A 144,179-nucleotide genomic window follows, 5' to 3' on the forward strand; every position below is an offset into this window, starting at 1 on the left:
TTATAAACATGCAATGATACCAAAGCAAACCTGGATGGGTGGTCCTCAGCTGGGTGAATGAATGTAGCCTGAGGGAGACAGTATTGAGGACCTGAGCCACAGGAGCTGAGGGATATGCTCCCATGTTTAAAGATACAGAATTTGGCTCTGTTTTTAGCATTGGAGAGCTGATATTTAATGCCCACAATAAATTTGTAGCAGCTGTAATATAAGCACTTTTAAATTCCTGTTTGCACTATTAAAATATTGAATAAAATTATCTCTGGTTGCTGATTCAAGTGTAAGGGACCAGTTTAGTTTACCAGGTTTAGTGCTACAAAGGAATTGCTCTTTTAAATCCAGATGCTCCATTGCATACGAGTTGTTTTTGTACAACTTTAATGTGTAATAAAGAAATTACTGGTGCTAGATATTAATATATCCTACAGAAAAAGCTCTCCCTTAGTTCTTTAAAGGATGTATCCTACATAAGGCTAAAAGTACTCCATAATGTGTCCATTTGGAGATTTCTTTGTGCATTATTTTTCAATTATTCTCAAGCTTTAATTTTGTAATAACAAAGAAAAGGAAAATGCAAATTTTTAAACTTAGGCATATGTTTATTAGGTACTCAGTTAAGGATTAAAACAGTGCTCTCATATGCAGCACTATTTACTTTGGAAAAAAAGAAAAAGACATTGGTATGTATTAATTTTTTCATTTTGAATATTCTTTTTTTTTTTTTTCCTGGTGTGAGTTAAAACCCCCCCCAAAAAACCCAGTTGTTTTCATTCCCTGGTAAACACATTTTCTTTCTACAATTTTCTACACTCAAATGTCATGTTCTCTCACATCCTTTCACATTTTTTTTGGTCATTAATTCTGTTTCAAGGAAAAAGAAATGCACACTCTGCTACAGAGCAAAGCAGGTTTGATGCTATCTCTCTCCTCTGACCTTTCTGTTGCACTATTCATTAATATGAGTGTTTGGGACATTAGGGAATTGCCTGGCAGTAGTACACTGAGCTTTCCACCTCTAGCTGGTAACTTGGTACTGTTTAAAAATGACTGCAGCAGTTAAGATTATTAGGAAGCATAGTTATTTACCTGCAATAACTCAGTTTTTTTCTCAGCAAGTTACAGAGGAGCTCTGTGCCAAATCACAATTGATTAACAGTTTTCAGGTGAAACATTGGTCAAAAGGTGGCCATTTTTCAATCTTATTTTCGCTGTCAAAACAATTCCTTGTGTTAAATGCTTTGAAAACAGCTGCTACAAATATGAAAAACCAATAATTTTTCACTTTATTTTTTACTTTTTATATTGGGCTTTATTAGCTCTTGCTCTACAAGTGGTTGGTGTAATTACATACTGAGCTTTGTTTTAGAATCTAGAACTGTTGCTTGGAAAATCAGTTTCTGAATTCCAAAGCACAGGAACTTCTGGTTTAAAAGTGAATTAAACACTTCTTCAGAAAAGCTTGCTTGGTAGCCATAAAACAGGCTATTTTTAGCCACAGCTGGAGTGAAGAAAGGGTAATTGCACATTATGTAGGATCAGAAATACCTATCTGTTCTAGACATCTAGACATCTGTCCCTGCTTTTCTATTTCTAACAGCTCTGTGCTGTGGTTGTACACAGGAGATACATTCAGCACACGTGAGTTACTGAATGTAACCAAAACCAAATCATCTTTCACAACATGAGCTCTGTAGAGCTCAAAATTAAGGCAAGAGTGGTCTTCTAAAGGCTAGATGGGGTGGCTGGGATAATATGTTCCTCAAATAGGGATGGCTGCATTGCTGGCTAAAAAATATCTTCTGCTGTTGCTGTCTTAGGAGGAGAATGATGACTCCTGAGGTCTGATCCCAGGTCCTCTAACAAGCAGGGCTACGGACTTCAGATAAGGAACCATTACGGTGACATGTGTACACATGGATCAAGATACCAGTAATCAAACGTTCTGCTTCTTGAGTGAGCCCTAAGGCACTTATGATTAATCACATTTACTCTGACAGTCATGAGGCTGAGATAACCTGACTTCTATGTTCTTCCACACAAGCTGTAACCAAATTTCTCAATGGTTACCTGTGGACAAGACTAAGTGGTGCTGCCTTTAAAAGCTGGCTTGTGTAACCCTACCCCTCAAATATTTCTGAGAGACTTCAGAAAATGTGGTGATATTTCTGACTGGGGTGAAAAACCATGCAGTGCTGGTCAAATCCCAGGAATAAATCATAAAAGGTTGGCTGTCAGAGCTGCAGCCTCCAACCCAAAACACAAAAGAATATTGAAAAAGAAGCAAGAAAAAAGAAAGAAGAAAAGCATCACTTCCCCTTGATTCAGTCAACCAAAATACACTTTATGGGCTTCATGGGTCTGTTTTAATTTGCTGATGTAGGCAACAGGTTGAGGCTCTGCAGCCAGAGGAGCAGAGATGCAGCTGGAGCCTCCTTGGGATGTGGGGATAATTCTGGGGCATCTCCCAGCACTCCTGCCAGCCCTTCCATTCTGGGACATGTGTGTGGCCTGGCAGGTGAGGGACGCTTGTGGCCTGGCAGGTGGCTCTCTCAGCAAGGCAGCTGCAGGAAGGGCATCTCACAACCAGCCAAGAATAAGGCTATCATCTTAGAGAACTGCATAAAGGATTTTATTCAACAGTCTTTATATGCATAATGAAGCAAATCACGTAGCTCAAGGGCTTGCAATTTAGGTGGAAAATTCCTTTGGTTTTATTTTTAAAGAGAAATCTGCTACACCTGTTTTTAGAAGCTGGCACCTCAAATTGGCCTTTTTAACTCTTTGAAATCCAAGAAAAAATTTAATGAAGAGTTGGGGTGAAATGACAGATCCTGCAAGATATGGCCATCAGGAAAGATATAGGCTGAGCCTATTTTTCACTGCCCTAGTCAAGACAGAACTCTGACATTATTTAGGAACATCTGGGAGATTTAGTCTGCTTGGACTCTAGTAGCTAAGCCAAAGTTCCAGGACTTTACTTGCATTGCTTGTACCTGCTTGAAATGATATTAGGATTTACTCTCAAGCTAGAGCTTCATGGGTCACTGGCTTGCTTTACAGTCTGAAAGAATGCCAAAAGTATAATAGTGAAATCGGGGGGGGGAGAACCAAGAAAAAAAGTCCAAATCCAGAAAATGGAATATAGAAAAATTATTATTATGAAATATTAATATGTTTACGAAGATTTTAATATCTGTTTTTAAAACTGATCTATTTGGCAGTAGTGAGGTAATTACTGTGTGCAGAGAGGCAATGATTTCAGAAGTCATTTAAGAAAAATTGTTTGATCTTGCACAGAAGCAAATGAGGAGTACTATAATGTGTTCTCCCCATAGGTTTGCTGTGGAGACAGTAAAAAGCCTGGTAAATAATAACACCTTAAAATACAATTAAGTATCTTCTCTCCCTATTATATGACTGATCACACCTTCATTAATTTTAATACTGAGCTTTATAAACAACAACAATCAGAACTATACGAGCTTTTAAAAGCAATGTTTCTCATTCAAAATTGATGTGGTGTAATTAAGTTTATGACACATCACCTGGAAGCTGGAAGGTTTTGTCTGGGAATAAATAATAAGCAATGTCAGCACTGGTACCTTGCAGAACATCACCCAACAGAAACTAATCTAAAAGTGAGCTACTTGGAACCGTCCAATGTCCTCAAACTGCAGCTGTAGGATGCTCAGTAACAATTTACATGATAGTTTTTTCCTGTATTCTTAATTATTTGTGGATTTACTTTAAAGCAAATGGCAAAAATCAACGCAAATGATGTGCTAGCATGTCAAACTGTACCTTTACAGAGAAGGGGGCAGAAAAAGGTTTTTTTTCTGTCTAGGTCAGAACAGTACTGTTCACCTTCACTATAGTCACATCACATTCTGCAGGCTGTGTCAATATTTCAGAAAAAGGAAAAAGATCAAAGAAGTCATTTAAGACCTCAGCAGTTTATAGGAAAACTCATGTATCTTCAAAGCTTTCCAGTTTTTGCAGTGTTTGCAGGATTGGTCCTGAAATCTGCTGCTGGCACAAGAGAGATGTATCAGCTTGTGTGATTGAAATGCCATTTAGCCACACAAAAGTAAACCAACCACACACACTTGCAAACCCATACTTAAGAAACACTTAAAAGAATTTTCTTGCAGGTTGCAGAAATTTGGGATTCAAATAAAGAGGTTAATTGTGCCCATTTGCAGGAGACCCTGTACAGCTGCCATCACCAGAGGGGAGCAGAGAACAGCTTCTGCCTAAAGGAACACAAAGACGAACATTTTTATTAACAATCCAAGCACTAGAGATGGGAAAAACAAGGAGAAATAAACCCAGGTCAGTCTTCCAAATGTCTGTGAACTGGGAGACTCCTTAGTGACCCTACCCAGAACTCTATCACTGCAGTTCCTATGGTAGCTTAGGATCTAAAATATATATTTCAGGAGGCTTTTTTCAGAGCACTTTTTTTTTTTTTTTGGAAGCTGATGAATGAATTAACAAAATCAGCATATGAGCTGTGAGATATTTATTCATTGACGCCTACCAAATTGGACTTTCCTGCAAACTTGAGAGGATGGCTCTGTTGTCTCTCTTTCCTCTGCACCTGAGACAGCTAAATGCACCATGAAGACCTTATTGAGTTCCTGCTCCAAGCCTCATCCTGGTCAACACAGAGATTCCTTTTGACCTTTCTGGAAGTTGGATTAGGCCTTTAAAAGTCATACATTTTAAAACATTCCATGAAGGTTATGTTTGCTTTAAAACCACGATGAAGTAAATGCAAAACTGTATTAATATTTAACATTGGCTTATGAAAACTAGGAACTTGTAGTCAGGACAGCTGGTAAAAGTTTAATTCACATCATCGTTTCAAAATGAAAATGCAGAGAAGGACAGAATATCACATTTTCTCTTTCAAAATCTATTTGTTTTTCTTTTATATCCTGTTTTGTTATTTCTGTAGCCATATCTGTTGTATAGCCATGAAAAATATTTTTAATTTGTGCAAATTTTTTTATTTGCTTTTCTGATTTGCTGGTGGTACTGGTTATACATACATAAATCAAAACAGGAAAAAAAAAAGGGTCAGAGGGAAAAAAAATAGAATGGATTAGTTAAAGTAAAAAAACCCCAACAAATACAGTGCTTTTGGACTGTATTTAGGATTTGGCCAGAAGTCGAATGTCTTGATAGATGGTTCTGAGTGCACAGTTTTATTGCTGGTACACAGCACACTTTGTTCCTTTTGTTTGACTAAACTTGCCAACTTAGGAAATTAGTGACATGGGCATTCAAAACGCTGGACAAGTGGTCAGACTCTGAAATACATATTCATACCCCAGTGGTAAATGACGGCAGGAAGTTTCAGATGCAGGAAAAATGCATTCTTTCGTCCAGCACAGTTTTAATATAAGTTTCATAAGCACTTTCACCGTTCGAGCAAGAGTGCATCTAAGATAGCACACAGGGGAGACATCATTTAAAGAAATGTTTCTTTGCTTGAACCAGAAGTCCAAATCTGCTCAGTCCATTTAAAATGTCTTTTTCCTCTAGAATAAATGAATAAGCAGTTCCTTTTGTGGTTTTTGCTCCGTGACTTGCTATTATTCTTCCAGCAGAAAAAGGATTGGATTCTTATATGAACAGATGTGTTCCTCCTCCCTAGCTTCACACTCATTCTCTCCCTTTGGAAAATAGAGGTGACGGGCCTGGTTTTTGATTAAAAGATGCTATAAATCTTCTGGGGAAATGCTGTTATATCTTTGCAATAAAAAGCATTGAGGAAGGGAAACAGGTTAAAAAGCAAAAAGTCTTTGTAATAAATCATATGCTGTAATTGTTTTTTTAACCCTTAGAAGCGCGGGGTTGCTTTAATAAATTGCCAGTGCAGAGATCCTTCTGCTTCGTGTCGGCCGGGACTCAGGGGAACGATCGGGTGTGTGGGACGAGAGATGCCCGCACCCCGCTCAGCCCTTGTCTCCCAGAGGCCGGGCACAGCCCGCCGAGAGGAGGAAGCCCTCGGAAAGCAAACGCTGATCTGGCCGCAGCCTCCCTCCCTCCCTCCCTCCCTGCGCGCCTGGCCTTGTCCGACCGGCAGGTAGAGCGGGACCGGCCGAGCCGCAGGGCCGGGGCCAGCGGGCCGCGGGGCGATGCTGCGGGAGCAGCTGGCAGCGGGGCCGGGGACGGCAGGTGAGCGGCGGGGAGGCGGCTGGGGGACCGTGTGTGTGATTGTGAGTGTGAGGGTGTAGGGTACGGGTGTGAGTGTGTGAGCGTATGTGAGGGTGTGTGAGGGTGCGTGAGGGTGTGTGAGGGTGCGAGTGTGAGGGTTGTGTGACAGTATGTGTGTGTGTGTGTGTGTGTGTGTGAGTGTGACGATCTGTGAGGGTGTGCGTGTGTGTGTGGTTTGTGTAACGGTCTGTGAGGGTGTGTGTGAGGGTGTGTGTGTGAGGGTTGTGTGACGGTCTGTTAGGGTATGGGTCTGTGAGGGTGTGTGTGTGAGTGTGAGGGTTGTGTGGTGGTCTGTGAGGGTGTGCGTGTGTGTGTGAGGGTTGTGTGGTGGTCTGTGAGGGTGTGTGTGTGAGTGTGAGGGTTGTGTGGTGGTCTGTGAGGGTGTGTGTGTGAGTGTGAGGGTTGTGTAACGGTCTGTGAGGGGGTGTGTGAGGGGGTGTGTGTGAGTGTGAGGGCTGTGTGACGGTCTGTTAGGGTATGGGTCTGTGAGGGTGTGTGATGGTGTGAGTGTGACGGCCTGTGAGGGTGTGTGTGCCGTGGGAGCTGCCCCCCAGCCCTCGGACGCGGCGCAGGAGGCCCCGCACGGCACCCGGGGCCGCCCCCTGCGCGCCCCGTCGGGGCGGGCGGCGGCGGCGGCGGGGAGATGGCGGGGCGGCGGCGGGCGCTGCCGCGGCTGCTGCTGCGCTGCCTCCTGCTGGGGCTGCTGGGCGGCGGCGGCGGGGGCCAGCCCGGCGGCGGCGAGTATTGCCACGGCTGGGTGGACGGGCAGGGGGGCTACCACGAGGGCTTCCAGTGCCCCGAGGGCTTCGACACGGCGGTCGCCACCATCTGCTGCGGCTCCTGCGCTCTGCGCTACTGCTGCGCCGCCGCCGAGGCTCGCCTGGAGCAGGGCGGCTGCACCAACGACCGGGAACCCTCGGAGCCGGGAGTCACCGCCCGTGAGTGCCCGGCCGCGGGTCCCGAGGCGGGCGGGAGGCGGTGCCCGCGGAGCATTCCCCCTGGCCGAGCCCCATGCCGCCCCGCGGGGCTGCGGGGTCCCTGTCCCGTCCCGGCGGGTGGGCTGCAGGCGGGCGCGGCTCCAGGTGCGCTCAGGCGGTGGCGCCGGGACAGAGCGGGAGCCCGGGGTGCGCCGGGGCCGCAGCTCCGCGCTCCCGAGGGCACCGGCAACAGGATCCCTCCTGACTGGAAGGCGCGCTTGCATTTTAAGTTCGCGCAGGCAAATTCTGCAGTGTCTGTCTAACTTTACTGCTCCCGGAGGGGTGAGTGGGCCCCGGTGCTCTGCATGCACAGCCCCACCGTGCGAGTGGCCGTCAGTTTCCCAAACAAAAGAAATCCGGCAGCGTATACCAAAACTCGTTTCCCTAGGCACACGTTCTGCGCTTATCTTCCACCTTAGGAAAGGAAGCGATTTAACAGCATCTGCAGCATTTGAGCTTCGCCTGCAGATTCAAACTGTTACGCTGGACAGTCCCGGCGATTTGGGGGATTGAGGGAGGGGGAGAGGAGAGAGATTCTTGAGCTATACCTAAGAAGAACCAGAGAACAGGACACGATGCAGACAGCTTTTACCTTTGGTAGCTATTAAAACTGTCAACAGAAAGAAATTTTTACTGGAACCTACAGGGTTTAAAGTCTGATGTTGTTTCAGTGATAATGGTGCTCTGTCTTCTGAGAAGATTGATATGTTATTGGGACTGAAATGATGTGGGGCTTCATAAACACTGTGGAGTTTATTTCTACACAGAAGACCTGTTAGTTAAGTACTAATTTGCACGGCTTTTCTTCCTCTTTCTTCTCCCAGAACCAATCTACGTTCCATTCCTCATTGTTGGATCAATATTTATTGCCTTCATTATCGTGGGCTCGCTGGTAGCAGTTTATTGCTGCACATGTTTAAGACCTAAACAACCATCACAGCCAATACAATTTTCTCTGCGGAGCTATCAGACCGAGACTCTTCCCATGATCTTGGCCTCCACAAGCTTCAGGACACCATCCAGGCAGTCCAGTACAGCGACAAGTTCCAGTTCGACCGGCAGCTCGGTTCGCAGGTTCTCCTTCCCCCGGGCAGAGCCAGGGTGCCTTGTGGCATCCTCACCTCCACCGTACACATCTGGCTGCTTCCAGACAGCCCATGCAGTCCACCTGACCCAGCCATCAGGATTCCTGGTGTCTCCGCCGTACTTTGGGTATCCTCTCCAGCCAGAGCCTGCCCTGGCTGGGAAGAGCTGCTCTGATTTTACTCAGAGCTGAAAGAAGTTGTGCAGAAGTAACACAGCCTTTGCAACCACAGGGGCTGCTGCTGTTGGGTGTCACACTGATGTGCTCTGTGGCTGCAGAAGTCAGAACTGTTCCTGTGGGTGAGTTGCCCTTGAAAAGTGAGGGGGTCTCACTTGAGATTGCATTTCCCAGACTTGGATCTCACTTAAAAAGGAATTGTAAAACACTTCAAATAGTTGCTCTAAAACCGGACTGCTCTGCCTATTTTGTGCAGAATGTGTTCAGAGACAAGCAAAAGAACCGTGTTGGGACAAAGGTGTTATAAATGACATTTTACCCTAATGCAGTTAACTTAGTTAACAAACAGTGGCTGCATTCCACTGGTAATAATAAGACTAGTTCTATAAAGCAGCAATAAGCCTGAGAGGTAAGAGAGGAGTAATACTTACTAAAGAGGGTCCTTGAAAACATCCGACTGCTTACCACTTCCATGAGCAATGGAAGTAAGAGGAAGAATCTTAATAGATACCAAAATGCAGAGGTTTTTAAAAAATACACATAATCTACCTGAACTTACACTGCCTATTTGTATTAGAAAACTTTGACGATGGTAGATAAAACTAGAACTAATTAGCCTAGTTGGAGATCAGACAGTCCCACACAGCCAAATTATCTATGAGGAAAGCAGAATGTATTCAGCAATATCACTGATAACTTCTCCACATAAAATTCTAAAAATAGTGTTCTACTAAAGCATTCTTCAGAGGGAAGTATTTATTGTCAGCTTTTTGCTCAGCAAATGTAAGTTGGACAAACTGATCATGAAGTTCTGTTTGTAAAATTAGCCATGTATAAAATGTAAAGACAAGTTTGTAATTTAAAATGTATTTACACCATCACTAATTATTTAGTAGCAACACCCCAAAAAATTACCAATAAACTGTGTGGTTTAAATGTTGTGTCATCAGTATGACTCTGTACAGGTAGTGTTTGTTGAATTTGGTTGGTATAACTTTTTTTCCCTGTTAAAATAGTTTATTCTGCTTTTAGAAATGATTTACAACTTTAACTGCACCTGTTGTGCAGATTTAATATACAAAATTCTGACTATATAGCAAGCTAATAGATTCATTTATGTCTTTTACGTGCAGCTGTGATGAAAAAGTGGTGAAAACAACACTGATTAGTTGGGTATTTTGGATTAAACATCCTGCACTAGGAATAAATTCTGTTTGCCCTTCTACATTCCTTCACCTAAGTAAACCAACAAACCAATGGAAGAAGAAAAAAAAAGCATCTAAACCAAATACATGCAGTAAGCAAATGGAAAATACACAAGAAAAAAACTCCAAGCAGTCATTAAAGGGCTTCTCTGTATACTTATTTTTGTGAAAAAACAAAGTCGTTCTGTGGGTCAGAATCTACAATATCAAAGGCTGAGCTTTCTTATTTTATCAGTCTCAAACTCCCTGTGTGTAGGATCTGTTGAAGTGCATTATAGCTGACCTATTTAACAAGTAGTTTAGAAAAGCTTCATTAGTTCTTTCTCAAGAGTTGAACAATTTTTTTTGTAGCAAATATCTAGTGATCAGTAGTTATGAGAAAAATATTCCAAAATAACCCTTTTAATAAGTTTTTTACTGCACAATTAGCATCATAATCAAGCTGACATTACTGCTAGAAAAGCAGTTTCTAAGCAGAAAGACAAGTTATATACAATGATGTTCTAAGTAATAGGCTCCAGCTTGAATGCTGTAATCGTTAATTACAACCCAAATTGTGATACACAGCTGTGTATATGTTTTGCAAGATACTAAAAATTAGATTTTGAGTATTCGGGAAATTAATTGAAAGTTAAGTGTTCTGACCTGTAATTTGATTGTAGAAACAGTCTTCAAGGAAGGGGGCAAGAAAATTTTGCTTGCCTTTGATGAGCTTTCATAGGACTCTTCACTGCATATTTTGAAGGGCTATGAATGGGACTGTTCGTCAAGTAACTTTCTGAAAAATCATTGAATATTTCAAGAGGTATCAGCTGCCTTGTTCAGAAGCACACTGCGAGACATGCTGATCTCTCCTGTATACAGCAGAAACAAACCAATGCAACTGTATTTTTTTGCAAATTATAGTAAGTTTGCAATTAGAAGAAATCTTTATCTAATAAACCAAGGCAGCACAGACCTGTTCTGGAAGCAGAAATGTGATCACGTTTAACTAAGAAGGGGCAATTTCTGTAATTTTAAAGAGTCATCAGAGCCATTGACACAGGTGGTGAGTGGCTGAAATTGAGCGTTTTCCTCAAAGACTGTACACAGCAAAGGCGTGAGTTTGGCTCAGTCACTGCCCGTTACCATTTGGTGCTGTACAGGCCAGGCTGCTTCACTGCCATGGTCTCAGAGGGCTCTGCAGTCACTTATTCATGTTTTAACATAGCGACAGATTTTTGCTACACTTGCATGCAGCCTTAGACTTTAATGATTATTCAGCCTAAGGAGAGCTGTGAAGTTTGCTGTGTAGCAAGAAACTCAGCCTAGCAGGGAAGACCCCTCTGAGCCACTTCCTTTCTTCCTCATAGTTGAAGAACTTGACACACAGGAATAATTTAATTGAATCAGACTTGCATAAGTCTGTAAGTTTATAGAGTGCTAAGTACTTCACAGAGCAGTAGCCAGACTGCAACAAATCCTGCAGATGAGGTTCTTAGGATGGGAAAGATCAGGTGTAGTTAAAATAGCTTTGCTGGGCTACCTGTAAAAGTAGGGATTATGCACCATCTGCAAATAGACAATGAAGAAACTATAAATAAATAAAAAATCTATTATTGTTCATGTAGTTACAGCAGCAGTGACCTATATAGCTGAAGGGAAAGGAGGTGGCCAGAATACAACCCATGGACAGAAACGCTTTTGCCTGTGCCAGTAGTTTCCAACCCAGATGGATTTGGTGTGCAGGCTACAATGCTGAATTTCCTTCATAATGGAAAGAGTCTTTTGGCATTAGATACTCCTATGATTTATAGGAACAGGAAATTTTCCTAAAACTTGCAGACAGAACAGAAATGATATTGTGATAGCACTTTAATGACTAATGAAATGGTTTGAAGGGCTGGATGTATGCTTGAACTGAAAGCAATTGCTTGCTATCTGAAGTAACATTTACAGGCAGTACTTTACTGCCATATTAACAAAGTGGATTTAACTATTTCTTTTGGAATTCTGAACTCAGTTTATACTCCTTTTACTAGGACTACACTATTCTAAAATCAAAATGAAAGAATATTCACACTCATTAAATTAATTACTGTATGCTTTGATTGCCATTAACTGGTAATGACTTAGATGAAACCCAAACCTTCTGTGGATAATGAGCAATAGTGGCATGCCATTTGTTTTGTGTTTCCACAATTTGGGATTCTGAAGCATGTATCTCCAAAATGCATCAAGACTTTCTAGTGCTAGGGAAAACATTACAAGTACTTGCAAGAATGTCTGAAGGATTCTGTTTGAAACTAGGTAAGCAGTACAGTATGTGGCTATGTAAACTCATGGATTATTTGTAATACTAATCCCAGTGGAATAAAAAAAAAGGTGACAATTTCAAAAGTATTTTGTCATTACTGCTCAGGTACAGCTTGACATAGGGACACTAAGGAACATTAAGGAGATGAAGTTGATTTTCAGTGCTGTTTCGCTGTGTATTGCAATGTGCTGTCTGGACTTGAACTCCTCTGAACAATGTGTCTGCTTTTGAGGGAGCCACTGCTCCACAATATCACATAAACTTTTTGACTCACAGTTACACCGAGGCTGTAATTCCACGCTATCCTGTTTTCATTAGCAAAGGCAGACAAGGAAATGCCTTTCTGTTCTTTTTATTCTTTCCATCTATGACTTGTGCAAATTCAGGGGTGTAAATCAGGTTAGTGAAATGATTTTAGCTGAAAAATAATGTTTGGTGTAAGAAAGAAGGGAAAGGATCTGAGAGGGAGCCTGGATCATTACAAACTGGATTATGAACGTAATGATTTCAATGGCCTCATGACTGCCAGTATAATCGAAGTGGTAAAATATTATGAGGTGGAATATCCTTAAATCAGCTCTGCTACTACAGACTGGATCTTGTGAAACTAACACCATCTAAGATGCATGTATTACTGAACCTGTTTGGACAAGATACAAAATAAATTCCTTGTCCAGTGTATATATAGAAATCAGTCACCCATCTACAACCAAAATTCAGTTAAAGTTTGGATATATTAATTTTTTTTCAGTGGTGTGCTCCGTTAGAGGAAAGAAATACCAGCTATTATCAAAGCCAAAGGATATAATATTTACCAGTGCTGTCTGAGAAGTGACATTTCCTTATTCTTACTCTTATCGTTCTTGTACTGCATACTTCTCTTTCGAAATAGGGTATCACCGCCAGATTATGCTAAGGGGCTTGGCTGGAAGTCATGAAATTGCAGGCTCCTGTGCTTTTTGGTTTTTTTTTTAGATTTTTTTAAACTTCACATGAGAACTGAAAAAGACATCTCAAAATAGGTGCTCAAAAAACACCCCAAACAAGTCTAGAACAAATTTTCTACTTTTTGAATTTACCTTTAAAATGTAAGGACTCTATGATATTTGATGTCTATATGATATCTATTTCTGGTATGTCTCATTTTAAAGAATACAAACCCAAGAATGATGAGATATGTTTTCCTCTGAAAGTAATCCCTAGCGTTTCCAACCAATCAAGTCAACAAAGCTTCTTAATTTAATGGCAAATTTATTAATTTTTTAACAATTAAAAGACAAAACATTTAAAATTTGCAGTTCAAAACATGCACATTCACCAAATGCCAAATGACATTTAACACTGCATAGAACTGAATGTGTTACTAAAAGAACTATTTAGAAAACACAGTGCATTTAACATCCAGTTAAAACTAAACCTGAGAAACTACCATAAATACCGAGTCAAAATATCTTCATTCATGCAGCTTCATAATTTCCACAACAGTTTCAGCAGTAATGGCTTAGTGGAGCTGTAAAACCTCGGTTTATCTTGAATGCAAATTTTGCTGTTTCAGGCTGACCGCTTTCTGCAGCGGTTCATACATATCAAACACTGAAAATCGTAATGAAAAACTATGTTGAAGTAGAAAAACAATATTAATGCATTTATGGCTTCTATGCTACATTAAAGAAACACCATAAAATATGACTTTAAAAAAAAACAACTTGTTCTGGTCACAGCTTTGCAATTACAAATCACACTCTGGAAATACTTTTATTTCAGTATCAACCCTGAAAAGTGCCCAACTTTGCACATCATTGCTCAGATGAGCAGTCCTTACACTCAAAAGCAGTCCAGTTGAACCCTATATGAGTAGTGGTTTGCATAAGCAGGAACCAGGTTTGGAATGCTAAAATATTCCTTTGTTTAATAAAGATCTATTGGTTAACAGCAAGGAAACTGGGGGAGCGAGGGCAGCAAGGGGGAAGGAGAAACTCATTTGTTGAGTTTTGTAACCAGTGAAAACATCCAATACCAAGGAAGCTGAACTGACAAACTCATTTGCTTACACAGCACTAGCTTCTCGATATATTATGAGCGGACTTTTAACGAAGGCATTAAAAAACAACAAGGGATCAACAACCACCATGCATCGCCTCAGAACACTTAGAAATAGTGCCTCATGCAGACAGAATGATAAATTCATCAGAACTACAACTGCTTTTACACAATACACAAGAAAAAAGGGAAAGAACTTTTCTCCTTAAATTCAACACATATTCCAAATTACTCATCATTCGAGATGAGTTCAAATGTCATGATACACATCTTAAGACACTTAATGCTCATCTTTGTAACAAGGTGAATTTTATGGATGCAGGTGGACATATAGGAATCTTCAGCTATCTCTTAGTGTTTCAAAATATTTTATTTCTCATTTTATACAAATAGAATGATGACTAAGTATAAATCTGTTGAAACTGCTTTGCAAAAATATGTGAAAAATTAGGAAATGGCAAGAAAAAATTCCAGATACAAATTGTCAATAGGTTTGTTAAAATTTGTTTCCAGTTACTCTTTTGAATAATTTATATATATATATGTATGTATATATTTAAAAATAATCAAGCAAAAGTATTTATATAAGATACCCGATTTTTTAGTGGCACGAGTTCATCTTTCAGATGGCAATTTTTAATACTAACTTGCAGTGCACATGAAACAGATGAAAAAGTCCATGTGAACTCTCTATTTAATACACTTTTGAATTTTCGAACAGTAAGAACAGAGGCATTGATATAAGCATTTCCGTCTCAACTGTTTTGTGTTTTTCCTTTAAACAAACATCAGCAGAATCCCCTTATTTTAACAAAGGTATGACATACTAACAGGATGGAAATAGATTATATTACTGTGTACTTAACATGAAAATAAAGTGCATATTGTATTCTTGGTCTGATTTAAAAATGGGCATACATAGCTAAGATAATCTTGTATTTTAAAATGGAATTGTATGAGCAATCAAAACCCACCATTTTTTCCACATTTGTCTTTTTTGCTATTTTTAAGAAGTGGTATCTTTCAACCACTAATTATCAGAAAAAGTACAGGGACAGGAGAAAAAGTCATCAAAAATAGTAAAAAAATGCACTTTGTGAAATACTGCTTCAAATTTTGAAAAGATGTAAGCATGAAATGCTGTGATAAGATTATCTTACAAACCTTTAAATTAGTATAAATTTAGGATCTCAGAGCTGTTATAGTCACTTTCTTCCTTTTTAAGGTGGTTAATTTGGCATGTATTGTGTGTTGTTTTCTTCAAACTGTATTACAGTGGTAAGACAGAATTTTATTTCATATGAAGAATAAGAGATCATGTAACTATCTCACTGTATATATTTCACAATGTATTCTAATCCATATCTGCATAATTAGCAATTCAACCAATTAGAATAGAAAAAAAAATGCCCATGAAGAGAGTACATACAGATTAATTTTATATAAGTTAAGTTCACTGAAAGATTATAAAGGAGCAAATTCAGAAATGTTTTGAAGTTGGTCATTGTCCCTTGGATGACAGAAAACAGGGATCCCCATTTTAGGAAAGGGGCATGCCCCCGAATTTTTTCTTGCCTTAGGTCAAGTGATTTGGCCCTCCCATATTGATCCATCTATTTATCTATGCTTGCAATGGCTTTTCTGAAGGCAGTTCTTGTCTGCATGACTGACTGGCAGTACTGCTTCTAGTGGGATACATTCCCTTTGTCCTTGTGCCTTCTGTTTAAAGATCACTCCGGGCAAGTGAGAGGAAGACACTGGGTAACACGCATATGAAATGCAGACTGCCTTCCCACTGATACACCTTCCTAAACATGTACTTGCACATGGTGCCTTTTGTCGGGCTTTCTCTGTGTATTTTTAAGTTTCTCTTAGAATGGAGAATAAGAAACTTGTATAGTGAGATTAATTACATGTTAAGCGTCTAGCTAACTGAAAGGCAAGGAGGTAAAGTCACCTTCAGTAAGTATATGACAAATGAAGGAGGGCAGAGAAAAGATGGGACTGGATACTTGTTATGATTTGGAGAGCAAAGAGGAAATACTTAATTTAATAGATCACTGGGGATATCGTTCTGCTTTTCCATCTGGTTGATTTCCATTGAAAGAAAAAAAAGTTCATTCCTATGTAATGCACAAAAATTTACTTAACAATAAAACCAACTGCTACTATAGAAAATAGCATTTTTAAGTGTAATTATGGTGGCTTTTAAATCCAGAATTAAATATCAACTAAAGAGTTCCAAGAATTAACTAAATTTTAAAGTTCAAGTAGCTTTTCTTAGTTTGAAACCTGATGGTTTTTGGATGGTAAAGTGAGAAACACCAAGTGCAAAAATTTAAAGAATGCATCCCAATGTTCTCATTTAAAACCTTCTTTTTTTTTTTTTCCCCTCATACCGGGTGTGTATCTATTTCTGCAGTCACTTCCTCTCCATTTTAATTAAAGGTGAGAGTATGTAAGTATTTTGCATGACCAGTAAGTTGTAGAGACTGCTGCAATGTATTTCACACCTTTATAGGAAGTGACTTTAGTGCAAATAAACCAGTACATACCACAGACTAGCGAAGGGCATGCTTTGCTCTGTATTTCAATTATGCATTTCAAATAATCTTAGTATAAAAATGTTGAAAATTTGATTAATTTTAAAAAATAAGTTCAAACAAATTTTCTTTTGAACCTACAGTATGAGCAGATACAACTAAGCATCACAAAAATAATTAAGTTTGCTAAAGGGAAGTAAGGCAGAGCAATTCTTAAAAATTGAATAAAGTATTATGTGTACTCCATTATACAAGTTGGCAGCCATATTCAACATATGCAATACTAAATGAAAATAAGGGGAAAGCTTGTATAAGGCCAAAGGTGCAAAGACTTGCAATTTTGAAAGCAAATGCCAAAAAGGCCACTCAAATTAGACTCACTGTACTTTCTCCTCAAGTGTGGAGACTCAAGCATGCAGTTCTGAGATCAGGACTGGAGACAGTATCCTTTCAAATTGTTTCTAACAGAAAACATTTATGGAACTTCTTTGGCAAATGTTTTAAGGTTAGTTTTAACACAAACATCTATGAGCATCTTGACTCAAAATCTTTCTTGAAGAAGGTGAATTAACACCATTAAGATACTGGGTTTTTTTCAGCACTTGTTGAAATCAAAGGCTTGTTATCAACTGTATTTAAATATATTAACACTTCAAAACCTTCACAGATGCTAGTTGATCTGTCAGTGTAAAGTATGTTTAGCAATCTGATCACTGTCCTTCTAGTATATGACCAGTATTGATTCAATTTCATTGTAAAATAAGCAAGCTGGCAATATACAAGATAAATTCCAATCTGTTTACAAAGGCTAAGCAAATACTTGTTAAAAATTTAAAGATGGTGTGTTACAGTATAGTTGCACAGTGCTTATGTCTACTGAATACACAAATCCAAACTTTATGGAACAAGACCATCATAGATCTTTCAATGTTTGACAACGGGACCATGATTGCAGCTCCCAGCAAAGATCTAGTAGCCTGTCTCACAAAAGTAACAACTAAGGCCTAATTTTCCAGCTGTGTTCCTTCACCATTCCTCAGGCCTTTGCTTTGTGGTATCGTAAGCTCTTATTACTTCAGACTGGGAAACAATTCCATTTTCATCTTGAGAGAAGGCGTAGCCATCTGCAGATATAAAGCCAAATATAAACAAAATAAGTTTTGATCAGTTTTATTTTTTTAAAGCTTTAATAAAAGCAGCTTAGCAAAGGTAAATAGAGGGGAATAAACCTCTTTTCAACATTTAATAAAATCTGTGCCATTTCTTACAGAATTTTGCTGTTAAAAGATAGCAGAAAGAGCTCTGCACAGTACCTTAGGTATGAAGGGCAACTTAACCACAGGCAAAGAACTAATGGATTTAGGATACTGCACTTTTACTATAAACAAATGCAGTGAAAGGTAGAATTTTACTGCTATGTTATTAATGGATATTAATTTTTTTCAGCGAACACTTACGGAGCAAGTTTTGTTGCAAAGAGTCAGAGCGATACAAGTTCACATGGTTCTTCTTAAAAACATTCTTCAGTAGTTGGGCTCTTTCAGTTAAGCTAGAGAGAAAGGAGACACATGAAAAATATTTACTTACTGATCACCCTATCCTTTTATCTTTGAGTCTGCTCAATGGGAATTAATTATTAAATGAGAAGTGTCCACCCTCCTTTTCCTTTTTAAATTGTGCCTGATGAATTATTAAGATGATGATTAAAAGCTTCTGTGAGGACAGATTATTAAGTTCTGACCGCTGGTAATAATTTTATTTGTCACAGTACAGGTAAAATATCTGCCTGAAATACTGCTGTGTGCAGACGGAACAAATAAATGAATAATATTGTGAACCTTTGAGTGTGACTCCTTTAGAAACACGCCATGTAAAGAGGGGAAGGCACTGTCTTCCTTGATGTAACACAGCTTGAATAGTGCCAGGCTGAATTAGTCTTTTTTATCTTACATAGAAAGTGTTCCCAGCCACTACTGACACAGTACCCCAAAGGGATGGGAAATGAGTGGAAGGAAAGCCATGTTCAGGGTCATCACCTGTGTGTACAGAAACATATTATTTCCACGAAAAGTCTTCTAGAAAGGAGCATTCCCCAGGAAACTCTAGAAGGTGTTTTTCTGGAGCTCCCACCCAAACAACAGACTATTACTGCTGCTAAGGTTGGCTACTTCAGCCCACCCCCTTCCTTCCCAGTTCTACTGATTTTTTTGTGTTGTATGCTTATTGTGCTTTAGTGTGACCCAAGGACCCATTTCAGCCCAAGTGGAAAACAGGAGCATTAAACATTTTTTAAATTGAGACGCAAGCATAGGCCAAATGCTGCAAAATACAGTAAAAGGGGTAGCAAAGGTATTTGATTTCCTTTCTTTCTTACACTAAAGTTCTCTATAATAGGAACATCCATTACTAAATAAATACCAGGGAGATGAGCCATAGCTCAGAAAAATTGCAAAATCTGACAGTTTTAATAACATATTAAATATGTGCAAGGGTCTATAATATATATATCAGATATAAAACAAAACCCCAAACTCTTCAGTGTCTTCTTGATTTGATATTCACTGTGAATTACAGCCTGTGTTTCAAGAAATACCAACCTATCACTTAAACATTTCAAATGCTGAAAAATCCAGCCCCCTCTCTATGTAAACTAGTCTAAAAATTAGTTAAATTAAAAAAGAGATGTATCTTACGTTTAATCTGAGTATATAGTGATTTGATATTGCTACAGTTTTGCTAGATTAGCAAAGTTGTCTCTTGTGCAATGATGTAGTAAGAAAAACAGATTTCACACACCTTATGCTACCAAGTTTTGATTACTCTAATTACTTTTTAATATTATTGTCAATTAGCTCAACAGAATTACCTTCCCAGACTCAACCAGACTAAGTGGTGCAAGGAAGGGAACTAGACTGCTTTCCACACTAGATTTCCATTCAAGCCATTACATTAGAATTATTCATTCTTTCTTCAGTGACTATATACTTCTTACATATGAAGCTGAACCACTGTTTAAAGCTGGAGTGACTGATGGTTTATCTCACCTTTCTGTTCCCCTTTAGTCTGGTGGTTAAAGCACATGGTGAAAGCTTGGATTTTCTAGGTTGGAAAAGGAAAATAAACCTACTATTTCCACACCCATAGAGGAATGCTAAAGTGGAAAATTTACAGGGTAAGGTGATAGGCAAGGGAAACTGCTTCTGTGGCCATGTGTTTTGAATGAAAAGATGGAATGAGACTTCCTGGTAAGAAAAAAATTAAGTACCAATTCCAGGAAGGTAGTTGGCATCTGCTGAGTGCATCAAGAATGGAGAGGCTGAAGTATTGAGACACATCTTACTCTCAGTGCTTTCCTAAGCTAACTTTCTAGGGATTTTTTTCCATCCTGTTTGCTCCTCTACACTGTGAAGGAGCCTTCTTTTTTTAGTTCAGAGCTGTAAAATATTTAAGTGACATTATTAATAAGAAAAAACTAGGGACTGAAATCTAAACAGCAAGAATACAGAGAATGAATAAATAAATCAGTATCTTCATGTAAGTTTGGAGGACAAAGAGGTGGAAGACCATGGGTACACTTAGGCACAGTTATCAGCTGTATCTCCTTGGCAATACATCTGTGAAATCCTTATTAAAGTGAGTTGAAATCAGAAAATTTCTATGAAGCAATTGACAGACGTAATTTTCTAATAAAAAAATATTTTATTAGAAACATTAGCATGCCTATTCTAGCATTCTTGGTACCATCGTTCTTTGCTTGTGTTCCTAAGTGGAATGTTCAGATTTCTTAAGGGCTAAGCAGTGAAAATACTACCTTCAAATTTTACAAGAACATAAAGTATGCATATGCCTTAGCTGATGTATAATGAAGTTTCCATTGCACAGATCTGATTGCTGGTAAAGAAAATACAAAATACATAGGAAATACACTTGAGAAAAGTGCTTTCAGCTGTTCAAGTATTAAATTCTGCACTTTTTCTATACTTGAAATACTGTGAGCTCTCCATTAAAAATCACCCTGTTGCCATTCAAAAGCGTATTTAAGTATCTGCATGTGAAGCCAAGAAAACATGGTTTCATAATTAACCAATGTTAGATCACAGTAGCTAAATGCCTGTGCTCATTGTGTGTACCTATATGGACAAGCAGAATATTAACTATTTTTGAACATGAAATGTATACCTTTACCAGCAATTAAATACAGCTATAGAAAAATAAATACTACTTTAAGTATTCCTGACCAACCACTTATGAGGTCTAAAAATAATTTCTCAGTGAACTAAATTAAAAACAATGATGTCATGAAAAAGCATATGAAGTATATATCTCTAAAGATGTTTCCAGAAGTTTGGGAGGTTATTCATGTTATTGTTAGTCAAGATTCAACACAGTACAATATTTTTGTAGTAAGCATTAATACTGTTGTTTCTCTTTAAGCATTATATACAGATTATCCAAAAAATCCTTTCTGACAATAGTCGATATAAAAAATAGTATCCTTTTACCTAAGTCACTTCAATTTGAAGTAGAAATGGCTTAGTGGCATTTCAATTACTATTTCAATGTCTCTAATGATAGAATCATACTTTTTGTGGCACAAATTTGTTAATACTCTGAAACTGCTCTATTATTTATGCTGTCAAGGTACCCTCAACTCAGTAGTATTCCAACATGAAAGTTTATTTTCTGTTGGAAAACTGCTGTGCAAATTTTGCTTGTTCTTAATCAAGATATATTCTTATTTAACTGACAAATATATGGGATAAAATTTTAATGTGTTGCTTACAGAAGAATCAAATAAAGTATTTTTGGACAGTTTTGGTGAAAAGCTTATTAAACATCCTTACACATACTGAAACAGCAAGATACAATAGCAATGCTCTTCCTGAGCCGTAAGTGGAAACTGTTTAAAAGCTGTTTCAAGTCACTGCTGTAAAAATACAATGATAAATAATAAAAAAGTACTTTAAACGGATGGCATATTTTAAGACTGTATTATCATGTCCTTTTAAACCACATTCTGAAGTACAATAAAAATATGTTAAGAACAATATTTTAAATTATTTCAATGTCAATGCCAATTTTTATCCTGATTTTCAGAAAACAGCTTAAAGTGCAAATTTGTAATTTATATATAAAATTCCTATCCCAAGAATCTTTGATAGGAAAACATCAAAAGGGCAAAGCCTTGCAATACTTGTATAATTAAATGCATTCAATATGATATTAATACAGTTCTAAAAAATGTGCAACAAATATATTCTAGCTGAAAAAAAAGCAATAAAAATTAACAATATTGTATTTCATGGAATCATAGAATGGTTGGGGCTAAAAGGGACTTTAAAGATCATCCTAGTTCCAGTCCCACTTCCACCAAATCATGTTGCTCAGAGTCCCATCCATCCTTGAATACGTCCAGGAATGGGGCATCCACAACTTCTATGAGCAACCTGTTGCAGTGCCTCACCACCCTCACAGTAAAGAATTTCTTCCTAAAATCTAAACTAAACCCACCCTCTTTCAGTCATTTCACTTATAAAACACTTATAAGTTCTCCTGGCTTTATTGTAGGCCCCCTTCTCAGTAAACATTCAGATACTGACTGATTACAATAGCTATTCAATAGAAGAATCCTGACCTGTTATCTGTGGAAGCTGACTTTTACTTTGTGTAGTATTTTTAAGAAGGGAGTGGACAGAGTGGAAAAGTTTTTGAGTTATCTTTCTCACTTTTTCCCAGCTACCTTTTAATGAACCAGTGATTTTTATCTTCTTAGGTTATTTTGGCATTTAATAAGAACAAATCCCTTCTTCTGCCACAACAGAAGAAGGTACTCACAGAGGTATGCACACTAGAATAAGAAAATCTCATGTACATATCTTAAACAGATGTAGAGGACATTCCTTACCCACTTACCTACTTTATTCTGGCAACTAGTTAATCCAGACTTTAAGAGACTCAAAAATGTTTACAGAAGTTGAATCAAATTTTTGTAGGTGCAAGTAAGATCATCAGACCATTTCTTTAACAATGAATGCTTTCTCCATAAAAGGTAAAGTTTTGACTCTATCACCTGAATTTAAATACATTAAAAAAGTAATGGAGGGAATAAAATCTTAAGAGATACTGAGTTGTGTAACATCCAGTGATTTGCATGTAAGGTGAATGTTTGTATCCTTCAGAAATACTGGTCTAAAAGTAACTTGGTGGAGGAGAATTAGATCTAAGAAAGATATTCTGGCAGGTAACTAAACAGCTGTCATGGAGCCCTCATAGCTATTTAACTGTGGGATAAAAAGGTAATTACAAAACCAGTGGTGAAAACACCAAGTTCATTTTACCTGTATAAGAAGGGATTTGAAAGACATGCCATGTCTTTCAGTGAGGGAAAAGCATCCTGCCTAGACAACTGAAGTTAAAGTAGATGAATTGGGAATACAAGAGAAGTCTTTGGAAATACTAAAAAGGTAGTATTTTTTCTATACCCATAAGATGGGTATAAAACCATAAAGGTAAGGCTTTTTCTATACCCTAAGATGTTCCCCTTTTAGCACCATCCAGTACTAATGTCTACTTTTTTTTTTTTGAAACTCATTCTTCTACAGCTTTTGCTCTTTGCAAAAGAGCACAGAGCATACATTACTTCAAAGCTCAGCACACTGATAGATACACTGACAGATGGGAGGAAGATACTGCCCTCAGTCTGCTTGAATGACCACTGCCACTGGAGAAAAGCATCTGTAACGATCAATTTACATCACTTAAAAGCAAGAGAACTTACTCTTGCAAGCACTGGTTAGGTCTTGCAGTGATGAAGGAAAAGTAAGCTCGAAGTAAGAATTGCCACCACCTAGGGGATCCTGCAGTACTTCCAGTGTGAAGCTGCTGCTACAAAGACAGCATACAGAGCCTGAGAGGGGACTGCATGCAGGTATGTCCTCTTCTGAAGCCCTACTAGACTAGGTGTTCCATGAGTGGTGGGATAAGCTTCTAGGCCTCTTGGTACCTCCCCTGTTCCTTGTTACCAGGAAAGAAGAACCCAGCTAGAGACAAAACATTCTTGTGAAAGCTCTCACAGGAGCTGGAGACTCCCCTATTAAAAACTCTGGTTACCACCTCGGTACCTGATGTAACTTGATCTCAGTTTGGTAAATCCTAGTAAACTAATTCTTATTGAACTGGAGGAGGGATACAATAAGGTTGCTAAAGTATCTTTATGAATAAAAGGTACTTTCTGAAAATTGAACCTATAGTAAAAGAAGTGGCTGTGTTTATTCTGGTCTTTTTCTGTGCATAGCTTGGTAGGAAAAAAGCCTTCTTGGCTATGCTTTTTGCCATGAAGATACTAAAAGAACAGCAGTCCAAAGAAAAGAAAGAACAGGAAAATCAAGTATCAGCAGTTTTGGCTTTTTTTTAGACTTCACAAAACTCATGAAAATGAAGACAAGAAAAGAAAGCTCTAGTTCAGCCAAATGGCACTAATGAATTGAAAGGGGGGGAGAGGGGGATTTTGCCATCTCATACATTCAGTGAGTGCTTGCAACAAGTTCAGCTTGGGGTTAAAAAGTCTGAAATATTTTAGTGAGTGCACACCTTTATGCCGAGTTTACATGTAGAAAATGTCCAATTGCTCAGTTATACCTTCTCCTTTTTCAAATTATCTGCCTGGTCCATGAAGGAGGACATAACAAGGGAATTTTTATGGAGTCTTAAGTTAAAAATTTTACTTACCTAGTATAGGTTAATCAAATTAGTTTGCTCTGGACTAGAATTAAATACAAAGCTGGCTTGTTATATTCAATTTCAGAAAATCCTAGACACATTATTTGTTTGTTCCTATGCTACTGAGCAGCTTTTAAAGAATTTAATTTTTGTTTTTTTGTGCTTAGTCCTTGTTTACAGCATTTCAATAGAAAGTGATGTAGGCTTAAACTCATTTTGTTCTAATCCATTTTCTTCTTATTTTGTTTGTGAATTAATTGTTCACAGGCAAAAGTGACAGAATTAAAATTGCACCTCAGGTTTGTTCTATAGGTAAGAACTAGAAAACAGTCAGCTACAAAGAAATACATCGTTAAAGCTTTTGGTAAAAACCTCCTTGTAAGCCTATGAAAAAACTCAGGCTCAGAAGACCTGAAGGTCCTTCACATATACCTTTCATTTGTATGGCTTTTGAAAAAAAACGTTTTGTCTTTGATACATCTATGAAGCTAAAAATATTGAGCTTTTTTTTTTTTTAAGACGATGTTCCACAGATTTTTACTGTACCTCTTGCCATGGACAACTGCCCCAGGATCCTCAGACTTTGCTTCCAGCTCCTGAACTTCATCAACCAGTGTCTTGTAAGTAGCTCTCTTTACTCTGTAAGTACATACACAATACTGCCAGACTTACTCTTCTTGAAAGTAGAACAACAGACGGTTTTAATGCTTTTATAAATATTCCATTTATAAATCCATTTCCCCAGACTTAAAACTAAGCTTTACAAAGAGAAATATAAAAAAATAAAATCTAAAGAACATATTTTATCATCTGTTCTTGCAAATTAGAAACAAAAATATTTATTAATAAAACACTATATTTATCAAAACTTTTAAAATAGTATTAACTGTTATAATAAAGTTTTTCAAAAACAAAGATGGTAAAAAAGAATTTTATATAATCACCAGAATTGATCTTATATAATCACCAGAATTGATCTTAATTTGTTTTTTATTATATTAGTAATTAGAAAATACATTTAAAGGTTAGTAATTTCTTCTGTAAACCCCGCCATTTCCATACTCACACTTTGTATACTATATCAAGAAGTAAAGCTGTCATAGGAATACACAGAAGTCCCATCCAGAACACTCCAGAGCTGAACATCATAGCTGCCTGAAGAAAAAAAAAGCACAAAATGCGATGTCATGAGAAGAACTAGCAAAAAAATCTTAGAAATGTCAAGTAGTTTGTTGAGGCAATCTAAAGCAAATTTAAATGAATCATTCTAGTTTGACTAATGTGAAATAGAACTTGAACCCCTTCCTAAAATCCCCTGAGTTGCAACATAAATCTAGTAAATAGTAAGCAGTATTTCATGTCGAGAAGCTGGTAGAAAGATACACTGCTTAGCTCTTTGCATGGGGGAATCACCCCTCCACAATGCTGCTCTATACCACTGTGATGATTACAGGCATTTCCATTAAAATCAGATTTATCAAAAATCCACCCTTTTCCAACTTTCTCAGTACATTAGGAGCGCAGGTTTCCAATTTGTAATGTACCCTGACAGGATGCAACAGTTTCTGATCCTTCCTATGGACACTGGACACTGTTGCAATTATCCTGCAATATATCTTGGATCAGAGTTATCGCCCAGAGAACTCAAGGTACCACAGTTCCCACACTGCCACAGCCTCCCGTTAAACAGATTGCTTAAAAATGAGATATAAGGAAACAACTATTCATGTAATTATGAAATTATGCTACATATTGTTAAATGAACATCTAACACATGAATACATGGTGAAATATTTGAAAACCATTAATTGTTTTTATCTCTGTATCTTTTTTTTTGTATACACCACTACATGTAATACATAAGAATTTCTTCTGTTCATAACTTGGTCTGTAGAAATACTAAAAACTAAAACATATTGAATGGCCAAAACAAATATCACAATATATGGACATCGAAGGAAAAGTCTTTACCCTTGTAATTCATACTCAAATGGATGTAAAGAGCACAATAAATACTTATTGAAGCATGTTGCTAGAGGTTTGACTTGCAGTCAGTATTAGAAATACTTTTATAATGTAATTAGATTGTAGAGAGGTTGAAATTAAAATCACTACACAACAACTGCCTTTCAAATCCTTTGTTTCATTTCTTGGAGACTAATTTCTTTCACAGGTTAAGCCTTAGCATGTAAAATAAATAGGCTGAAATTTTACTAGTTTTAATTAGCAGAAAAACAGTAGGTAGCTTGCAGTAGCTGAAGTCTAATTTCTCAAAATGCATGCATGAACATTTAAGAATTATACTCAGTATGTTGATATATGAAAACAGAAGTGAATTATTTTCTGAGAAAAAATCCTAATTCTCATATAAGCAAAAAGTACAATTTACCTTTTTTTGTATGCAAATTTCTAATGACACTGATTTTTTGGAAAGCATTAGAATGGACTTTAAAAATGTGGTAACCTTCCCATGGCTATGTTAAAAGGACGCAGATATTGCCCTGAGATTCTACTAACTACTTCTGTCAACAGCTGTCAGCAAAGGTGTAAACACTGAGCAGTGGCAGGTTCAAAAGAAAACAATTTATATTTTCGAAGGGGAAAAAAAACCCAGAAAATTTGGTATTAGGAAGTGGAGGAAATGTATTAGTGAAGAAAATGTATTAGCAGTCACTTTATAAGCAAAACCTGACTTTTGACATCTTTGATGAAATACCAGTTTTCTAGAACAGGAGCTAATAGGAAATGTCTATCACAAATGCATTTTGCAAGACATTTTATAATTAAGTAGCAATTAGATAGACAGTTCCCTTAAAAACAAGAAAAAGCATAAAAATACAACTTGAACTAATTACGATTATTACTTCCTATTATTAACAACATTTTTTTATTTATAAGAACATAGCAAAGAGCTGTCCTTGTGTTAGCCACCCGGTATTAAATGTTTGCTGGTGAAACAGCAAAAGTGATAATGTAGGTCTTAGGATGTTAATTCTGACCATTGTAATGCTAACTATGAATGAAGGAACAACTGGCGCCTACTATTCACTCCATCCAGCCTTTGGCTTTACAAATGAACAACATGAATTGAGGAAAAAAAAAAAAAGTTTTTTTCTTCGTCATATTTGAAAGCCTGTCAGATTTTTTTTCTTTTACAGAGTTAATCCAAACCTAAAAGATTTAAAGCCGACATTCGCATTTAAGACAGAGGCCCTCTTTGTATTTTTTGGATGAAGAGGGGAAAAAATAAAATCCCACAGAGGTATTTCCTTCCTTTCTGTACAAGAAAGCTCCCCCCTCACTCTGTAGAAAACATTTTTGTCTCTAACTTTTCACATCTCTCTACACATAGGCAGGTCATCTGGGAAATGGCAAACCAATCCTTTTCAGACAATGGCACTAACAGGAGCAGCCTGTTCTGGGGACGGACTCTGGCTGCCTCTGTTTGCGGTTTACAAATTGTTCCTAATGTGAGAGATTTGCGGTCTATGCCAAGTCTTCCCCCTTTAGGGCTTGTGAAACCAAATGGAATCTGCCACAAAAGTGGCTCCCAGGGGAATTCAGAAGTAATCCAAAACGAGAGCTGGGAAGCCCAGTTTATTGTAGGACTAACAAATCCTGCAGGGAAGATAAATAATTTGTTCTACGTGTAGCTCACATCCAATATTAAGACTTTCTAAAATAAATTAACGTTTTTTTAAAGTTTAGATTCTCATGTAGGTTCTGATTTTTCAAAAAATATAAAAATGCTGAGAAATGCTCCTTTTCATGACTTAGTGGCAGGTAAGAAATCCTGGCTGCAAAACGTATTTAATGAACTGCTGAAGATGTAGTGTTAGGAAATTACATGTCAGAATGAACAGAGAACATTCGCTTTTCCCTCATTATGAAATGATCTGCCAAAACAGCTAGCTCAGATTTAAAAAAGCCTTTAAAAATAGGAAGAAAAAGATGAAAACAGTGGTAAAATTCTTGCTGAAGAAAAGTTTATCCTTTTCAGTTTAAATATTTCAAGTATCATCTAGGTACATATCTCCTTCCTATAAACTACAAAGCTATAAAATACCTCAACAGCATCAAACCAGCAAAAGTTTTCCTTCTCATGCTACAGAAAAACCTTCATTAGTAGTAGTTATGTGCGTGTGTTTGCCTTCATATATGCCAAAGTACTTACTGTTGTAGTACTAGAACAGATCTGCATTAACTTCCAGTGCAATAAAGTTCATACAAGTAAGTTCTTGTATTGCCTCTAGTCTTTCTTTGCTACATAGAGTTTAAAAAACATATTTTATCACCTTTTAATTAAGAACTGTGTTCTCAGAATTGCAAAAAGTTCTTCTCTATTAGGATCTCCAGTTATTAGGTATATTAATCAAGAAAGACCACTGGAAACAGAAAAGATAAATTGAACTGTTCAAAGATCAGCTCTGCTGTTCCTGTTTGAGAGAGAGAATGTAACTACTGAAAATGAAGAAGGATTTTTGAAGAGTATCTGGGAATAGCAGATTCTGGCTCACAAATAAACGTCTGCTACTAGACCAAGTACAATTAAACTGTGAAGGTTTGAGGAGTCAAAATTGAAATGACCTAGCGGGAATTAAATGGAAAAAGAAAAACCACTTTTGATTCCTGAAGCGAAAGATGAAAAGCAAACTTTAAATATAAATTATTAAATAGTTAAAATACATTAGTATTAGAATGGTGACATAGTTTTAGGCTCTCAGGTGAGGACAGATGACTAATATGCATATGTTTTATGGGATGAATTCTGATTATCTGAAAAAACCATCAATAAATCAATGATTTTTTTGGAAGTAATAATAAGACTCACAGGTATTAAAAGACAAGCTGGGAAAACTTAAAAGGGGGACAAAAATGTATTAAAACTGTAGGATAATGCCTATTAGGGCCTTATGTGGAGAATGGGCTTGAGAAATATTTTCAACTATGAAGGCAAAGTCTAGCTTTTATTGTTGAATTATTTCACTGTTCTTGAAAATTTAGCACACTAGTTATTCCCCCTGAAATGAAGACCCAGAATCTGGATAACATTTTAATCTGCAACAGAAAAAGAAAAAAAAAACCCAAAAACCAAACCAAACAAAACAAACCCAACAAAAAAACCCAAATAAGCACATCTACCCTAGATATTAGTCATTGAAGAACAACGGTATTCCACAAGTTTTGCGATAATGAAGTGAGAATTGATAAACTTCAGTATTTGCTTACCATACAGAGCTCAAAGCAATTTTTAGAAATATAGATTGCCAACTCAGTTATCTTCCAGGTTCCTTAAAAGCATGGCACAATAATTCTCTTGTTTGGACAAATTTAGAGAAATCATTACTTCCCAGATTTTAGGGACATTATTTATAACTCTCCCTGCTAACACTGAGGAAAAGTACCATAGCATTTTTTCCTAAATATACAACCATTTAAATTTATTTATTATGCCATATTCTGAAAAAGTTATTCAAATAATATTCATCTGTTTTTTAAAAATGCAAGAGACAAGTATCCATTAATAGCACCTTTAACAGCTGGAGGGACAACATAGCAAGGTCCAAAAGCTGTAAGATCCTCATGGATAAGCTGTTGATGGATGAACAACTGTGAGATACACTGAGAACTGGCTGAATGGCATTTGGTGATTGGTGTCAGGCTGGCTCGAGGCCAGTAACTGAAAGTATACCCCAGGGGCCAATACTGGGTCCAGTTTCATGTAACATCTTCATTAAAGACCTGGATGAGAGGCAAAGTGTACCCTCAGGAAGTCTGCTAAAGACACAAAATGGGGGGAGAAGTGGCAGATGCAGTAGAGGATTGTGTTGCTATCCAGAGAAACCTCAAAAGGCTGAAGAAATAAGCTACCAGGAACCTCATGCTGTTGAACAAGGAGGAGTGCAAAATCCTGCACACGGAAAGGAACAGCCCCAGGCATCCTATATCCTGGGGGCCACCCAGCTGGAAAGCAGCTTGGCAGAAAAGGACTTGGTCCCAATTGATACCAAGTTAAAAATGAGCCAGCAACGGGCCCTTCTGACAAAGGAAGTGAACGGTATCTTTTGGCTTCATTAGATAAAGTATTGCCAGCAGAGAGGAAGGCAGGTCCCCTCTACTCAGCACTGATGAGGTCACACCTAGGGAAGTCTCCAGTTCTGAGTTCCCCAGTACAAGAAACACAGACATACTGAAATTAGTCCAATGTCCTGAAGCATCTCATGCAAGAGAGAAACCTGAGATAGTTGGGACTACAGGCTAAGAGAAAGCTTAGGGGGATCTTACTGATAGAGATAGGTTCCTGAGTGGAGGGTGCAAAGACAGAGCCAGGCTATTTCCAGTGAAGCCCTGTCATGGCACAAAAGGCAGGGAGCACAAACTAAAACTTGAATCCGAACATCAAGAAAACCCTTTTTTCTCTAAGCGTGACTGAACAGCGACACAGGTTGCTCAGAAATGTTGTAATATCCATCCTCGGTAATCAAAAGCTGTCAAGACACAGTCCAGGGCAACTTGGTGTGGTGTCGGAAGCATTAGAACAGATGATCTCCAGAGACCCATTCAACTGTTCTATGACCGTATTCTATCCTAAATACTTCGCTTTGTAGGCTTTGCTCTACATTAGACTAAAACCAATTCCCACTTTTGGATCAAACTTTAGAGAAACATCTTACTAGAGAAGACCTGTTCATTAGAGACAAAAGTATCTGGACAGCTACATTTTCAAAACAGTTACTTGGTGTGTTTGTTTAAAAATCCCTAATGCAGTAAAAGCATTAAAGGATGCATGTCTAATAATTTAATAAGCACAATTCTATATAAGCAGGATACTTGTCATAATACAGAGAGAAGCAATATTTAAGAAACCAATGCTGTCAATATAGTACATTCTAATACACTTTTTCTACACAGTGCAGCTAAATCTTCCCACAAGAAATATTACTGCTTTTCACAAGACTTCTGCAAACTTCAGTCAAATGATCTAAAATTCTGTAAAATACATGCTTGTACCTTAACTCCAATTTCCGTCAGTAGTTTTATAAATCCCCTGGGTCAGACAGAGTAGAAACAGATGGTGCTCTGGAGAACTTTACAGTGCATTGTCTACAGTACCACAATAAATTAAAAAGTTCTGTGGATACTGAACTTTTGCTTTAGTATCAGTGTCATACCTCTTACTCAAGTATTATTATTCTAAGCTATCTCATATAGCTGTAAAAAAAGAGACCTAATGATTCAGAGCCCATAACAGTAACAAGAAGCTTTACTAGTGTGAAATATACAACAGATTGATTTGGTTTTCACCCCTCAATTACAGGTTTGCAACTCAGACCACAACCAGACTTTTTCAAGAGAAAGATAACCATATCATTTCAGAAATGTATCTATTTTCATAATTTAAAAATCAGTCTGGTTTTTCTTTTTTTAAAGATGACTTAAAGGAAAAGTAGACCTATTAACTGCAAGGATGGAAGAATGGAAAGTTCTAGCAGCTTTACAGCCTTCTGACACATGAATGGAGGCTGCTGTTATTAGGTGATGGAAGTTACTAATTAGTTAATGCAATTATTGCAAAAGGACTACACAGATATAAAATCATAGAACAATTTAATCACAGCTTAATTTATTTGTGCAGTCATTATACACAGTATGACAAAACATGGACAACAGGAATTCTGGCAATTCCCTGAATCATGGATTAAAAATGCATTTTGTTCAGTATCACAGAACAGTTTTCTGTGTATTGAAGAGTTTCAAAGAAAAAAAGAAAATACACCTACAAAGCAAATACCTTATCAAATATGAACAGACTTGGTATTTACTTTAAAAAACTTATGCAAACTTCATCTGCCTTAACAGAAAACACTGTTAGTTGTTTAAAATATTTTGAAAGTATATTTCAATTATCTATTTGTTACTATTAGACATAGAAGTATCAACCTAATCTATATCAATGTAGTTGAAATTGTATATCAATTGTAGTTGAAAGACAGACCCAGGCAGTTGATTATTTCAAGTCCACAATAAAAATTTTCTTCTAGTCTGTAGTGACACCTTTTTTTGAAATTAAATGCAACTCCTTTAATGTAATGGGTCAAAATACACAGTGTCAAACCTAACAAATGCATGAATAAATATTTCTGCAGACGTAATGCAAATTGCAATATAATAAGACTATGCTACAGAGGCTGCAAAGTTGTTATAAAATCAATGAAAGCTTTTGAAATGTTTTCAGTATTTCTTTCTCATAAGCTTTGCATCCCCATTCCTTCCCATATAAATAGTGTTTTTCTATGACTACCAAAATCCTCTTTGTAGAAAACAAGCAAAATAATATGAAAGTAAACAGTAAGTTCCACTTAAGTAATGATAAAATATTTATGTCTTGTTTCTACTAAAAGACTCATGAAGTTGATTTGCTACAGTACCTGAACTAGCTACAGATAATACACTACGTAATTAATTACTTAGATTTTTATCACATATTCTTCTTCAGTTTTATGACCTATTTTTCCATTTTCTTCAGCTTCGTATAGCCCATTGCTTCTCTTGTAGTTTTTATCCATTTTTCCCTCTAGCCTGTGTCTGCCAAAAGACAATGGTGAACTGACAGTTTTCATCTGAACATCATCAATCAGGGAAAATGAATGAAGTTTTCTTCACTTGGAGCCTTATATCTTTAAGAAAAAATACCTGACAACTGGAATAAGAACAGTTTTAAGGCTGACAAGATGTAACTGGTTTCAGAATTTTAATATGGAAACATGTTTCAGCTACTATAACTCAGACTTCTACTATCAATCTCTAACAGATAATCAGCTACAGAACTAGGAGTTATTCATATCACTTCTTATCAAGGAGAACACTTGTGCCAGGATACCTTACTTATGTGAGTCAAAAGTCAAATTTCAACTCTTCTGGTACACTACCTATCTGGCAAAAAGTTACCACTACTTACAGGACTTAGGATTACTGTACCATGGAGAGCCATGTAGTTCCCACACTGTGAAAAATAATACTGTATAGGTGGATGAGTTGGCCTTTTGCAGTCTTGAAAAAACAGAAAATAAAGGTCTTGATGCCAGAATTGTCTCAGCATTCTAGATCAACTGGACATTTTGGATCAAGGAGGGCCCTGCGTGTTTTTTTCTGGGAAAACGCAGAGCAAAAGAGAGACAGAAAAATACATTTGTTTATACTGTTAGGAACATATCAAGTAAAGGGGTCTAGTGGCCTAGACAACAGAGGAAAAATGCTGTAACTGTCATAATTTTTCATTTCACTATATTCTCCTTTAGAGCACAGCATTCTGCAGTCTTTCCTTCTGTGATAACAACATACAGAAACTTACATGTAAAATACAACTTTAATTATCTTCTGTGCAACTGGAACGATTCGCTAAATCATGGAAACAGCATAGAAAGTCAGAAAATCTTGCAAAAATATGTGACATATTTTCTTCTTTGTTCAGTAAGTGACTGGATGATGCTTGGATAGTAAAAGATGAACACAAACAAACAACTCTTATGCTTTAACTTTGGGCCACTAGCTTTAGTGCTCAAACATAGTATTAGCAGCATGAACTGACTTTTCTTCTTTTACAACTCAATTTTTTCTTGAGTCATTACATTGCAGTGTTCTCCATTGAAATACACTTAGCAGAGTTGAATGTTTTATAGGAATGGATACAAAAAATGAGTTTCAAAATATTTAGATTAAAACCTTCCTCTGTATCCAATGAGTTTTCCATCACCTCCATATGCTTTTTCTCTCCCCTTCAAGAGCACTAGAATTTTATTTTCTTGGAAGAGAACCAGGAATAAGCAGGAAGAATCTTACTATTTTCATGATATTAATATAAAGAGAGACTGAATCCTCATTAGAATGTTTCATTAAGTTCCTTTCTATCTCAAAGAAGACATGAAAAGCATGTTTCTAGAAGACATCATCTAGCTGGGACTTAATTGTTGGATGAGTACTGTGTCAAGAAGACTGGAAAGACTATGAACTTACTAAGACAGAATTGTTACCAGATCTAAGAAGAAGAAAGAGAATACCTTTAAACTTTCTAAGGACTAGAGGCAGATAACTGACAACAATATATCCTTATAGATCTGAAGTTTACTAAAAAAGGGGGTATTTTTAATGAACACATTTGGGGAAAAAAAATGCATCAAAGTCCCCTTCAGCATAATTTCTCAGATCATACCAGCTAAAATGGACAAAAAGCTAAGAAGCAGATGTCAGTTTTTGACAAACTAACTTTTGCCAAGTAAAGGTGGATGAATTTTTCAAGTCTGACTCACACATTTGAAGAAATCAGGCAAACAGCATTTGCACGTACAAGCAGAGTTGCTTATATGGATTTGTTTCTGCCACATCAAAATCTTTTGCACAGATAAATCCATGAATTTTATAGTTTCAATACTTATGGAAGGCCTGACTTCCTAGAGAAACTCAGTGAATTCTGCCCTGCCAGAGACCACTCACTCAGTAGAGGGGCTTCCAGGAAAATGTTCAAAAATCCTGCTTCCAGTCTGAACTGCAGGAGACAGTAACAAGTCTTTTAGCCACACAGAGTGCAGTGCAAAAAGCTAGACCAGAGTTTTGAACGTAAGATTTAATGGCCTATGATACTTTTAGAGAATTTATTCTTACATCATAGACATTGAAATATATTCTTAGAAAGAATACAAAACCAATCTCAGTCAACAACACTCCCCCTTCAAACAACTTCATGCACATACACACATCAAAACTACTGTACATACCTACACGCATCAGCAAACACACTAACAAAATAAGACTACCCATTTCAAGTACACATAAAGTTTATTGCAACAAATAAATGATCTCAGGTTCATAAGTCAGACTACTTTAGCACAATATTGAATTCAAACCCCAAGAGTACTATTTTTGTTGACAGCTAGATCTCTTTAGTGAAGAACAGTTTCTAGAAGATCACAGAAATTATATTCCCTCAAAAATAGGTGTTTTCACAGGAACTTCAGAGTCTGAAAATGTGCTAACTAAAACATTATTATTTCAATAGTGAAGTAGCCACCCTAATGTCATACCAGGTATAACACACCATTTTGCTTCCATGGTGGTTATCACCATGAAAGTTCTGCTGTCTTAAAAACCATAAAGTTTTTACAAAATCTCTAAAAATACCAAATTCCAATAACATTCTGTTTCTTCTGTAAAATACAGTATATATGAAGAAAAATGCTGATAGCTTCAATTACTTTAGTTTACAATAATGTACAGAATTAGTTTTGAGTAGTGGAGGCAATGTGGTCATGTATAAAATCTACATATACATATAGGAAAGACATTATGATAGAGAGAAAACCAGCTAGAAATTGTATAATTTCAAATTCTTTTTCTTAGGGGTCCAAGTATTTCAGGTAACACCTTGTGCCTTCCATTAAATTTAGTAGTTACAGAAATGCCTACAGACTAGTTTTTTCTGTAACTGTTTAAATAAGATTTATGAGTCTTACATTCAAGTAAAGGAGAGATATGAACCTACATTTCCCACATCCTGCATGAATTTTTAAATTGCTGAATTATATCACAGTGATGGTGCAGTTAAAGGGACTCAGTCTTTTACTGGTGTAAGGCATGATTTAGTTGATATGCTTTGAGAACCACTAGAAGAATATCTTTCTGACATAAGAAGGTATTCTCATTTTCTGATTGCCGCTGAGATTGCACACCAAACTTCTCAGCTCAGGAGGTACTGGTCGTGCCCAGAAGCAGACATTAGTGTCTCAGAAATTAATACTTTCAGGAACTGAATGGTATTGAGAATTTGGGACTGCAGTTCCAATTAAATCAGATAAGGCAGCAAATAAGCATCTTTTATGGATTCAATCCAATCTGAAATATTCAGAGCAGGTTTACACAAATGCGATTACAAATGAATGAGAAGCCACTAATTACTGTCAAAAGGTTACAGATACATTACAACAATCCATTCCCAGCAGCACATTAATAGAGAAGGAAGTGTGCATGACAAGCAGTTCATGCAATGTTGTGGCACCTCAAATTTTTTGAGGCATTTTACAGTTTCAAGTACTTGGCAAATTCATAAAATTCAAGATTAAAAACAGCCTTAGCCAGACTACTACTGGTTACTTCATTATAAAAAAAATGCTCCAGAAAAATAAGCACTGTAACTCTGAGTACTGCATTGGTAAGACTTTTCCTTAGAAAATTAAAATTCACCTAGGAACTGCAAAGCAGCTTACCTGTCTGTTCTTTCTGATTAGACCAGATACTCACAGCTTGTTCACTGAGCTCCATTTTCACAAGAGTAAAAAGTTTATTTTAAACAAACTTTATTTTAAATAAACATGGCTACCATATTGAAGGTATAAAAGACAGAATGACATATGCACCTCTAGTTAGCAGAAGGATCCAATAAAGATTAGTCTGTACTACTGACTGAAACAGTATTTTTTTTCACACATTTGGATGTTAGTTAAAATATATTTTTACCTCTCCTGACATATCAGGTGCCATAGGAATGACTGGCCACAAAGAAGAGTAGATTCCAAAGAACACTACCCAAAGTGCAATGCTTCCCCAGATTGCTATATGGCTGAACTGTTAAAACAAACAAACAAAAAAGAACAATTAGTACAGATTCATTATAACATAAAATAACATCTTTGCTACCTAGTATTTACAATGCTATTTTGATATACTGAATTAAATTTCCATGTCTTGCATTAATTTAACTCTACTACTTCAGTTAGCTATTTCTTAAAGGAAAATGATACTATCAGCAGCAATATTACTGCATTTTAAGCCAAATTAAATTCAGTTACAGTAAGTCCAGAGCAATTTGATTTTTCTAGTTTAAGTACTACATTTGTCCTAATTTTCAATATTGAGCATTATTTTTTGCATGTGGATATTCTGTCCTTCCACACAGTAACCACAGTTTGCTACTGACAAACTGTTAAAGGCTGCAATACAACAAATAAGAAAACAATACAGTTATTCATCCATCATATTTCACAGAACAGGTCAGAATACAGTATAGACATTTGCTTACCAAAGTCCAATATGAGGTCTCTAATCCAGCCTTCAAACACACAGTCAGAACCACAAACTTAAGGAGATAAAGACAGAGGATTCTTAACATGGAAATTTTAACATACAAAAATTATTAGTTTGGTTAAACTTTAAGGATAAGATGAGAAAAAGTAAATTGCCACTAGAAGATTTAAGGATACAACCCAGTAATGAACTAATAATAGAACATTAAGAATTACTAGCTTCCATTAATAATGGCCACTCAATTTGATTTGGAAAACTCTTCTTTTGCATTAGAAATCTTATCCTTGCTTCTTAGAACTCTGTAAATCTGGCTCTTATTAAGGTGTTAGCATCTTTATTGACAGTATTTTGGTTACAAGGAAAGGTTTGCAAGAAGTGAAGTCCTCTTCAGTTGAGACTGAAGACCTTCTAGTTACGGACAGGATGACTGCAACCTTCTACACCAAGACAGATTTAGAAGACATAGATGCTGGACTGAAAGCTTGCAGTTTTTCAAGCTTACATTAGTCTCAGCTTAAAAAAAACCGAAAGTTTTGTTCACTTCATGAGTAAATGAGTCATCTGCACCAAATCCTGAAAAGCCCAAAAGTTAAATGTTGGTAATGTAAGACTTATGTTCTGCATACAAATAACATGCTGAGTAAGTCTGTTATGTCATTTTCATTATTCCCTCTGATCTTTACTCTTTTCTTATCTTTACATTTTTTATGAAGCAGTCTCTGAAAACATCACATTTGTAGGACATGCTCCATTTTAGCTTACAGAGGAGCAGTAGGAGGAAGTTTATAATTCCACAGCAAGGACTAGCTGATCCAGGAAAATTGTTTATCTCTTTACTTTGAAATTCACTCAAGAAGGTTTTCTGTTTACCAAAGAAATAGTTACTACATTTTGTAACTCACTCATGAATGTGTGTCACTAGATTTGCTTTATATGTAATCTGAAGAATCTGAGGCTGAAAAAAGGAGTCACAAACACCAAGCTCCAACAGCTATAGTTTAAATTCTAATTTGTTGGACAAGTTGACTTGAAGCATTGAACTTCAAGCAGCCTCAAAAATTCAGAAGAAATGTACTTCAATTAGAAGCTGAAGCAACTAGATAAGCATGTATGACAAATCTTGCACTATGTCTGGTGCACAGAAGGATACAAATACTGCCAGAAAGCTTCCACCTATAAGTTTATAAGTTCAATTCTGAAATCCTGAAATCTCCTATTTCAACTGAGCTATTAAAGACAAAAAAAAATAAATAAAAAAATCACAGCAATTTCACTATCTAAAACATGTGTGAAATTAATCAGAAGAAAATCAGAGGCCAATTATGAGTATTGTAATTTGCCTGGTCTATCCAGTTTGGGTTCTGTATTTGGATGTGTGAAAAAAAAAGAAGTATGGAAAAATGACCCAAACAAACTCATTTGGTACACTTCTTTGCTACTTAGGTCAGTCATAAGAAACGTAAACATCCTTCAGGATGAGATCAAACAGTCCCTCTGCACAGACAAAACATATACACAAAACAAACACTGCAGATCTCTGTAAAAGCAGATACACAGTGAGTATAGAGCTTTAACTGACCTGTGATGGGATCATATCTGATACCCCTAACAAAAATCACCAACTACGCACAGTCATTCCCTTAAGAACATGTGGTTTATTGGTCCCTCCTCTGCTTCCACCAGACCCACAGTAGTGCACTAAATCCTACCCAGGAAGCAAGAACTCAAGCTGGTATTCTGTATAAAGATTGTGACTTTTTTTTAAAAAAAACTCTCAAAAATGGTCATACAGACATTTTCACAGCACTCTATTCCTATTTGAAATTTAGGTTTATAGAAATAATTCCAGGACATATTATGAATCATTGCATGTTTCTGACTTTATTTGTGGATCCAAAGAAACTAAAGAATATAAACTTCTGAATTCCTTTCTTACGGACTTTTGCAGAACTGATGACTGCAGATTTCTAAAAGGCACATTGAAAACAGTATGAGGAATGAGAAATACCTTAGCCTCAGACTTTTGATATGACTGACAACTGCTCATATACTTTACATGAACAGATTTTAAAATAAATCTTTCCACCCTCATTTTGAAAATCTCTCAAAATTCATGTATGCATGTATCATTCCAGATTTCCTTGAATTCCTGTGCAAGAGCAGGAAAACATTAATTGTAACTTCTATATTTCTCTAGACTTTTAACCTGAAGTAAAGGAAAACAGTCTTTTTTGGAAATTCTTGCAGGTTAGTAGCAAGAAATTAACCTCTCAAGATGGTCAAGTTTCAGCTTTTCTAGTTGAAAACCAGTTGCAGAATGTGACAAACGAGCAACATTGTGACCTCTACTTTAGCATGTGTCTAGAGTATTTTCCTTTTATTTCAGTTATGATGTTTCCTTATTCCCCAAAGAAGTGATTTTGATGTGAATTCATATTATAGCCTCCTTACTTTAATGGAAGAATTAATTTCTTTTTTGTACCTGCTGACAGTGAGCAACTTGAAAAATTAATTAAACTTTTAACATTGAAGAACAGAGAACAGTAAGGATAAATCTAATTTTGCTTCTAAGAGAGATCTTAGAGAACCTGCTATTGAGTGACATTCATATCTAGTAAGTGGAAAGCACATATTTAGGTTTACTAATTTATTCTATGAAATAAAAGATTAAAAGGAAAATAAGCCAGTAATGAGAGCAACAGAAGTTTACAGTTAGGTATGGATCAGGTGTACTTCTGGTGGTCTGATTGCCTCTGAAAAGGTATCCCACAACCTTTGTTCAATATGGCTCAATGCCTCTTTTAAGGCCTCATAATAAATTAAGAGAGAGAAAACAGGATTGTATCTTCAGAAGTCCACGAACTACTTGTATAATCAATAACCTGAGATTTCTCCGATACAAGAACTTAAGCTAAATTAATAAGCTTGCTAATTAGGGAATTATAATTCCCATTATTTAAAAAACCAGACAGTTTACAATAAAGGACAAATGTATCTGCAGCATCTTTATCAAACTGCTTTGTTTAAGAATTTGTTTAAAAACTGGAATTAGAGTATAGTGCACTTCAAAACTTCTCAAAGAGTCATTCAAAAGCCATTTCTTACTGTTTAGACACTTCTTAAGGCACTGCACTGACTTAAGTCTTCTATTAAGAGAATTACTAGTAATAGTAGCACCATATATTTAAAATACTTAATGCCAATACAGACTCACAGTGTATACAGTGTTACCCAGGAGCAGGTAATCGGAAGTTTTGCCATTGCCGAATACAGTACCTGGAAAAGGAAATAGGATAAAAGTAACATTTAAACATCCATAACAGCACTACATACAATGTTAATTTTGATACGTAAGAGATGGCAGCACTTTCTACAGAGAAAAATAGATTTAATCTTGAACTGCACTGAACACTAGAGATCTATGCCTTGTATCATGCTTACTGCTCTAAAACTTTCAGTGACTTCAAGGATTGTGCAGGAAACAGAAACTTTTTGTGACACCACATACAAATAAGACCAACTTTGTATTCAGTAGCAGTGCAATTAGAGTTTCTTTTAATATCAGAGATACAGAATCTTATTTTTGGAAAGATGTGAAGTATAATTGTTATAGTATATATTGATTATAACATATAAGTAAGCAGAAAGCTCAGAGTCAGATTTTCACAAGTTCTGTTATTTTTGGTATGGAAACTTATCTTTACTCTTACCCATATTTCTGAATTCAACTTTAGTAAAAATGCAAAATATACGCAGTTTAAATTCTTGAGATGCTTGCCATTCATAAAATTTTCAAAATTTACCCAACTCAAATATGTGGATTCGTATAAGTACATATCCATTTGGCACATAAGGAAACACACACACATGAGTTATGCAGAGTCAGAGCTCTCAAGAGATGCATTTCCATAAAAAATTGTATTTTCATAAAAACCACATGTGTTTCCTAAGTTTAGGATTCTAAAGCAGTGAATTTTCCATTATTTATCAGAAGTTCATGACTATTTTTACAGCAGAGGCTTTTCTGATCCCAGTTCTGTCAAATTTCTTTTTAGACATGGGATAACTGACAACTGAATTATTATGAGGAAATTCCTCATTCTATTTTAAAAGTACTGAGGTGGCTACATTTTCACATGTTCAGTTCTGAAATGCTTTTAGCATTCCAGGTTGTTCATATACCGCAAATAAACCAAATAAACTATAACACTGCTGTAGAGGTTCTAAGCACTGGGATATTGCTTTTCATTCCATTATACAGAGTAATCAAAATTCTGTGTAAGTAGCAAGTAAGGAATAATGTAAAAGACAAAAAAAAAAAAAAAAAAAAGAGATGGATTTTAAAAAAAGCTGTATTGGGGGAAAGAGAATAATAGAAGTTTTTTTTCTGTGGGGGGCATTGAGGGATGGATTTATTGCTCCTCTGACTAGGCTGGACAAAGGAAGGTGATAAAAATGGTGCTAAATGCTGATAAAAATGGACTGTAGTTGGAAGTACTTATTTTCCACTACCTCAGCTGGCATATGGTATATTAAACACTGCTAATTAAGTATGCTTTCATACTTGTGTTGAATGTTTTTCCAGCCTTCATATCATCTTTATATATGCTTGAAACTAAATCCATTTTGGTTGCAGATGAAGAATGCTCCTCTGTAAAAGCTTTTTAGGACTTCTGAAGACAGGTTAACACAGGAAAAAAATGATCTATTTACTGATATTCTGAAAGAGACAGCAGGAGACAGCTTCACACAAAAATATTAGAACAGAAGTTTTCCTTAACCTAGCTGACTCCCATTCCATGATGAGGAGCTCACAATGGCTGCAACCTTAGCTCTAGTGATACTGGTTGCATTTCTGACACTTCCCCTATTTAACTTTCTCCCTGGACAGACTATCACACCAAGAAGGACTACAGGAGCTGAAGTCTGAAAAAAAAAAGCTAAGATCATAGCTTATTTTAAAGATTATACAAAAGAGGGAACACCTGGTGAATTTATGAGTACATATTGGCTTCTGCCATTTATGCTGACAAAGTTGCATCCGAGGAAGCTTCTGTGAAGATTTATGTGTCACTTTTTGTATCCACATGAGAATACATGGAGTGTAGATTTTGTGTACTGTACAATGGTAAGGTCCCATGGAGCCAATTCTGACAAACAATTCTTACAAATCCTTACTTATTCTCTGATCACGTATTTCTTGATAGACCCTATTATGACATATGCAGTTTGAAATTTTCTACTTACAGATAAGAAACAGGTGGACAAGCAAGACTAAGACTAAACAGGTGAATGTGACCAAGAGAAGGGCTCCAAGAGATTTTAATCATCTTCAAGACTTGGATTTCAGCATTCTAATAAATACTTGCTAATATATGCATTGCACTGCTTTACAATCTATACCTACCAGTAAAGAGCATATTTAGAATAAGACAGAGGAATAGGCAGGCAGCTAAGTCTACTTCCACCAGCCAGAGTTCTGGGACTCAGCACTCTAATGCACTAAGCTGAGCTGCACCTTTCATATTTCAGGATCTACCTGCACCTCTTCTTTGCTAAGAGAAGGAGGAAGCAGGGACCTGTTCTCAGAAGATCCTGTCTTTGGTACTCCTTAGGAAAATAATAGCATTATTTCCCTTTCCTCTTTACACACACAGACACCGGTGACTTAATTAATAGCCTATCTCATTTTGCACTCATATCTCCTTCATGCAAAACTCTGAGCACCACCAGACCCAGGTACTGATTGCATCACCTCACGATGTACACAATTCCCCCAGGCCCCAATTCTGCTCCCCAACCTATCCCTAGCAATGAAACGGAAGGCAGCAGGCAATTTGTTCAGACTCATAGAGGCCACCTGCCAGCAAGACAGTTCTAGCCCAGGCTTTGCAGGCTGAGAAGGCTGAGCTCTCACAAGTGCTTGTACAGGTGTCTCTGCCATTCACACATGAACTCTACTCTGCATCACCATACTCATTAAACACTTATCCATGGTGTAATGCATAAATCTCTCACATGGATTGGCTACAGCTCTGAACAGGGATTTAAGTTTGAATTTGAGATTATGGTTTTAGAGTATGCACTGATATTTTGGGAATCTCATTCCTCCTAGGCTGTCTAAATCTCTCCAATGCAATCTGTTGCAACTGAACTCACATTCAGTGTGATGTGAGTGGCCTTCAGAGAAAATAGGCTACCACATACCTCCCTTTACCTATTAGGCGTCACTGAGTGTTTTTCCCTTAACCTTTAGGCACACAAGCAGCTGTAACTGTCTCACTATCTAGTCTCCATAGTTTCAAAATGTCCATGAAAACATTTCAGTCCCCTATGTCAGGGCAGACTGCTTGGCTGCATCACCAAAACTGAGAAGAAACTGATTTTCAGAAAAGCTGCAAGGTACACACTTGTTATTTTTCTCCCCCAAAAATGGAAACAAAACAAAACCCCACCTTTAAGAAAGCTCTTCCAGCCCCAAAAATTCGCACAAAATGGAAGCAATGCTTTCAAGTTTCCTTTAATTAACACCACTTTCCTCTCAACCACCCCACTTCCTTCTGCAGCTCAAATGCATACACAACAGTTGAACTGGAAGATGGACAGGACTGAGCCAGTCCAAGATGTCACTGTTCCTCTGCCCCAATCCTACTCATAGATATATAAACTAGCAGGTTAGTATGGCCTTAAGTAGGAGGACAGAATGCATACACCATAAAAACAAATGTTGACAAAATGTAGGAGACAATACAAGGGATAGTAGCGTTTTAGGATCTTGTAGGTATTTACCATGGTAGTGTATTTTATAAAAATTAGCATAATTAAATAGCAATCTCTTTTTCTCCATCTTGTTTCAGTTTACATAAACGTTTCAGTTTACATAAACACTACTGAGATAGTCAAATGTATATGTACATAATATTATTCCTACTTTTAAACAGATCCTAAATGAAACATTTTATGTATATGGCATCTGGTTTAGTTCTAGAAATTGTATCTTGAAATTTCATCACACTGAACTGTTAGTATTTATAAATCTTCCCTTAGAAAAAAGATAATATTTGGAAATTTTGTATTTTTCAACATTTATATTTTTATTTTTTGTAATACTTACCATGCTGGAGGGCTTTTAGTGGAAACCAAAACAGAATGAATGAGTGGAAGAGGCCATTTAAACAATGAACCCAGAAAACCTAAGAAAGGGAAAACAGAAAATCCATGAGAACCATTTGCAATAAACTAGCTCTGTGAACCCTGACCTTTCTTTTTATCTGCATGTTAGATTCACAAAATGTGTTTTTGTTAGGCCACCACTGTGAAGCAATATAACTGACAGGCACTTTCTGCCTCTTAGCTCTTCATGGGTCATTTGTTTATTTTTATGCTTTGAAAAAAGTGTGTATTATCTCCTCCTTTTAATTTCAATTCAGAAGGGAAATTAAAATATAAGCATATGGGAATATCATCAGAAAAATTAAACTAAATCACACAGCTGGAACAATTGCTACATTCTAAGTGGGGAATTAAAAAGTACTCTAGATTTTATAATTTGCATTTAGTATTAGAATAAATTTAGATAGCAGAAAAATTAAAACCTGAGTTACACATACGCCTAACCTATATATTGCCGCACACAAAGGAATTTAAAAAGGACAACTATCCATTTTTTCCTTAAATTTCTTCTTACATACTCCATTCTTGAGGACCACAGTTTGATCATATTATAATTCCTTTAATGTATTTTCTAAACAATTGAAGTTTTACTTTCAAACTTATTTTCATTTGTAAAAGATGCCTTCTGCAAAGAATTGTATTAAGAATAAACACTCTATTAATGCTTTCCATAATATATTGCATATTGACATAAAGAGTTAATAAAAAATATGTAGCCCATTCCCTTCAGTATGGCAATTATGTTTTTTTCACTAACAATGCTTTTGACTGTTACGGCTTTTATTGTAACTGACTGATGTGTATCTTGAGTGTTAAGGTGTTCAAACAGTTGAAATTAAGTTGCCTGTCTCACATTTTCCACAATGTCTTGAAGTCTTTTGTTAGATTGTACAGCTACACTAGGTTGCATGGTCCAATTTACACTCCAATACTTTGCACATTTAAACTTGTGCTACTCATTAACCTTTGTCTCTCCTTCTTGCTATGTCATTACGAGAAGTTTTTATTTGACAGAAAGCACAGGTGGGTGCAAGAAAAATTAGTTCTACTTTTCCATTTTCCTGACCAATTCTTTTTGTCCCATGCTAATCCTTTAACCTCTGTCATGACCTCATAACCTTTGATCCCTTTTACCATAACAAATATCTGCATCAATATTCAAGGCAGTAATGTTTCCAAATCTTTAACACCAACTATTCAACTTATATAGGTGGGAATTTTGTAGCTGGTGAATTTGTAGACGTTTACAGCCACAGAATTTCCAATTAAGTCAACAATAGATTTGTGCAATAAAAAAAAAATATTAAAAGCTTATTTTAAAACGGAAAAAACAGCTGTTATAACTCATACTTACGCTATTTATTAAAACTATCACAACACAAAAGTGTCTGTATTTATGGGATCATGAAAAGCCTCATACTTGTAAAATATTCAGAGGGACACAAGAGACCATGTTACCTAGTGTCCTTACAACTTTCAGGTTGGCTTTTGTAGGTGAAGGGATGAAATGAGGAAGAAGTAGAAAAATCTCATCTGCTTCAGTGAACAAAGTTTAGACAAATAATTATAAATGTATATTGGGGTAACTCCAGTTATACAGCACAACTGGCACAGATATAAGAGCTAAGTATGCTGTATCAGTTCTGCACATCTACTGCAGACCATCACAGGTAGGCATTGTTAATTCAAGGATATACTGAAATGTCCCCTAGTTTAACATAAAATGACATTACTTGAAATGTCACATTTACACAAAATAAAATCAGAAGGAACTCTTACAAAAGTCAAATACTCATGAAATCTCAGATTCAGGCACAAGTTTAATTTAGGGTTTTTTAGGAGATTATTTATGGGCAATGCTGTAGAAATTTTGTATATTTTATGTATTAAAGAGTCCTACATTATTTTACTACTACTTATGCTAGTCTCTCTAAGATGAATATCACCCATTTCCCACCAAAAGTAGCCTCAGATTCCTTTTGATCCACACTGACACATCCTTGACTCCAAGTATTTCTTCCCCAAACTCAAAATTAAACCATAAAATCACAACTCCAAATTGACAAAGAACAGTACCATGTCCCTCCCTCTACAATTCTAGTGACAGTTCTTATTGTCCTCTGCAACACTTCTCCACAGACTTCAGTAATCCATTTCCATATAACAGTACAAATACATACAGCTCAGTGACAGTAAGATCTAATCACTTCTGCCTACAGAAGACAGCTTTATTACCAGCAGGAAAAAAAAAAAAAAGATTGAAAAAAATGAAATCCTTGTTGGCCATTTATATGCTTAGTAGAAATTAATATATATATGTATCATTAGTACCATTCACTGGCAAGTGTACACCTGGAAGCTAGTAATAAAAAATCCCCCCCAGTTTAATTATGAGCAGCATAGAACAAAAAGTGTAACTACACTGAATTCCTATGAATTTTTGTTTTATTATGTTTGATTTTTACAAAGATCTACCTTAGTGTTAAAGTCCAGTGCATTTTGGGAAGTCTTGTATAACTCAGGGTATTTCAGCATGTTTTCTTTTCGGCAGGATCTCTCAAATATTCCAAGAGTTAGAGGAGGCATTGCTGTAAACATCTAGTAGATGGTTTAAAAAGAAAAAATTGCAAAACTTTAGAGGTGAGGATTTGTTTAAACATTGCTTACTCGAGAAACATTCACAGTTAAATGTAACAACTAAAGGCACACAACTTGTCTTACCACATTGTAAAGACCTATACACCATCTTTCAAAAAGAATTTGTCCAGAAAAGCCATTGACAAATGCAAACCAGACCTGCAAAATATTAGAACTGTGTATTACTCAAATGTCTTGCAAGATAAAATAAACAGATTTTTCCTCAGCTTCTCAAAAAGGGATACCCCTACAACACATTTACAACACAGTTGAAAATGCTTTGGTTTAAACCCAAATGAAAAAATTAATGATACATCCAACTTTCAATCAAGAACAGATAGGTAGTGGACAATCCAGTCAGATACATGAGCAATTCCATATAAATAGGAAAACATTCAAAGGAGGTAACTATTTTCAGAAGAAATGACAGGTCCTTTGGTGATTTAAGCTCACATAATTCTTAATGAAATAAAAATTCTGAGAAATATGGGCTGGTGGAGTGGGAACCTACAGAATAGTAGTCATCGTCTTCCCATTGTTAGCAAACTTGACTAGCAGAATTCATAGATTAAGCTGCTGTTTGGAACTTAAAACTACCAATAATCCTTACTCATGAAAGGATTAGGCTTTACCAGACCACTAAAGCAGAACTACTTAGTTAAGAAGCACTAACTCAGCTACACATTACTTTTAGAGAGGGAAATGGACATCTCTTTAATTGCATAATTTTGATAATTTTTTTGCTAAAAGGTTAAAAGAAAACAAATCTAATTTGAAAGGTTTGATAACATATTTTCTAATGTTTTTCAGCATAGCATGCAGCATATCTACTTTCTCCTGTTTCCTCATCCTTGTATTAGTTCAATAATGAAGTAGAGAAGCCGTACATCTGATTAATCTTTATTAACAAGTTACACTGAAACTATATTTTCTAGGGCAAACATAAGCTCTTAGCTAAGACCAGTCAAAATCATCTGAACATTCTACTTCATTTAAAACTCATGTTTTTCAAATGGATTTTTAGATGCTGCTTTCTTACAGTTCACATTCCACTGCACTTCATTAAAGGAGCATGAATTGCTACAATCAATATGTATGTTTACCACCCAGGCTGCCCTCCAGGTGACTGGATTCTATGAACAAATTCAGGTTTTTTTTTTTTAATCATGTGGTGCAATGCCTGAACATGTTTGTGACTGAGATGGAAAACCTCCTGAATTTGGCAACTATTAACACTTAAAATGGGAGGTAAAATCCAGCCAAAATTGCTATTTGTTCAACAGATAAGAAGAAATTTTTTTTTAGTGGCCACTTATTAAAACAAGATTGGATACAAAGTCATGACTGTTCAAGGCTGCAATTCAGAAAGAGAGAATACCCTTAATTTTCCAATATCTTATAGTGCTAAATTTGTTTACTTTGGTAGATTTAAGTGCAATAAGCACAATTTTCTAACCTTTCAGACTATACACTGAAAAGACAATGGAATTACTTTATTTCAGCTGAATTAGATTTGTATCAGCTCTTTTGATTTTTGACTTTCAAAATATGAATTATGATTTAATTGTGATGGATTTAGCAGACATTTGTTGGCAGCAGTTTCTCAGTAGCTGAGCATAAGGGTGCAAGATGACTACGTAATCAATTGTACATTACAGAATAATTAATTATGAACCCAACATCAGTACAATTGATACTTTTTTTTACCTTGTTTGTATCAAATACTGGAGTAAAGTTTAGAAATACTGATTTGAAAGGGTTAGGGTGGTAGAACATATGTGACTCAGTTGCTGGTCATAAATATGTGAACATCTCATTGCTGGCAATTTTAGACAGAGTTAAGAAAGTATCACTCTCTAGGAAGAAAATAAAAGACTACAATTACACATAGACTTGACCCTTCATAACCAAGGAGTATATGGAAAAGACATTAACTTTCTACTGTGATTTAACTAGCAGCCAAAGTGTTATAAAACACTAATTTTAAATGAAAGGCCTAAATACATACACTGAATCAAATCCACTGCTCTTAGAGGTAAATGATGCTAAGCAACACTTGGAAATGTTTTGGAGTGACTATTAAGAAGCAATGCAAGTATCTAGGATAAAATTTCAATTTACAATGAAATGTAAAGCTTTCAGCTTATTTTGTACTGACTCTAAGTTAGAATTTTCAAGGTATTTAAACTGAAAATGGTTTTACTATAAAATTTTCAAGAAATCCTTTAGGGCTTCATATTGACTTCCTGAAATATTAGCATTTACTTTCTTCTAAAGAAAGCATGCAAGTCACAGGCATTTTAGTTTATTTTAGTGTAATAAGGGACTGAAATACATCTTGGTCAGAGGTCTAGATGCAAACTAAAAAGAGATGAAATTTGGTAGCATCTCTAAGTTCTGAACTTCTTATGGAATCTATCAAAAAAGTCCATGAAGAAGAAATCTTTCAACGTGGCTAAAAGCAGTGGTCTATAGTAGAAACGCTACTGTTTAGTGGAATACTAGATATATAACTTTAAGAGACCAAACATCGTTAGTATCTAAGCAGAAACATTAATTTTATATTGTTTACAACATATTATTTGAATTTTCACCTTCAGAACAACTGGCTCAAATAACAATGGCTCAAAATTAAAAGATCTAAAAGGTGGAAGAAGAAAAGACAAAGGACAAATACAGCCCTTCCCTCAAACTGGGAAGAAAAGAACCCATCTATTTGCCTTAACTTCTGAATCTTGGGGCCTAGAAAATTACACTCAACTCTATATGAAAAAAGTAATATGGAGCTTACTACATTATTAATAGTGACAATGACAAGAAATCCTTGCTCTGCTGTGGGTAATTTATTCAGAGACAAGCGTGTTTCATCCTAGTTACGATGGACAATGAAGGTAGCTGTACCTGAAAATAAATTCTTAGGATGCTGTACATGATACTAATTTAGGAGCAGACTAAGACTCTCTTAGGCTATAGGCCCTACTCTAACAACTCAAATTACTAATCCAGCTCCCCTTTACCCTTTAAGGATAGGTTATTGGTATTCTTAAAAAGTATTTTAGACTATATATGTGAACAGGCAGTGAAAATTCAGACCATTCTGTAATTCAACAGCTACAAAATTTTCCATTGAAAAGGAAAGGTTTAAATCCTCAGCCTGTCTAAAATGAGATAGACTTCAACACAGATCTTGTATTTTTAATTTTTCCAGCCACGTAATGCAAAAATGTGGGCATGAGCACCATCACCTTCTGCTGTGTGTTTTTCAAACTGAACTCGGTGCCTTTTGCACACCTCAAGGAAGCCATGGCATAATGAACCCCAGCAGCTGAAGTGTGCAGCTCAGACCCAGTGTGAGTACCTGCAGGAACCCTGCTCATGTTTGGGGTTATGCATTATACGGGTCTCAGTATAATCACGGCTATTCATCTGATATGTCCGGCAAAGGAAATCAAGAACAAAATTCCAGTTATGGATGTGAATGGCAGAATATGGGTAACTCAGTAGTGGGAAGAAAAGAGCTTGGGGGAGGGGGAAATAACGTCATCCAAAGTTTCTGGAATTAAAAAAGTCATTACAGCTCTAATTACTTAATAAATTAATTATTTTCATAGTATCACTTAAATTGCTACAAACAGCCATGTTTAAAAATCTCTGACAGAACTTCAAATCTCAACTCCACACATCTGTTTCTTCTGCTTGTCTTTGACTTTTACTCTTTAATTTGATGCGTCATGTTGGGTAAAAAATCAAATCTTATTTTTTAAAATTATAAATTCTTTTTATTTAATATTAATCAGTTACTTTATATTATTACTAGTTATTACTAGACAGCAAAATGAGAAGTAGGAATAGGAAAATTTTGTTCCTCTGATGTCAAAGGCTGGTTTGTATAATTTCATAAAATTAGTAGTTTAACAGCAGTTACACATTAATGGTAATTACAAAACTAAAACCAATCCACAAAGGAGTTCTCAATCATGAGCTCAATCTCAATCTCAACCACCATTATAAAGTAATGACAGCCCCTCCAAATAAGTATGAGACTTTGCATAGGCTTATCCTACGTGAGTGTGATGCTGTGTACAAGCTTAATAAAGCACATTAGCCGTCTATTACAGATTCAGAGTTTTCACTTGAAATTTAGACTGGTACATCAGAATACAACCTCTCAAGTCATTGTGACTAGTCCTATACAAAAATGAAGCCCATATTTAAATAGCTATTGCATCAAGACACAGAGCAGAAAAACATTATTACAGACCATTTATTGTTTCTTATGAATAGGAGTTTAAATGTCAATAAGCACTGATCTCCGTGCCTGAGTATAAGAATATATGAAGTATAGACTTTTACCATTTTCTGAACTAAGAAACCAACGGACATCAATTTCATACCAGCCCTTGGATGCCTAGGATGAAGGCTTTATTTTAGATTAAATTTAATATTTTCCACTACTTTCTTGATTAGTACTGAGCAGACATTTAAAAATAGGATACACATCTATTAAGTAAAGGTAGGTATTTTTAGTTACTGTCAAAATAAGAAGAAACTTGTTTAAAGTAACTTCCAGACATGCTTTTCACAGTACTATTTTCTAAACTCCAAGACAGAGGAGGTGTGGCCACAAAAGCCTCACAGAAGTTTTCCTGATGTAGCATTTCTGCATATTAAGCAGCAGCTTACAAATACTCATTGAGCTCTCTGCTCCCACGCCTGATCTGTACAAAAAAACTGAAAAGAGAGACTCAAGACCAGCAGTTGTCCTTTCTGGAGACATTCAATGATGAATTTCTGCCCATTCACTTACAGTATTGACATGAGCTATTAACATCTCTGAAAAGTCTTCTGAGCTGACAAACGTTTGGTATACAGGAATTTAAGTAGAATTCATTTTGTCTTCCAGAGAAGGTGTATACGGCAAAATGCTTGTGTGCATTGTACATAAAGGGTCATAACAACCAGTATCAAAATGATCTCTTTGCCCTTCCATCTGCTCAGGAGGAAGATATTACCTGTTCATGAAATCAAAGCCTTTTGAATTTTAGACTAAGATCTCTGTAGTTGCTTTCTTTCTCATAAAATACAAATAGTGGGATACTTTTATCTGGTTTAAGTTATAAATATACAATATGTTTGCAGGTGAAAACAACAGAAATCTAAGAAAAATACGTTAATATGTTCTAAAGCCAAACTCTGTATGCTTTCTATAAGCGAAGTATGCATCAATACTGTTTTTTTTAAATACTTCTAGAGCTACTGCTAATCAGTACTTCTGGAAGTCTGATCATGTAAGTAGATATCCAGCCTTTGAAATACAGGATCTAAAGTCTGCCACTTCTAAGCAAAAAAGGATCTTTAGTGAACTTGCTTTTTCTATAGCTTCCTGTTTTATATTTTCCTGAACAGGCTACAAACTTGCTGCTACCCAGATAGAAATCTATTTGCAATAGTAACACAGTATGGAGAGAAAAAAGAGGAAATTTAGAAAATGTAAAAATGTGGTAAGAAAATTGCACTACTTTGGCTACAACTTTTGTGCATAAAAACAAGATAAAAGTATTTTAAAATACTATGAGTTAGGTCACATAGATAAGTATCAAAATTGGAAATATTAATCTAATGTTTACAGCAGGTTTAACACAAATAAGGCATTTTCTTCCAGTAAAACCGAATACTTAAGTTTTCAAGTTTAAGATACTAATTTGAAAATACATTTTAAAAAACCTATGAAAATTTAAAGAGTACCTGTTAACCCCATTAATGTTAAATTACATAAGACTATCTGTAAAATTTATTTTGTGGTCAAGATTTTCCAAAATTAAATTTTTTTTTCCACATTTTTAACCCAAAGTTTCATTGTGAATATAAAGTTTGAATCAATTATAAATGTAATTACATATATAATATGTATACATATTATATTTATATTATTTTATATTATTTATATTATATTACAAATGTAATTATATATATAAAAATATATATTTGATTATAAAAGATGCAGCAGTTGTTGGAAGAAAAGAAAGACAGGGGAAAGAGAAGCTTTAAAAATGTATTTAAAAATATGTTCAAAATTTTATGGTTGCCGTATGGTCATGAAGATAGTAAAAACTGTAATTATACATTCTGCTCTGACCATACCTGTCAATAAATGTACATTTATTACAATACAATCCTCTCATACCACTGTATTTTTCAAAAGATTTTACTCCTTACAGTCCCAGGTGAAAATTCTAGGTCAGCTACTTTCAGGAAAGTATCCCTGTTCTTTAACAGGAGCCTGAGGATGCACAGTCACCCCATTCAGCAAGTGAAAGGTACCCAAGAGTGGAACTAAACCCGTCTGTAAAATCCCTGGGCACTGCTCTGAGCAGCAACCGGCCTGCAGTGCAAGAGAGACCTTCGAGAGGGCTTCAGATCGTGAATGCGGCAAAGAGCTGAAGCACACACATCTCTGGGTAAATTCAAGACAAACCTGTAACTGGATTCCTTAATTACTGCAATGATGTTATATGTACAGCATTTTAATAAGCTAGCAACACATTTGGTACTAATATTTACTATGCATTTTTAAAACAATTGGGTTTTTTAAAGTAAAAAAAATATAAATTAGTCAGTTTATTGAAAATTTTAAGATTCAGTACTAGTAGGTATTTATTTACAGTTAAAATACTTCTTTAAAATCATATATAATAACCAAAAGCTCAAAATTAAGAATTTACTTTCAAGTAGTATTTCATGTACTGTAAAATTACCTCGATAATATAAAGGACTATATTTTTGTAGAAACAATACAAGATGCATTTAGCTACTCTGTTATAATTCCAGGCTCCATGAACCAACAGCAAGTTCTTCAAATACTTGAACTGCAAAACACATGAAAAATGAACAAACATACAATTAAAATATACATACATGAATATTAACACTATTTTAAAATATTTTATTGTAGTATTTTGCAGTGTAATGATTTACCTGAGCAATTGAGTAGTCTGAAGAATTAGCAGCCTGTAGACCTTCATTCCCACTGATACCAACACCAACATGTGCTGTTTGTATCATACTAACATCATTTGCTCCATCGCCAATCGCTAGAGTTACTACCTTAACTTGTTTTTTAACCATTTCTACAACTTCCGATTTTTGAAGTGGTGATACCCTAAGGGATAAAGAAAGAGTCAGGTTTAAATCAGGACTTTCAAATTAATGCACTTTTGGAACATACTTAATATTCTGTGAAAAGGTAATAAACCCAGACCAATTAACATCCTGGTTAGTGTTGTGGTCTTGGTATTGCCCTTCAAGGGTAACTGCTAAAAGCACATTCATAAAAAACAACATTTCTGAACTTTGGACTACTTAAAAGCTGAAAGAGGATTCTATATTGAGGAAGTCACCTTACCAAGTGTGTTAGAGAGAACTGATTTAAAATGTATTTAAAAAAAATAAAGGAATGAAAAATAATACAACCTTCAAAATGAAGGTGGCTATGTAATCACATTATTCGGTGGCCAGCACAATACACACACAACTATTTGACTTCTGAAAAAGCTGCGTGGGATGAGTGGAAAACCTGGGATGAAAGTTTCTGGGCAACAGCCCTTCTGAAAAAATTCTGTGGTCCACCTATATGAAAAAAATATTTCTGTGATCTTCTGGTACATGTTTTATTTGAACTCTGCTGTAGAGAATTGTACCAAGACTTGCTACAGCCAGCTTCTACAGAAGATTCCTGAGTACTTATTTTTCATCTTTCTAACTTTTCAGGAACAGTGCCTTAATTCCTTTTTAGATCATTTTATAGGGTCAGTTGGAAGATGGCACTGTCATTGCCTCAAGTTCATGGTGAAATCAGTAAAAGATACTTTTCATTCATTCTGCTCACTCTTAGCTGTACATTTTAACTCCAGAATAACCCATTTAACATTCCTCTTGCGTATATTTCTCTGAAACCAACATGGAGTTGGAATTCAGTTTGCTAAAGTCTTTATGCCAAACATCTGTTTGGAATTAATAACATATACACATTTTTTTTTTTTTAAGAGAAATGTCGACTGAATATTTGTCAGCATCATCTGTGCTACAGCTAGTCTTAGGAGGAATCCATTGGTAATAAATGCTTCTGCACAAGTCAATACAGCCTGCAAACTTAAAAGAAAGTGATGTAACTTGTACTTTGAGAAGGAAGGAGAGCTTAAAATGTTTACTGCCTTTATAAGGATAAAGAAAGACCTTACAATTTTGTTTCGTCTGGATTATATATATCTAAATATCTATCTATATTTAAATTTTTCAAAGTGATTTACCTTCATTAAAAACTGCCATTTTAAACTTTTTATTTTCAATCTCATAAACAAGGAAATGCAGTTTTTGTTGCTAAAGACAAAACACTTAACAGAAACAAGTATTTTGGCAGAATATTGACTTTTTGGAAACATGGGATATAAAAAATATTCACATTAAAACAGCGAGTGTTACAAGCAAGAATTTGTTTTAAACCTGCAGCCAAATTTTAAGTAACCACAAAATATGTCAGACATATATCTTGATATGCATTGAAACCTACTGACCTAGGTATATTATGGAAGTGTAAAATGAAGAAATGGCAGAGAGAATACTACTAGAACAGAAACTTTCATTTCATACTTCTTTGTTTCTTTGCAAGAATGAAAACACTAAAAGACAGCTTTATGTACAGAATACCCCTCAATGGTTCCACAGTTCAACAGAAAAAGAAAAATTATCTCTTCAAATGGCATAAAACGTATTTTGTAATCAAGGAAAGAGAAGAAAGAAGTACAGCTTTAAAGGATCAGTTCTACATGCATCCTGCTTGTTACTGTACTGAGCAAACTCAAACCTAGTAGAACAACCACAATACTCCAACTTATCTGTCAGAAAGACTACTGCCATTAGGAAAGTGTTTATACAGAGTATGAATTGTTCATCAGAGTAACTTCTCAGTTTAAAAGACAATAGTTTGAAATTCAAACTGTTTCAGGCTGAAGCATGGCTACAAAGCTTAACCACAAAAACATTAATTAAAAAATACCATGGCTACAAAGCTTAACAACGAAAACACTAATTAAAAAATCCCTTGGTAGCATGGCATTGCTTTTCAGATGGGATGGAAAGACTAGAAGCCCGGTCATTATTTGAATACTGCAATATTACTTACTTTCCTGTGTCCTTTTGCAAAGCAGAAAAATAATTCCATTTTTAACAGATTTTTCAGATGAATCTGATTTATTTTAATGGAACAATGAATGTTTATAGCTGTAATAGTTGATATTTACAGAAACGGATGAAAGGATTCATTGTATAAAAGAACCCCATAATATTTGGGCATAATAATGATCAAAAAAGGCATTTCAGCTTCAGGTTATAAAAAGTACCCCAAGTAGTACCTTTAACATTTTTATGCACTTCTTATACAATGTAATCCACATCTTACAGAACAGCAGCCTGTGGACAAAGATCTACAGACAACTCTAGATATGCTAAAACCTGCGGTTAACTGTAATATCAATTCAAGGTCAAGATTAGTCCAGCTTATTGAGACTACTCTCAATTGATTACAAATTATGTTTCTGGAAATAAACAATCTGACTGACTTTGACAGGTACTCTCTGTTGCAGAGTGCTCTACAGTGATATTTCACTTGAATGACTGTATTTCATAACTTTAGTTTCTTAATTTTTATAAATCAATAAAAATAGCATGGAGATAGAATGCAAAGCTTACCTGCAACAAATAACAGCTTTACATGACAAAGCCAAATCCAGGAAATACTGTCTTACTCCAAATGTCAAAGCATACTTCAGAGATTTACCATCAATGATGAGGGCAAAATCATTTTCCTTCCTTAAAGCATCACCAAGAGTACTGCAGTGATGGCTAAGTGTCTCTCTTGTTCCCTGTTGCACAAAAAAATGGAGTTCATTATTTTTAATTCTTAATATTCTTAAATCCAAATTTTTCAGTGTGATCAGAAACTTTGGTTTTTGAGGAAGTTGCCTTTTGTTTCTGCTATCAAATATTATAAAAGGAAAAGAATATTTGCAATTGCACTATTAGAAACCCGGTAGAAATTATCTGTAGGATTGCTCTTGCACTCTGCCAAAAAAAAAAAGTGCAAGTTATGGTGAACTTTTAATGCTCTTTGAACAGCAACAATAGCTGCATAAATGTTTGCCAAAAGACACAGGTATAGAGAAAACTAATATAATAATACAAAAGATGATTCACATATATAGAGATACTAGAATTTGCTATTATACAAAATGTTCCTAAATGTTTAGAGAAAAGGAAACACAGACAATTCTTGATGTAAGTACAGGCATTATAACTGATAATTCTATCACATTAAATTAATATTTTAACATAATTTAACAATTGTAACATCAAGTACATGTTATACAAAGGAACATATTTTGTATTTTTCAATTGCTAATGATAGTTTAAATCACTCCTACACAAGTCACTGTTTTGTGATCTAGTGCTGAGAACTTCAGAATGACTTCAGTAGACAATATATTCATATGTATTTATTTATATACCAGCCTGCTTTGGGAAGGTCACTGACACCTAGTCAGCTACAGTGCAGCTCTACCATGGAGTCTCTTGAAGGACAAAAAATATTGCTTGTTGCCCTTCTTTCTTTTCGAAAAACCTTTACAGAGCTACAACATAGCTCTGTTTCCTGCTTCCCAGCCCAGAAGTATTTTAGAGGAGTATTTTAGTAAAAAGTATTTTAGAGGAGAAAGGAAGATGAAAAAACCCTCTTCTGCTTGTAAAATACTGACTTTGGAAGCTAGTGACATCCCATAACAACATGTTCCTGTATTTTTAACAAGTTTACCAACCAAATAATTGTGCTACTTCAGTGATGTCAGGCATACATAAAATTTGGTGTAACCACTTAAAAATAAAACACCGAACAAATTAAAAATCTCAAAACCCTCTGAAATGAAAAATACTGCTTTGCATTTTCAACTCAACTTACTCCTCCCAGTTCCACACATTGTTGTTAATGATTCTTGACTATTTTGCTTCTACTGACCTTCTAAAGATTCATTGGTTTGCTTATCTAAAATTAAATTAGGCTGTTAGGGAATTCTGCACTTGTTTCCTGGCTCTCACCCACTAGAAATTGTGACAGAAATGAAGTTCCACTGTTTAAAATTATGTGTTAAAAAATCCTTAAAATGACTACAGTTTCTGTAAATATTTCCCAGACCATCTTTAATTAAGAAATATTACAACATAAAGGAAGTATCAATTTTTCTCATTTCTGTGGACTACTTAATTTCTAACAAAGTTTAAACAACACATGAGAAGTCATATTCCTCCCATCTACTGTTTCTTTTATGTAATAAAATCCCCATAATCCAGGAGTAAATGATCTCTGCCACTTAGATATGCAAGTGTATAGACCCCAGTGGGATCCACCTGAGGGTGCTGAGGGAGCTGGTGGAAGAGCTCACCACACTCTTCCACATCAAATATTTTTCATCAGTCCTGGTTAACCTTGGAGGTCCCACACAGCTGGAGGTTTGCCAATCTGATGTCCATCTACAAAAAGGGTCAGAAGGAGGATCTGGGAGAATTACAGGGCTGTCAACCAGGAAAGGTCATGGAACAGATCATCTTGAGTGTCATCACAAGGCATGTATTGGTCAACCAGGGGATCAGGCCCAGACAGCATGGGTTTAGGGAAGGCAGATCCTGCTTGATCAACCTCATCTCCTTCTACAACAAGGTAAAACGAATAGCAGAGGGAAAGGCTGTGGATGTAGTCTACCTGCACTTCAGTAAAGCCTTTGAGGCTGTATCTCAAGTTATTCTCCTGGAGAAACTAGCTTATTGTGGCTTGGAAGGGTGTACTGTTTACTAGGCAAGAACTGTAAAACCAGCACCTGTAGGTGCTGTGTGACAGCCAGCTGAACATGAGCCAGGGTGTGCCCAGGTGGCCAAAAAGGCCAATGGCATCTTGGCCTGTGACAGCAACGGTGTGGCCAGCAGGACCAAGGCAGTGAATGTCCCCTGTACTCAGCACTGGGGAGGCCACACCTCAAGTCCTGTGTTCAGTTCTGGGCCTCTCAGTACAAGAAAGACATTGAGGCGCCAGCACATGTCCAGAGAATGGCAACGGAGCAAGGGAAGGGTCTGGAGCAGAAGAGGGAGCTGGGATTGTGTAGCCTAGGGAAGAGGAGGCTCAGGGAGGACCTTATTGCCCTCTACAGCTGCATGAAAGGAGGTTGTAGTGAGATTGGGGTCACTCTCTTCCATGAAACCAGTGACAGGACAAGAGGACATAGCCTCAAGTTTTGCCAAGGGAGGTTTAGATTGGCCATAAGAAAAATTTCTTTACTGAAAGGGTGCTCAGACATTGGAGCAGACTGCCCATGGAAGTGGTGGAGTCACCACCCACAGAACTCAAAACAGTTATGGATGTGGCACTTGGGGATATTGTTTAGTGGTGAATTCTTTTGTTTAAATTGACCTTAAATTTTATCAAAAGCAGACATGCCATCAGGTAGCTCCAAGAATACTACATATTAAAACAAAAAAACTCATATCCCAAGACAAAATGAAACTCCAATTGTAAAATTGTCATATTTAAAATTCCTTTGTGGGCATACTCCCTAAGCTGAAATCACATGCCTCATATTAAAAGTAGCATAAAAATATCCTTTATGAAATATTTTTCATACTTCAATTAAATATTTTTCACTGAAACTGAATGGTAATCAAACTATTTTCTATTTCCTGTTTAAATTCACAAATAAAACAGGCTATGTTATGACGTCTGTCAATGGTTAACAGTACTATAGTGAAATTTAGCAGCCCATTAGGTTAATATGAAGGGAAATAAAATCCAGTGCTCTTGTACACAACTGTACGAACAGCTGACTAACAAAACCCACATTTTGCTTGTGAAGCTAAGCTCAGATGTTCATGAGACAAGAGCCCCAAAACAAATAATATTCCAAAGAGTTGAGGTACCTAAATACTTTTAGTTCTATACCAGCTAATGCCTATTGGGGACTGAGGAGGTGGCTGGGGTTGAGGTATTTTTCTTATGATTTCATGAATAAAGGGCATTTGTTCATATAAAAGATGATCTTTTATTTTAGCATATTCTTTGTTCACAGAGCTGGGATACAGTCTGAAAAAATATTTTTTTTTATTCTAACTTCCTCTGCCTTGCATGCTGAAGTCACAACAATGACCAAATTGACGAGGTGTTTGTTTTGTTAAATCTTCTATTTTATGTGTCTTAGAGACAGGGGACTCTGCCTGTCCATCAAGGGATTAGATTTGAGCAAGCTATGTTTTAGGAGAAGCCACTGGTATGCAATGGACAAATAGCATTATTTTAACAGCAAGGGGAAGAAGCACGCACTGAATGCCACTGCTCTCAGTGCAAGGTTTCAGTGTTTTTCAGAAGAGTACACAGACCAAAAAAAGCCAGACTCCCTAACTCCAGTGAACCTATCAAAAGCCAAAGTTTCATTCTATGTAAATTCCCTAACAGACAATACTCCAACTAGGTATTGCAGTCTCCTGCCACCTGTTACTGATATGCAGAAACAAAAGATGAATTGATCCACCTTTGCAGCTGCACTGTCTCAGCATTCTGCAATCACAGTAGTCCATCCCTTTCTCCATTTCCTGAGACCTAATCCACTCCTCTATTAGAACTTTCAAGGTAATTTACCCAAAACATTGAAATAGGGAGTACAGTGCAGTTATCATTGCAACTACTACCTTTTATTCTTAAATGATATTTATATAAATTTACTATAAAAAGATATTGTTTGATAGACATTTATTGACCTTTTGAATCATCACACTAGAAGCGGTTCATTTGGAATGCTTGCATAATGTGAAGCTCCTGGCTTTGAGCCTGCAAGGATGAAATCTACTATACGGAATTAATTTACTCATAGTTGTGAAGTTCCTTTGTGTAGTAGCTACACTGTGATTTCAGAAGGTGTAGACTGTTTTCCAGTTATTCAGTAACTTTCTGTCACAAAGACCATACAGTCTTCCAAGCATGGAATACTAAAATTAAGAAAGCAACCCCCCAAAACAAACATAAACAATATCCCCTCAAACCATGGTTTTGGCAAAACTTTCTGTCTAGATAAATAGACACTCTAACTTATTTTTTACACCATCTTCACCATGATGTTTGGATATTTTAAGCAGTAAAATAATGTTTCATTAACTAAGAACTTTGAAGATTTTACTTACGTCAAGAGAGCCTTCATTTATAACAATTAGTCCCATGTTCTTTCTCAAAAGTTTACAAGAATGACCTGTTAGAAAAGATTTTGTTTTTAAAAAGATTTCCCTAGCTGAAATAAATGATAAAAAAAAAATTCTACTGCATTCTATAAAAGTACATACAGGTACTAAGTCAGAACAGTTAGACTTTCCCTTGCTGCAACTTGCAACTGTTCTACCTTATTCAGAGGTGCTTTAAAGAGAGTTACAGAAAACAACAAACAGATCTTCCTGAACTTTGCAATTTTTCAGAATGCAACTTGCATATATACACCTTGTATATATATGCCATATTCAAAACTTGCATATATACACCTCTTCATTAATTTCTTTTATTCTTTGATGCATTAAACAGGATGCATGTGCTAATGATATAGGCTGCCTAGTCAAAAGTAAAGTGGAAATATTTGTATTAGATGTATTCCCTCAAATTTTAAAGTACTAAGGAAAATAACCATAGACCAACTGTATCATGTGCATATGGAGAGTTCTTTAAGACTGGAAATAACAACATCCAATAAAAAGGATTTATATGACTAAAGTAAGGCTTCATTTTGGACATGTATCTACACTACAGCAGTAAATACTGATGTGGTCACATGCAAAGAACATTAAATGTTAAAAGTAGCTTTCATGTATAACTATTTAAAGATACAGATTTATTATTGTTGAAATTAGTCTTTTTTTTACCATTCTTCATAACAAAATTTAAGTATAAAAATAAACCTTTGTTAAAAGGTTATAGTACTTTAGTTCACTTTTCTTGGAAAGAAGGAAAAATAGAGAAGGGAAACTAAGAATACTTACATTCTCTTAATATTATTCCCTCTCACTGTCAAAAGCCAATGAATTCTTTTAAATTAATTTCATATGCTATAAAAAGTACAATTTCCCATCTTTTTGCCTCCTCTCAAACAAAACTTTTTCTTGCTCTTGTTATATTGAGGCAGAATCCACCATTCCCTATCTTCCCCCTATCACTGACTATCACAGACAAATTCTGAAGTGACATATAATATTACTGTTTTTTACAAGACAACTTTCCATTCTGGAAGAAATTTTACTCCATCAACTGCTATTATTTTTAAACCTGTCACAAAGACATCAGATAAATGCAAATATAATACCAATATTAATGGCAGTCTCTTGTTTGTCCCCTGTAAGTATCCAAATTTTTATGTCTGCTTTCATGAGTGTCTCTATGGTTTCAGGCACTTTGTCTTGTAGTTTATCTTCAATTGCTGTTGCTCCAAGCAGCTGAAGATTCTGTGAACATAAAATATTTCACACATATAGGTTTTTTGGTTTAAATTAAATTTCAATGTTCCATTTATTTTATTTAACTCTCTATATTCACGACAAGATTAATGCTCTCTAAACTCATTAATCAGATTTGGTATCAACAAATAAACAACTTCTGCTTTGTTCCATGAGCTTAGATATCTGTGTGGCTTGGCAAGACTACACAGTGTGACCATTCAAACTTCAATCAGTTTTTCACTCAGTAGCTCAGTAGTTTGTTCAGCAACAGCTACCATTTCCTGAGGAGTTCCTCTCTGATTTGAAGGCTTCAGTAGTGCTAATACCACACCTTTTCTCTTTTAATGATTTCTCCACTTTGTATAAAAAATCCAAAATACCTGTCAATTTATCTTAGTACTTTAGCTTTGATTTTTAGCTTCCTATGGAGCAAATCTACACAGTTTTTGTGAAGACAGACATTTTTATATTTCCTATTTCTATACCTTTAAAACGTGCTAAATTACAGACACCATTACACATCTAATAGTGTGCAATCCTGGTAGTAGCATGGCCAGCATACTACATCCTGAAGAAGTACTTGTGCAACTTATACACAAATTTGTAAAGGTAGCAGGGCACTAAAAAGTAACATAGTTTCAAGATTCTTTTGTCACATCCAGATAAACTCCTCATCAATGTTCACTAGTGATTGAAGCTATATTCCCTCACCCTTCTTTTTTATAGATTAAACACCACAGATTAGTGATGCTCTGAATTTAAAGCATTCTCATCAATCCATCTCTTATACTTTCTGAGTAACCTAAAAATAACCCCCCCAAAATTTAAGTATCAAAACTTCAAACACTACTGGTCTCCTGCACTCCTTTTCCTTATAAATTTAATAGTCATGGGACCTTTTTATTGTTGAGGCAGTGAAGTGTGAACCTCATGCTTGGCTCCAGAAGCAGTGTTGCCAGAAACTTAAGGCTCTGCTCTTGTGACGCCGTATCTGGGTACAAGCTCACTTTACAGGCCTTCAGTGAAACAGAGGCTGACAAAGTGGAGCAAGTCCAACACAGGGACACAAAAATAGCTCAGGGTCAAGAGCCCACTATATTATATTAAGAGCACCTAAAGAAGTAGGATGAGTTTAACACGGGGAAAAAAATAAGACTAAGGGAGATTCCTTCTGCTAACTGAAGCTTGCAGAGCAGCAATCCTCCAAAACACATGCTGCACAGTGAAAGAGCAAGGAGGCATCAGTCATATTCTGCAGCAATAAAAAAATTCATTCAGAAGAAGGAAAGAAGACTAAGTTGAGCATCAAAAAAATTACCTGCTGCAGCTGGGAAAACTCCATCCTTGTGGATACTCAAAACTTCATCAAAGTGTTGGGCAAGCAAAACTAGCCCTGCTTTGAGCAGGGATTTGTGTCTAGATGACCTTCTGAAGTCCCTTCCAATCTTGATCACTCCATTGTTCCAAGATCATTATATAATGAAGCAGATGTTGTTTATCTGTTATTACAGGTTTTTATACACTAGAAGAACTTGGAAAAAAGGCTTTCCAGTAGTTCAACCCATAATCAGCACTTTCCAGCAAGGCAGCTACTTGCAGCAAAAACTTTCTTTGATTAATTGTTCCTTCATTTTGATTATTTAAACTGCAAGGACTACATGACACAACAGTAAGTACACTGCTAGATTTTTCTTTTCTATCAAAGCATTATTCCTCAATAGTGATTCACTTTTCATGCTATAGAAAGTAAGGACAATAACTAAGAACCCATTCTTCTGCTCATCCCTCTGCCTACCCCATCCTCCCCCCAACCAACCCAAACCACAGAAAGCTACATCAAGCTGCACGTACTTTTTCAATTAGTTCATAGCTCTCCTCAAGTTTGAGTACTCTGTTTTGTATAGCTGTAGAAGCACGGTGATAGACATCTAACCATTCTTGATAATCACTTTCTGAAATCTCAGCCACAGCAAAACACAGCGTTCTTAAGCCTAGAGAGAAAGCAGATAGTGATTCAGTATTTGTTAGTCCCTTCCCTGATATGCCTGCAATGAGTACCTTTTGAAAGCTGAAATTATTCTGTATTTTATGTATGCTTATGCCTGGTTTTCAAATTACTGCTGCACATCTTGAAAAACTTTTTAAATACACATAAAGCAAAAATGAACTATAAATAGAAATTTATTCAACAGAGTAACAGTTTCAAAGAAGCTGAATGTAATACAGGTGATGTATTTCACTGGAAATAAATAATAAAGTTTTATGTAAGATTTGACTTAGTTTAAACTGCAAAAAAGACATGAAAAAATCCCAACACTTGCTGAACAAGTATGTACATTGAAACATTAAAACTGTAAAACTGAATTGTATTTCTGAGAAAAATATTTATAAACTTAAATGTTGCTATGCTGGAAAGCAGTAAAGTTAAAATATATTAGCATTATATTACAACTGCCCTCTTCACTCCTCCTCAATACTCTTATGAAATTCTAGTTTGAAATTTATTATCTAGAAGCCAACTTTGAATCCCCTCATTTAACTTTCCCTTTTCACAGATTGTTTCAGCCTTCCAAATTCTTAAAATCATTATGTACCATTTGGCAATTTTTCTTACCAACCTTTGAGTTGGTTGATATTTTTAACAGGTTTTTTCCTTCAGCAGAAATCTGAATTAAGCATTACAGCAGGAATTTGAGACTGCATGATTTTGAGAAATATCTATTTTTTGACAACACACGTTTTACACTCAATTTAAGTAGCTAGGTGTGAATTTTCTAACAGCTCATTTTCACATATTACCAGATTTCTAGAGAATGAAGTTGACATAACTCTTTATATACTACCCACAGTTTGCAGGCCAGCAGAAGTGGGGCGGGCAGGATTAATGTAGTTACCCTTTGGTCACTTTCCCACTCTGCTCTAGGAGATGAACAGCACCACAGCCAGGGATAGTTAAATGTAACCTTTATTTGTTCACAGGATTCTGGAGCATACAGCTCAGCACCAGCAGCAATTTTGAAATTATAAGAGGTTGGGCATGAAATAATACATGTGCCTTAGAGTAATTTAGTATCTTCAGGAAAAAAACCATGTGTAAGAGGGTATTTTGACAACTAAACAGCATTTGGAACACAGTGTCTTCACTTCTAGACTAAGAAGAATAAACTCAAGGCTAACAACTCAACTGATCCTTTTTCTCTGCATAATAGGAACATACTAACAAGGTCCAAAGCAATGAATATAGGTGAAGGGGAGGAAAGGAATCTACTATCCACTCACAGTGATACTATTTCCACAATGCTTTCAACATATTTTTTGCAGATGATAAAATGAAGAAAAGAAATCCAAGCGTATGGAATGTCACAAAACAGTTTTTTCAAGGTATTTGCTTTCTCTTTTTAAATCACTGCCTAATTTTTTTTTTTTTAGTTTTTTATGTGCTTCTTTTCATTATGATTTAAAAGAATCTTCCAAATAAAATATGGAAAACAAAATATCATTAAGCCTGGTTCTTAACAGACTGAAACAACACAGGAAAATTACAGAGGATTTTTCTATTCATTGAAGCAGGCATTAACACTAAAGCTTAATAAACACTTACATATAAATGCCAGCCACGCTAACCACTTCATTTTTGAACAACACACCAAGAGCAGGCAGCAAATGCCAAGGACATACTGTCCTACCACATGAAAGGATACTCATGAAAAACTTTGCAACATAGCTGGCTGCAATTTAAATTTGAAGTAAAAATAAATACCAATTTTTTAATCTAATCCAGAGATATGTGATTTTTTTAAAAAGATTTAATTTTATGCTTTTGAAAAGGTTAGAAATTCACTCTTCTGAACAGTGAATCTTTTAATCTGTTCAAAAGAAGGATACGAAAAATATCTGAACAAACTTTTTAATCCCATCATATGTACAGTGGGTCTAAAGACAGGTGGAAGTTTTCATCTTTTATGTTGATTTATTTACTGCAATCTAACTGCTATGGAGTTGCACTACTGATTTAATGGGAATAGTAATTAAGAACTGGATTGAAATTTTCACACCAATTCACACAGGACAGCAGATTGTGATCTAATTTTGTCTATAATTTTTGTCTCTACTTCTGTAACCAAATATATACCTTATGACCCAAACTAACTTCACACCTAAGTAACCTTTTCTTGACTAATTCTGGTTAAGCCTTTCTAGAACCCCACTGTGCATTTAAGACTTTGGGCTGTACCATCAGTCAAATTTGTTTGGGTACAGTTCTGCTTTCAACTTTATTGTATAATTTATTCTAACATTATTACTTTAAGATTCTTTAAGACTAACCAAATGTTTCCTGCAGAGATCTTGATATGAAAAACTAACAAAAGAAACAGATCTGTGACTTGCTTCTGCTATCAATGATAGAACCAAGAGACTGAGGCTGCTTAATACACTAGTTGAAACTCTAAATTGCATGATGAATTGAAAGACAAAAACTAGAGGTCATATGAATGACAAAAAAATGACATTTAATGATAACAAGAATATCTGGCCAGAGATCAGTTAACAAAAATGCATTGTTTTTTAATTTGCTTTCCAGTGTAAGTTTATTTCCTAAGACACATTAAAGATAACTTTAATGTTCTATTAGCAGTGTATTAGAAAAATGAGGCAAAAGCTCTGCAGTTCAGATTCCCATAACTCTTAATTCTGTTTCCAACTCCTCTCTACCAACTCATTGATAAATTGTAACACTATGATACTGCACAGTACACTATAATGCTTTCCTGAAATACTAAGGGGGTATAACATCGAACACTAGGAACTGTGCAGAAACCTTTCTACAGTCTGCTTTTCTCATCACATCTGTACCATGAAATTCACTATAATTAAATAACTAACTGGCTACTTGTATCAGTCATCTTAATTTCACAGTCTTTTAAATTTTGCTTATTATTCCTACTTCACAAACTCTCAGAGAGAGGTCCCCCACCTTTGGCAACTGTTTTATAGAAGTGATTATTAAAACTGCAGACACCAAAACAAACCATATGGACGCTGGCTATCTCCCTTACTGGGACTGGTGACAGAAACAATACAGCTAAAAGCTACCTTAAAAACACTATGCTAATAATTTCCAACCATCTTTACTTTGGCTACTTCTTCCTGTGTGCCATCCCTACAGCATTCACTGGGTATGGGACACGAAAGAGACCATGGGAAATGAGATCTTCACAGAAACAATGTCCTATGTGTTTGCTCTCTGGAAAAATATGTTTTGGTTAAAAGATTCTACTGTGTACTCTGTGGGTGTGTGGGTTGTTTTTCAGGCTTTTTTTAAGCATGAAGTAATTACTGAAATTTCTTAGGAAGAGGAAGACTTAAGGAGACATTGCTAAAATGTAATTTTCAAACTTAACATGAGTAAAACACTATGGCAAGACAAAATTGAAAAACTAGAAATTTGAGCAATTACTGAATTTCGTATTTATTTTTATATTCAATAATATCACCCACCTTCTGTAGCAAACTGCTCTAGATGTTTTAAGGTGATTTCTTTGTATTTTGAACTTTCAGCAAGACGGTCATAAATTACAGTATCCTACAAAACAAATAAATATAGCTCAGAACAACTTTAATAGAAAAATTATTTCTTTCTTTAGTAAACAATACAAATCATGTAGGAAAATGGCAGAAAAACAGAACTGTGCTATTTAAGCATCAAAAATTAATAGACAATCTTATTTCAGAAGTTAAAAAAGGACATTGAAATCCTCAGATTTTCTAAATTTAAAAATTCTGCTATAATGCAGCTTTTTTTCCTTCTACATTTTTGATGTTATTTCCCTTTATTTTGAAAAGTGCCAAAATGTTGTCTTCCTCTTTTAATATTACACTCACAAAATAAAGTTAGTGCTTCATAACTGCTTTTTGTAGCCAGCTTAATACACAGAATATTAACAACAGTTTTTGTCTTTCACTTGAGATGATAAAATAGACACTTGTGTTCAACAAATTTCCTTTTCTTAAAACATTCTGGAACTGGACTTCGTCTCCCTTCCCCTCCAACTTGACTTGACATACAGACTGAGAACTAATGAGCAACTCTGCCATTCCCATATGCATTATGATAAGGATATCTTTCCACAGGTCCTGCTTTTAGGAAAATTTACTTCCGCGTAATATCAATGGTTGGTTAAAATTCCCATCTAGTCAGTTATGCTGGATTACTATATCTAGTAATCCATGCTCAGCTACTCCAGTAAGTAATTAATACATGTTCATCCATTTTCTTGGAGTACAGAAGGAAGCATAAAGGTATTAGTCCAGTACAAAAGAAAGTTTGAACAGATCCGTCATACCTTCATAGGTAGGTAGTAAAAGAAAAGACTAACTAGTTAATCACACTGAACAGCTACATAGCAAAACAATGTAAATTGCAAGGAACACATCACCATTCCTTCCCCCACATTTTAAATGTTTTGACTACAGTTATTACAATCTTTTGCTTTCGTATTTGTACTGGTAGCATGTATTCTTTGTTACAATGAAAACAGAATAAAACTCACAGCTCCTTTGCAGTAGAGTCTTAACTTCCCTGATGGTGTGCGAATTATCACTGACATTCTCTTCCTAGAGCTGAAAGAGAAATAAATTCTCTGTATAAGGTGGTTCATAAATACAAGCATTTACCAATATTTTAACTAATAATATCATTATATATCTTATATTACAGGATAAAAAGTCAGTGCTATCTATTCTGAATTATGTTCTCAGCTGACTGGGATGGAAAACAGTTTTCGTGTCTAACAATTAAAATGAATGCTATTTTTCTGTGAATACTTCTGTAGGCCTTTTCCCCATCAAAATTATTTTAAGAATTTTCACCTTCATCTAAATACTCTCTACTGATGACAAAAAAAGCACCTTAAAGCACAAAGTACTTATCATCAGCATCATAAAGAGGTAGTGTATCATGGACTGTTCCAGTTTTTTTTCCTTCCCAGCCAGCCAGTCATTCATACACTGTGTACTGTGCTGCAATGCTATTACTGTTATCCCATAATTTCATTTATTATGCAAAGTTTTCAGTATGCTAAGAACTGGAAAGGGGCTGGACTAATTTTAACTACTCTCTGGCTCTCGGTTATTAATAAAATCCAAGTTATTTTTATTTTTTGCCATCATAACTAAGGTAGAAATTGGAGGAAAGCATGGAGAAGACTGTCATGGTGTGCTTTCTGTCTTCTTTCCATTGAGGTTCGCCAACAAGCATTCTTTAGGTGCAAGATCATGTCCTGTCAAGATGTGTATTTATATTATAAGTCTTTCAACTTTATAAATAAATCTACAGAAACTGCTCAGGGAGCAAAACATTTCTCACATAACAGTTCACAGTGAAATAGAGATGGAAATAAATGGTCCTTTAGAATTTTGGTTCCTGTTGGAACTGGATCCCATTTATACGTCATCAAAGAGCATTATTGTATGAATGGTTCCTGAAGTTCAGACTGCCATGGAAAACATCCTGTAACTGGACTGTGGACATAGGTGAAGGAAAGAAATTTATAATCAGAGGTGAAGTAATGGGCTGAACAGTATCTTCAGGAAAACATTTTCTAATTCCACCTGAATGTGCACTTTGCTTCAAGTATTCAAGTGTATGTTCAAAAATTTCTGAACAATATTAAATTACATTGTTACCATGAATATTGAACAAAAAGCACATACAAAACCACTAACTACTGCAACTTCCTTTCCATTTCATCTCTAAACCTCAGATAAGTAGAATTCCATAAAGCTTTAGATAGTGTCCAGCTGGGAATCTACTTAGACAGCACAGCCTGAACTAAAAGCAAGTCTCAGATCCACACTGATTCCAGCCAAGACTATCTAGCTTACTGCTGCTTGAATTCATTACACTTACCTGAATGTTCAATTCAGAAATAGAGGAGGAATTACAGTGGGTTAGGGGGTGTATCAACAACAATTTGATATATTTGCCCTTGACAGTAAAAACTCAGCACTTTTATACTTGTCTTGCAATACCAGGAGATTGCAACCTTGAAGTCCTGCACGGAGCTGCATATTATTCTACTGAAGATGTATCAAAGAATAACCAATATTTTCCTGCAGCATTCTGAAACTTCAGCTATACAGATATTGACGCTTGACTGACATAACTTTCTTAGTAAAACTGCAATAAAGCTAATGACCAAGAGTTACTGTCAAGGACTTCTAACTTTTTATGAGGCTTTTTATGGCTGTGACAGTTTTATTTCCTTTTCCTGGTGAACTACAGTATGCCACTAAATTGCACTACTACAAATAACTGACAGTGTGAGACCACTGTTTTGTTCTGCTTGTTCTCCATAGAAGTGGTATAAGCAGCCATAATGACTTGGTTACAATAGGAAAAATACTGAACAGAAGATTTTTGCTGAAATAGTGACAGAGAAAATGCCTGCAAGCCTAGAAATTGGACACATCTTGAGATACCAACAATATGCACAAAACAAGAAATTGTAACTAGAACTTTATTTGCCTAGAAAAGGGAGAAAATATAGTAAAAAATTAGGAATTGACAAAAATCTGGCAAAATAAAAATTGGTCTGCGAGAAAAGAACACACCATCATCTACTGCCTGTCCCAAGTGAAATACAGAAATTAGCAGCATCTCCTGACTACTGAATGTGGTGCTGTCCTGCATTCCCTAATGTCTGTGCCACGCACAAATGACTTGCTTGTACTCAACATGGAGCCTCTCTAAGAGCCAGCCCCAAGCAAATAATCCTCAAGCTTTGTTTCTATAAGTTCCTTTGCTAACAGTAATTTTTAATAATCTGTAAAAAAAACCCAAAACAAACCAAAACAAAAAGCAGGAAAAAGTGCCCCGTGTCCTTGTGTGCTATGGAATTCTGCAAACCCACTGCTGTGATCTGTGTGTACCTGAAGGCTAGGTAACCCCTTGGGCTGTTACAAAGAGGCAGAATAGCTGGTAATTCCCATGGAGATGAAATTGATAGGTCCAGTTACTCTACAATCTGATTTAAGATTAAACAACCACAGAAAACACCGCTACAGAGGTTTTGGTACCTCCTCTGTCAGCCACTCATTTTTTTTTACTTTTAGAATTATCAGGTCTTCATTCACAAAACCAGTGTATTCTAGAGCTCTCTGATTGAGAGGAGGTAGGGCCTCAGATGTTCTAGGATGCCTTCTGTCTGCTCAGTACAACAGCTGAGACAATGTGGATTACTCATGAAATCAATCACACACGAGAGACTAATCAAGGTATGAATTACAGGTAAATACACTAGCATTTACATTGGTAAATCAAAAATACAGGAATTCAGACAAGAAGCTTTAAACTCTAACTACCACAGATGATTTCTGCTAGGCTGTGGAGGTATGCCCCAGGGAAATCAGTCATTAAATCAATAGATAGCACATACTCCAGATATTGAGATATTATAATTACATATGTATTCAATACTTGCCAGTGAAATTAATTCTGTCACTAAAAATGCAATTCTTTCCTCTAGGAAAACAAGCAGATACAAATCAAACCCTCATTCAGTAGCATTGCCAGAAATGACATGTTAATGCAAGGACTGATGTGCAGTTTGTGCACCGATAGTGGACATTGCCTATCCTTAATGACACAAGGAATCGCACACTCAGCATCTTACTCAGTTTCACAACTGGCACAGGTGAAAAGAGTGGATGTAGCTAGCACAGGGATGAAACCAAACTTAAGATTTTCCACGCTTCTGGGTCTTTGACACAGAGCCTTGCTTTCCCCTGCCCTGCAGACACATATCCTAGGAGGTGGTTTGGGCTGCCAAGAGACAGCTGCAGTTTTTCTGTACGTTACAGCACCAGAATACAGGTACATGCACAACACTGCACAATTCCTCCCCTAACAGTACAGGGATGCCTGAACAGCAGAGAATCTGAACAACCCTTCACTTCCTAGAACTAAAGGTACCACAGCAGTTGTGGTATCTGAGCAGACTATCTACTGGAGGTATGTAAACTCAGCGAGTTATTAAGACACAATTTGCTAATTTTAAGCAAATTATAGTACCTTCAGTATGCTTTCAGTATGCTCACCTGCCAGTTAGACTGACAGTTATACTTCCTTGCTATGAACAAAGTATTATTACTATGTTGTGTAAGTCTACTTCTCTTTTCACAGGCACAAGTGTAATCACTGAAAGAAGAGAATAGCAGAAGAGACAAGTCTACCAAGTATTCCTACAAGTTTTGCTTCTGTAAAATGCTTCTCCAGAAGACTGTCCTATTGAGTGTTGACACTGTTGCACTCTAATTGCAGAAGTGTCTTAATCTAGCCTGTACTAGAAAGTGGCAAGGAATTAATTTGCATTTTTTCTGGGAAAAACTTGGAACACCTGCAAACTCTCAACGGTTTATTCAAAACAACTTTCTCCAAAAGTACATGCTCCTACCCATACAAATAGTGTTGTTTTGGAGCCAAAATTTCTCTTGCTGTGGAACACGGGTGACCTCTAGTGCTTCCAACAAGTCAATTCCAAGCCCAGCTAAATATTGCAGAATAAGAACAAAAACATCTATAAAAACCGAATACTTAATAAAATTGTGGGATCAGTAGCCACTGAAAAACTTATAACTCCAAAGGCTGAGATTTAAAAGCAATTCTCTCACCTCTATAAAGTATCACTGTTTAAATTAAAATTTTAGACCTAAGCAGAAGCTTAAAAAAAACCTATGAAATCAAGACAAAGATCAAAACCAGAAACAAAGTAGAAATCCTTCACTGCTACTCCAGAAACACAGTATGAACTTTTACAGAAGTCAAATAAATAGCAATTCACTTTGCACTACATACTTCCTAAATTACAAGAAAAAAAAATGCGAGCAATGCCTACAAGAAAAATTAAACCATGACATAAATCTAAAAATTCCATGTATGTCCTCTACAATATATAAAATGAACATTAATTGCAAACAGACATCAAAAGACATTCAAAACTATAAAAATTACTTTCTGTTGCATCTTTCATTGTTTCATATTATTGCTATTACTATAGCTATAGCCAACTACTCTGATTTCACACAACTTAGACATCTTCAGTCTGTCTCTCGTGCATTGGATTGCTTTATTTTTCTTTTTTGTTTTGTTTTTAGCTAAGCTCAAGGGAACTATACTACAACAGGAAGGAAAACAACAACCACTTTCCACAGGCACAATTATGAGTAATCATTTTAAGAAAAAAAGAAACTTCCTCTACATGCAAATCTCTTCCTTATCCTGTGCCAAAGTAAGCAATAGACCTACACAAACATTTAGAACACAGACAGCATATACAGATACAATATAAACAGCACTACATAAGAATTCAAACTGCATCCATACTTCTTATGGGTACATTTATAACTTCAAGAATTTTAAAACAAAATTTTTACTGAAAGCAAAAATGTGATAAACTTATATCCCAAGTAAACCAACTGGTCAACACTGTAGTGATGCTTCTCAGAAGATAATGAGTCTCAGTTTAGAGTATTTAAACAAGCCATAATTATACAAGCATATTTAAGGTCAAATGCAAAATTTATTTTATAAGTCATGATAAATACACTTACTTTTTAATAAATCATATGGTGCCAGGGATTTTAGAAATACATTTAGAAGTTTGCATACTTTCTTATATTTTTTTTCGCAGATATTTTTAAAGTTTTGAGATCAAAGTTTTTTTTAATCTTTGAGCAAAGGGAAGTCACAATTAGTCACAATGTAGACAAGAAAAAAAAGCCTCCAAAAATGTTTTACAGTAAACCAGGAAGTGTAATCTTAAACATGTACTCTGCTTTGTCTATAGTGTGTTTATGTATTACACAGATACAAGCTACACAACCTGCATACTTTGCCTGTAAAAATATAAAAAGTGTGAGCATTTTTATCCCTGAGAGAAGTGTTCAATTATTTTCACAATAAGACACCAAGTATAAATTTACCTTGTAAATTCCAGGACATTTAGCAATTCATATCTCTCTTCCTGTCCCAACTGAAGAATAACAAAAAACAAAACAGAAGGGTAAGAATTAAGAAAAAAAATCTCAAGCAAAAGAACCAAAATCAACCAAGCAACATGTTGATACAAATGTATCATAATGCAGTTATTCAGATTATTTAAACTAAAGCAGAAGCAAATACAGTTAATTCTAATGTTACTCCAATGTACTTACAGACTCAATGATTACTGAGTCAGGCGTTCTTCCAGTGAATACAAAACGAAGATTCCTGGCTGCTCTGACCAATGCTCCTTCATCTGCAGCAAGTTAAATAATTATTTTACAAATGTACCAGAAAACGGTTAATCATGATTTAATCAACACAGTCCAGGCTTTTCTACTTTTCACTTCCTTTATCCTTTATGGATTTTAAGATTAAATGTGGTACTGGAACTCTTTGTTTCTCCTGTGAAAATGGATGAAATGAGTTTACAGTTCAGAGAAAATAAGCTCTGAAAGGAACACACCTCTCAGCTCAGTAATGAGAGCACCCTCTTCAAAGCACCTAGGTTAGCACCTTTCTCAGTGGGTCACTGGACAATATACAATGCTTTTTGTTTAAATTCTGGTTTGGAAGAGTGGTAAGTCATTCCTGTAAATAACAGAAAACTTCAACATCTATATTAAAAAAACCAGCAATCACATCTCCAAAAGTCATCAGCTCTCCAAGAGGCTCAGGATGTCAGAATGGAGTTTGCTTGCAATGCCCAGTAAAACACTGCCATGACCTAGTTAACTTTATGGCACTACCTCTGCCCTTGTCTTTCAGCTGTTGAAGGACAGGATTCAGAGAAGTAGCTACCTAGAAGGTGGGGAGCCAAGGAAGAACCTCTGCACTTTAGGTAATTTTTCACATCATAAACTGTAACACATTAGCGCAGCAGAGCTGAGCGTATTTTAATCATTCTGCCTTCAGAATTCATCATTTTCTGAATTAAAAAACTGTCTATGAACCACAATTGACTTGATATAGACCTTTTCTCAATCCTTAACAGAATTTATCACAACTTCTATCCTATTACAGACATTTCTGTTTTGATTACACAGTCTCTGTTTTAAATCAGTATCATGGTTACCAAGTACAGAATAGGCATATAGAATAAGCAAGGGCATCAATTTGTCTCCTGATTTGATTTTTATTTACTTCTGAGTAAAGAATTTAGAATTTTAGAATTCTTTAGAATTCCACAGCAATCTGACAACACCTAAGTAGTGCTGTGTGGTTGCTGATTCTTTGCCCTTACATAGTCCATGGGACGTTCAAATGCATTTTCTAAAAAAAACTTAAAAATTCTAAATCCTTTTTTACAAAACTAATTTTAGCTGATACCAGTTATTTTTTGAGGGATAAGTTTGTGGTTTTTTTTTTTTAATTTTGGAAGTATCTTCAAAAACAATAAATGAAATAAAATTTGCTTGTGGAGTTGATAGAATGTGTTCACTGAGTTTTTTGAGTCTCACCTGGAGATGCTGCTTGATATATAATTTTATCACCTTCTCTTTCTGGAACTGCTGTATGACACACTGCCATCATTGTCAAGAACTCACATATTACAGGTGCAGTTGGCTAAGAAAAAAAAGAGGTCAGAGTGTGATTAATCATTTAAGCAATAAACAACCAAAATGTAATAATAGATATAGACAAATGATAGCCCACAAAAATTTAATTAAAGGTACCTCTTTAAAAACTATCTGCACACTAATTTCAGCATGCAGGATAACTTCTTTCAGCTATACTTTCATCCTGGTTATAAAAATAGAATTTAGTGGCATTTGCTATCATAACAATCAAAATTAGATAACCAGAAATATAGAACAGTTCAAATAATATTTTGGGGAAGGTAAGTATGAATGATGTGTTGAAAGAATTTTACTCTATTCACAGAAGTCTCTTTGGATGTTCTATCTTTTTTACTAAAAAATAATCTCTTTTACTTTTGTCTTGTACTGTATTTGACAACACTTTTTGAGAACCTTTAGAAAGCTGTAGGAAACAAAAATCACATGGACAGTGTTGCAAGATCAGACTGCTTTTAAAGAAGACATTTAGATAAATGTGAAAAGTGTAAAAAGTGGAAACAATTTAAAATTATTTAGCCAAAAGAGGGGAAAAGAAACATATAAGTAGAATAGTTGATTGTACTTGACAAATACAGGTAAGAACCTTATTACTACAGCTATCATTTGCAAAATGAATGAACTGATTCCTGAATGGTTGTTTAAAAGAAACCCCAGCATTCCTTGTAAGTGAGCTAAAAGCAGCTGCCACCTCAGCTGAGCATTTCTTATAGTATTTTGATGGTATTTCAGATTTGTAGTAGACTAACATTACAATTTCTCTATAAAACACAATAATCTCTGAAAACCTAATTTAATTCTGTAGTGCAGAGACACTAATGGGAGCAGGTTCTTATTCTCCTCCACTTAGGGCCCCCAGATCCTCTAATACGTATTCAGAAAGCTGAATTACAAATTATTCTACAAAGCATTTCAGAATACATCTAAAATACAGTGGTGAAACCTCTCTTTGAATGTGTACCTGAATTTTTAAGATGTATACAAACACATTTTTATAGCTCGCACGCTCGTATTATATATACTTAATACTACATATCTACCAGAAAAGTTTGAAGATTCAACAATTGCACACCAAGGACACTTCAATAACAGCAGTAATAGTTGATGCCTCTTTCCAACTATACCACTCTTCTTGTTACTAGCATTGTAAATATAAATGACCTGTGCAGGTAAGTATAAGAGTCCCCTTTGCCTTAGATACACTTAAGAATTGCTCTCAGCTGTCTGTCATTAAAGACTATTCCGTTTGTAAGAAAAAGATGCTTCACTGTCTGTCAGATAAACTGGAAGTAGCCTCCTGGAAGGACAAAATTTAAGAAAAGAAAAGAGCAATTTACTTAAAAAGAGAGCAAACAGTTACATTGTTTAAAGTGGGTGTTGGTTATGACTAGGTAAAAAATCTCATGTACAAACAAAAAGCAGAAAGTGGTAATGATGGTTCTGTTTCTTAATCAGATCATAAATAATGTGTTAATTTCCTGAGAAATGTACTGGCTCTGAAGCAAATATAAGCCCCCAAAGCACCTCTTTCATTTCATCATTATCTGAAGATCTAACCTCATGGAAGCATGCACATAAACCCAATGCAGCATAAACTCCTGTCCAAGTCCAGGTAAGTCATGTCAGGATATATGTTAACTTGGCTTATCCTGCAAGTTTTAATGGATGTCATGACATCATCTGAACAGCAGGGGTACCAGTAAAACACCCAGAGAAAGAAGACAAGACTACTTCAAACTCTAACATCTGAACCATAGCATCAAAATGAAAAAGCAGAAAAAAAAATTGAAGAAAAAAAATTGGTATCTAATGAACATGTATTAGCAACAATTAAAAAAGCATTCATGAGGTCATGCTGATTTTGTAAAACCACACAATTTATTTGTTTTCCCGCAAAGGACATAATATTTTGAATTACTGGAAGCAATGGTTTCATCTTACACAACAATAATAATTATTTCTATATAACTTACATGGTTGTTTTGAAGATTCTCCAGTAATGATACGTCACTAAATGTTTTTTCTTCTCCATTTTGTGGGCCTTGCCTGGAAATAATTGAGTAAAAGAGATCATTCTTAGCATGATTTTAACAGTTTATATACAAATCATACAAACACCAGTTTTGGGCTACAGGCTACAATAAAGGCTGCAATCATGTACTGTGAGAAAAAGAATTGAAAAGACGTTTGTTTCACATTTTCAAAATTTGTTTAATTTAAAGAAACCTTGATTTATATAAATACACTTAAATCCAGCAAAGCCTCTCTGTTGAATTCAGCTAATGAAAGATGAAGTAAAAATATATCCACAATATAAGACTGAGCCTTCATGTCTTCTGATCTCTAGAATGATATTATAAAAGGGACACAAAAGAATATATGCCAGAAAAGTCCACATTTCGTCAAAAAATTAGCAGTTTTGGGCTAAGTTTCTAAATATTTGCAGAAAAGCAAGTTTGGGTATCTGAAAGAGGTAAACAAACAAGTTCAGACATCAGAGAAGTCTGCATGCAGAGGGTTTACTTTCTATTACTTATGATCAAAAAGGAACATATGAAACTGAAAGATAAAGAAGACACAACAACAGAGATGCAAGGGGGAGATGGTTCTGGAGAAATAAAGTCATACACTGACATCTCCCAAATTGCACAAATATTCTGGCTGAATGTGAGAACTCAAAAATGTAGATACTTCCAGGAAGATTTGTTACTGCAGCTGACTACAGCTACAGTCTTAATACTACAGCTAAGTATTAAGACAATCTAGATGACTGAATTTGAGTGAAACAAAACAGTGCTGAAAAGTGAATCCAGCTGAAGGAATTTTTTTTTTTCATTTACTTTGAGTCTTCCTTTGAATTACGTAATCTTACAAAAGAATAACTACATTTGGTGATTTAAATTGAAGAATAAGCCATCTTACATCAAAGACAGGCTAAAATGAAAACCAAAGGTGAGCTGTTTTAGTCCTGCAGTAAGTACCATGGAGGAATATAAAATGCAAAACCTGCTCTGTACAGCCATGTGAGGACTACTTTTCTAACTATAATTAAGTGAAAACTTGAAGCATTCTTCTTCACCAAGACATACTTTTTAAATGCAAAGCAAATAGATCTTGAAGTGCCAAATATTAACACCTTCAGACACATATTTTTTTAGAGTCTAAGCTTTAAGCTTTGTTTGCTTAAAGCTTTCTGATATAAATTTACCAGATTCTCAGTGCTAAAATACAGAAAAATATTTGCAGGTGTAAGATGTAACAAAGTAGAAAACAATTCTTTCTAATAACAAAATAAAGAAAAGAAGATATATTAGCCATGTTCGGGCTAGAAATGTTACTGCCACAAACAGATTTTATTAATTGCAATACATTTAGACACCAGGAAATTTTCAGTATCATATTTTATAAGTGTTTCTAATATATTCTTTGCCTATAAAAGGTTTGGGTTGTTTTGTTTTTTTTTTTTTTTATACTACAGTTCAGATATCAGTTTATCCGTCTCAGATGTGCTCATAAAGATATTTATGTGAGTTAGTCAAAACCAGTCTTTTTCATTAATGGCTTATAAGCAAGCATGCTTAATTTCATGTAAGCACTGCATTGTTTTAATGAAAATACTTGTATGTGTGTATATATATATATTTTGCATATGTATATATATGCATATATATATTGTATATGCATATAAGTTCAGCATACATAACATCTTTAGAATTTCATTCTACATCAAATGAATATATTTAGGTCAGGTAAGACTTCAGGGTGTGCATGTGTAGTACATTTTATGTGTTGCAGCAGGAATTTTTCAGGGTGTTTTTTTTTTTCTATCTAAACAAATAATTATTAATTCTAATTTAGCAAAGATTTTTTTTCCTTCAAATGTTTTCAACAAAAGATGACAACACATTCCAATTTTGTGTGACATTGTCTTGTTGTCACTTTCAACAAATAAAATAGTGATAATTTAAAGACTGTAAATGACATTTTTTTCTCTGCTGTATCTGAACTTACTTTGAATGGTATTGCAAATATTTAGTTTAAGAAAGTATGATGAAGAAGCACAAGGCTTCATGTAGATGACAGCAGAAAGGAAGCCAGGACTTTTCTTTCCTGAAGTCCCAGTTAAGATATTAATGTTATCCCTAAGTGTATTTGGGTCCTCTTATTTTACTTCCAGTTAAGAACTATGTAGTGCTAATATTCTAAAACTATCTGTAGGAAGTAAAATAGCAACAATAACATTACATATTTTTCACTCTCAAATATGGATTTTTTTTCTAAGCATATTTTTGATTATTACTAACATATTACTGACTAACAATAGAAAAGTGTGATTAAAATTACCATAGTACTAGATATGTAAAAAAAAGATAAAACTTTCTCTCCAATAAGTAATTTTGAATTGTACCAGGACTGTCAGGACTATATTTCAGGGACCCTATTAGAGATTCTATTCCAGAGAATTCAACCTAATGCCACAGAATTTGGATGGTGTGACTTTGTGTAAGATGGTCAGTCTGCATGAATTCAATGCTGAAATAACTTCTGAGAAGTAAACTATCTCACATTTAGCTCCAACTCTAAATATATTGCTCAGTATTTTTAAACCTGAATCTCCAAGAAACAGCAGAAGCTAAATGATTTTTAGAGCTTACCAATCATCTGAAGGAACACTACAATCCTCAGGCTCAGGGCAATGGCTGCACAAGAAGCAAGTGAAAAATAGAACAGGGAGAGGAGAAAGAATCACAAATGCTAAAAAATTGGATCATGTGTTAAAAAACGTAGTTAGTTAATAAAACAAAATCACAAAAAAAACCCCATTTTGCAACTATTTTGCTAGTGCCTAGATAATAATGAAAATTGCAAATACATGGTCTTTCTATTGATTCTTCAGCAACTATAACAAACCACGTTTTTGCAAGTCTCCCTCAGGCTTTTGTTTCTAATAACATTAAACAAGGTAAACGATGGCAAAAACATGCATATTGAAGTTGCCTCACAGCAGAAAGCCTGTGGTATCTCAACTTTAATTTTGTTCCTCTTTGGAAAAAGAGATATCATGACAGAAGTGATCCTGTCTCTTCTAAGTAACATTTTATAGTCACAAAAAGCTGACTAATTTGTTGATATTTTCAGGTGTAAGTTTAGCTACTTTATTAATGCATGGGTACATACGGACAGGCAGAGGCACACAGATGAAGAAGTATATTAAATACCTACCCATATGCAATTCCTGCTACTGTACACTTCTTAAACTGCATGACATTGCATGTCAGGGTACCCGTTTTGTCCGAAAATATGTACTTGACCTAAATGAATGATAAAATCCATTATACATCAACATTCAGCACTTAATGACATATCTAGTACGATTCATGACTATCAGCATATGAAATATTTTTACCTGTTCTGCAATTTTCAGTTTATGGAGAAAAAGCCAACAACAAAAACAATACATAAACATGGCAGGTGCACGGCCCTCATACCCATTTCCAAAGAAATCAACCAACTGAGTTGTCAGGACACTCAAGCTTTCTTCAGTGCATGGTGGTGTACACAACCACCCCTCACTCTACATTTTGCTGAAGCATAAGAAACTATTGACAGACCAAAGACTTTGCCAGTAAAACATTAAACTTTGGACAGAATGCAATATGGCAAGAGAAGTATCTATATGCATTTCTAAATGGATCTTTTTGACATAGAAATATCTTACAGCCAAAACGTTAGTAAAAGTGCAACAGTTCAGAAATGCCAAATTACAGGGAAAGGAGAAATACATTCTTTCCTACACTAGATCTCCTATTTCCCTAGCATTATAAACCCTTCTCTTCCAGAAACTACTAGATAAAGCATTTTAAAATTCAAAGCTGAAGTACATAAACCTGTGATATTTTTAGGTTTTGTTTAAACCTAATCTTAAGAAAAATGTTAATATATGAAGAAATGAGGTCATCTGTGATGAACCAAAAGTTCTATGAGTCACAGGTAAACTTCAATTAATTAAATTTATTTTTAATTAAAAAAAATTAAAATACAAGGATTCTTAATTAGGAACTTACTACATTATACCTGAAACTAAAAAAGCCATGCATTAGTAAGAATGTTTCTGAGGAATTATGCCTTAATCAAATCAGCAGTTAGAAGAAACCTTTCTGTATTTTCTTTATGCTCCAAATTGTGTCAATTTTTTTTTGTGGGGGCACAATGGGAAAATGGGAATTGCAGCTAAGAAAATTCAAACTTTTTCCCAACACCAAAGTTTTGCCTTTCTTAAAACCTGAAAATCTCTTGGGGGAAATCTCTTTATTATGTGCAACCCTCATGTACTTCAAAGAAGAAACCTACTCTTTTTAGTAGATTCCTTTTGTCTCCCTACAAACATCTGGTCAAATTAAGCATCTGGTGAAAAAATGAAAGTGGAGATTCCAAGAAGCCTTGACTAACTCTTGATGGTGAAGGAGAATTTGATGAGAATCCTAAGAAATGAAGACAAAAACTACTGAAGTCAAAAGGAAAGAATGTGGGAATGTGAATAACAGGACAGCTGCAGAAGCAGAAAAAAACTGTAAAATGAAACAGACAGAAAGCTAAGATTCAACAAAGACACTCCCACTAGAGGAGCTTGTACTCCCCCCTTCAAAGCCAGGAAAAGAATAAAATTTTCTGCACATACATGCAGAAAACTCAGCAGGCAAAGACCCTGTATTCCTCTATGTAGACCAGTCATAGAACATAACCTTCAGTTTTTCCAAAAGGCACATCTCTTAAATATTAGTCCCTAGGACAGCTTTGCTATATGGTTAAAACCAAATTATAATTTATTGGTTTTGAAAATCTAGACTTTCTTTTACTTTCCCATGCAAATAAAGATGAAAACTTCTAGGTTAAGAAATGCAAGAACATACATACTTGTGTTCATAATACAATTCAATTAAATGAGCATGTAATTTATTTTCCACAGCAAGAGTTGCTCACCATCAGTGTACCAGAAAGCTTAGCATGTTTCTAAAGCCAGACTGCAAATACAACTGACTGAAAGATCAATTAACATGTGTAGTTCTTCTAGAAGCACACTCTGTGCCCCAGGCACGCTTGTACTAAGTCATCCTTCCTAATCATGAACAACATATAACAAGTGATGTCTTGTGAAAAGTTGAACTGATTTTACAGTATTAAAAGAGAACTCCAAAGCACAAAGAATTAAGCCCAAATTTCCAAGGTTTAATTCAGCCATGAACCCCCACTCCATTCATGGCTTCCAGTCTTCAGTGGCAAGAAAACAGACATGTATAGAAGTGTGATTCAACCCTAAGATACTCACTGTCTTTTCTGAGGAATGCAGAGAACGTGAAAAAATAAGATATACTGAAGACACACATTATTATAAGTGTATATACTGAGACTAAATTTTGTACCACAGACAGCCTTAATGTTCAAAATTCTTTTGATTTTGTAACTTTATTGATACACTTCAATCTTCTGTGATTATATGCACATTGATACAGAGATTGTTCATGTAATACTGGTTTTAATTATCTCCTACTGCAAAGTTTTTTAAAAAATATATGACAAAACAAAAAGAATAGAAATAAGCAAATACTAAAGCAAAAATATATTTTTTAAAATAAATTCTGACAAGAATAATTTCAATACAGATTTAGAACCAGTAATTATTTTATCTACCTGTCCAAGTTCTTCATTGAGATTGGAAGTACGAGCCATCGCAGCAGTGTCCGTAGGTTCATAGTGCATGTCTATGTCCTAGAGATAAAAAAATAGTGCATATATTTAAAAACCTGTCTTTCAAAACTTCTTCCAAAAAATCTAGCACATAAATAGAAAAGTTAAATGTAGAAGAAAAGACCAAACATTAATAGATCTACCTAAGATTCTTTCAACATGGGAAGCCACAAACACTATCAGATCACTTCCAAGAGTCTCCAGAAGAAATAAGATTTTCTCATGGGTGATTTTGCTCAGATTATTTCTAGTGATCAATATTACTGAAAAACTGTTGACCCACACATTTAAAATGATTTAGCAACAAGTCATTTTGCACAACCAGTCATTTCTAAATAGCAAGATAAATATATCTTGAGATTAAAACATGTAGATAAATTTGAGTACACAATAAATGTAAGATACAATTCGCATGGTGTTCTTTTACTCCTACTTGTTAAATAAACATCAGAGTTTGTTTTTAAATACAGTAAAAGATTAAAACATTGTCAAACATGGTAATGTAATGCAACAGATTGCAGACGACCAACTTCTCCATGCAAATATAATCTACACACAGAGAGAAATATTACTTAAGATAAATGTCCAGAGTCCCAGTATAGAATAAATTAAAGGCAACTAATCTCTCATAAGGAGAAACTGGGGCAGGAAGAGAAGTTAAAACTGCCTTTCTGGTTTCTTTTATAAACAGTGGCAATCTACACATTCAAGACGGGTATTTGTTGAATATTTATTTAAAAATACAGACAGTTAAGGAAGAATTTCATTGCATTCTCCAGTTTTTTAACAGTTTCTTTTACAGCCCGCAAAAATAATAAAGAAATCAAAACCAGCTGACTGTTTAAAAAAGTATTTAACTTTTAAAATAAAGCATTTGCTTCATCTGCTATTTCATTTGCATTCTTATCTATATCTCCATGACATATCACACACATACAAATCTATTTCAAACATTTGATCAAGGAATTAGAATAAAGTGTTCAGAATGCTGCGATAAATTTACATTCAGAAAAACATGGATAAATGGAAGGCATGTTTATGTGGCTTTAAGGAAAATATCTCACTCCCACCTCAAACAGACTAAACCCTTCTTTTTCCCCACTAATTCATTAAGAAAAAAACCCTAAAGGATGCCAAAATTATCTTTATATATTTCACAAGTGATAATACTAGCAGACACTGTTTTTGTACAATAAACTCCACTCCATTAAACTAGGGTGGTGCTTGGAAAACAAGATAATAAGCAAAATACCAAAGTAAACTGCCAAAGTCTGCAAAGAAAATAAGAAACTGAACAAAACTCCCCAGCACTGCAAAATACAGTTTTCTGATCATTCTGAATGAAACTAATACCTGAATAAAAATAATGAGAAAGTAAAAGCAGAAAAACAGAGACTGAAATGTTATAGTTCATGGTTTAAACATTGATGTGAAAAGCTGCACCACCAAAGCCCACCTTGAATGGGCCTCCTGAATGAAACCTTGGACTATGAGTTAAGCTGCCTAAGAGAACTTGAGGTATGATAAAGTGACACTTTTGTTCAATCATCTCAGGCCTGGGAAGAAACAGATAAGGCTGGGAGAGAATCCACAGCAGGGCCAAGCCCAGGAACTGTCCCAAAAATCATGCTCCCCTAGCTTTGGGCTGGGGGAGGCCATAGCTCTCAATCTGTGCTGCCAGGTTTGCACAGACTGCCCCCCCACCAAGGGTGGAGAAGGAAGAGGAGGGCCTTGGGTGTGTGGTGCAACCACTGGTCAAAGGTAGTGAACACCCACCTCTGTCACACAAACTGGCTCAGGAAAGCCCAGGAAAGCCAAATCCACAGGACATTCATGTGAGGGGTAGCTGAGGGGGTGTCACAATCATCAAAGAGCCCCAGAGTTCTCCTCAGACTCATTCCTGAGGCCTTGCCTCAGAGCACTGCACATGTACAAAATGATGCAACTGACCCAGAGTCTTGCCAGAGACAGTGTCAAACTTGCCCTAGATGTTTCCACATGGCCTGAACCAGGCTGGTTAATTAAATATTAATCCTTTGAATTCTATGCCTTTTGGACAGGGACCCTCACCACCAAGAAGAGCAGATGGAGAGGACTAACAACACATTGTTGGCACCCACAGAGGGGTGAGGTGATATATCTCTACTTAATCTGTCTCTCTCACTCTTCCTGTCCCCTTACCTCCTTTTTCTAGTTCCTTCTTTCTCTTTCATTTACTGTTAAACAAAATATATCACTTCTTGGGTATCAACTTTAAACTCGTTTGCTTTTAATCATGCTTTGGGGAATATTCAAACCTGAAGTAGCAATCCACAGAAGGCTCACTTTGCTCCTCTATAATTAGTGGATCACAACAAACATGCTCCAAAAGTCAATCTGATGCAGCTCTAAGAGCACTAAATGAAATAATTTATTATTACCTCCTCAGATTCCACTAATAATAAATAAACAGCACGTAGAAAAAGTCTGAAAAAAATGTGTACATAGACAAGCAATCCATCATTTCACTTACTTGTGAAACACTTGATTTTAGAAATCAATGCATATTATAAAAATAATATTTACCCAATTTATGAAATATGCCTGGATAAATTTAACGACTTCAAGTGTAACCAACAAGCTGATTGGAATAAGATTATTGAAGAGAATGATAAAAGTCAAGAAATTCAATCCAAAGTTGCTTGCTCCACCATCTGCCAAAAAACAAAGTAATCAAATAAATATTTGACACTGTAGTTAGAAATATATATATGTAGTGTATTCAAAATATCAAATTAACAGCTGATTTTTAAAATGTTCTAAGAAGAATATTTGGAATTAATTACAATAACACTTGTCTATAGTTAAGATCTTCCTTAGAGTTAAGGATCTCTATTATAATAGCAGAGTTCAAATTCAGCAATCTTTGTAATCATCTCTAATTTCTGAAGAGCAAATTTACCAGCCATTCCCTCTTTTGCTACATTTTAAGATCAAAATCTGGAATATATAAGCAACCAGGTTCTTAACTCAAAATATTACAGTTTTATATTTTGAAAGGGGAAATATATAGTGGAATGAATTTTTTTCTCCATCCACTTTTTTCTCCCTCAACAGAGCAAAATACTATGAAAGAGGTAACCTCACACCCCATGAAAGGAAGATATTAAATCAGAGGGTTTAATGAAAGTTCTAAACAACTGGAAATTTGAATATTAATATGTAAAACAGGAAGTTTTATACTACTTTTTCCTTTAAAGTTTTAAGTTTTTCTTTTAAAGATAACTCTAGCAGTGGCACCTCAGAGAAGATGAGAATGGGGAAGTCTGCTGTGCAGTACAGCAAAAGGGTGAAAGATGGAGCCTGCCTAGATGTATAAAAACAGCCTCAGATATGTTTCCACTGTCTGTCCAATGTGGATTGGTAACACTCTAAGATCCAGGAAAGAAAGTTTTGGAGACTTTCATCAATTGAATCATCAAATGAAGTACTTGTCTAAAAGACCAGGAAGCTAAAAAATTAAATAACTAAGGGGAAAGGGGAATAAAATGCTTCTTGCATATTAAAAGCATCTTGTATCAGAACAACCATATGCTGAATACAGCCAAAGGACATGCCTTATAAAACCCAAAACAATTTCATTTAATCATGTGACATATATCAGAAAACAAACTGACATGGATAAATGGATAATCAGTTGAGAACACACAAACCAAAATATCAATGCCTATAGAAACATTTCATGTTTCTTTTTTCAGGAAGAACAATAATTTATGAATTGCTTCACTACTGTGGTAACTATATAATAGCCACCACACTCCTAAAACCTTTATATTTCCCAGAAATGAAAAAAAAAAAGAAAATGCACAGATGAAGCACATCTGATGTCCTTCTTTGATATTTGTGAATATTGTCAATATTCTATGAACTGCTTCACTTTTTCTAACCTCACTAGGAAAACATGAAAGTTGAGTTTCTTAATAAAAAAATATGTTTCTCAGCATCAAAAAGAAGGGGAGCAAAATTCATCATAAACGCAGACACAGAAACTTCAGGAGTGCCTTCAAATCAGAACTTCAAGATTTTTCTTTTGGAACTTACCAAAACCCCAAAAAACTCCTCTTTGCTAACTACATTCAGAAGCTTTGTACTCAGGAGCCTTGCTTAGGTTCTGGCTCTGCCTAAGTAAAAAAGCCCCTAAGAAATTCTGAAAACATGAGTAATTGACTGCGAAGTATATTCATGAAAACTTCTTTCAAATCTTGTTTCCACACAGAGGGTCAGACTGTCAGGATGTTACATGCTGCTGTGAAGGCCTGTGTAACATCACACTGCCCTGCATACACCTTACATGCAACTGCCCAGTGTAATATTCTAGATGAGACCTCTCCTGCCTCTTTTACCTTCTTTAGGAGAAGTCTATTAAGTTCTGATATTACTTAGTTAAACCCCTATACAGTAAAAACTATAAAGCCACAGCATCACTTCCTAAGACAAGCAAGTTTAAAAATTCAGAAATGTCACTGCAGCTTTAAGTGTAATCTACTGGTAACAGCTCGAAGAGGCTTCATTCTGATGTCTAGGGAGCTGACTCTTTATGCCAGTGGAATGCTGATGCAGACCTTGCTGAGCTGCAGACATGGAATACCTGAAAGAAGTAGAGACAAGCAGATCATCTTGCCCTTCCTGAATTAGCAAGAAGTCAGATGGCACAGTAAGGCAAATTTTATACCTGCTGTGATATACCTAGCCCAATGACTTTGGTCAACAAAGAAGAGAGATTGACAAAAAAATACACTCTGCAAGGGAAGGTAATCATCCTCCTTTCCAAATATGAAAGGCAAGTGAGTACTAAAATATTAATATAGTGTTTTAGATCTTACAATTTAGATCAAGATACCAGTCTCTTCCAGTATGCCTTTGGTTCCATATAGCTGAACCAATGGAGCAGATCAAAGACATGGCAATAAGGATGCAGAACAAAATCAAAATCTGAATATTCGTAATTCGTTCCACATTAGACATTTTAAGAGGTGGACTTGTTGAATTCTGCAAAAGACAAAAAACAACAGCAGCTATTAAATATTAGATGAGATAACAAGGTTACCTCATCTTTTCAAATTACATGTCACTGTATCCTTTTCTAAATATTCTTCCATATACATCATCATCATAAATGCCCTAACTCTTTTACTTTAAAAAACCAAAAACTAGCAGCTTATAAATCTATGAATTGGAGCTTTAGAATTGTGTCACAAGAAGTTTAAACAATCACACAGAACACTGGTAACACTAATAGTTAAAAGAATTTTAATTCTTAAAAATGAATGTGCATACACCTTGTAAGTGCAATAGAAGACAGTTTCTAATCCAGACACACTTTTTCAAGTAACTATTTAACAAATTAGAAAAGCAATAAATAAAGCATGAATGACCAATCTGAAATTCCTTTTTCTCAACAGGTGCATCTCAATTCTGATATTTCAAAACACATTAGGTGAAGTAATTTCAGTCTCTTCCCTCCTCAATTTGTTTTCTGACAAGAATGATTACATTTGTCCTTGAAAGAAAGCCCCACAAGAGGACAGTTTTAGGAGCAGTCAAAAATAAAAAAAGACAAACTGATAACAGAACTTGCTAATAAAGAGTTTTTTCATAGCACAAGTTACAAGAAAGAATCAATGAATATGCTTATTACTGGAAAAACTCCTTTGGGGACTAAGTGACTAAAATAAAAAGAAATTGCTTTATTTTTCTTGCTTTTAATTCATATGAAAGATGCTCTACTACTTGCATGTTAGTACTATATTGAATCACGCTGTGTTTCTGTACCACAGGATGGTAAATTAAGGTAATAAAACAGACAGGTCAGGCAAAATCCAAGTGACAAACCTGCATGAGTTTTGTGTCATGTCCAGTATAGACAACTATCCCATGAACCCACTGAGTATTTCTCAACTGAGCTCCTCGTAGAAGAATCTGATCAGATCCCAGCGGAACAGTACTAGAATTAAGAAGTTTTACATTTTAGTACTAAACAATCAATGTCCATGAATAAACATAATCAGCAGATGTTAAAACTAATTTCTCAATATTTACATGATTATTGTTAATAGGTAAGGAACGTAATTTTCACATTTAACTTCTTGGGAGTTTGGACAGAGAAAACTTAACAGATAAAAAAACAGGTCAAAAATCTAAGTTTTCAAAAATATTACTTACCACTTAATTTTTATTATGAACTACTAATTTTGATATGGTACTACTAACCAAGCATACTGAAAGGAAAAATATCTAATTCTTCTGTGATTTATGATTACCAATTATCAATTATTTCCTAAATGATCTCTTACAAAATTGATTTTCAAAGCAATTTTCAAATGAAGTAATTTCTTTTAACTCTCAAATTAGTCCACTCTTCTAGTGAAATAACCATCTTTTATGAACACAGTTATTTAACATTCACAATAATATTTCATGTGCCTACTTTAAACTGCAAAACCAGGTATATTTTGTTCTGTTATTCTTTTAAAACTGCGTAGTGAAGAAGCAACATACCCTTCAAAGACATGGGAAACATTTAATTGTCTTAAATTCAGACAGCTGTCTTTACACATGTAATGTAGGTAAAGTTTTTCTTAAAAATCAAAATTTTGAGATAATTATTACTCTTTTCCACAGACAAACATGCTCTGTTTCGGTACTTTTCTTTCTGTAAATACCAGCTGGCAGTTTACACTTGTTAAAAGTGCTCTAGTGTTTGGAATTTTTACCTAAAACTACTACCTCTACTTGTTAGAAATCAGCACATTATTAAGATCGCAAATTAACTGATTAAGAACAGTAGCTGTATCTCTGATATATAAAATATAAAGCATCTGAAAAAGCCATGATATTTAGTTACATTATGGGTAGCTCAAAGAGTATTGTCAAGGTATGGAAAGCCCAGATCTGCCAGGTGTCATGTGACAAATACTCAATATTGTGATCACACTCCCCTCATAATTAAGTGATGGTGCAATGACTTGACAGAGATCGCAAGTGTCTTATTTCCCAGCTTCAGCCTTCTTAAAACTGATCCAACACATCTTATTTCTCTTGCATTTTACGTAACTACTACTGTCACCAACATGCTTGGGTTGCATTTGGTAAGGGATGTTCTCAATGGGGAGAAATGCTTTTAGAATACTCTCCTGGCAGAGGGTGTATATTAAGAGCTAGTAATTTCTGAGACACATGTGAAAACTGACACAACAAAATATTTTTGTTAACAAGTATACTGCACTCTTATCCAAAATTTTAGGAATGTCTTCAGGAAAACATATAATTTAAGCCTGGATAACCAGAATCTGACCTTGTTTTGCAGAATCCCCTCATCATTCACCAAGCCACTGTCAAGTCACAGGTTCATATACACCAGGCTAAAGAACTTTTCTCCTTTCTCTAGCTAATTGTCTTCATGGACTAGAACAAAGCTGCTGTATACTCATAAGCATAATAAAGACCTGCACACTTTGGCGATTAGAGTTAACTCACTCAAAGGCTGAGGATAGCAAAGCTTTTGCCTCTTTTAGTTCACAGATTTAGCCAAAAGGCAAAATTCCTCTCCCATGAAGGGAAAAAGAAAAGACTGAGAAGGTCAACAATATACAACTTTTATGGAACTCCAATTAAGTGAAAGAAGACGGAGATACATTTTCAGTTTCCTCTATTGCTTTTGCAAGTATGTTAATATGGTAATGGATAAAGTGTAAACCACAGCTGCTGCACCTAGATAATGTGGTCAGAAGGTCTAAAGACCTGGACAAATAAATATGAATTAGATGAATTTGCACTCCCCCTATTATGGGCAGAAAAAGAACATAACCCCTAATTTTTCAGGTTGAACTAAGGCCAAGATTCAAAAAGAGTTACTTACCTACAATTCTTTTTCACTGAAGGTAAATATTATATTAGAACCACACTTTTGAAACTATCCTACTATACAGAAACTATAGGCAAAGTATTCCAAAACAGAATTTCTCAATTGAAAAATTTCTTGACCAGCAGATGGCATCCTCCTACACATTCTTGAGGCATAATAGCCATCAGCATATTCAATATTTATTTTTTAATCATATTTTTAAAATTAAATTATTAGATTAAAAAGGAAAGTATGTTTTTCCTTCTAGCCAGGGAGGAAGAATGAATGTGTGGATCTGCTATAACTATTACCTTCAGAGAAGAATTACAGGTAAATGTTTTTGTCTTCTTAATGACAAGAACAGTGGAATTATAATAGATCCACACTCTTGGGACTGAAAAATCCTAGAATGCATCTGCAAGAAATCAGTAAATGAAAAATGGAATATTAAGGGGAAAAATAAAAGATATTTAGTGATTAGTTAGTACTATATGTATCAGTCTAAAACCACAAACATTAATAATACTGGATATGGAGAAATAAATACCTACCAAATAAATAAGAAATACTGTAAATCTTTGGGAATGAAGGATTCAGAAATTCTGTATCTAGCAATAAATCTTCTGTGAATCCACAGAGGACTCTGAATATCAGTATTTGGTAGGCTTTTCAGTATTTTAAGATTTTTTTTTTTTTAAGCAGTTGTACAAGCATGTGTATTTTAAGTGAACATTTTCTATTTTTAAAGAACATACTTTCAGTAAACTAAGGCATTAAACGTTTTTCAGCTACCAAATTAGAAGAATTTGAGATATATAGCCATGGAGTCTGTTCCACTCCACACTTAGACAAATGGAAGAAAAGAACAATTTAAAAAAAAAAAGGCAAGAAATCATTTCTATTCAGCTTCTGTAACAGATGACATGCTTAATAAGTGAGTTACTAGGTACATATTTCAGAACTGTCAGAATTTGATTAGCAGTTTCTTCCATTATTAATAACTAACACTTTCTGAAGGACAACTAGTAAAACAATTCAAGTTGTAGACATTCGAAGTAAGGTCTTATGCTTCTAGTTTTTCAAAAGAATAGTCTAGCAGAGAATACATAAAAAAAGATTTACTATTCATATTTTTACTTCAGTAGTTTAAGAATACATTAGCTGTCTGCTGTTAGACTGAGTCTCCCAATATCTTCTTCCTTGTATTCACGTACCCATGCCCTTCCAGTCTGATGTTTCCAACAAAGTCATAGAGATGTCGGTTTGGGCTCTCACACTCAATTCTGCCAGAGAGTTGCATCAAGCTGTCTGTGTCCTTGATGTCTGATGTTAGTGGCAAACCCTGTAAACAAAATTCATTTGTCATGACATTAAAAAACAGTACCTGATAACATATCTACATATTATAAATCTAAGAGCAAGACCAGAAAGCAATCATCCCTATGGCAGCAAAATGGACCAGCTACACTTTACTGTTGCAACAGGGTGCTACAGTGAAAACGTCACCTTGGCATCTGAAAGTACCACTACAAAGACAGGGTCATAACCCATCACAAAGAATGTCCCTGTATAGTGACAGCACACTCAGTCAAAATCTGCTATTCCCTACCTGTCCCTGAAGGACAATACTGGCCTCATCAGCTGCTTCCTTCAGGGCTTCTGTCTCATCATCTGCTCTCAAAAAAAAAAGTCAGTACCCAAACTACTTATGTTTCTACCTATTTTCCCAAAGAAACGCCCTAAAACAAAGCACAAAGAATGACTTAGGAGTAACCACTCATTCCTTCACTTTTATGATGCCAATAATCCACAGCTTTTTATTCAAACCACTAAAATTTCGAAGTCTTCTAAAACATCCATTAGTGTAATAAATGTTTTTTATAAGCAGTAACAGATAAAAATAGTATTAGAAATATTCTCAAAAATGAAATTCCTACCTGTCGAATTTTTAAGTTTGTCTCACCATCTAAGTTAGATGTTTCAATGTAGCACATGGCCTGTGGTTCACTATTAAGAGAAAAAAACTCCTGAATTCAAAATTATAATGGCAAAATCCATAAACTTCCTGTAATCTTGTAATACTTATTTATGCAAACAGGTTTGTCTTACGAAATCTTCAAAAACCAGAATAATTTACAGACAAATCTATAAAAACTAATAGTAATAAAAATAAACAGTTATAAAAACTAACATTTTCAGAGAAGTTTGCCAAAGCCTATTTTATTAAACAAAACATTGATAAAAGCACTGTACACAGAAAAAGTGTTCTATATTTACACAGGAGATTATGATATGGGCACAGTGTAGTGCATTTGTTGTGCTTACTATGGCAGACAGCAGGAGTTTAAGACACAAAAGTTTCCCGGCAAAATGTTTTCTTACAAAAGAAGTCTAAATTATGGATAACATAATACAGTTTTTGAAATATATCCTTCTTCTGCCATTTCAAAAGCTTTTTTATAAATTAAAAGTCCTAAGTTCATGCAGAATATTACTACTTGAATGCATCATCTATCTGACAGACACCAAGAAATTTCTAAATTACTCCAGTCAGCTCCCATTTTCTGGGCATGAGGACAGAACACCTACTATTTAAATCTAAGACAGAAAGAAGTTTTGATTCTGAAAAGGATAAAGTAAGTCATAAAGACCCCTTAACACTTAAAAAAATAAAATGGACCAGCTACACTTTACTTTTACTCTCTACACCATTTTAATGCTTCCAGTGTTTTCCTTTTACCATGAAATTCGAACATCAATTATTTTTAAAATTTCTTTTATTAATGCAACAGTGGCTAAGATGACTTAATTTTAGATTATTTGCAGGATAATATTAAGTAGGTTATTTTAATACAATTTTGTAAAGTACAAGCATTAAAATGTGAAAACTTATCAAAAGGTACATTCAGCCTACTGTTTCATTCTTGGCAAACTTCTCTAAAAGTATAAATAACTTTTATTTAGTCCATTTAGATGGAACCACCTGTGTAAGATGTTTTCACAATTCTAACATTTTAATTAGTTAACAATAAAAACCAAACAATACTTTTGTAAAGCACTTTTAAACTAAGGCAGCAAAGACATTTCAAGTGAGACACATGCTTAATTGCAATAACTGTAGCAGATGACAGTGACCTCCAAAGTAAGTTACAGTTAGATCAAGGCAGGCCCATTGATTTGTTAGGGAAAAAAACAAAGTGTGGTAAGAGTGCAGACAATAGCATAAAGCTGACATGTCTAAGAAACATGCATTTTGTCACAATACACAAGAACAACGCTGCTTTTGCCACCACATGCAGCAGAGATTGTGCAACATCCAAGTTTGTGCAGAGGGTCCTCTACCAGTCCCACCAATGTTAAACTATACTCTTTGCTGAAAATAGCGAGTTGGTAGAAACATGTATATTCCTCTTAAACGTACATGTAACCTTGTGTTTAACTGTGTTTATTCAATGACAACTTGTTTGATAAAATTTCATGATGGTAGTGTAAAAACCAAGACGAGTGAAACAATTTTAACTTCTTGAAGTGTTATTGTGTATTTTCATTTTAATGATTTGTACTTGATAAAAGAACCCTTTCTAATTTTATAAATATGTAGGTTTTGTTGGAGAAAGGTGAATTGCAAAGGAAAGATTATCAACATGGCAGTGTTATTCGTATTTGGTTTATGAGGACCCACATACACATATCCTGTGCAACTACTTTATTCTAACCTTGATGACAGACTGATGAGATCAGCTGGGAGATGTTCCCCATTGGTCACTTTCACTACTTCCCCTACTGCCACCTACACATCCCAGTTTAAAATGATTAGAACAGAAAAATAAGTGACGGGAAAAAAAAAACAAACAACAAACAAAACAAATGAACAAAGACAAAAAGACAGAGTTTGAAATTATTATTCAAACAATACATGTTAATTAAAATGTCTGATGACAGTTTTTTCAAAATCTATTTTAATCAGGTCAGAAAGGAAAGAGCTAGAACAGTTTCATTTTTATTCAAGTGGTTTATTTTACTGTTAGGCACAAACTTTAAGCTGCTGAACACACTGACATTGTATGTAAACATAAAACAGTGTTATGCTTCTTTCTCAACTGACCAAGTTTCTAGCCACTCCATACATCAATTAAAAAAACAAAAGCTGCAACAATTGATTTTCCAACAACTTCTCTGAAGAGTCAGGTAACAAGTACCTTTTCTATGTAGAAAGCTGAAAATTACTTAGTATTTTTTTCCAGTTTTGTAAATTTCAGCGTACACTGAACTATCAAGAACCATAGAGAATTAAATTTCAGAAGTTTGTGTCCTTCACTGTAAGAGATTATAGTTGCCTAAAAAAATTAAGATCCTTCTGTTCTCCAGAAACTGCTATTGCTGGTAAAAAGAACCCAGTATTATTAGTTTGGCCCACAGATTCACATTGCTTTTGGAACCTAAAATGTAACTAGGCATTATTAAAGATCTGAAAGCAAAATTGATGAAAGTCTTCCTGAAGAAATATGGCCACATGGAGATGAGAGATGGAAGAGAGCATATGCCAGTATGCAGGCAGAATTAGAGGTCATGTAGTAGTACAGTGGTCTCTCCTGGAAGCAAGGCTGGAACAGGATCCTAGTGATATAACTAGGGAAGAAGTTTTAGCTGGAAGAAATGCCTGAACTGGGCCTAGAAAAGCAATTGTGATTCAAAGTGTCCCCATTGCAAACTGGATCCTAGAAGAAAAGCTGACAGGAAAATTCAGTGTGAGTAATGGTCACAGTTGGTCACACAGAGTGTGTTCTGATAAGGGCACTAAAGAGAGGTTAAACAAAGTGGAAACAGTCCTGACAAAGTCCAGTAGCAGCTAACTATTATTTTCACTGTCAATTCGTGATACAAGTTTTCTTCAGGGGTACAAAGATTGCAAAGTATGCTTTTCAGGCAGTTGGTATCTTCCTGTGTGTAAACCACAACTGTGATGCAAGTGTCCTCCAAATTTGAAAGGGCAAAACTGTGAAGACACCTAGGAATAGACTCAAATTTAGGGGACTACTGAGGAAGCTTATGAAGAAGCTACTCTGAGAGGATGTAATCTCTTCCACCTGCAAGACACTATGGTTAGCATGAGAGAAGCTATTATCAGGCCAATAGAAAAAGTGTCCTTGCTGCACGATGTATTGCCTGCAAAGATCTCGGTGGAGAATTTATAAATGCTTCTCAAAGTACAGAAGTAAAAGGTTTACAGAGGACACTCAACACAAGCCAAGTTATGACTAATATTAGCACTGAAGACAGACTGTGGGGTGACACAGTATTTTCTGGGAACTACTTTACACTTGATAATAATTTATTATAAGTGTTCTAGAAACAGCTATGCTTAATTTTGAGTTATAATGGAAGACACAGGAGCATTGTACTAGTCTATACCACAGTCTGTCAACAGAAACACATAGGATCCTAACTTAATTAATTTTAGGCATGAGTAGATTAATTAACTTCAGTGGGGTCATAGAGGGTTTATACTTAAATCATAGTCATATACATTACTCTTCTGCTTGTGCCAGAAAAAAAAAAAATACAATACAGTCACATTCAGATAATATTCATTAAAAAAGGATTCTTAGAATATGTTATCTGTTGACCTGATCAAATAGATGTTGAAAAATGTGCATCTCCCACTTAAGATGTGGATTTCTTAAATAAAACTGTCCAAGGAAATGATGATAAACAACCTCTGATTGTCCATGTAAAAAGGGTCACAGCATGACATGCTAAAAATTAATTCCTGCTTTTAACTGATGAAATTATTCATAATATATATATTAGATAATAAAGTGTGTGTTCAGATAGTGCTAATTTGATGATTCACATCTCATGTTCACTTTTTTCCCCTGATTCAATTATCAGACTGGAGACTATATAATTTAAAAACCATTTCTGTTCCCTGTAAAATATCCATTTTGATTTACTTATGGGATGAAATTTGTTGGGTACATATCCAAAAGCCAACATGGTTAAATATGGCAGTTGAGGTCAAATTTTTAGACAGAGAAACAGCCTTTTTTGTATTATACCCAACAACAAAATTAACATACTACATTTTTCTTAGAGGTAAATTGAATGCCAGTGTAATTTCAAAACTGTAGTTGTCACAGTTTAAAAAAAACCCATTACCTTAAATGATAAATGACTAAATGAACACAAGCCTACACTTCAGGGCAGAAGCACTTTTGTTTATTCTTTATTTCCTTGGAGCAATCACAAATAAATAAATAAATGCAGGGTAGAGAAACCAGCCTCTACACTATAAGCATCAGTGGGCATCTCTACCTTGATGAGAGCAGTACAGTGTCAGCAGGTATATACTCTTTGCCTTTTATTATAACTATATCTCCAACATCTACCTGAAAGAAAACTGGGAATTGGTTAATGATCTCAAACAAAATGTACTATACCCTTATTTTAAGTACATTAAATATTTACCTGCCGAATTTGCTAGCAAGACTGTTAGAAACTCACACACTTAGAGAAATTAGATTGTACAACTGGAGTTCTGTCAAAAGTTACTAGAATTCTTTGGAAATCTAATCTTTAATAAACTTAATTAGCCAAATAAGCCTAATGTTGAATAGTCTTCTCTATGCAGTTCTTTAATTTTGATGGTTTTGTAAAATTCTTTACTGAAAGACTGAAGTTGAGTTAAAGAAGAAATTAATCTCACCTAAAACGACACTTTTGTTGCATCACACCATACACTTGCTTCTTCAAAGGTATATGCCAATTTCATCTGAACCTTACTTCCAAATTACAGTGGGTCAAATTTTCTTCAAGTTTTCAGGTATGGAAACCACTAAAGCTAAGTGACTAGATGTTAGTGAAACATTTAATTCTTGAAAGATACCTTTAAGAGTTCCTTCTTAACTACTACATGAAAGTCTTGAAAGTTCCCATGATTTAAGCTGATGAAGTTCAACAAATACCAAAGTAACTAGTTTCCATAAAGAAGTTTCTGCCTTGGCAAACCACATTATACTAAGGAAGCAAGTAATTTTGCCACAGACATCATATTATTCAGTTTAATCCCACTGAAGTTTACCAGTCTTGACTCATGCTATCAAAACTAACTTGACTTCAAAGTACGTTTTGGAAGACAAATATCAACAAAGAAAAAACAATACAAGAGATTATACATTTCCCGTAATACCAGTTATTTTTTATCATTAACAATTACATGCAGAAATATAACCAATATTAAATTGCATTATGCTCTAAAAGTGACCAATGAAGACACACACCTTCTCCCAGTGGACAATCTCCCATGCACCATTTCGTAGTACTAAAAAAAAAGGAAAAAAAATAAAGATTTTTCCAGTCGTACAATCTAATGGCAGTTTACAGGTATGTGCTAGAGTCCTTATGAAAAGCCATACAGACACATTTCATTTACCTAATATTTTAGACCATGCCTTGTTTCTATCAATTCAAATCAAGAATTTCAAATACATAGTACATATTCTTTTAACAGTTTTTGTACCATTGAATCTTATTACAAAGTCAATTAGAACATTTTACAGGCCTTGAGAACCAAATAAATCTGATATAGATTTTTATGATGTGTTTTCCCAAATAAATAAGTAACTGTAATAAAAACTTCCAAAGTTAAAAAGTTTTGAAATTATTGGGGGGGAAAGAGGAATATATTCAATATTTATTACAAGTGCCAGGAGGCTGACTACAGTTTATCTATTCTGTTGTTATTGTTGTATCAGAGAACTTTAGGATCACAACAGTCACCTCCTCCACAAATATACTGAAAATGCCCCATGCTATTTAGAGTAGTATTTAGTATAATTTTTCCCTGGTAGTCACAATGAATATTGTAGCCACATTCAACTATGCTAGTTTTAAGTGATACTATTATGATAAAAAAAACATGCCTTGTTGCCAGTTAATTGCCAAGATTATATTTTCAGAGAATAATACAGGTAACGTTTTTTAGCCCCAGTTACTGAAGATGGACGTGCAAAAAGAAAGAGAAACATATTATCTGTATCAACACTCAGATAACTTTAAGAGACTGTTCCCTTTCACTGGGTTTTCCAGCTTTCAAATCGTCAGGAAGCTTAAGTTCCAAATCAGGACCAAGTTCTTACACAAGAGTGTGCTGACTTCAAATAAGTGGATCAAAAATCTGGGACTACATATGGCCTTTACATTAAAGTCTTACTGTAGGTTCTGTTCACGCTGACTTCTTGTGTGTCTCAATGATATCTGCCATCATAACTTAACCTGCTTAGTAATTCCTTCTGCTTAGTAAGTCTTCCCCTTCCTTTCCCCAGATTTATTAGTGTGGATATGCTCAGGCCAATCGTAGATGGGGCAGTCTACTTTTCTGCCAGTAAGCAAGGTATTTTAATGACATCACCAACCAGCCTCACCAACCAGCCGATCATTGTATAAAATCTATTTTGACAAACCGTTTCCCTCCACTGGTAAAACTACAGATTCAGTGTGCTGACTGGTTGCAATGCTGTCCTAAGGAACTCAATGCATTTGATAATTGTGCTGCCAACTACCTATTTCCCTCCCCTTGTGTCAGCAACACAGCTTATAATACAGCAATTTGGATTCGTGGGGCCATGGCACCAATCAGATGAAAGAACTGAGGAGAATTACAAATATGCCTTTCAGCAATCCAGACAACTAAGTTTCACAAATAGTTACAGTATAATGAGTGCCACTGGAGTTCTGCAGGTCTGAAATACAAGTATATCACCAGACCTAGCCAGTGGCTTCATAGAAGAGGCTTCTGGCTGCAGGGTGAAGGTTCTGTCCGGCCATCACCCCATGCCAAGGTGTGTGCCCTCCACTGCTTTATGTGTGCTGCCTCCAAGGTCTGTGGGTCCCTTTGATAAGCCAGTTTAATCCACTCCATGGAAGGACACTATAATTTTTTTCTTTCTGGATTTGTTTCTGGCTGGTTTAAATGGTTAAGATCAGCTCATAAACAGATGAATCAGACTCCTGAAAACATGCTGAGCCACCTGAAATCTCAAGAGTAGTCTAACCCTAGCTTGATCTGGTAAGCTTTTAAGGACAATTAACACACAGTAACATTCAGTTAAATCCATTTTCTTATGAGAACAAAAAAAGAAGTGGTGTTGCTATGTACCTTTCACATAATGGTTAGAGAACTTGCATCATAAAGCCTTCTGCAGCCTTTTGCATTTGTATCTTCCACTTCACCTGTCTCTAACAACTAATTTTCAAAACCATTTTCCATCTGCCCTACAGAAGGCTACTTCACACTGCAGAAATGCAGATTTCATCGTGTATGTCTGATGGTGTCCTGCTGTATCATGCATGTATGCAGCCTGAGGCAACAAAAATCATCCCCAATGCAGCCTAATACATCCAAATCCTTTGCAAAAGGTTTTTTATAGTAAACTTTTAGAAAGTTAATTACTTTCTAAACTTACTAAGTTAATTAGTAAGGCTGAGACACAGATTGCCATTAACAGTAAGTTTAACAGGGACCCATATACAGAATCTACATATGCACATGTCATCTCACTAACAACTTTGTGTGTTTAAAAGGCAATCAAAGGTGGAGCTACATATACAATGTACTATGCACACCGCTGCTTTTCAGGGTCACAGAACTGCAGAATACATGAAAATAAAGTAAGAGTACCATACTGATTAACTTTTTAACTATTGCTTTGACAATAGATTGTATTTGACAATACATTTAAAAATTGCTTTGTCAGGATGCTAGGATCAATGCTGCACGTATGTGAATCCTGAATTAGCTTAAGAAATTTGTTTCTCAGTGCTAGCAATATTTTATTTATCCTCATCACACATTTAACTTTATCTCTTCTGCATGCATGGAACATTGAGGAATCTTAGGAACAGTTACCAAAGACCCTGATAAGAGATAACCAAGAAGATGAGTCAGAAACGAGAGTAAAAGAAGCCTTTTATTAAAACTTTCTACATGCTAGACAAAAGGAAAAGCTGAAAAGGCATTTTAACATTTCACTGCCACAAAAACTATTTATAATCTCAAAAGCTATGAATGGTTGATGAAAGAATTTTGCATGTTGATATTGAGTTTTCTTTGGTTTTTAGGTATTGCTAAGAGGTTATCTGTTTCTCCAGGCCTGTCCTCTGGAGATTTCTATTTCTATGATTTCAGTCAATAGTTTTGTCTCCCCATCCTAATCTCTCCATACCTGCTATTGAGCTCAGTAGTTTCTACATGCTCAATAGTTTGCTAAGCTATCTTGCCCTCACAGTCCTCATAAACTTTACAGTAAAGAGTTACATACAATTTCAGTAGGGTTTAAAATGTGTGTTTCCAGTATTTAGCAGTGTTACACAATTGTTTAACTGATGACTACATTGGTCCCTAAAAAAATTATGGTTATTTTTATTATATATTTAAAAGGATTCCATGTAGGATTTTTCTCTTTGGAGTATTTTTCATATTTTCTGCAATCAAATTTACATGACACTCATTCCTCCTCCTGTTTATAAAAATAGGACTATTTCAATTGAGAGAGGTCTATCTCAGAACAAATAACGTGAAAAGCTGAAGAGCAGCAAAGCAGGAACCTAAATTTTGACATCCTACCTGACAAGAATGTTTAGGATATACCAATACCTTCCTCACTTTCTGAGCTATATTAATCCCAGTTTTATACCACTTTTCTTTATCAAAATCTATTAAAAAAACCACATGCTAATGCTTTGGTTAGGGTACATTGGCTAAGTATCTCAATTTCTAATCAAACAGTTATATTAATTTAATAAAAAACCTAAACAAATCAAGCCCAAAAGAACTCCATTAGTCTTTATCCACAGTTTTGAAGCAGCATAGAAAGACAGTTCTATTTTTTTGGTGCTACCTTCTTACTGCTGGCTGAAAATAATTATATATGTACTCAGAAATGCAAACTTTTAATTATAAAGTAGGCCCATTAAATATATAGGTGATTACGATCTTCTAACAGCGACAGCATCACCTCTGCTAAATGAATAAATGCTCAAGTGTCTTAGGAACCTCATAATCTTAAACTAGAACATATTCTACTTTGTGGGGCTAACATCACTGCAAATTATTATTTCAATTGTTAACCTTACACATTTTGAAGTAATCTGCACATGCAATTTCCCACTCAGTTACGTCAGCAGTTCAAATTGTATTACTACCATGTGCAAAAATTCAACCCCCCCTGAAAAAAGGTTGAAGAAATTTCCTACCTTGAGTTTGTTTCTTGTTCACTGCATTATCAGCTTTATGCCTTTTCTAAATTAAAAACGTAGAGTGGTTAAAGGTTTCTGTTGGTAAGATAAAGCTTTCATATTTCTAATAAAAAAAACATCTATTAGTCCCTCCCACTCATCTAGTCAATAAACATTTAAACATTCACACAGAACTATTAATTATTCGCGTACTTATGAACACCAGGAAAGTCACATCCAGATCCAGGCTAATTGTATTGTAATAAAAGATCTTTTCATGTGGGCAGTCTCTATCTGGACAAGTTCCTTACATAAGGAACTGGTGCATTTCAATACCACAACTTTGCCCTCTCCTGAACTGCAAGATGATTCTACCACAGCAAAGATCATGGAACAATTTTTCATCTCAGTGTCTCATACAGACATCTGAAGTCAGGCAATGACTGTGTAAACATAATGACTCCACTTCTACAAAGCTGCCTGCAGACTTCAACAACAGTAACGAACAGACAAACAAACAAAAAATCATCAGCACCCCCCCCAAACAGGCAACGATGCCCCTCAGTTTATATATATTAATATATAATATTAATATAGCTATGAGACGTCTTTTGACAGTAATCTTTTGATACAGCTATTAATAACCAGCATTTTCAAGGTATGACCAAACTCAGATACAAGAAGTTTAGAAGAGTACTAGTTTTAACACACTATTTAGGACTCATGAACTCAGTTTTTCCTGAGCAGGAACATGTTTTAGAAAATTAATTTAAATAGATTTAACTGGTTTAGGTTCACTTTTAAAAGAGATACTCAGAATTCATGCCTTTGTGATACAAAAAAAAATCAGAACCAATTTTGTAAAATGAAAGAAAAATAGGTCAAGATACTTGAGTGACTTATTGCCAATAAAATGTTGATTTGACTCTGAGCTAGCAGCTCTTAAAATGCCACCTTATAACTTTGCAAAATTGAAGTACTATTTTTTACAGTTATTTACTATTATTTTCACAGATTACCAGCAGAATCTCCTTTCAAAAAGATGGCTGACTGTAAGGATAAATAACCTTTGATCAAAGGGAAGGCACAATTTGACCAAAGCAGATGTCTATTTGCCCACAGGGTGAATCTCCTCCATTTTGAAAAGGTAAATGTCCAGTGCTTTCTGAGGAATGACAGGTGAAAGTCATCGGAAACAGCTGACGATCTAACACTGCATGCCACAAATCTTGCTAGCACCTTTGAAGCACATATGGAAAACACATGCTGTTCATGAATAATATCTTCTGCTAATGTCTTTCTCTTCTTGGTATTTTATTCCAGAAAAAGAAACATTTGGTTCTTGAGTTAAAAGTATATTTTATATATACTTTTAAGTATATAAGGTGCAATTGTTGATATCAATATAAAACGTTCCCATCCAAAAGCTTTAATATTAGATGAAGATTATCATTTGTGGAGATCCCAGATATTCACTGTGTAAAAAAACTGAGACATAATGGAAATTAATGGTTAAAGGAATACACTTTGAATATTTTACTATGTAGAAAGTGGTCAGTTTTCTCGGCAAAAACAGAACTGTATTGGTTTTAGGTATCTCAGTAGCATTTGGTAATGGGAACTTTAGCTGGTATATGTAAAACCCACTATATCTGATCCCTGTCTTTCTCCCCTGCAACACCAAACTGTACACTTCAAGCTACAAAGAGCAAATGGTAGAAATAAATAACAAAAGCGACTGCATGAGATAATTTAAAAAAGAACACTTTGTACAGTAGCAGAAGCCTCAGTTTTATATTTGCCTAGACACTGACAGATGGTGTAAGTCTGTAAGCATTAACAGCAGAATGGTTAAAAATACCTAAAAGAACATGAATTGATTGTATGGCTTTTTTTCAAAAGGGGTTTTGTTTATGTAGAGAGAAAGCAACAAAGGTATTTAAGGAGAAGATGACTGTAAGGTAGCAAAAGCAAGAAATGAAAAGAAATGAAACAGAAGAAAAATATTTAATGGAAACAGCATTGTGTCTTCCTTGTGACCCAGGAGCTTCATACAACCTAGGAAATCTGTATCTTGCCTACCATCCATTCACAGAGGTAATTGAGGAGAAAACTGAGTTGACTGTATCAATAAAGGCAGCATGCAACCAATTACTCTCCATTTCAAACCTCCTTTGCAGCTCAACACTCTTCCTCTTGGTCATGTTTCTGCATATACATTGTAATTCTGCTCAAACACAATAAATCTGATGTTCCCAAGCAGCTTACTATTTGTGTGCAAGGGAAGACTACACTACCTGCAACCTTTTCCAAAACTCAAACAGAAGAGCCCACAAACAGGACAACTCCAGCGGACAAGACACTCTGCTGTATCACCACATATCTAATGTCTTGTACTCCTCATAACATACCTGAAGAACTAAAATTAAAGCAGATAAAGAAATTCTTAACATGTATAGTGATTTGTAAATAATTAAGAGTAATTTAATTCCTTAGATACAAAAGACATCAATTAAAGGACTGAATTATTTTAAGCAAGTTAGAGAGACAGGTTTCTACCTTAAGCTTTTAGTGAAGAGAGGGCAATAAGGTACTCATAAATTGCCACCATCTTTTGTATGAAGTGAAACAGACTGTAATTCCTCTCTTTCCCTCAAAATAAAATAAGTAAGAGTGAACTCCTCTGTGTTGACAATGTTCCAGCCCTTTTAAAGTTTTCTTTCAATGCAAGAAGAAAGCAAAACAACCACTACCACAGACAGTGGGAAGAGCCTAGGAAAGCCTGGCATAGGTGGTCTAACAAGGACCAATTCTAGGTCTGTTCCTGGCCATCAGAAGTCAGCAGATCACAGTTAACACCAAGAAAATGCTAGCATTTACGAAATGCTAACAGAGAATTGCACTGGAGTGGAGCAACAGGAAAAAAACTGAAAAGGCCTATTCCCCATGCTGTCTAAAAAACCATGAAAAGTCACAACAGTGAAACTAAGGATTTTATGCATGTGATATTAGAAATAAAGAGGTGCATCAAATGCTTGGACCTGGATTTGACAACTGGGAAACATTTTTGTAATATTACAAATAGAAAATATAATAGCTATTTAAAAAATATCGCTATTAAATACTTACAATATCCTCTATTATCTCCTTCACCGCAGCTACAGCTAAAATAAATAAGAGAGGAACCAATGTTGTGTAGCGGCCTGTTGGTGATACATCTGGTATTTGCTATTAAAAAAAAAGGAGAAAAAAAATATTTTGCATTGATGGTTGAAAACATTATTAATACAAGAAACAGTACTTTCTGTACAAATAAAGACAAGTGAATTCACTTTTTAGACATAGTGTTAATGATTTCCAAGAGAGCTTTATAGTCTTCAATTCAAAAGCAGCTGATACAATAAAAGAACATTTGCATTTTAAGCAGTATAGTGTTTAATGGCACTATTTCCAGAGGTTTTAGTGTTTGCACACTAAACAGAACAGAACAAAAACCATGCCTTTATTTTCTGACTCCAGTATTTATACATTCTCGACAATGACCAGGGATTGGATAATTAAGTTACCACCTTCCCAAGCACACTGGTCATGAGAAACGTCCATCAAATGATGTTTCTTAGAAGGAATGTGATAAACAACTTATGTTTACAGGACTTTCATGGGAAAGTAACTAAAACTATGAAAACATTATCAGAAGACTTAATTTTCAGGGCGACAATAAATGGTCACTTAGCAAGTTTAAAACATTAGAATCTTATTGATCATCTTACCTGAAGTAATGCAATAAAAAGAAAAAATGCATTAGCAGCTCTTCTGAACTGGGAATAAAGGAACCTTGGCAGGAATGTGATTATGTTGTACTTTGCAGTGCTGAAAGAAAGAGACAAAAACACATGCTATTATTACAGTATAAAAAATTCTTCAAATGTATTCCTTCCCTCTCAGTTATACAAGCTTTCAAACAAAACAGTTTGCTTTTTGATTTTAAACCGATAAATACTGGATATTAAGTGTGCTTTTGCTAGGCTGGAAGAAGAGAATAAAATTTATCCTAGCAAAACAATCTCTGCTAAGCCATCATCACAAAATGTTTGAGCTCCCAGCTCTCTGACAGCCTTTCACATCTGCTTAAGAACAGACCACCACCATCTAAGGTTCTAAAACAATATATGCGAAAAAAATCATGCCAAAAACTTTTAAGCAAAAGACTTGTAAGGATATTTTAACTTCTTCTTAAGTCAGCCATATTTACTTTGATCTTGCATAAAACAGTCCATATAAGGGGGAATGAATGTATCCTGCAAAAGACCTCTACTCTGCAACCAAGTAAAAGACAGAAGGACAAGTTGTATACACCAAGAAATAGCATATAATCTCAAGGTCATAGAAAATCTCACCACATTATTCTCAATGTCTACAAAATTTCTGCACATTATCAAAGGTACCTTCACACCTACTTGGGACTGAGGTATCTTTGCCATGCATTTCCTTTGAATTTCAACAACAGATGTGAGGATGTTATCAGATCTAAACACACATTACTTAAAAGTATTTACTGTATGACTTGAAATTCATCAAAAGCAAACAAAAAACCGCAGCATAAACCATCAGCAAAGTCCCTAAAGCCTGAACCTGAATCTGAAAACTAATCTCATAAGCAACCACAGCATCTTTGTAACTGGCTGACTGAAAAAGCCAAGTGTTTCCAAAGCACAAACAATGCTGTGCTCAAGTGCAGTACATCTGCATCAGCATTCAGCTACCAGGAATAGGTTCAAAGATGAACTGAACTGAAACCTGAAGAACAAATCCATTCTCTAGGGACACACTGGTGGTACAGCAGTAAAGCAGCTGTACCTTCCCCACTCCACTCTTAAAAATTCAGAAGGTCAGCTTTGTAACTAAAACAGCTTACCTGTCTCCTCATTTCACTTCATTCCTCTATCCAGTGTCTAAGACTGTCATTACTGGCCAGTGGAAATGACAGAAGTAGAATAAATGAAACCTTTCCAGTTTTGCTGTTCAGCATGCAGTGTTCTAGTGTTTTTGTTAATACCTGACATGATTATTGCAGAATTTGGTTAGCTGAGGCTGATTGATGAATATAGTCCTCACTTCCTCTTGATCAGCTAGGGAAGTTTTCTCTGAAACATCCTCTGTCTTCTCATAGCCTGTAAAAACACAGCATAATTTTCCATATAAATAGATTTACTTACACAAGATTCAAGGCACTTAATGAGATAAAAAGGACATTTATTGTGAATGTGAACTCAATGTATTTGCATTTCTCACAAGTAATGACCCCTGAAAAACCAAAGAAGTCTTTTTTATATAGTCAAGAGGCTCAATAAGAATCTACACTCCCCCTTACAAACTCCCCCTACTACACTCATTACCTTGCAAAGATCACTGAGAGTGGCCTAACAGTGAGACCTGACAGCTCCTTCTGCACTCCTGATTGCATCTTATTAGATCCCATGGATTCTTGTATTGCCAGTTTGTTTAACTGTTCTCTAAACTGATCCTTGTCCACCAAGCAAAGTCTTTTTTTGTTTCAGACTATCCAACTGTGGTTCCTGAAGGCTTATCTTAACAGTAGAGACTGAATGGGAGAAGACACTGTTTACTGCATAGTGTTCTGTCTTTCGTTTCCAGGTTCCCTGCAGCTGAGAGGCACCATCTTTCCCATAGTCTTCCTCTTGTTACATCTGAAGGAGAATAAGAATGGCATCTACAAGCCACTCACAGGTTAAACCCCAGGTAGGCTGTGACTTTGCCGCCTAAACCCATCTCTCTACTCTACAGCCATCTATTGCTGCTTTGATCTCTTGTAGGGTCCCCTTTTTACATGTGTGTTTTGTCAGAGACTCCTTGCTAATTCACAGAATCACAGAATGGTTTGTGTTGGAAGGAACTTTGGAGATCATGTAGTTCCAACACTCCTGCCATCGGCAGGGAACCTTCCAGTCAGTCAGGTTACTGAGAACACCATTCAGCCTGGTCTTGAACACTTCCAGGGACAGGAAGTCTGAAATCTCTCCAGACAACCTGTTCAGTGCTTTACCATCCTATTAATAAAGGTTTTCTCCCTAATACCTAATCTAAACCTATCCTCCTTCAGCTTAAGGTCATTCCCCCTTATCCTATCACTACATGCCCTCATGAAAAGTTCCTCTATAACTTTCTTGAAGGCCTCCTTTAGACACTGGAAGGTTGCTAGAAGGTCTCCTCTGAGCTTCTCTTCTTCAGGCTGAACTTTCTCAGTCCATCTTCATACATGTGTTCCAACCCTCTGATGAACTTATTGGCCCTCCTCTGGACTTGTTCCAACAGGTCCATGTCTTTCTTATGCTGGAGGCCCCAGAACTGGGTTCAGTACTCCGGGTGGCGTCTCAAAAGAGCAGAGAAGATGGACAGAAGCAGCTCCCTTGACCTGTTGGTCATGCCACTTTTGATGCAGCCCAAGTTGGCTGTCAGGGCTCCAAATGCACGCTGTCAAATCCTGTGGAGTTTATTGTCCACCAACACTCCCAAGTTCTTCTCCTCAGGGCTGCTGTCAGTTCACTCTCCACCCAACCTGTATTTGTGCTTGGGATTGCCCTGACCCAGATGCAGGACCTTGCACTTGGCCTTGTTGAACTTCATGAGGGGCACACAGACCCACCTCTAAAGATTGTCAAGGTGCCTCTGGATGACATCCCTTCCCTCCAGCAAGGCAAGCACGTCACACAGCTTGGCATCGTTAGCAAACTCGCTGAGGGGGGTCACTCAATCCCACTGTCCAAATCACCAACAAAGATGGGAAAAACAGTCAGCTCCAACACTGACCCCTGAGGAATGCCACTTGTCACTGCTTCCCACTGAGCCGTTGACTGCAGTTCTTGGAATGCAACCATTCAGCCATTTCTTTATCCACTGGGTGGTCCATCCATAAAATCCATGTCTCTAGAGACAAGGATACTGTGTGGGACAGTGTCAAATGCCTTGCTTCATCCAGTCCTTCTGCCACCTTGGCTTAATTTTGTGCCCATTGTGATAGACCAATCTTGAGCTTGAAGGATGCGATCATTGGAAGCCAAGGTCATTAAGCTAGTTAATCTTAGCTGGTTGGCCTCATTGATTAATGAGATACCATTCCTTCACTTGCTCCAAAATTTCTTTGTGACACTAGCTGGATTATTCCCAGAGAAGTGGCATCAGTATATTCTTCATTTTGTGTGTGCTTAACTTGAAATAGTTTTATTAGACTCACTGACATTCTCAGCATCTGCCTCCACTAGTCAGTGACAGTTGAGCTTTCTGCATACTCTTCTATGGACTGTGAGGAATCTTGTGCCAGTATGCATCCCAATTTTCATCTGTAAAAGGGTATTCTTCTCTCCCAAGGCTTTTCACTAATGTTTTGTCAACCAGTCAGCCACTACATTGCTGACAGCAGGCCTAAGCAGTCTTCAGGCTGGAGCTTGTAAAGTACCAACAGGTATAGTATAAATCAATCACTATAAGGTGATTCATGTACAAGGGCTGTATGTGAAAACCTAATGCTTATTTCTAGTATGTTCTGTAAATGCTTGCAAATATGTTAGGCAAAATCCAAACCATTCTCCAGTCCACCGGCCAGTATATTGACTCTTACCTATTCAAAATACATTTTGGACACTACTTTGCAAGGTCAAGTCTCCACACACTGAGAAAAGGTTCAGCAGAAACTTTTCATTTCATCCCATTTGCCATTCATAATTCACAGACTCTATTATGATACAGGAAATCCCTACTACTACATTCACGCACTGCAATTTCTTTGTTTCTTTCCTCATCCAATGAAAGGCACACTGTAGTAGACACACACATTCAAACATCAGTGTTTATCTGAAGAAGTCTTTTCAGAGGAAGGGCAGCCAGTATAACAGACTGGCCCACCTTAACAGGTGCCAACAAAATACTCCTCAAGGAACCACATAGGCTCATGTGTCAGCCTAACCCAGGAAATAAAAACAAATCTTCAATAGCAAAAAATTGCAAATAAATAAGTAACCAATGAAACAAACAAACACAGCCCACAAATTAGAGCTTCTTTCAACAAGAGCACCCATTGAAGACCATATTTTCATTCCAACAATAAATCTGGAAGGAGCATCTCTCTTCAAAACCACAGTATTTGCAGGGACTCTTCCTAAACCAGTCTTGATTAAAAAGTTTCTACATTTGTAAAACAACAACAATAAACTCCATACAACTAATTTTTCATTTAGATAGGGTAGTTCAAGACTTTCAGCTTTCATTCCTTAAAACATTACAAGAATGGGACAATGTTACATACACATGTACTGCAATATGGAAATAAAGGGCAATAAAGAAAATCCTCAACCAAATTGCCAAAAGGATTTTAATACACTCCTCTTAATCATTAAAAATACCTTTTTCATTCTCTAAGTAGAGCTTTCAAAACCTTTGAAAGCTGATGCTGTAGCCAAGAACCTCTTATACAACTAAGTGCTGTGGTCTAACCTGGCAGGCTGCTAAACACCACACAGTCACTCACTTGCCTACCCCAAGAACTGTGACAGAGAAAAAAAGGTAAAACACATGGGCTGAGATAAAAATGGCTTAATAGGACAGAAGAAGTAGGGAAAATAATTATAGCAGAATATACAAAACAAGTAATGCACAATTTCTCATCAACCACTGGCCAATGTCCATCCAGTCCCTGAGTAGCAGCCTGCCAGCCCACTGCCAGCTCTCCCCGGCTTTTGTTGTTCAGCATAATATCAAAAGGTCTGGGATATCAATTTGGTCAGCTGGGAGGCAGTGTCCCCTCCCTAATTTTTGTGAACTCCCAGCCTCCTCCCTAGCAGGGCAGTACAAGATGCTGAAAAGTTCTTGATTTAGTATAAGTGCTACTCAGAAACAACTGAAACATCAGCATGTTATCAACATTACTCTCATCCTAAATCCAAACACAGCACTGTATCAGCTGCTAGGAAGAAAATTAAGTCTATCCCAGCCAAAGCCAGAACAGTCTGTTTGCTAGCTCATGTTTCTGAAGCATGCGGCATAGTTCAAAGATGGAATCACTATGAAAAAAGAAATGTCTTCAAAACTATTTGTTGCAAAGCCACAGCAGACCTTCCGTGGCTCATGTGGGTCAGAATAGGCACTGGGAACCTGACCCATCAGTCTGTCCTTCAGAGGAGTCAGAGCACAGGAAGGGAATTTAAATGATCCATTTGAACCTGCTGGTAGCACTAAGATGGCCAAGACTGTCTAGAACTAAACAGAGTATTTCCCCTGTTGTGAAACACTAAGATCGAAACACACTTGGCAGAAATAAACCCCAGACACAAGTGACTATAATGACCACTAAATCTGGTAAAATGCTATATAGTCCTAAAGACCATAAGTAGAAATACCTAAGCATATATATTAGACACTACAAAAACTGATAGTCTGCTGAAGACAATCTGATGACCACTAGAGAGTTTCAAAATACATTCCTTCTACATGTGAAAGTCATCTCATCTTACCCAAGTTCAGCTTCACATAGATTTTGTACAGGTATTTACCACCACCACCAAAAACTAGTTATTACCTACTAGTTTTGGTAGGCAGCATCATGGCACCTTAACTCTCTACCCTTTTTTAATGACCTAATACTTCACTGAACTCCATCAACACATAGAGGAAAAGGATTAATGCTTAAATTTTCAGAGAACCCTAATAACACCTGTGAAGAACAATTTCACTCACCCAGAACCTCTCAAAAGAAACTGAATTATTTGAATGTTTCAACTTCGTATTATTTAATAGATGCCTATATTAACTGTGAAGCTATATTTAGCTAAAATAACCACAGTTAGTTACTGTATTTAATAAAGCTTTATGTAGGCCACATTACCCGAAGATTCCCCATGTGTCTTGCAATTGCGGAATACATGACACCAATTTCCTAAATTTGTTTAAGACGGCCAGATCTTCTGTGCCTTGAGCGAGACTTTATTGATACACATACCACTACTGAATGGTAAGCAGCACCTGCACCTTGCAACAGGATAATGGATACAAAAATCTATTAAAACATGGTTATAAGCATGCCTGGTTATCCTTCATCAGCCGTGAAGAACCTGCAGATGTTTGGAAAAATGGCATAAAATCAGTAGTTCCTTTTTGCTGAAATTCTTTTCTCTATGCAGGTAACATGTTGACTTACAGACACTAAAACACCTACAATTTTTATTTTGCAATAATTTACAGACTGTAGTGTCAATTCTTCTGAGCAACTGTTGACCACTTCTTGGGAATGATACATGTGCACATCATTCTGACAGTTCTGATTCAGTTTTTTTTATCTGAGCACATCAGTTGATTTTTTTCTAATAACACTATCACTATCTCTTCATGTGAGATAGAGTTTAGTTCTTTCTGAAACGGTGTCCAAGACAGTCCAGCCTGGTAAGGTAGATCATGATCCATAGAAAAGCTCTCTGAAGCAGAAATTAGTTGCTGCAGTGACAGGAGAAAAAAAATGAGATTTTAAACCCAAAAGTACAATACAAGAACTCCAGAATAAGGAAAGTAATATTGTCTGTCTAACCCCCACAAGTCTTAGGCTATGGAATGGCCCATACCATGATAGAAAGTCATAGAAGCTGTTGTTTGTGATTACAGTGTTAGTAGTGTCCCAAGAACCCAGGGGGACCCTGCCAGTAACAACTGTGCACTGGGCATAAGACTTTGGTGGAGCTCTCTGAAAGCAGCCTTATCATCACTTCACAAAGTGCTTATCTAAGAGACTTGGGTGATTGCCAGAACTAGGGTTTGACAGTTCCTTTATGTCCCTGTTGAACACTGACCCACGCGGCAAGGTGCTGGAGCTCTCTCCTTTAGAAAACAGTAGCATTTACAAAGAGCTGTTTAGAAATACCAACTATGTAGCCTAAATGTATGGACTAACTGGACCTGGAAGTGCTCATCTCAGAAAGAAAAAAGAGACTGATTGATGTTGATTTCATTGTGAATTATATCTAAACAAAGACTAAATACAGATCAAATAAATTAGTGTCACATTAATATAAGACTAAGAAATAGATTTCAAATATTTTTGAGTAGTACTATATATAAAGTACAGTATGAGTCACCTCGACTGGTGTAATGAAAAAACTATCATGTCATTTTGCAAAAGTTAAGTTTCTTAAAAGATGTTTTATACCTATTGTCAGTCCTAAAGAAAATTGTTTTGGTAAGCTTCTTAAATCCAGTATTTAACTACTTCACAGTTATTCAACCTTGAAAAATAAACCAGACTTTTTTTTTTTTTCCCCTTTTACTGCAATTGTAAATCTTAGATAGCCAGTTACCTTTTGGAAACACCACATTTATTCAGTTAATAACCATTAAGAGTTCTGTAAGTAGATAATTTTAAAGAAAGCATCAATTTTCTCAATTTATTTATGCAATGCTCAGTTTGCAGTGAAAACCAATTGTCTGGAACAAGGGTAAGTGGAAAAGAACTGAAATTAAGCACTGAAAAATTGGACATTTAGCTAGTCTCATTATATGCATCTACTAATCACTGTGAGTATATAGGACTGCTGCTGCTGTGTTTGCAAACACATTTCAGAAGTGTTCATGAAAGGATGCACTTTTTCCCGTTCTTCTTAGAAAGATGCATCCTTCTATTTCTTCACCACTAAGATTTCCTAGGCAGAGGCAGAGCCAGACCTCCTACAAACCTTGGTGGAGGAAGGCATATAACATGGTGAAACTGGAAAAGAACATCAATCTAACGGCCCACTTCTAATCTATGTTTATTTGTGCTTTTCCTTGCACAAAGATTAAATAAAATATTATTTGTTTGGAAGAAGGAAGAAAGATACAGGGAGGAAGTTTCTGCCTCCCTATACCAAGCAAAGCAAAACAAAGCCAAAACAAAAAATAAAAAAAATCAACCGGATGTATGGTTTAAGCAAAGAAACTTTCAGACAAGGGGATAAATCCTGCATACCTGCCTCATTACTTCTTATACCATTACAGGGACAACTGTTATGTTACCTACAGCAACCAAAAATCACAGGCTGTCCCAACATACCGCTGATTTGGGGTCCACGATTTCAAATTTTACTTTTGCATGCAATAAACCTTATAGTAATGTAATTCCACTGCAGCGATTCTTTTCACAAGGCAGCTGCTGACACGTTACCTGAGGTTAAGCAAATCCACTTAGGCACAAGACCCCAGCACTGTCCGAAGCCTCCTGGCACAAGCCCTGTATCAGAAACGCTTATTTCTGATGATCAGCGCACACGTACATGTTAAACACAAAAGAGGGATTCCGGCTTATTCCCAGGCCGAGGACCCCAGGCCATGAGCCCCCGCTGCCACTTGGGGCCGGCGGGCCGAGGGGCCACACACCGCGGGGAAAACGAAACCACCGCTGCCACCGCTGAGGGGCGAAATGCTGCCCGGGGCTCACGGGACATCGACAGCCATAAATACGAGGCCGTATTGGGGTGGGTGCCGCCGCAGCCCCCCCGGGGGCGCAAGGCACGACAGGAGACGGGGGTGGGGGGGGGGGGGGGCGCGGCGGTGGGGCGACACCGGCGCCCACCGCCCCCTCCCGGCCAGGCGGCGCAGACCCCGCCGCGGCTCCGCGCCGGAACGCCGGCCGGGCTTCCCCGTCCCCTCCCTGCCGGCGCGGAGAGGCGGGCGGCTCTTACCCTCAGCGCGGGAGCGGATCTCGGACACCGTTTTCTGCACCGCCGGCATCGCCGGGGCGGTGGCGCGGCCGCCTCCCTCCAACGGCGCGCCCTGCACCTGCCCCGCGCCGGAGCGCGCCCCGTACTGCCGCGAGGCCCGGGGCGAGGGCGGCGGGTCCCGACGGCGGCTCCTCCGGCAGCCCGAGGCGGCTCCTCAGCCAGCCCGAGGCGGCGGCTCTCCCCGGCTGCGCCTCCCTCCGCTGGCGGCGCCGCTGCTCACTGACAGCCGCGGCGCCCGCGCTCCGCACTCGCCGGCCCCCTCTGGAACCTACCAACTCCGCCCCCCCCCTCCGCGCCTCCCTGTCCCGAGGCGTCCCGCCCCATCTCCCCGAACCCCCGGGCGGGCTTGTCGGGTCACTGCGCCTAACCGGGCACCGGCACTACGGCGGTCTGTGTCCCGCCACTGGGGCGAGGGAAGGGCTTCCGATGCGCCCCCCACCCCGCGACGCGAGGGAATGGAACGCGCCGAGCCCTGGGCCGCTGCCCGGCTCTGGGGGCGGGCGGGGGAAGCCCCGGGCAAGGTCGCCCGGTGTCTCCGGCAGCCGCGGCGGGCGGGACCCGGGACCGGGGCGGGGAGTGCCGGGGGCCAGGCGGGGTGAGCGGCGCCCCGCCAGGTGTGTGCAGCCTGGTTGCCTTGCCAAGAGGGACCAGGGGCGGGGGGCAGCAGGCCCGGCGGCGAGCCGGCAGAGCTGCTCAGCCGTGATTATGTGCAGAGCTGACTCCCTCCCTCCCTCCCTCCCTCCCTCGGTCTAGTCCGCTGCTGAGCGAGGTGTCAAAGGAGCGAGGAGAGCTGTGCTGGCCGGGAGGCGTTCATCCGGAGAGGGAATTTGAAACGATGTTCCGTAGCCCTCATTCAGGCGAGGAGAGTGTTGGTGCCACGCTCTGTTTGACAGGCAGCCTTCAGACTCTCGCCCGGCTTTTTATTTTTAATCTCTGTCAGGATGCCGCAGTTCGAGAGCCGTGAGTCAGTGTGAATCCGAGCGCTGCTCCCGTGTGGGCTGCTGGAAAGGAGGTCCCAGCCGCAGATGCCTCGGGCGGAAGCAGCTGCAGCACTTTCACTTCAAGGCTGTGAGCGTGACACTGGGGTGACTGCAACAGGCTGAGCAGTGCTCCTGCCGCATGCTGTCCCTATGCCTCGGTGAAAAACAGCCACAGTAAAAACAGGATGCAGAAGAAAATAGGAAAGGTGGTGGCATTTGGAGGTCTACTTGGCATAATTATGTCTTGCAACTGTTTCAGTCAGGCATAAAGGCATAGTGGCTGCCCAGAGGATGATGGAAGTTATGAAATGGAATAAAGCTACTATTGTCTCATGAATCTTGAGAGGATTTGAGGCTGACGTGTCCAATAAAGGCCGCCATTGTGTCCTTCAGAAAGTACAGAGCACAAATTACAGATGTATGGTTGCTCCTGTTTTCACTATAGAGCATACACACCCGCTATAAGAAAATAAAAGATTATATATAATCTTTCTTGACAGCAACAGAGTGAATCTTTGATAAAATTGTATAAATTTAATCTCTGTAATGGATCAAGCAAAACATGTAGGTGTTGGGGCTTAGGGTTAAGTGATGGACCTGGCAGTGTTATGTTAATGGTTGGACTCAATGGTCTTAGGGATGTTTTCCAGCATTAATGATTTTTTGATTCGATGAAGCAGTGCTTCATTCATGGAGGAAAGCAAACCCTATATTTCCCTACTTCCCTAAATGCTGAGCTCAGGTATCAAGCAAGAGGAACACTTTGCTTTAGAGAAGACTGCATTAGGAAATAAATACTCTGGATACCTTTCAAGTCTCAGGCCAGAAAACCTGCTTGAGTTTCTATCAAAAGGGAATGCTCTGCTGCATCATCCTATGTAGCAATCTGTGTGGGTTGTTTGTGTTTTTGTGGGTTTTAAGTTTTGTTGTTGTAGTTTGTTTTTGTTTCCTGAACCAGAAACGAGGATTGTAGAAAGATGTCTCTTCATGCATTTTTCTGATAAAACAAAATGCCTGAAAACAACATGCATTGCTCATCCAGTTTTAAGAAATACTCACTGTGGGTCAGTCAGCTGTGGCAGTCTTGGCTGGTGCAAATTACTTTCAACAAGAAACAGCTTCTAGTTTTCTATGAGATTCCATTGAAGCCTCACTGAAGCAGTCATTTAGGAGACTCTCTCTCTCTCTCAATATATATGTATATATATATATATGTGTGTATATACATATATATATAAACCTCCCAGCATAAATAGGGCCGTTTTACAAAAGTGGATCTTGAGGAGGGTGGGAGTGGTGGTTTGCAATTTCTAGTAGCTATGCTATTGTTAAAAGGCTGCAACGAAACTGTGAAATTCACTATAAATCAATATACATGGCAGTCAACATGCATTTCCCCCCAGATTACTGTAGTGCTGGTGACAAATAGGATTGTCACTCAAATCCACATTTGGATGCTATTTTATGTCTAAACTGGGGTTTTTGGCTGTAATATCCCTGGCAAGTTGTGGTTATTACTGATACCTTTGGGCAGCTGGAAGTGTACCCTCTTGAGAACAGAAGATACTATAACAATGCTGCCAAGTGTTATTTAAAATTGTGAATAGTTATTTTACAAATAAGGCCACTATCCATCTCACAAAACAGCACTAGCTTTAGTCTTTATTCTTTACTAGCTTTATTCTTGCTATATTTTCGTGTACTCTGAGTTACTATGAAAGCTTAATAGTCCTTTTTTCTTTAAAGCCTTTTTTTAAGTTATAGTATGAATAATATTTGAAAGAACGAGTAAGGTTTTTTTAAACTTTGCCATCAGTTGAGAAATTTTCCATTTTGCCAGTTTTTATTCTACAAAGTCTCAATGGTAAGATAGACATGTTTAACCATATAGTTACACAACAGGCAGTTCATCCAGATGTCGTCCAAATGAATGAAACTCAGCCACTATATTTCCTAACAATTTCCATCCACTTGCAACATTACTCCAGGAGAAGCACAGTAGTGTCTATTTCTTCTACATTTCCCCCACAAGATCTGCCAGCAGAACCAGCTGGCCCTTGTATTTATTTCTTTCCTTAGGAAGACAACTGTATGAGCTCCATCCTTTCACCTCTTCTATATAAATGGAACCTGTGTTACTCAAGAAGTTACCACCTCCACATGCCACTCTTCTTGTTTTGATACAAACAGGTTGGAAAAGGCTTCTGCAGCTTTTCAAGCTGGGAGTATGCTTAGTATATGCACTTGAAAATGTGCTCTATATTTAAGGAGTACAATATTTAGCTTTGGATCATCACTTGTTTGGAATGTACATGACAGGACTGCAAAACAGAAGCAAGCCAGTCTGCTTTCCAACACAGCTATAAATTAAACAATATGCCTATATTCTGCTTTAAAGATTAGATGACACTCTTAATTGAGTTTTCTCTTCAATTTCAGTGTATATTTTGAAATATGTGGAAGGCCTGGTAGAACAGATAGAAATTTATTAGCATTAATTTATTAGCACACACTACCTTTTAGAACAAAAGACGACAGAAGCCTCATTTTTAAAATATATGCAGAAAAAATGCATATTCATTGAGAAGAATAACTTATTTCAGACATAAAATGTCTTGCAATGACAGCTAAAATGTAGAGCTAGTAAAAGAAAATTGTGAAAGGATACACGTTTATACATATGTCAAAAATATCACCTCCACTATTCCACAGTTTGATGATTTGACTGAGCTATGATGATCCAGTCTTATATCACCATTTCATTCCCAATGGCTTTCAGGGGTATAGACTACTTATCCCAACTCAGATCTGCTCTTGCATAACACTTTATTAGAAAATACAGAAGTTTCCATTCTTTCTGGTATACTAACTATGCACTGTAGGAGCCTACCAGAGTAAGAAATGCTCTATAAAAAATGTCTGCATATATAAAGCAGGATCTGCAGGTTTGAAGTTTTAAGAAACTTGACATATATAAAATTTTCATCTAGATTTTCCCAGTAATGCTATTAATTCATATGAATTAATATTTCATATGAATTTTCAGGGTGCAATTTCCCTTTGTGATTTAATATTGATTTGCGATATTGACAGAAAGCAAGTGGCCTGGTTTCATATAATAGTGGAAGGGAAAATTAATACTTTAACTTTTACTTCTTTTCCAGAGCTCGTGGGAAGGATTTCTAGTATGTGTCTTTTTCTGCCTCAGAGGATAGTGCAGAAATTGGTGACTGTGCAATTAATATCAAACTCTCATAATTTTGAACCATTACTTTTGTAATTGAATATACAAGATACTCCCATAGCATAGGAAACGTCTAATGAAATTTTATTAATAACTACATCTAAAATTCAAAAAAGGTATGGGGAAGCAACCATTTAGCTCAAATGAATCTGTAATTTACTAGAAGGCTGTGTATGGTATTGCTGAAGACAACTAGTTGTATGCTCAATGGGCCAATAGCATATTTTTTTTTTGTTTGCTTTCTTTGTCCTCCTGAATTGTGTACTGGTTTTTAAATCCATTGTGCATGTCTAAGCATAAGCTTCTGCTAACTATTCCATAAGCAGATCAGATTAAGTGCTTTAAAATTCTTCCTGAAACCATTAAAATGGTAATAAGTTTTATTTACAAAATTGCATGTTAGATCGTTATTTCTAAACTTTGGAATTTCTTGTGTTAGGTTTTTAATCTTCTCAGATAAATATATCTCCAAAGCAAGTTTTTAAAACATATTTGACTTTCTTTGCTGATATTTCAAATATTTCTAGTGAAATTCCTGACAGTTATTTTGGTGGTTTAACAGAAAACAGCAAATCTTCCGTTTGCCCACATGTTACAGCTATGAAATTTTTTATTATAGAATGTGCTTGTTTCGTACAAGCCAGTGTAAATTTATATTGAGCGTATCCTTTATGATTATGAAATACAAAACTCCTCCTTCCCTGAGGCAAGACATGTTAATAAGAGAAATCTCAAGCCCCTGAAGTGGATATTTAGACTTATAGAACATGCCACAAAACACATTCAATAATTCAATCTCTAGGCTGATTTATGGAAACCTGTGAAGGCATTCCAGTTAGTTTCTCCCTCAGCTGTTGTAGCAGTGCCTGAGTACATAAAAAAAACATAAAAAAGTAAGAAAACCCCAGAAAAACAGAAACAAAGTAGATCCAGAGTGTAACAAATAGATGCTACATCCGTATATCCTGTTCTTTGTAGATCAAACTTCGTACCTGAGCCTAAAGATCTTTTACTCAAATTTTCTTTATACTCTTTTAGATTCACATTTGGGGCACTGAAGGAAAAAAATACTTATGGATATATAATTCCATAGCATAAAACCGAACTCATGGTTGCTTGCAATGGAAGTCTGCAAGAACATCTTCTCTGGTGCGCATCCTGTAACATTGTGTGGCAGCATCATATGGCCCACATCAGACATACAAGTTCCTGAAAAGTTATGATCTCACATGCTAAAAGGAATTGTGATAGTTGGAAGCATTCAACCTACAGATGTCCACAATGATGCAATACAGTTATGGCCGATTCTTTGTTTTGTAGCTTGGCCTTGAACAGACAGTATAGATACTATTAAATGTGCCATCAGGAGCATTCCTTTCGGTCAGTAAAGTGAGTGTATCAGTACTTCTTTAAATCGACCTCACTATCCTTTTCTTTCGTATTTTCTTTTTTACATGTGGAGGGAAGTTACTCTTTATCTTTTCCCAAAACAAGCTTTGCTAGAACTCAATTTGCAAGAATGAGGGATGGATGTAGACAGAGAGAGGCTGTATAGAAAGAGATCTTTGGGGACCTCTGCTGTCTTCATTGTGCCATATATTTCTTTAGGAGTTGTCACACATGACTTCCAAATTCTCAACTTTGGAAGCATTTATTCATCTTTTGAACAGATTTTTATTTTGTTTTGTTTTGTTTTTACATGCCAAAGGCATGTAGTGATAGGACAAGGGAAAATGGCCTTAATGAAGAGGGTAGGTTTAGGTAAGATATGAGGAAGAAATTTTTTTCTGTGAGGGTGGTAAGGCACTGGAATAAGTTGCCTTGGGAGGTTGTGGACTCCTCATCCCTGGAGGCAGTCAAGACCAGGCTGGATTAGGCTCTGAGCAACCTGGTTTAGTGGAAGGTTCCTTGCCCATAGCAGGGGGTTTGGAACAACAATATCCTTAAGGTGCCTTGCTATTCTCTTTTGATATTAACATGAATAATTACAGCCCTATTATAGTGAGGCCCTGGCCTCTGTAATGCTAAGAACAGTGCTTAGCTTTTCAGAGGAAGTCACAGAATCTTAGAATCAGAGAATAAACTGAGTTGGAAGGGAGCCAAAAGGATCATTGAGTCCAGTTTCTGGCCCTTTCCCTGCCAAGAGTCATACCATGTGCCTGAGAGTATTGTCCAAATGGTTTATGACCTCTATCAGGCTTGGTGCTGTGACCACTTTTCAGAGAAGCCCATTCCAGTGCCTGATTGAAAAAAACCTTTTTTTTAATATTCAACCTAAATTTCCCCTCACACAACTTCAGGCCAATCCCTTGGGTCCTGTCACTTGAAACCAGAGGGAAGAGATCAGTATCTGCCTTTCCTCTCTCCTTCAAAAGGAAGTTGTAACTGCAATGAGGTCTCCTACAGTCTTCTCCGGGCTGAACAGACTAAGTGACCTCAGTTGCCCCTCATGTGGCTTATGCTCAAGGCCCTTCACTATCTTTGTTGCCCTCCTTAGGACACTCTCTAACAGCTTTAGATCCTTCTTACATTGTGGCACCCAAAGCTGCACACAATATTCAAGGTGAGGCCGCCCCAGCTCAGAGCAGAGCAGGACAATCCCCTCCCTTGCCTGGCTGGCCATGCTGGGCCTGGTGCACCCCAGGACAGGGTTGGCCTTCCTGGCTGCCAGGGCACTGCTGCCTCATGTTCAACTTTCTGTTGACCAAGACCCCCAGGTCCCTTACCATGGCACTGCTTTCCAGCATTTCATTCCCCAGTGTGTCTGTATATCCAGGGTTGCCCTATTCCAGTTGCAGAGTCTGGCACTTTCTGTGCTGAACTTCTTCATTTGGATGGTGATATAGCCCAGTCAATACTTCAGAATGGTGGGTGCTTGCCCAGTTTGTCAAGGTCTCTCTGCAGGTGTTCAAGACCATGCAAGGCTGGGCTGAAATGATCATCTTGGGTCTTAAGTAGTAAATATAGGTCCACAGTAGAGGCAATATCCTACTGCCAGTACCCATCTGCTGGACCCACATGACCTTATCATGCTATAACTGGTAAACTGCATGAACAGGAAGAGCAGTCATACAAAAGCAGACAGTTAAAGGGGAACATGAAAGTCAAGGTCTGTATGTGACTCTTTTGACAGTCACAGCTGTAGAAAATAAGAGGAAATTCTTCAAACCTGCAAAAAACCCGAAACCAACCATGCAAAGATTTGAATTCTTGCCAGACTACTTGGCCTTCACAGCGGGTTCAAGGCTATTGTAGCATTCTGCAGGCATTCCTTGAAGTTTGTGAAGCTGTGGTGAACACACAAGTACTCATTGCTCAGCAGACAGAAACTGAAGCAGTCATGCTGACAGTTTTGGTATAGTGTTGTGGTGAGCAGATTTATCCACAAGGAAGATGGCACAGGAGCAAGCACATAAAGAAAATGGATCAGGGAGAGTGTGGCCAGCCAGATGGCCTCTTTGTGGCTGATCACATGCTTATGCAAATACTAGATTAAAACCACAGAAGAGAAACAAAATACAGATGTTTATACTAGATTGGTTTCCTCTGTGTGGGCAAATCGTATAAGAAAATGCTAAAAGGGCAATGACTGGTTTCACACACAGGTCTTAATTACACAGCATGACCATTTAATTCTGCTGTTCAGTGATTACTTCCACTTTAAGAAATCAGTGCAAATTAAAGTTATATAATTTTACATTGATACTAAAATACTAGAATTCGCTGCTGTTTTCCTCCATTTTATGCTGGCTTTAATTCTTCCAGTTTTAAAGATGTTATGACACTGCATATGGAATAACTGTATGGTGAGGAAAGCTGCTGGAGTTTAAGTTGAAAACAGCTGGGATACTTTAAAAAAAACCCCACTGTCAAAATACTCATATCCAGTTAGATACATGTTTTTGGGAGAACAAGGAGAACCTCTATCAAAATAAGTGCTTTCAGTTTTATAGGCAGTCAGTTACAGAAAGCACTGATAAGAGATTTAAATATCTATCCTAGTATCTAGCTAGAGATAGCTAAGAGCTATGATAGCAGGCATATTCAAATATAAGTAAAGAGAAGGAAATGATAAACCAAAAATTCATTATCAATCTGAAATCCACTCATAGAAAATCTGTTAAACAAAGCAATATAGTGCATGAGTCAGCTCCATGTTTTGAGGAGAATAAGCAGGTGTCACTCTCTATAGACGTAGGGTGTTACAATGGACACTGCCTGTAGTGCCCTCCTGCAGTGTAGCAGATTTGAGGTTGGAAACTGATCTCTGTGCCTTGTCTCTTCCTGATTTCCCTGCATTCCAATATGAGCAGCCAATCTGCCTAATTGTTAGAGGAATGTTTTATAACATTGCTCAGAAGAGGCTGAGAATAAAGTCATCTTGAAATTGGGCGAGTCATGACTCCAAACATCTGAGCTTGCAGATTCTCAGTGCAGGCAGTGTTTGACAGCCAAATCTCTGAAGGTTACACTGTTTTTTGGGACTTGAAGGACAGAGCAGGTTTCCCCTCTGTACTAGCTTTTGACAGTGTCTTTCCCAGATCAGGAGGGAACATACTAGATTAGAACTGAACAACTAAAAAAAAATTGAACTTCCTGTGTTTTTCAGTGTCAGTTTTGGAGACAATTGCATGCCAAGGAGGATGAGGTGTGATTGCAGAACTGAGGACTGGAGTCAGGAAAGAGTTGTAGATAGGGAAGATAGGAGTAATGGAACATTGTACAAGGCAAAGGAAGAGAGAGGAGTTAAAATAATGGATAAAGTGTCTTAAGCTACCCAAGTACACCTCTTTTAGGACATCAAGACACTCATGCTTTCTACACATTCATGGACAAATGTCTGGTATTTGACATTGGGGTGGATACTTTTCCTAGTCTTTGTTTAAGAGCTTCAGCTCTTGGACTATGGGTAATAACCAAATGTCCAACTTTTATGACAGGTAAGATTTGAAACTCAGGAGTGTCAGAATACTCATGATGTTTATGGCACACTTCTTCAAGCCATTCCAGGTGAATATTAGTCTGCCTTTAAAAGAATACTTTTTAACATTAAAGATGACAGATGGTTTAGATTGAAATCTAATAATTTTAATGAAAACTGAGAATAACCTGCATGATGATTTTTTTTTTTTAATCTTTGGCTCTAGAATGCCTTTAAAAATCTAGGAAGTTTTACTGTAAGGGTTAAAGAGTCAGTTTGTCCTGAGTTGAAAGTCACAGTATCCTGGCTGCCTCTTGAACATTCCAGGCTTTAATGCACATGTGAAGCCCTGCTCAGTTTAGACTTTGGTCACAAACCACTTTTCCCAGCTTCCCAAAGAAGTTTTGTTTTTATACACTTTTGTGAAGACTTTCTTTTGATATATTCTACATTCTTCAGTAAAAAGAAAACCTCAGAATGAAATCCTAGACATGGTAAACTTGACCGTCCTTTTTGCTATTAACCTTAGGTGTGCAAGGATGCTGCCCAGATTTTTTTTTTTTTCAGTAATTTTAAACCAATCATGTTACTTTCTAATTGGTAGAATGAACTAAAAACCTGCTTCTGCCTAAAAAACATAGTTCCAAATAACTTGTGCTATATATCAGTATAATTCCTCAATAATGTGACCAATTGCACTACCCATTTTCTTCCTGTCTTCTCTAGAATAAGGTAATATGGCACAATTAAAAAAAGATGAAGAGCAGAAGGGCATTCTCATATAATCTTTAAAAGAATGGCACTCTTAAATGAAGAATATAATTATGCCTAGTCTATGTTAGGTGCTCATGACATGGTCTTTTACTTTCTAATAAAGTCTGTCTTCAGCATTCATTTAGATCTGCAATATCACAATGAAGAGAGATATAGAACCACCTAGATTGAAAGGCAGCTGCTATACATTGAAAAAAAAAAAAAAGCAGATTCTATCGTATCTTGTTTCAGGAACTTTGGAACAGCCAATGTAAGGACCTAAAACATGCAGCTTTCAGTTGAACAGTATCTAATTGTTCACACACTAAATCTAGCCTATACCTAGTTGCCCAGAAGTAATATTTACCATTATAGAACAAGATTCTTTTGATCTGTGTTGATATGTTTGTAAGCATTTACAACACATATTCCCTTTTATATAGGTGATAAATACAGAAAAATCTGGGGAATGAGCTCATTGCTCATATATTCAAAACCTTGCAACACTGGGCCCCTATGAAATATTCTAACCATGTGTATTTATGAAATGGTTTTGTTTAAGAGTGTACTTAGCCAAGGCTTGAAACACCTTTAAACAAGATAGTGTCCTTGTGCTGGCTTCATTGCGAAATGAAAACATGCAGCATGATAGGAGTCTCTGAAAAGTTTTGAGGGAGATTCTGATACAGAACAAGTGAATGTGTAACATGACAGATCCCACTTCCTTTGTATTAGGCAGTGAGAATTCATGTTTTATTTTTGAAACGTTTGACACATCAAAAAGAAATCTATCATTTTTTGGGTAATCAGCAGTGTAGAAAATTATTTAGCTCATTCTTCTATCCCTTTTTATTTGTGTATCATCACACCACAGCAATTTTGCACCATTTTATTTCTGATTTTCAGAAATATAACTTGTTACTATTACTTTTCTATATGCATATCCTCTATTACTTTATTTGTATCTTCATAAACCAGGTTAACTCCAGATATACTCAAATAAAGGTGGTAGAATGAAATAAAATTAAATGAGCATTGTATAGCGAATGTAATGTTACAAATGTATGCAAGAAGCCAGGTATATCTCTTCCATTAGTCCAATGCAATGCCTGGTACCTGACTGGATGACTTGACAGAAAAAAGTGATCACAGATGTTATTTACTGAGTCCTTAGGACAAGTGGCTGTACTTTATGTACCTATCCCCAGGTGTAGCAAGTTATCTGCTCTAAATCTGAATTTAGCTGAGTGTGACAATTTTAAAATAAGACACCTTAGAGGTAAATATGGGATTAATATTCCTGTGCAGATGGCATCACTCAAGGATGGAAACTTAGCAGAGTTCTTGGCATTGAAGCTTAAAATGTCAAGCACTATCTGGGCCTATGCTTATGATAACTCTTTCCCAGAATTCAGAATTTTATAATGGTTGAGAATATATAAGATGCTTTCTAATCCTCTGCAGACATTCAGCTAAATTCCTGACTGTATTTCTCCTGTCAAATGAGATCTATTTTCTTCTGTAGTAAAATTGCATGCTTTTTCAGCAGGACCTCTAAAAGCTCTTATAGACCTTTATTGTCTTTAGTGAGTCTGCAGAGGCATTTTACCATGAGCAAGGAAATAGGACTTGTAAAAATCATCAGCAAAGAGGTATTTATTTTACTTTTTTATTTCATGAATTTTTTTTCTTACTATGAGCAAGGAAGCATCTTGTTTGGTTATTTTTTGTTGTTGGGTTCGTGGGGTTTTTTTGTTTGTTTGTTTCATCGGTTAGTTGGGAGTTTTGGGTTTTCGGGTTACAGTTTTTCTTTTACTGAGTTAGGAAATGTTTTGTTTTGGTTTGTTGTTTTTATTACCATGATGTAGGAAGTGGGTTTTTTTTTGACAGGTCACAACTACAAACTTCTGCAAGTACATGTTCCTCATCTTCTGCAGTGTTTTTCCATATAAGATCTGAAAAGGTCACAAAAGTTGTAAAGTGCACGTTGTGTGCATTATGCATGCAGGATATGCTCTACATCAGAATTTCTTTGATAGTCTCCCATCATCTACATTGAAGGGCTTCTGTGTTGTAGAAATCCCTATGAGGGTAGCCATAGTACCTCAGCGCAACATCTCAGAGTCAGGGCATAATGGCATTACAAGGTCTGCAACAGCTGCTGCAGAGATATATCCGTGACTCATCTGAAATCCTACTATGAATAAAGCACTAATCCAGCATCATAACCTCTTCTGCTAGCCAAAGAAAAATGCTAAATATAAATAAATCTGTTATAAAATGCAAATGTAGTGGAAGGTTGGTAAGATTTCAAAGAAGATGGAAAGCTCTATTATCCCAGAAAAGGGAAATTGAAGGACAAATTAAAAGAAAGTTTTCTCGAAGTCTTCTATTTCCATTTCTCTTCTAGACCTTTACAGATACTAGTATCTATTTAGACACCAGAAGACTAATGTTTATCTGAGAGAAAAGGATCATAAAAGGTAGACTACCAAATCACTATTACATCAGATGTTTGGAAATTAAAGCAGACGATTATTCAGGTTTTGAAACACAAGTATTTACCTTGTGGGAATTGAACTAGTTCATCTAGTTTCTAAACCTCCACCAGCACCAGCAATACCTGTTGTACATTCTATCTCTCTTACCACGCTGAATTTGATGCATGTGAAGATATAAAGATAACCTTCCTCTAAGCCAAAACCCCCCTGCTTTATACATTCTTTTAATTCTTGAACATTAGCCTGCTGAAAAATAGCTGTTCCTACTCAGAATATGTAAACTTAGATCCAGAGACACCACTTTGACTGTCACCTTTCTGTGCAGTGCTATGGAATAACTGAATTCAGTGTTCCTGAATGGAAGGATAATCATTAATAGAAGTGAATGCAGATTGTGCAGTGTCTCAATTTTAATAAGCTTATTTGTAGCTTTAAAACCTGCTGAGATGGTGATCTATTTATATCTCAGCAGTACCGCACACAGCTGCAGTGTGCTTAGGACCCAGAGAACTGAGTGGTCTTGAACCCAAATGGAACCCTATGCAGAGCTGATTTAAGGGGAAAGTATGGTTTGCCAAAACAAAATACAAGAAAAACAGAGGAAAAACCTCATGCTAAACCAGATGCTTTTCTGAGCGTGAAAGGGAATAAAATAAAGGTGCTTCATTCTCCATTGTGGAAGAGCAGCATGTGTCCAATTGACAGGATCCCTGTTTTATTAATTGTTTCCTTCAGTGAGCTAGAAGGCAAACTTTAATTTAGTTCCAGATAGCATTTCTTGTTTCCTGTAGTTATTTCCACAATTTCCTCTTTGCCAGTTAACTGTAGCTGACAAAAACTTTTGAACACTGTTACAAAATTCTTAGTTTAGAAAAAAATGTATAGTATTGCTTACTTTTCATTCTTGTCTTGCAAATGATCAAATATAGAAAACTAAGTAAAACAAGTGTTAAAAATAACAATCCATAACATTATGTGTTATTTTACAGTCATTCTAAGCATTTCCTGTATATTTATGGAGAATTATTTTAATTGTGGAGATAAGTTGACTCTAATGGTTGGCAATTTCACATGATTACTCAACACGCAGGGATAAAACACAAACTGCAATGGCTGCATAAATCAAAGCAGTGACTCAGCATTCAGCACATGACCTTTGCCTTAGGTTCCTAAAGGAAATGTGGCTATGAAAAGAAACTGATTCCTTTCTGTCATAGGGTAGGAAAAAAGAGGAACAGAAACCTGTTCAGGTTCCTGCAGGTGTTCTACCCTGTTCTCAGTTCTTGTGTGAGTGGCCGGCAGTTTCACTCCCAGAACTTTCACTCTTACTGCCTTCCTCTTCCCAAGGGGAACTGCATTCTTCCACATGGAAAGAAAACTGGAGCCTCTACTAGCAATGGCCACAGAGGGTGTCAAACATATTTGGGTATGATCACAGGCCACTCATGGGAGGCAAAGATAGAAGCAGGACCCATCTGAAGGAGAGCAGAAGAGTTGTGCAAAAGCACTGCATGGTACATGTGTGTTGGCCAGTGCAAAGCTCCTCTGCTCCAAGAAATGTTTGCTTGCACAAGGCTGAGAGAGGCTGTGAAAGCTGGATCCCCATAATAATGCCTGAAGAGTAGAGATAAAGCCAAGCAGACACATGCACTAATTGGATTCTTGATGATTACACAAGAACATTATCTTTACTTGGCTTTGAGATTAAATCATTCTGGGGCTGGGGATGCTGTCTCCAAAAAAGCACCTGCTATAAACTACATTTGACAGGTAATAAAATTGATATTATCAGTTGAAGTCCCTGCCTTTGTACACAGAGTTGAGAGTAAAAGAAGCAGTTCTGAGCTTACTCTAACCCAAACAACTGCTTTAGCATGCTCTTTTTTCTGTAAAATGAGAATTTTGTTTCAGTCCTATGCATGAAAAATCTTATGCTTCCATGGAAGACAAATGCCCAATTGTAATGAGACACTATTTTTGAAAATAATACAAGCTGCAAGACCGAAAGAAAAAAAATATAGCTGTCAACAGTGTATGTTTGATACATAATGATGGCACAGAAAGAAAAAAGCCCTTTGGAGTGGTTACTTATGAAACTGAAGTAAAACATCCATTCATAGAGTTAAAGGGAGTACTGGGAACCCCATGCAATGCTGGTAATCACTTTCATAAAGATTAGTATAGGAAACTCATTCATTCCCCATCTGCAGCACTTATGAATTATTCAATTAATCCTGTTTGAGAAGATAAATGTTGGATGCTCTAGGAGCATATGCTATGATATTTTTAAATTAATTTTGATATTTGTCAGTCTTTGAAAGTCTTTGCTTTTCCAGAATGCCAAATATTATTGCTTTAGTTCCTGTATTTTTCTTCTTAGCACTGGGTTTACAAGAACCCCCATATGTGTTGCTACTTGACAAGACTTCTGAAATGAATCAATTAAAAAAGGTTTTATACTTTAAAAAGCTATTGTAGACATTCTGTCTCAGATATTAAGAGTATTTGTCAGCCAGCAAATAAACACAGCTTATCTGGACTTTTTTACAGGCCTTGGAACACTTTCATTAGGTTTTAAACATTTTTAATCTAGGTGTTATATCAAGGGTGAAGTAAAGTTCAAACTGAGATATGTTTATGAACTGATAAAAATCGATGCAATTTGATGAGCAGTCTAGCAAAATACCAAATAAATACTCTTTATTTGTTTGGGTGAAGAAAGTTTGGCTGATTTTAAAGTGCTTGCTGGATTACCATGGAGTGATTTATGGCACAAGTTACTGCTACCTTGTGCTCTGTCTCAGACTGCAGTCCTGAGACTCAACGCATTGGACGTTATTTTAAAACAGTCCAAGTATTTTACAGAATACCTACTTCAGTTCTTATTTCACCATGAAATACATAGTGAATTGGTTCAAAGCCACTATTTATATGGTTACAGTGCAGGTGTCACTGCTCTGTTGAGTGTCTTGATTACACTGGGCACAAAACGCTTGCAGTGAAGAACTTTTATTACATAATTGAAATGAGAGGTGCCCTTCACCTGATGTGATTTTCTGTTTTTTTTTCTTTTGCAGTCCTGTATTCTGCAGCAGAGAATGGAGTGGCTGAAGAGCAACGCTGCCATGCTGGGAGCTCCCCTGCTCCACTGCAGCGCTGCGACTGTGCTGCCTCTGCAGCCACAGCCAGCCAAGCAAACACCGCTGCCAGCTGCGTGCTGGGATCAAGAGTTAGCCTGCTGACAAAAACCCCAGTAGTTTTCCTAAGCACTTGCCTTCCAAGAAGAAAGCTGGCCTTTTCTCTCCCCCTTGAAACATCTCTCATTCTCAGTGTGTTCTTAATCTGTCATCGTCCTCTCGTCAAAAAAAAATGTGAGGATTGTTTGACCTGACACAAATCCTGTCTCTGGAACAGCAAGGCGAATTGGGTGAAAGAATCCCTGTCAAAAAGAGTTTTTTGATAGCACTGCAATGTGAATGCACCTGATTATTCTGAAATATATGGGAGAGCATGCATATCAGGAAAGTGCTTGATAATTCTGCCACAGATTTAACTATATAGGGGTATCCAGTATCTAATTGAAAGTCCACCTGAAAATAACATAACTGTAAAAATAGTATACATGCATGGGTCAGTTTTAGCAATCACAGAGATGACTGTTGTTTTAATAGCATACCATCAGAGTTTCTCCACAATCCTTTGCTTGGTGCACCTGCAGGGGCAGCTAAGTTTCCACCCAGGGAATAGATTCCACCACTGCACATACACCCCAGCAGTCTCTTCCCTGCCAGGCCCCCCCAACCCCACTTCCAAAGTCACATCGTTCTTCTCGAGAGCTTCCTCCTTAAGAGAGAAAGGGCAAAGCCTGAATCCTCAAAGCATGGTATAAAATACACACATCACTTTTGTGTGTAGGCATGTGTGCACATGTATGGAGGACATATGAGGAAAATAGGCCCATATTTTATCATGATAACAAAGAAGGAAATTATTGCAGATCATTTTGTGTGCCCATGTCCCAAATAAGTGAATTATTGGAGATAAAAGACAAGAAATACAGCTTCAAGTAAAGTTATCAGAGATATATTTTGTAGGAATTGCTGTAGTACATCTGTGATGCTATATTTATATGCTATTCTCTGGAAATTCTCATTTCTGTGCAGAAGAAGAAGAGAATGATGGATGCTTTAATACAGTGATAGTTTTCCTCTTGGTGTTCATGAGTAGACCTTGAATTCTACTCCTGGGGTTTACATCATTAGAATTCTACTTGACCTGAATCTTCCTTGCATACTTTGATTTTATGACACTATTAAGTTTATTTGGCAATGGAATTACTTTCATCCTAATTACTTTTCTTGTCTGTGTTGTTTTCATGGAGTGAGACAGGGACTAGAAAGCAAAAAAAGTAACCATTGAAGTCCTAATGCTTTCCTAATGTTCTGTTTAATTTAGTGTAGCAACTGTCGGCTGTGAGGCATGCTAGTGAACAGTGTAGGACCTGGCTGGAAAAAATCTGAGTTACAAGTTAAGTGACACTTTAACAAAATTGCTTTAAGAACATAAGAATGCAAGACTGCACAGGATCCATGTAGGTCAAACCATACTTTTTGTAGAGGGACTGAAATATTCTTAGGCTTTTTCCTACTTGATTAATCTTTCCCCATCAGAACAACATCTTGATGAATGTGTGATTTTTACAGAAATTAATTGCTTCAGTTACCTTTGTCTTTTCCTCCCTGAGCAATAATGAATATTTCCCTTGTGTTAAACATTTTTAACATGATGTTGATCCTGCATTTTCTAACCTTGCCAAATTTTTATTTATCTGCATTTTCTGTTTTCATCTGCTTTTGTGTGATGGTTAAGTTTAACTAACACCTTGTGGAAAACTTCTCAAATTATTTCTGCTAGGGGGAATAATGATTCATCCAGATAATCTGTCTTTTGTAAATTAGAAGGTAGTAAAGATATTTACTTCTCACTTAATGGTAAAAGATATGTTGGTTTCTTCTGTTGTCACTCCAGGCCACATGTTCCAACATAATGAGAACTTCTATCTTCCTTTCTTAAGAAAACATTTTTGAGGTTTTTTTTACTCCTTTTTCTAGAACACAGAGAAAAAGCTGGTCAAATGAGCTAGTTGTTTTGCTTAGGCTATTGATTCTGCTTCCTTTGAAGGACAAATTTGAAATTTATATACTGTTGCATAATTTTTTTTCTCATTTCTTGTATTTTATGTGGGAACTTTGCTTTGCTCTGAAAAAGTATTTTCTTGTTCTTAAGTTTCTGCTTTCTTGAAACATAGTTACACTCTATACAGAAATGGAAAATAAAATAAAAAAGGCAGTCCTAAGTGAACAATGTAAGCCTTAGTCTAGAAATTCAGGATCAGCCTGAATCAAGTAATGATTTTGCCTTATCTCCTGGCTTTTCCTGCTTTGCTCTTTTATGACTCAAGAAGCTAAGATAGTAGAACAGCACGTGGTTGTCTCCCAAACATAATGGTAATAGCCATAACAATGAAATTCCTTTATAATTAAAACTTTCTTTTAAACCAGCTACTAAATGACCTTAGAAAAGCAATATACAGGGACCACTGGGAATCTGGCTGTGTCAAATTAACTGACCATATTAACTGCACTCAACAGTTCCAGTCTGAAACATTTGCTTCTTTTTCCAACCTCCTTCACCCCTTCTGCCCCTGATTTATCCATTCTTGCTTATTTTAGCAATTCAAAACCATAGAGCATCTGACATAAACATTTATGAATAGAAATTGTCAGAATCATATCTGAGATTTTCTCCTCCCATTTCTTTTTAAAAAATAAAATTTTTGGACTCCTGCTGTTTAGGGTGTCTAGCAAATTATTATTTCACTTTCATTAATTTCAAAAGGGAATAGGATATAATCTGAATTCTTTTGTACATTGCACTATCAAGACATTCCAATTTATAGTTAAATATGGTGAATGGCAGTATAAAACAAGAAAAGAAAAAGTATTTTAGATAAGTTTAAAAAGTCTGATTAAACTGGTTTTGTAATGGCTTATATGTCAAGAGAGCAGAGTAATATTAGACTTACTCTTCTATTCTTGGCTGCCTAGCTTCTAAAAATACAGAAAAGTCTCTTGACAATATGACAAAGAATTGCTGTTACATTTAAATACCGCCCTTTAAAATGTGTGGGTTTATTTTGTGGTGACTTTTAAATTTACTTTTTTTTAACTTTTTTGCATTAGGGAGGGTCTTGCTACAAAGCACTGCTTTCACAGCTACATGGTAAGCATGTACAATACAGAAGGCGTTCTGGTGGGATTGTTGATGCCCAGCAGAACAGGCAGAAAGCAAATGCAGACTTTGTACATTGTGCAGGCTCCCCTGAGAATAGAAGAGAAACATTTCACTTAATGTCACAGCAGCAGATTCCTGTGGCTTGATTATAGAAGTGTTGAGACTTCTTCATTCTTTTGGGCTTATTTTATTTCCAGAGAGAGTGGTGGAATTTGTCTTTGGTGTCCCAACTTCCTCCAGGGTCTGTGTATCACATGCAACACTGGACATCTCTGCTGTGGAGATAATCGGTTCTCTTGGGTTAAACCAGCACAGGTGGAACTATCCACAGGGAAAATCATATTTAAGCTTTTGTTTCCATATTTCAGGTGAAGGGACTACCACAGATGTACAATCTACAGGCCATCACTCAACTCACTGCAGTCTGTTTTTCTGATAAATCCTGAACAGGGAACAGGAAAAACTGGTGCAAGCTGTTTTACTTCCTCTTCCTTTAAGCCTTTTGTCTTCAGTATCCTACCTGCAGCAACATGGTTACAGATTATTTTTCTTTTTTTAACCTTCAGAACAATTTAATACTGCTGGTTCATTTAAGTAGTTCTTTGCATCTGGAAGATAGCAATCTGCTTCAGCTGGTTCTTGAGGGGATAATAAATCTCTGTTATATATAACAGTAACTAGAAAGGTTGGAAGAATTTTTGGGTTTGTGCCCCATTTTTTCTTTGGTTTTTTTTTTTTTTTTTGAGGAGCTTTTCTTCTGCAGTTTGCCTCCTGGTTTTGCTACAGGCTCTAATAAGAGCAGAGACATGATGTTCTAGGAGCAGGACCTCAGTAACTAAGAAATATAGGATTATGCAGCTTGGGTGCAGAATGATACCACTCTATCTTCTGAGCCAGCAATTAGGTTTATGACATTCAATTCAACAATCATATTTCAAAACAGTAGAATAATCTGTGTAATTTTTCCACTTGAGCCAGTAAGAAGAATTGCTACAAATTCTCTCTATTGTATGGCTTCAACTTTCTAGATTAGCTGTTTCATTCTAACCACACAGTCCTTGGCAGCACAGTCACACTTCCTCCATCTCCCCTTCCCTGAAGAGACTTATATCTAAATATTAAATTAGTGTTAAGTGAAGAATAATTTGAAATGTCTAGGAAATTAAATTTTAAACACTGATCTAAGCTATTCCCTCTATGTCAGATATTACCCACATTACTTGAAGCAATTCTGTGCCACCTCACATCATGCACCACCACAGATTACTGGTTTGAATGTGTGATCATTAAAGACAGAATGATGAGAGAGACAATAATGCCCCTTAGTGCTTTTCTCATCTGACAGCTCCCAGCCAATATGATACAGGGACTGTACTTCACTCTGCAGAAAGACAGATTAAAATGAGTCTGTGGTCAGTCTTCTGTTACTGTCTGGTATTCCAGCTACCTCTTTTATCCCTCTCACAGTCATCATGCAATCTTAGGCCTAATATTGTTTGGTTTCATGTAGTTGTTTTACTCACAGAGATTGTGAACTTCAGACCTGTGAACTTTAGACTTGATTTCTGGAGAAAAGATCAAATATGAAACAAAGCTTCCCTTAACAGGGGGGAGGAGGAGTAGAATCTAGCAAACCTTGTACTACTGCAAAGGTTGTGTTATATGTTATTGTATTATAGAAACATCATCACCATACTAACCTTAATTTCATTATTCAGATATAATATTTTCCTTCTTGGAGAATTGCTGCACCATTTCATGTAAATATGTGTGTACATTTTCATAGTGGCTGCTGTTAAAACCTCACCTTGCTTTACCTTTGTATATCAAAAAGTAACATTAAAGTAAAGATTTAGGATACTCTTACGTTTCTCCTCCCATGATTTCTCTGGGAGGAGAATTTATGATTTATGATTAACAAAGCACTGTTATGGCTTTGAGTGTAGGGAGAGGGTTTGATCCAGACAAAGGACAGGGTAAAGTAGCACCAATGACCTGACCCAGATGTGAAGTGTGGCCCTTCATGCAACTTGGCTCAGGAACACCTGAGCAGAAGAGGTGGCATGCTTTCCTTCAGTTAGACTCTTTGTCTATTTTAGCTGTTGAGGATATGAGGATAGCAATTTTTCATTTGTGTTTGGCAGCAGAGAGCTACAGCTAGTTTTTCCCAGAGGAAAATTTATTTTCAGAAAGTTCATCAGAGAATTTCTTTGCCAAGTGCAAAGAAATTGTACCAGTCAATGAGTGTCACTGTGAAGGAACTTAGATAAGGTAATGTGCAATAATACGAACCATTCGAGATTGATATAATTTTTATTTCCAGGTTAATTGTCTGATTTTAGACTAAAGGTTATTCCAGACTGTCAAACAATGACTTTAGACCTGTAAACATTGCTACATCATGACTACTGTTTAACTTATAAGTAACATTTTCCACTTTTGTCTCAGTTTATTTCCATACCTCTAATCACATTGAGGCAGCCTGTGTTTTCGGGGTCTACAAAATGATCAGGGTCTGGGAATTTTTGCATCTTCAGAGTGAAAATTCCTTTAGATGTCTAAATAGATTAATCAATGACAGAAAACTAACTACTTTAAATCATCATGCTTTTTCATTTTCCTATGTTTACAAGATCAACAGAAGGAATCAGAAAATACTACAAGATGTAAACAATTCCAAGACTTTCTGAAGAGTCATGTCTACAGGTCTGCATTTGCTGTATGCTGTGATCTCTGTCAAATATTCTGTTAGTCTGCAGCAGATCAAACAACTGCATTGCTGTAAACAGTTTGCTTCTCAACAAATTGGCTTCTGCAATTTCTAGCCATGCTTGTTTAAAGTGGAGGCTTTTTCTCTGCTGGTGTTCAGAAACATGCACGTGAGGTAGCTTAGAGAAAGATTAAACTCTTCAGTTTCAGTTATGACTGTCTTTTGAGAAGCTAGTCATAAATTTTGGTGTTTTTTTCCCCAAAATACTTTGAAGAGCAGAATTTCTCAGAATGTATCTTAAAGAATTGAGCTTCAGCATTTGGCACAAACCTCCTAGCACAGCTCAGGGCAAAAGGCACACTGGGAATTGTGCGAACCCAGCATCCTTGAGCACTGAGGTTGTGAACTCCTTGATGGACAAAATAAAAGAGTGCTGTGATGTAATTGGTAAAAGCTTTATACCAAACCATGGAAAGGAGGATATTACATTGTAATGCTACTTAAGTGTTTGCAAAAGTGCAAAACAGAACCATTATGTGGTGTGCACTATTTTTGAGATGGGGAAAATGTTGAAGGAGCTTTTATTTTCTCTCTAAAATTTTCTTTAATATATGTACTAAGAAAGGAGAGGGAAAAGGAAAAAAATGCTGTTAGTCATTATGATATTCATTTTCAGTAGCTGCACAGAAAAAAATCTGGTCACTGACTTTGAAAGTGAGTTTATGGTGTCAGCCCATATTAATATGGATTAATTTAATTCAATACTGACAAAGATTATTCACATAGAAAAAAGTTTTGCAATTTCAGAGAATGGACTACATTCAAAGAATCTTCACAATCTTCTATTTTCAGCCTCAAGTGAATGACTTCGGTTATTTGCAGTTGAGTGCATTCCCTTGATAACCACAAGATAGAATTAGATGCAATAGCATTAGAAAAAAAAAATGCATGTGTTTACTTTAACTTATTTTTTTGGAGGAAGGGGGAAATAAAAATTTCTCAGTTTACTTACAATGATACACACTTATTAATTTCTATCTCTCTTTTCCTCTCCTGCATCCCCTTATGCTTAGCTAAAAGAAAAGGGAATTAATATCTCACTAGCTAGTAGCTTGAAAATCTCTGTGGTAAGGAACTCTATGGAGAAAATAATGTTTAGACTTTGCCAGTTTATGCATGCACTGATTGAGCTTAGGAAAAAAATTAATGACTGTTTTTGAAAGATTAACATAGGTAGTTTCATTATTGATTTTAGTCATTAATTAAATTCTGCTCAAATTTCAGCAGGTTCATTTGGGCTGCCAACCATATTTGTCACTTTCGTGGCTAATTCAAATGAGAGCTTTATGTGCTGTATTCCATGATAAACCACCTCTCTGCTTCTGCTAAGCATGCAGTAACACTTCAGAGCGGCACCTTCTGCTGTTTGTTGCTTCAGAGAGGACTGTCTTTTTCTGTGTGTTTTCAGTGTCTGGAAGACACCCATACACATCATGGAAAAAGAGAGAAAGAAAGAAAGAAAGAAAGAAAGAAAGAAAGAAAGAAAGAAAGAAAGAAAGAAAGAAAGAAAGAAAGAAGAGAAAGAGAGAAATAAAGAAAGAAAGAAAGAAAGAAAGAAAGAAAGAAAGAAAGAAAGAAAGAAAGAAAGAAAGAAAGAAAGAAAGAAAGAAAGAAAGAAAGAAAGAAAGAAAGAAAGAAAGAAAGAAAGAAAGAAAGAAAGAAAGAAAGAAAGAAAGAAAGAAAGAAAGAAGAAAGAAGAAGAAGAAAGAAAGAAAGAAGAAAGAAAGAAAGAAAGAAAGAAGAAAGAAAGAAAAGAAAGAGAAGAAAGAGAGAAAGAAAGAAAGAAAGAAAGAAAGAAAGAAAGAGAGAAAGAAAGAAAGAGAGAAAGAGAGAAAGAAAGAAAGAAAGAAAGAAAGAAAGAAAGAAAGAAAGAAAGAAAGAAAGAAAAAGAAAGAAAGAAAGAGAGAAAGAGAGAAAGAGAGAAAGAGAGAAAGAAAGAAAGAAAGAAAGAAAGAAAGAAAGAGAGAGAAAGATTGATTAAACCATTTTCTACAAAAATATACCTTTCCCAATTCACTTCCCCATTCTTTTCTGAGATGCTTTTAGGTCAGATACCGTTTTTAGGTCAGAATTGTCTCTCTCACTCGTGGCTCAAGGAAATTAGCTGTTTGCAGGGAATCTGCTGGAAATTGCATTGAAAGAAGAAATGTTCCTATAAAACTACAAAACAGCTGCAATCCCAGAATAGCAATGAGCTCCATGAAGCTCTTTCTTAGTTACCAGAATTGCTCACCTTCCTACACTAGTCTAGTGCAAGACCTGTGTATGCCATTCGCTGTCTCGCACCCAAGAGATGCTCCCTGTATAGTTAAAAAGAGCCCTTCCTGGACAGGAACGCCTAAACTTCACCACCAGAAGTTTTGAATATAGCCATATTCTGCTCCTTAACTATCCATCATAAGGAAAGAGCTGCAGAATTCTAACATCAGCTTATCATGGCTCTGTGGTTTCTGATGGGAAAACAAATATATCACGTAAAGGGAATGAAGTGCTTTTCTCTGGTTATCGTTCCACTCCAGGCTTTTGTGTTGCAGATTGTCTGGCAGACTCACAATTATTTCCTCCTGCAGCTTCTGGAAATGATCTTGCACTAGAGAGAAATATGCCCACAGCAGAGATGGGTTTTATTTGTGGTATTCTTTTATATTTTTCCATTTTACCATGAACTGATTTTTAGCTCTCTATCTTTTTAATGGGTAGGAGCATAATTTCTGTCAAGGCTTGTACTGTACTCCACGTAATTGTTGCTATGCCTGAAATCTGTGTGCTATTAATGCATTCGTATTGTTGTTTTTGATGAGCACACTAGACCCGAGTCACCTCACAGGCTGCACTGAGCAAATGACATTGCATTTCAGTAGGGCAGACCTGGCTGCCTGGGAGGAGCTGCAGAAATGAATGAAGCTGGTCCCAAGGATGCTCTGATGCAAAGATACTGCCTGGATGGACATTCCTGTCTGAGTTGTTAAATTTCATCTCTTCAGGCGATCATGAAATCTATAATTTGGGGTGGGTTATGAAATAAAAATATCCAACACAACTGCTTTTGACTTTGAGTCTGATTATCTTTCTAATTAAAGGGAGCAGCAGGCATTTGAACAGGAGCTGGCTGGCTGGTCCATGCTCTGAGAGTGCTCTTCCCCCTCCCCCAGTCCTTATCCCTGGTACTAAAGCAGTGGCTGCTCGTTTTCCTGAGGATCTCCCCTTGTGCCGGGCCTTGGGGCAGCCATCTGCTCCTTCCTGCTGCCCAGTACTGTGTCACCTCTGAGACACACCAAGTCCCCACCTGCTACGCTCAGCCTGAGGGTTGGCTGCTGGCCTCTGAATTGCAGGAAATCTGAGTGATTCAAATGGATATCGCTAAAAATGAGCCTTTTTTTCCCCCCCTCCCCCTAACCAATGTGACTGCAGAGCACATTTCCTTGAGAGCTGGGGGAGAGCACACTGAGCTTGACATCTGATGGTTAGTCTCTGGCTAGCTTCCTTCGTTTGATGAAAAACACCACATGGAAGGTAGAATCACTAGCTGTTTTCCTTGCAATGCCTCAAATAACTCAAAGTGAACAGGTTCAGAAATGAGCATTTCCTGCCTCTCCATCACTTCCAACACCACCACAGAACATGTTTATTTTTTCAGTTACTTTTTTGAGTGATTTCAGTCACTTGCTGTGTATGCAGCATTATGTCTGTGCTTGTGATTCATTGCATTGCTTATGGTTGTTTAGAGTCTGGAAGTCTCCTGTAAAACACGATTTGTAAATACATCCTCCATGTGAAGGAAGGAGGAAGAAAGGGAGGGAGGAGAGAGGACTAGCATTCACTGCCTGCTGCACTGATCAAGTATGGAAGTAGAAATAAAAAAGTCTGTCCAAAGAAATTTCTTCTTTATTGAAAGAGCTTAAAATGGAAGTTTGAAATTAAGACAAATGGTAACTTATATATACACATGCATTTAATAGTAAAGTTACCAACTGTTTTGTTTTAAATCATAGATGCAAAATCAATTCTCCCCATACTTTTGAGAGGGAGCAAGAGCCAGGCAAACTGAGAAATGTCCAGGCTCTTCCCCTCAGCCCTTCTTCCCATTCTAGACAATTGGTGTAGAATTGGTCTTGTCTCTGCTCCAAACATGTAAGCAAAATTTGGCAGCTAACTGCTGTGAGAAATTAAATTGATCAGTCAGTCCCATGTGGCATGTGATGAGAAATACAGAATCAGTCTTTAATCCAGTTTTATATAACTAACTTTGCAATTTTTCTTTATGCTTTTTACCTGCATATTTTTTAGATCTAATCACTCCAAGAACTGAAGAAACCAATGTTGCTATAGAGGAATCATACTGACTATATTAACATGGCAGGGTCAATCAACACTATTGAGTATTTCAGTTCCAGTACACAAATCTCCATCACTGGGTGAGATAACTTGCTATTCTGTTCACAGAGTAGCCATATGATGAGGCAAATATAAGTTTCTGCTAGAAGTGAAAGGGTTGGGAACTGGTGATCTCTGTCTCCATCAGGGTATGAAATAGAGAGTGCTGTCTGGTGAAGCCCAAGGCTGTGTTACTCACTTCCCCTTTGCCTTTCCCTCACTGTCTCCCCTTCTCCTTTCCTCCCTCAAGTGCATATCCTTTCTGTCTCATCCCAATACTGTGTCCTACTTCTCCACTGTGAGATACCAATTTCTCTCTAAATGGTTAGAGCTAGCCTCTTTTTCTAGCTGGGAATAGTCTCACTGAAACAAAAATGGAGATCTGAAACTGAAACACATCTGTTCCACTGCAATTTTCATCATCCAGGTGTATTTTTTTCCATAGTAAGACAGATCCAGCCACTCAATCAGCTGCAGAACCTTGCAAGGGCCTAGAAAAACAGTGGTAAGCAGATTCCAGTTTAGTAAATTAAACTGTTCTGGGAGTGGGGAAAAAGCAATGTATTCCCCTCCTCCATCTCTGCTTTCTGACACAGCAGAGGATTTTTTCCCTGCAATGCTTCCAGTAAAACTCAGCCTGAGGCAGACAACCTGGCATAGAACATTTTAGTCCAAATAGTTAGGCAGAGACAACCAAAATAGGGTCTTTCAATGGAAATGTCAGGAGACTGATGAAAAGTGATATTACCAGCTTTGTCTACTGCTGTGTATATCCAGCTTTCCAGTGCACACTGTGCTCATAGGGAAATCTCCGAGGACAGAAAGATTTCAACAAGGGGGTTGAAGTTTTTTCTCTGCAAGTTGCCTACACCTATTCATCTCTGTTCCATTTATCAGCATCTGTGGCAGGATGTAGCATAATGAATGCATGAGTACTGTTAAACAATTAGCCAGGTGACATTTTTGGATTTTACATTACCCTCTAGTAAACCTGTAACGCTCATACATTAGTAAGTGATTGAATGTTCTGCCAGGTCTTAGACTGTAAATAATTATGTGCTATTTTAAAACAGCCAAAAAACAATGTAAAATGCTTAAATGAAATGGGAGAAAGTAGACAAAGACAGACAATTACCAAGAAGAAAAGAAAAAGCTCATATGAGTGGCCTGGACAAGCTTGGGTTTAGAAAATAGTGATGTGGCATAATGGACCTAAAATTCATCAGTATCTGATATAAAAAAGTGACTATACTTTTAGTTTAAATGAAAAAGAAAATTCTAATGTCTGAGAGATACACAAATTCTTCCAAACATCTTACACAAATATTTCAGAGTTGGATCACACAAATTGCCATGGTCAAGCCTTAAGTAAAAGCGGCCTTTTTTACAGACCAAGTGACAAATAATCTCTCCCACCCTTTAGTCAAACAAATACAATTTGCAATCTACTCCATTGTAGCATCTCAGATTTTCTCCCTTTTTAAAGGGGAGTTTTATCCCAGAGCACCTGTTTCTCTCCCACAAAGTACTCACAGCTAGGAAAATGCTACATTTGCTGACTTGAGACTGAACAGCCATCTTGCTCTCTACCAGCCATTTGGGTCTTTGCCATGTCAGACTGAGGAGATTAAGTGTTCTAAGTGTACATAAGAGTAGACAACTAGGTAGTGAATTGCTGTAAGAGTGAATGCTTTTGACCCTTCACTGTTTGATAGTGTGATGAGAGATGAAAGACAATTCCATCACAAAAGCCACAAGCAGTTTAAAGCTGTAACAATAGCAGCAACAGTAAGAAACATAGCTGGTCTTGTCTTGTACTACCTCTGTTCTGGTAGGTTGCATATTCGTAAGAACATCCTGAAAGTTGATTTGGACTATCTAGAAATGACCTGGGACTCCATAAACCTTTTCCAGTGACATAAGGCTGGCTGTCCCAAAAAGAGTTCTCAGAAAGGTCAGGTAGCAACAGAAGTCTCAGGAACTTAACCAATTTCATACAGCAGCTGCACTAATGCTGGAGTCCTAATGGGAGAATAAGAGTGAGGCTTCCCTGCTTGGTGGAGACTGTGGGGGATGCTCTTCTGCAGCTGTACCTCTTCCCCTTTCCTGGGCTGCCTGACCTCTGATCAATCTTCCTTGCATACCAGTGCACAGGGGGTGAAAGGTCCCATGGCACTTTCAGAAAACACAGAACAGGCTTAGCTGAAAGAGTCTCAGACAAATTTTAAGGTGGATTTTTTTTTTAACATTGGCTGGAGGAGGGTCTGTACAATTGATCTGTAACAATAAAATGAGTCCTGAGAACATTTCAGTTTGGAGATGATATTTAGCTGGCAATCTACTGTTATTTCTTCAGTACTGCTGGCTGGAGGAAGATTGGCATTTACCTTGCTCTTCTTGCTCTG

General features: G+C 36.5%; 2 protein-coding genes across 9 annotated transcripts; one reads left to right on the top strand and one right to left on the bottom strand.

The window, feature by feature from the left end:
• Nucleotides 1–6,868: 6,868 nt before the first annotated feature.
• Nucleotides 6,869–9,448, top strand: SHISA3 (shisa family member 3). Its single transcript, XM_005518025.2, has 2 exons — nt 6,869–7,163; nt 8,027–9,448. Exons 1-2 carry the CDS (start codon nt 6,869–6,871, stop codon nt 8,476–8,478), a joined length of 747 nt encoding a protein of 248 aa, XP_005518082.1. The 3' UTR covers nt 8,479–9,448.
• Nucleotides 9,449–13,195: 3,747 nt separating this feature from the next.
• ATP8A1 (ATPase phospholipid transporting 8A1) lies at nt 13,196–116,044 on the bottom strand. 8 transcript variants are annotated; one of them, XM_005517746.3, is made up of 37 exons: nt 115,899–116,044; nt 108,242–108,356; nt 106,956–107,055; nt 106,315–106,413; nt 103,204–103,249; nt 99,231–99,271; nt 95,667–95,740; nt 93,888–93,957; nt 93,165–93,292; nt 89,940–90,051; nt 88,931–89,096; nt 86,634–86,761; nt 84,012–84,089; nt 81,546–81,634; nt 80,978–81,022; nt 78,296–78,368; nt 76,206–76,311; nt 74,919–75,001; nt 74,688–74,737; nt 69,257–69,326; nt 68,205–68,289; nt 64,557–64,696; nt 62,573–62,711; nt 61,413–61,477; nt 56,895–57,067; nt 54,126–54,309; nt 53,906–54,016; nt 47,235–47,309; nt 46,989–47,111; nt 44,455–44,533; nt 40,555–40,616; nt 37,336–37,392; nt 36,774–36,881; nt 25,333–25,421; nt 24,813–24,905; nt 18,005–18,096; nt 13,196–17,671 (listed from the first exon to the last, which is right to left on the bottom strand). In XM_005517746.3, exons 1-37 carry the CDS (start codon nt 115,945–115,947, stop codon nt 17,574–17,576), a joined length of 3,495 nt encoding a protein of 1,164 aa, XP_005517803.2. In that variant the 5' UTR covers nt 115,948–116,044; the 3' UTR covers nt 13,196–17,573. The 8 variants fall into 8 exon arrangements, with proteins under 8 accessions (XP_005517803.2, XP_005517804.2, XP_087912242.1 ...); XM_005517747.3 differs by lacking the exon at nt 95,667–95,740 and adding an exon at nt 98,266–98,339; XM_088056116.1 differs by lacking the exon at nt 80,978–81,022.
• Between the last annotated feature and the right edge of the window lie 28,135 nt (nt 116,045–144,179).

This window comes from Pseudopodoces humilis, chromosome 6, assembly GCF_049639895.1.
Source record: "Pseudopodoces humilis isolate 2021_Gansu_Grassland_sample_001 chromosome 6, ASM4963989v1, whole genome shotgun sequence".
NCBI lineage: Eukaryota > Metazoa > Chordata > Aves > Passeriformes > Paridae > Pseudopodoces > Pseudopodoces humilis.

Bases quoted from the DNA above. Each gene is read 5' to 3' on its own strand.
- SHISA3 (XM_005518025.2), top strand. From the start codon at position 6,869: ATGGCGGGGCGGCGGCGGGCGCTGCCGCGGCTGCTGCTGCGCTGCCTC. The intron at 7,164-8,026 runs GTGAGTGCCCGG...TTCTTCTCCCAG, and splicing joins GGAGCCGGGAGTCACCGCCC to AACCAATCTACGTTCCATTC.
- ATP8A1 (XM_005517746.3), bottom strand. From the start codon at position 115,947: ATGCCGGCGGTGCAGAAAACGGTGTCCGAGATCCGCTCCCGCGCTGAG. The intron at 99,272-103,203 runs GTAGGAAATTTC...CTTTTTTTTTAG, and splicing joins GAACAAGAAACAAACTCAAG to TACTACGAAATGGTGCATGG. The intron at 89,097-89,939 runs GTTTGTCACTTG...TGTCTTTTGCAG, and splicing joins ATGACACAAAACTCATGCAG to AATTCAACAAGTCCACCTCT.